The sequence below is a fragment of the Bradysia coprophila genome, unplaced genomic scaffold (genome assembly GCF_014529535.1).
Source record: "Bradysia coprophila strain Holo2 unplaced genomic scaffold, BU_Bcop_v1 contig_350, whole genome shotgun sequence".
Lineage (NCBI taxonomy): Eukaryota > Metazoa > Arthropoda > Insecta > Diptera > Sciaridae > Bradysia > Bradysia coprophila.
In genome coordinates, this window is record NW_023503608.1 from 12,527,846 (window position 1) to 12,672,024 (window position 144,179).

At 34.2% G+C, this 144,179-nt stretch overlaps 11 protein-coding genes and 1 long non-coding RNA gene across 30 annotated transcripts in view; 7 read left to right on the forward strand and 5 right to left on the reverse strand.

The window, feature by feature from the left end:
- Nucleotides 1-244: 244 nt before the first annotated feature.
- On the reverse strand, nt 245-1,113 carry LOC119079957. The gene is made up of 2 exons (XM_037188069.1): nt 763-1,113; nt 245-707 (listed from the first exon to the last, which is right to left on the reverse strand). The coding sequence occupies exons 1-2, from the start codon at nt 1,025-1,027 to the stop codon at nt 268-270; spliced, it is 705 nt and encodes a 234-aa protein (XP_037043964.1). The 5' UTR covers nt 1,028-1,113; the 3' UTR covers nt 245-267.
- A 4,585-nt stretch (nt 1,114-5,698) lies between these two features.
- LOC119079878 (caspase-2-like) lies at nt 5,699-8,022 on the forward strand. Of its 2 annotated transcripts, none has more exons than XM_037187959.1 (4): nt 5,699-6,395; nt 6,489-6,708; nt 6,760-7,505; nt 7,847-8,022. In XM_037187959.1, the coding sequence occupies exons 1-4, from the start codon at nt 6,264-6,266 to the stop codon at nt 7,955-7,957; spliced, it is 1,209 nt and encodes a 402-aa protein (XP_037043854.1). In that variant the 5' UTR covers nt 5,699-6,263; the 3' UTR covers nt 7,958-8,022. The 2 variants fall into 2 exon arrangements, with proteins under 2 accessions (XP_037043854.1, XP_037043855.1); XM_037187960.1 differs by having other exon boundaries at nt 6,489-6,705.
- A 2,075-nt stretch (nt 8,023-10,097) lies between these two features.
- Nucleotides 10,098-10,480, forward strand: LOC119079877. Its single transcript, XR_005088246.1, has 2 exons — nt 10,098-10,241; nt 10,308-10,480. It is a non-coding gene; the product is annotated as an uncharacterized LOC119079877 (long non-coding RNA).
- Nucleotides 10,481-13,518: 3,038 nt separating this feature from the next.
- Nucleotides 13,519-16,241, forward strand: LOC119081073 (DC-STAMP domain-containing protein 2-like). Its single transcript, XM_037189814.1, has 13 exons — nt 13,519-13,759; nt 13,818-13,968; nt 14,031-14,190; nt 14,243-14,363; nt 14,466-14,605; nt 14,665-14,881; nt 14,944-15,097; nt 15,154-15,322; nt 15,388-15,552; nt 15,607-15,661; nt 15,719-15,913; nt 15,976-16,044; nt 16,106-16,241. Exons 1-13 carry the CDS (start codon nt 13,539-13,541, stop codon nt 16,239-16,241), a joined length of 1,953 nt encoding a protein of 650 aa, XP_037045709.1. The 5' UTR covers nt 13,519-13,538.
- Nucleotides 16,242-16,403: 162 nt separating this feature from the next.
- LOC119081072 (probable serine/threonine-protein kinase DDB_G0278845) lies at nt 16,404-48,157 on the reverse strand. Of its 16 annotated transcripts, none has more exons than XM_037189809.1 (18): nt 47,892-48,155; nt 45,428-45,473; nt 40,900-41,056; nt 34,061-34,265; nt 33,796-33,993; nt 33,405-33,723; nt 32,562-33,343; nt 31,473-31,892; nt 31,153-31,411; nt 30,941-31,096; nt 22,635-22,899; nt 22,481-22,504; nt 22,217-22,381; nt 21,134-21,283; nt 21,033-21,067; nt 20,297-20,312; nt 19,594-19,597; nt 17,987-18,123 (listed from the first exon to the last, which is right to left on the reverse strand). In XM_037189809.1, the coding sequence occupies exons 3-17, from the start codon at nt 41,005-41,007 to the stop codon at nt 19,595-19,597; spliced, it is 3,105 nt and encodes a 1,034-aa protein (XP_037045704.1). In that variant the 5' UTR covers nt 41,008-41,056; nt 45,428-45,473; nt 47,892-48,155; the 3' UTR covers nt 17,987-18,123; nt 19,594. The 16 variants fall into 16 exon arrangements, with proteins under 16 accessions (XP_037045693.1, XP_037045695.1, XP_037045694.1 ...); XM_037189810.1 differs by having other exon boundaries at nt 17,995-18,120; XM_037189812.1 differs by lacking the exon at nt 20,297-20,312 and having other exon boundaries at nt 17,981-18,120.
- Nucleotides 48,158-64,343: 16,186 nt separating this feature from the next.
- LOC119081138 lies at nt 64,344-65,276 on the forward strand. The gene has a single exon (XM_037189882.1). It carries the CDS (start codon nt 64,344-64,346, stop codon nt 65,274-65,276), a length of 933 nt encoding a protein of 310 aa, XP_037045777.1.
- An 8,050-nt stretch (nt 65,277-73,326) lies between these two features.
- LOC119081114 (A-agglutinin anchorage subunit-like) lies at nt 73,327-76,513 on the reverse strand. Its single transcript, XM_037189857.1, has 3 exons — nt 76,160-76,513; nt 74,102-74,179; nt 73,327-73,817 (listed from the first exon to the last, which is right to left on the reverse strand). Exons 1-3 carry the CDS (start codon nt 76,194-76,196, stop codon nt 73,429-73,431), a joined length of 504 nt encoding a protein of 167 aa, XP_037045752.1. The 5' UTR covers nt 76,197-76,513; the 3' UTR covers nt 73,327-73,428.
- Nucleotides 76,514-78,806: 2,293 nt separating this feature from the next.
- LOC119081112 lies at nt 78,807-79,615 on the reverse strand. The gene is made up of 2 exons (XM_037189856.1): nt 79,303-79,615; nt 78,807-79,242 (listed from the first exon to the last, which is right to left on the reverse strand). The coding sequence occupies exons 1-2, from the start codon at nt 79,521-79,523 to the stop codon at nt 78,822-78,824; spliced, it is 642 nt and encodes a 213-aa protein (XP_037045751.1). The 5' UTR covers nt 79,524-79,615; the 3' UTR covers nt 78,807-78,821.
- A 4,341-nt stretch (nt 79,616-83,956) lies between these two features.
- LOC119081109 (glutathione S-transferase 1-like) lies at nt 83,957-85,040 on the reverse strand. Its single transcript, XM_037189850.1, has 2 exons — nt 84,756-85,040; nt 83,957-84,675 (listed from the first exon to the last, which is right to left on the reverse strand). The coding sequence occupies exons 1-2, from the start codon at nt 84,903-84,905 to the stop codon at nt 84,133-84,135; spliced, it is 693 nt and encodes a 230-aa protein (XP_037045745.1). The 5' UTR covers nt 84,906-85,040; the 3' UTR covers nt 83,957-84,132.
- A 130-nt stretch (nt 85,041-85,170) lies between these two features.
- On the forward strand, nt 85,171-86,136 carry LOC119081111 (glutathione S-transferase 1-like). Its single transcript, XM_037189855.1, has 2 exons — nt 85,171-85,508; nt 85,573-86,136. Exons 1-2 carry the CDS (start codon nt 85,365-85,367, stop codon nt 86,092-86,094), a joined length of 666 nt encoding a protein of 221 aa, XP_037045750.1. The 5' UTR covers nt 85,171-85,364; the 3' UTR covers nt 86,095-86,136.
- A 455-nt stretch (nt 86,137-86,591) lies between these two features.
- On the forward strand, nt 86,592-87,576 carry LOC119081110 (glutathione S-transferase 1-like). 3 transcript variants are annotated; one of them, XM_037189853.1, is made up of 3 exons: nt 86,592-86,690; nt 86,777-86,936; nt 86,997-87,576. In XM_037189853.1, exons 2-3 carry the CDS (start codon nt 86,790-86,792, stop codon nt 87,528-87,530), a joined length of 681 nt encoding a protein of 226 aa, XP_037045748.1. In that variant the 5' UTR covers nt 86,592-86,690; nt 86,777-86,789; the 3' UTR covers nt 87,531-87,576. The 3 variants fall into 3 exon arrangements, with proteins under 3 accessions (XP_037045748.1, XP_037045749.1, XP_037045746.1); XM_037189854.1 differs by having other exon boundaries at nt 86,605-86,713; XM_037189851.1 differs by lacking the exon at nt 86,592-86,690 and having other exon boundaries at nt 86,726-86,936.
- Nucleotides 87,577-101,233: 13,657 nt separating this feature from the next.
- The window catches only part of LOC119081108 (acid sphingomyelinase-like phosphodiesterase 3b), a gene marked incomplete at its 3' end in the record, with an annotated part of 52,557 nt that continues 9,611 nt past the window's right edge, over nt 101,234-144,179 (forward strand). The window contains exons 1-6 of the mRNA XM_037189849.1: nt 101,234-102,060; nt 118,530-119,355; nt 134,336-134,404; nt 137,082-137,241; nt 142,500-142,711; nt 143,789-144,144. Coding sequence (XP_037045744.1) covers nt 119,256-119,355; nt 134,336-134,404; nt 137,082-137,241; nt 142,500-142,711; nt 143,789-144,144 — 897 coding nt within the window. The remainder of the gene's footprint in view (nt 102,061-118,529; nt 119,356-134,335; nt 134,405-137,081; nt 137,242-142,499; nt 142,712-143,788; nt 144,145-144,179) is intronic.

The window sequence follows — 144,179 nt, forward strand, 5'->3', positions numbered from 1 at the left end:
CAATTGACTTGTTTGTAGTAGTGACAGCTAGCGAATTGGGAAATGCCTTTTATCCTGACTGCCCTCTACGGGATGCGAAGCCTGAATGGTTTTTGAAGAAATTGTTGTCATTTCAACAAGTCAGCTCGGTGAGCAATGTGCAGAGTAAAGTCGCAGAGTTTAAGCGGACATGGAGCGTAATAAAACTGGTCGTTGAATCGTAAAATACCTGTTCAATTGGATAATGAATATAAGTCGACATGTCATAGAATTTTTATTTATTCTCGTTTAATATCTTTTTATACAAACTGTATCTCCAGTGCAAGAACTGGAGCAATCTTCACACAAGCCCATGCCATCTTCTTTGCAAAACATGAACACAACTTGAAACATTTTTGTCTTGTCCATATCCTTGCCATCAAAACTCAAAATACTGGCACGTTTACCTTTTGGAGTTATTTCGCAAGAGACACGGCCAATCATGTTGCCGATAAAACGCAGCCCGAAAATCTTCTCGCACCCAAGTTGCTTCAGCTTTTCGTATAATTCAGCGACGAACTCTGGAGGAGGCTTTTGTGTGCCTAATTCCATTCTGGAGGCGAGGAATTCATAAGCCTTTAGTTCTGCATTGTCATCAAATCCCCATGTTTGTGGGATGACGTAAGGCACGTCAGCATCCTCGCGAACGACGTCGAGTGTCTCGTCCTCACTAGGTATAACTTTGCCCCCTAAAGGCAACATAATTATTTTTTCAACTATGTTTGAAAAAAGTAAACTAAATACCATTAAGTTTCCATGGCGTAGCAACACTAACGCGGTGGTCCTTTTTCAACACTTCCACGAGGATTTCATTATGTTCGATATCAAAGTGTCGATGGCATAGAATTAATCCATAGTCTCGGTTAACACCGTGCTTGTGGAAGATTGGGCCAAGTTGGTCTATCAGCAGGTAAATTTTCCTCTCGACAAAGTTATCGATAGCCGAACCCAATTCTGGGATTGTTTTGAAAAAATCGTGTGAATAATAGTTTTCAAGTAACAATGCCATTTCTAAAGTATTAGACAGAATCACTTCTATTTGAAAAAGTATGTGTTTTTGTGTAACCTTGTTCAAAACGAACAGTTTGCAAAATAACAGAGCATAGAAAAAATTGAAAAAAAGAAACGCAGATAACAGACAATTAATCCCTTCTACACAAGATTTGGCTGCTTTAGGTGTATGTGTAGCTTCGATACATGTACCATCAGTGTAACTACGCAGGAAAGCGGATCATCCCAGGTGAAAAAAATCTTTTGTTATTATGTTCTGTGTAGTCATCTGTTATCGACAGCGATGACAAAAATAAGCGATTGCGTTTTAACTAGTACTTTCTTACATAGCAAAATGTATGTTTAGTGAAAGATTATCAAACACCAGGTAATTGTATAAAAAAAGAAGTAACAGATTTAATTGTTACAGGGTGATACGCTTGCAGCGTTCGAAAAACTTATGCTAATTTTCAAAAGCAACATTAACAACAGCTAAAAGTGCTAAAAATGGAACGGTGTATGCTTGAAATATTCCGCTAAGGGATAAAATGACGAATCAGTGGATTCGAAAAAAGTGAAAGTAGTTGACATAACGAATGGGGTAGCATCTCTGAAGTGGAATTGGGCAGGACTCATCGTGAGAGTGACGAATAAACCATGGACTAAAAACATAATGAAGACTACAGACGACACGACCAATGGAGAGAATGGAAAGCGTAGATATCGAAAGGCTATACAAGATTAAAATTAAATCAGGCAAATTAGATTAAAATGTCGTTCAACGGTCATCAACAAATATTTTAAATTGACTAATACACTCATCTCGGTAAAGTGAAAACCGCTGTATTTTTGTTTTTACTTGAGTTTGTCAATGAAGCCAGTAAACAAATCTGTTGTGAAGAAACACTGAATTCGATGAGCAGCATTGATCGTTTACAATCTAGGATGTCGAGTGTTGAGTTGACGTTTTCACTGAAATTGAATTATCCTGTTAACCAGTAGGTCAATTTAATTTGTTAATCCTTTTGTTGCAATTACTATTCGTTTGCGAAGAACGCTTACGTGTAGAATCCTTCAATTCGGGGTAAATTTTATTGAATTGTGAAAGCTCCGATTTTGTTGCTAAATCGTATGAAAATTGTTAATCTAGGATGTTGAATGGTCGGCTCGGGTAGTAAATTGGCTTAAAAGGGTTTGGTATAGAGCGGGAATACTAAATGTAAGACCTTTCAGCTGATTTTCGTGTTAGTTTCTTGCTTAATTGAAACTTATTTGTAATGGAAAATTGAAGTCTATTCAATAGATCATTTTCATGACCTTGTAAACGTCAGACACGATCCCAACTGTCAGACATGTCGAAAAATATCGAATGAATATCGATTTTCATATAAAAATCAGTAAATTGAACGCAGTTAACGTCAATTAATTGAGGTTAAGGACTACTTGACGAAAAATTAAGTGGGGTTACGTTGACAAGTACCGTATAATGAAAATGATCTTGATCTATAAACATAATTTTATACGAATTTCTGTCAATTTGGTTTTCCTGCTCCACCCTTACTTACTTACTTAGGCGGGCACTAAAACCTACCATTGGTTTTGGCCTCTTCCAGCAATCTTCTCCAGTCGGACCTATTCCGCGCCAACGTTCTCCAGTCGCTCACTCTTAGTACTTTTAGATCAGACTCAATTGAATCTTTCCGTCTCGCTCTTGGTCTTCCTGGTCTGCGTCTTCCATCGGGATTTGTATTTAGCAGTTTCAGTGGTACACGTTCCTCGTTCATTCTTTGTACATGACCGAGCCATCTTAATCGATTGATTTTGATGAATTTGACTGCTCCACGCACATCCTTGTATTTTCAAAAAAATCACATAACATAAAATGTGTTGATATAAGCAAGACTGTATACTTTGGGGAGGTCACGCAGATCGCCATTTTATTAGATACGCGGGAACACACCTTTTCCATACAAACAGATTCACCAAAATTGAATTTGTATGACGTTCTGAATTTTTTGTATGAAACGTGGTGTGTAATCCGCGTATCTGCATCTGCGTGACCTCCCCAATGTACAGCCTTGGATATAAGCACATATACGTTCTTTGTAAGGAGTTATTGGTCGAAGAAAATGTACTGTTTCTGTTTAATACTATACATTACAATTTATTGATATTTGTTCCTATACTTTTTCATCTTTTTTTTTTCGTACTGGGCTTATTATGAACTGATAACAGTCTTGGTTTATTGGTGCACCGCATCGAATGATTCTATTTATAAGTTGTCTGTACGAGTTGTGAAGCGCTCAACACACTTAAAATAAGCATGGTTATGATTATATGCGTACCCAGGCCCGTGACTCGATAGGGGAGTCCAAGAATTTTTTAGACCTATAAAACTGAAAGTATGTTGACTATACGCTAATTTTTGTAGGTAGTCTTATATGTTTGTCATAAAAATTGTTCTTTTCAACAAAATTTCCTATGTGAAGTTGCGCAGTAATCTAGTACCGTTCTACAATCATCGTAGTTAAACTGTTTTGTGTTCTTCAGCCTAAAACTGCCAGTTTTATTCATTTCACATCGTGCCACATGTTTGAACAGAAGAAATGCAAAGTGCAGTGACTTCAAAGGGAGTCGTTGCTCTTATTTAATGAGACACATGTAGAGCGAATAAAATGAATGGAACAAACAATATCACAAAAATGATAAATTTTAAATTATGGTCGGTATATATCACATCGAATTAAAACTACAGATTTATGTAGACTTTACGGCCAGCCAAACATACGATACTATTACAAAATCCCGACTCGACTGACCCTTTAAAGAAAAGTTGATCTGCAAATGACACTTGGCCATAGTATGCGATCGGGTGTCGCCTAAAGGAAAGGGTCGAAAGCTTTTTTATATGGACGTAGGGTCCATAAAAAATTTCTGTGTCGAGCGCCTAATGTGCCAACAGGTAGCGTACGCCCCTGTGTGCATGGCAGCTGGCGCAAAAGTTTGACTGATTTTTTTGATAATTTCATTTTAAATAAAAAATTTCGTAAGTAGTGACGTTTGTTAACTGTGTGTTTGACGACTCATAACTAACATAAAATAACTCAGAATTTAAATATCAAAACTTTGCATCAATAGCGAAGTGTTTAAAAGTAGTAAATAAATCACACCACCTTGTGCAAGGTAGTACGGAGTACGGAGTTTCGCAATTAAATCCAAGGTTCTGAAAAAACTGGTTATTAAGACCAATGTCGATCAAATAAGGAAGTCTTGTCATACACAACAGAATAAAATGTGTGGTGTTTGAAGCAAATGTCGAAGCAGAGGCTTTTCTAACTCATATTTAAAACAAAAACTTGCATAGAAGCTCGGTTCATATGTTTTGAGAACATCACAATATTTTGTGAAATTCAAGTGAAACTCATTAGCTACTGTAGAAAAAGTTGTCATTAGTATGACAGTACCTCCCCACTATATAGACCTCGGTCAACAACCTTTTTTTAACCTTTGGTTAAGACACCTACGAAGGCGACACCAGATTCTGTAAATGCAGACTGTGTGAAAATACTTGACGTGAAATTCAGTTTGAAGAAAATATTTTTTTAGATATGCAACCAAACTGAACATGACTTCAAATTTTTCAAAATATCGGTGTCACTGCCTTAGTGATAAACTCATCGTGTTCTTTTTTGAGTGATGAATTTCACTCAATGAGCTGTCGATTTTTTTATGTTTTCTGTCACTTTTCTTGAAGAAAAGATGATGTAGCTGAGTATAAACTCATGTGTGTCCTTTCCTGCCTGTCCTTTCAGAACCTTGACTGAATCCACATATTTAGTGCGCCGAAAAAAATGAATTGCTGCTTAAAACATAAAATGCACCATGGATCTGATGGTTATATATGGCATTACCTCCTCCCATTACATTGACCCTAATTACATATCAATCGTTTGACAGACGATGTGTCAAGCAGATATTGGTCAAAGCAACGCACTTCATGAGTGGTACTCTAAGTAGGGTACTGAAACTAGACACCTAGACAGTGTGTCCCACAACTGTAAAACACTTTAAACATATTTTCATGTAAAATAGAGTACTTACGGAAGCTGACCAATATGATCAGTGATCACCTTTACTTGAAGTGCGTTGGTCAAAGTGAAAATGTATGAAATATTGATAATATAGTAGACGATTATACACAGCTGTGGCATCGGCATATCTTTAATACATTGTATGCATTTATTTTCACGAATCTTAGTGCATTTAATGTTAGATGAAAAGTTACCGTGGATTTCAACTTCGCTTGTATACCATCCATGTCATATCATTAACCGGCTTAACTATGATCACCAATTCACAACATTTCCGCTGTTTCATTTGTTTTTCTGGGATAATTCTCACAACCAAGGCTATATACTTTGAGGAGGTCACGCAGATCGCCATTTTATTAGATACGCGGGAACACACCACTTCTGATGATTTTACATGTAAAAAATTTTACCACATCATCAAGACGACGAGAATCATCAGAGTAGGTGAATTTTTGTATGAAATCGGCCATTTTATCATCAACTGTGGTGTGTAACCCGCGTATCTGTATCTGCGTGACCTCCCCAAAGTATACAGCCTTGCTCACAACCACATAGTCCATTTTCGAACTTAACCTCAGGAATGTAGCCATTTGAGAAATTACATTTTGCCCGTCACATTGGTAAGAACGGTAGAGCACTCGACTGACAATCGAGAGGTCACCGGATCGTATCCCAGTGGGGACAGGAGTCGAATCAAGGGCAATTTGTAATTTTTTATTTTGTACTAAATTTAAATTCATGTTTCACAGATTGTATTCACGCTTGAAAGCAATTTAGTATTCGGTGTAATTGTGGCAAACAATGTCAGACATTGATTGGTCAGAAATGTAATTTCACGCATGTAAAAAAGAAAATTCGTCCAAATTGACTCAAGATATGACAAAGAAAATCTGCTACCCACATTTATCGTTTTTCATAACAGGAATTTTTATATAAGCCACTCAGGAAGGCGACTGACACCCAAATTCGACCAATTCAGAGGATTTTTTCCATATTAAACTTTTAGTATACATAACGTTCCCTTCGTAGACGATGGAGGAGCTACTAGAAAATTTGGGTTCGAACGCCTTTCTGATCAACTGAGAGGTCTTTACCTGTTCTTTCATAACCTTAATTTTAATCAGGACTAACTGCAGGTAAGGCGTACAGTCAAGTGCTCGAAAGATGGATGACTGGCAGAAAAACATAATTAATAATATGTTTGCAAGGCTTATCTCTGATACAAATTGTGACGAAATCTTTCTGTCCAAGTTTCTAACGGAAAACACCATTACAGATCATGAGTATAATCGCCTTGTAAGTTAATCTCGTGAAAACCATAATTTCAAACTTTGAAGATGTTGATTTTAAGCGATATTTTGAGATAATGGAACTGATACATGTTTTCAGGTACGCCTACCACACCAAGCCCATCTAGGTGCGCCTTCACAAAATTCTGAGTTTTACAAGATCATCAGAACAAGGGTGGGAGCGTTCAGGCAGCTGTTTTTATATCTAAAAGAGACAAACCAATCCGGATTGGCTGATCTACTCTCAGAATTAACACGGAAGAACTACCCTGAAAAGTATAACTATTTGGTTAATAACGGCCAAGATGAGCAATTAGGTGGTGAGTTGACTCAGATGTTAGATTCATAAAATTTATAAATGCCTATTTCAGCAACTTCCTTGTCAATTAACTGTGACGGAAATAGACTAAGCTCATGTGTTCAACCATCACCAGTAGATGAGGAGAACAGAATTCGCAACCATTACAAATTTTCAGGGAACGGAAAAAGATTTATTCTGCCAATCAACATTGTTCACTTCAAGAATGCAATACACAACCGTGAAAATGCTAGAATTGACATGAGCAACATTAAGAGTGTCTTTCCGAAATTGGGTTATGAGGTGTTTCCGGAAGACGTTGACGAAAAGCTTTACTACTCGAGAGAGGACATATTGCTTCAAATTAACGATTTCAAAGACGCGTGTCGGCTCTTTAAAGCCGAGTCTTGTATTTTATTCATTGGAAGTCACGGCATGGAAGACAAAATATACTCATCTGAAGGGAATTTTGTACGAATCAACAAGCACATCGTGCAACAGTTTTACCATGAGAATTTTCCATGCATGAAAGGCAAACCAAAAATCATTATTATCCAAGCATGTCGAAATTTCGAGGATGGTGATGCGTACTTCACGTTAGCAGACAACGATGATGATTCTTCTACGAAATCGGAAGGCGTAGAGGAAAATGATCAAATCAAGGAGGGAGCCATTTCTGACACAGTTATAATACACTCTCAGGTTCCTGGGCTGCCATCCTCCAGAAATGATCAAGTTGGTTCGTGGCTGGTTCACTATATTACAAAAGTGTTTGAAGAGAAAGCTGAAAATACTTCTGTGATGAACATGCTCAGAGAGGTATATTTTAACACATTTAATTGAAGGTTCCGGGAAACATAACCACACATCTGCTTTATTGATTTATTATCGTAAGTAAGTTAAATACTCGAATAATCAAAACGGGACATCCTTCGCTTTAAGTAGTAAGACCACATATAGAACAAGAAAACTCAGGATCACATTTTGTGTCTTTGAATTTTGTGCTTAAACTTATTTATATTAACAAAAGTTAATGAATTTTGATTAAATGTGTGGTTATGTTAACCGCAACTCCACCTTAACATTAACTTTAGATACAGTAAAAAGATACGAGAAACTTAATACCAGAACCTGTAAATAATGTCAACTTTTATTCCCAGGTACGTGACAAATTGAACGAGCACAATAGAAACCCTGCTGGACAGATACCGGAAATAAGGGATTTAGGTTATAAAGATTTTCGATTGCCATGCCAAAATCTAACAAAATAAAATGAAAGCCACATGCTCTACTTAATTATATGGAAGTTGCCAATTTTCCTAAATAAAAAATTGTTCTGCAGTATGTCTTTTTAGCTTCATTGTCATTACCACAATTACCACAGCACTGCTTCTAGGGAGCATTTCTGTGCCATTACAGAAAGCAGACGCCACGAATAGTCAAAAAATTAGGCTAAGTTCGAAGATGGGCATATCTGAGTCGGTGCTTCTTGAGATACACCCGCAAGGTTTTTTCGAATATATCTACAAAGCAACCAATGTTTACAAACGATATGTATTAACACAGCACTGCTACTAGCATGAACACTGAATTGACAAGTGTCAAATTTGGAGGCTTTAAGGATACGAGCTGCCGCTTAGGATTGTTTGTATTGTATGTTTTAACTCATACAACGAAAACAATAGTCATCTATCTGTATAACAGAAACGCAGTGCCTACTGTGATTTCATCAGCCTCCGAAAATTTTCTATGTTCATGCTAGTATCAGTGCTGTGGTATTAACAATACAAATCAAAGAAGACGATTTTTTAGTAAAAGATCGGACAGTAGGGCCATTGATGGAAAAAGTGTGTAAACTAGTGAAACTCGTTCCCAGGATGTCTTTGCGTTTCTATAGAAATCCGATGTAAAATTTAGAAGCTGAGCAATTTTCTTTACAAATTGGAAACTCAAACTTCATCAGCGGTTAGAACATTAGAAGTTTAAAGCTACTGTGACCAAAATAAATGACGTTATGACGTCACAGGCGGGAATAGTTTGTTCCAAATAACTGAAAACGCGAACTTTGACAACCCGAACCACGACGATTTCATCCATAGACGACATAACATTTGCTTTTTGCTGAAATTTTGAGGCGTCGTATACTTATAGTGACAGCTTTCAAAAAATGTTACGTGTTGAAGCTGCTTCGCGCTAATTTCGACAGTTATTATAACTTGCCTTGGGATACTTGTCAAAATATCTCTTTCTCTTCCATCATAACATTCTATAGATCGAAAGTCAAATAAAGGGCCTATAGAGATGAGCAGTTGACTTTATCAAAATTAACACAAAGAATTTCAAGCACGAGTAGTTTCGACGCATTTTGAGTTTTCATATTTTCATATTCAACCAACTGAAATTGAAGTTTTATGTTTACCGATCTTACTTATGAAATAAAATTAAATTTATGTATGCAATTTCGCGGGTTGTAGGGCGACAATCAAAAGTGTCTAAAAAATACTGTCGACAACAGATGCGTATACAGCTTTTCATCCTGAGGGAATAAATTACGAGAAAAATTCTGAAATTTATGCCAAAGACATAAAAAATACTACGCATAATTCGAGGAAAATGTAAAAAATTCAAATCGTGTGATTGCCTTTGGGGCTGCCGCGTTGAGATCAGTTCCGAATACTCGACGATTTTTTCCAATCCTATTGAGTGTTCGAATTAAATCAAAAATAATTAAATCTAAAATATAAGTTACATATTTTCTGCAATAACTCATCACTATATAGCCCTATACATATATGTTTAGTAAATTGTTTACAGGCTGATTCTGGACATCTCTCGTTGCATCATCGAAAACATTCTCTAAAAGATCAATTCGTCCAACTGTGTTGGATTCCAAATAACTTCTCGAACGATTATTTTCGTCATGAAACAGCATATGCTCTTGAACAACGCACTTCAAGCAAAAGTGCTTCGAGTGACATGACAGCTGCCAAATAGAGTACTATTTTCTATGAAAAATGTTTACATATTTTTTTATAGTGCCAGAATTGGTTCGGTACACTTTCCCGTTTCAGTACTGTATTTAGAGTACCACTCATGCTTGAAATTCGTTGGCTGGAAGGTAATAATGAGCTCCATGATATGTAAATGCAAATTCGACGGATGTCGATTAGTTTTATCGGAATAGGTTGAATTGATAACTTTATTCGAAATCAATTTTTATTAACGTGTTCCGATATGAATTGGGGTCAGTGGACGACAACCTAGAATATTGCAGGTACTTCATCAGATCAACAATATGTAAGTTATGTGTACATAATAATTAATTGTCCGTAGTATTGCTAAGTTAACAATCGAAAATTTGAACAGTTGTTTCCTTAATGCGATATTCGAAGAAATTGAGAAATGGATTCGTCATTCAGCATTCAACATTCAGTATCTTCACAACAATCCGACTCGTTGACTAATTGCTAATTTTCGCTAATATTTAAAGAATGAATTTATTTCAATACCTTACTGGGCTGTTTACCCTTCTTTTAGCAGAGTTTGCAAGTGCAAGTAAGATCAACACAACATACTTAATAATTTAGCTGAAATGATTTTTCTTACCTTCGTGCCATTAAGGAAGGATTGCTCCATGTGCCATTCACTGTGATAGTGATTCATATACAGACTTGGAGAACTGTCGATGCGTTCCAGTGAACTTGGCGTAAGCAGCACTGATTCGATTAATTTTTTAACCTCATTTTCAGATTATGAATTTGTAATTTATAATAAAGTTTTGATCGACACAAAAACATCTCTGAATTGATTCTATTCCGCCAAATTAACTAAGGCTCGGAACAGGTCGACCAAACCTGACCTGTGACCTGAAATTGGCTTATCTAATCAGGTCAGGTCAGGTCAGGTTGCTTCGCAAAAAATGACCTGACCTGACCTGACCTGACCTGATTTTTGAAATAACTGAAATGACCTGGTCAACCTGAATGACCTGATCGTAAATTCGTAATTTTCACTATAAAACAGTAATTTATCGACATTCCCGACCTCTTTACTGACCCACAAAAAAGATTTCTCTAGATTTGTAATGTGAGTTCTAAATCTTATGTAAAATTTGAGCAATCAATCTTTGACCATAATTGTTGAATGAAATTGTGAAAGAACAACCGAAATCAAAACAGGAAAAGAAGGCTCAGCTATGTATTCAAGAAAATTAAAGCGTGAGTTTGCTAATGTGTAAAGATTAGTCAGATGTTAAAGAACTAAGCTTTTAAATCTTTGTAGCAGGACTTGACGCTCATCAACGCTGAGATTGTTTTTTCCTGCAGTGATGCACAAGTGGGCGTCACGATGTGCACTCCCTTAGTGAAATCTTGTTCCAGACCCAAATTGAATTGGGAGGAAATCTCTTGCAATCGCACTTAATCCAGAAAGTCTCTTTGATTTCACTTCCAAAATTCGATCTGATCGACTTCTTCGTGAAATAATGGCCGATTGATGTATTTGTTGAATTCAGTTGATGCTTTGGTGGTTTTCGATCGTTTGAGCATGAGTGCTTTCGGAGGTCATCGTCCTTGCCATCCATATTCTCTGCATTGGTGGAAGGGTGTTTTATCTTTCGTGGCAGGTCAGAAGCTGAAACTGCTTCAGGTGCTGGTGCTGACGTCTCGTAGTTTTTGATGAAATAGTTCATTAAGCTACAAACGTAAATGACACGTTTTATAATCCCTCGATGTTACATCGAGGGATAGAATTTATTGTTCAAGGTGTTATAACCTATCACAATGAGATTTATTGAAAAGAGACAACATCTACAATTGAAACTAGCTTATAGCAATATAGCATACGTTTAGTAGATCATTTTGCGGCAAAAATTGAAACCAGATGTCTTACATGCAGCTTTTATAATATAGTGAAAAAGCTGAACTGCACGTTCTGCATATTTATTCTTCAGGTCATTCAGGTTGACCAGGTCAATTCAGGTTTTTTCAAAATCAGGTTTTCAGGTTTTCAGGTCAATCAGGTCAGGTCAAAATTTAAAAGATCAGGTTTCAGGTCAAATCAGGTTCAGGTGACCTGACTCAGGTTTCAGGTCGACCTGACCTGATTCCGATCCTTATAACATTCAACTTTCATTCCAAAATTGTTATTGTATTGGGCGCGTATGTGGGGATCAAGACGTTGAGGTGAGTGCATTAATATCCATTAGCGACACACAATGGAGTTCTACGAAATCATCTCACGGCGTCCGAGAAATAACTATGGGTAATAGGGCAATTAAAATTATTGTATTCCATGCAACATCACGGAAACGTGTCAAACGGTTTGTAGGAGTGGTAGTCCCTCAATTCTTGAATCTCTTAAAGCTTGTGAAACAGACCTTCTGGTAAAGCATGGTATACGTCATAGATACTGTACTATTGCAGTAATATATAACGTTTCTCAACAATTTTCTTTTTAATCTGTTGATCGGTATCTTGGAATTTGCTCCCGTCACCTAGTAATTTTTACTTAAGAAATGTGTGTTACCGTTCAACTGTAAAACTGTGTCACTAAAACAAATACAGGCAACGCACTTCAACCAAAAGTGATCATAGTCGACAGCTGCTAAATAGAGTACTATTTTGTATAAAATGGTTTTTTACAGTTGTTGTGTAGACATCACCCCTTTAAGAAGGTATAAATGTGCGACTTTCAGCATCTGTTGCTCTGCAACCAAAATGGCCGAGAGCAATAATTCTTGTATGGTTGATCTTAGAATTTGACCCTCTACCGATTCCAGTTTCAAACACTGGTCCAGCAACTTCCGCGGTCCACTCGACGATATTCCTATTTCTCAGAAAAGGCTCAGCGGTTGCGCCTGCAACATGTGCCGTTGAATAGTACACGCCTCCCCTAACTCAGCTATGAAAAAAACCGAGATAGAAACCGACATGCTTATTTAAAATTCGTTCAGCCCCACCGTGCACGTGATGAATTACGTGGTTTGTGTTTGTACACTTAACGACTCGATGGAGCTAGCGAAAGAACTACCCACCTGGCCAAAAAATGAAGATTCTGTCCACTAAAATTCCAGAGCACAGAGTGTTCACATTCTGTTTACAAAAGAAATTCCGGTGTACAGAGTGTTCACATTCTGTACACGGAAAAAGTCAGGCGTACAGAGTGTTCACATTCTGTGTACACAACTCAAAATGTGCACAGAAACCAAGAACATGTGAACAAATGATACACAGTTCGAGTACGGATGTGAACTATTTTGAGCACGAACTGTGAATTTTTCACAGTTTGTTAATATTTTGTGAACAGAAGTCGATTCTAATTTATCGTTTTACCCGACGCTACGACTACACCAGCCTTGGTGGTAGTGTTGCAGAAAATTGAATGGTTTTCGAGCAATTAAGTGCGACACCTGCGCTGGTATATTTAGTTCGAATAATTGCAATAGCGAATCTACACGGCATAAATGTTCCCATGATTGTTGAAAATGTAGACATTTGATCGTCCACCGAGCTTCATATTTGTAATTGGTGGTGCATTTTTCCACGAAGACTACTCAATAGACTAATGAAAAGCGTCCTCCTCAGATGTTTTCAATTCTATCAAAGTACTTTTAGTCTGTTGATTTTAAATCTTGTACTTCAATTTTTGTTCCATGCATTTTTCTATATAAAGGACCATATTATACCGAGAGCTTGTCAGTTTTGCTATCGTTATCGATAGCAGATGAATAACCGTATGTGACAGGTTAATGTTGTTAAAATAAAAATGGACATTATTGCCGTTTGTGAAAGGCAATCAAAGTAGTTTACTTATTGGTTATATCAAACACAAGTCAATAAAAGGAAATTCAAAATGTTTTTCAATTGCAATTTCGCCAAGAAATTAATACAAATTTGTTTCCTCCGGATTGCGTATAAGAGGCTAATTGGTTTCGTATTCGGCGCATTCCTATCATATTTGACCTTTTTTATAATGATTACACAGATGGACGTTTCTCTGACACTAGCAACTTGGCTCAGTTCAGCAATTTCTTTGTTTTTATGCTTCGGATTGGCATACAGCAAAAATGTTCAGTACGTTCAGCGATGAGATTGGAGTTTTAATATAATTGGTAATTGGAAAAAATTTCAGATGCGTAACGCTGTTAATGTTACCTCAAGTGTGCAGTAAACGGGGACGATCAATGCTAGTTGCTTATGTATTTTTAATAACACTATCAGGTCCGGCTGCGAATGTAATTGAAAATATCGGGGTACTAACAGCTAGTCTGTCTTGTGGTGAAGTATTGCAACTGCAAAATTTCCAGGTCTGTTTTCACATTTTTTCCCAAACCATTTCTGGCAGGAGCAACTGAAAACAGCATTTCGAGAAATTTTTCAAATGATGAAAGAACCGATGCTAACGATTAAAAGGGCAATCACCGACGTTATCAGTAAAATCAAGAGATCATTGCTAAAAGTTCGAAAAGTTTTCGTTAGGATCAAAGAACTTATAACCAAAATCGGTAATCTGAAACAGTTGTCGCGTTTGCTTTATCTCAAAAACATTTTATCCAGTTAGGAACATCAAGAAGGCATTCAATTTCTTGGGAAAAATTGTATTTATGTGCAATAAGAAAATGGGAAGTCCTTTTCAACGATGCATAGATGCATTGGAAAGAGGTGCAGCCGATTGTAGGTTTGTATAAAGAACATTGGTTCCCATATTGTTTCGTACGATTAAATATTTTTTTTAACCCTCGATCCATTCACCTTCTCCATTTTACGTCTTAACAATTAGCAAGGCTCTCGGCCCCCTGGACGTTGTGTGCAAAGTGACAGAATTGGTCCAACCGATTTGTTTCAATTTGAAAATTTTAGATTTAATGTGCGGGCTTGTGGATTTTGCTAGCGATTCTATCATTGACGTTGTCTTGAAAGGTATATTGGACTACAAATATGCATACAAAGGCATCCAATTTATAATTGTCATCTCTTAGATCTTGAGGAATTCATTGATAGAATCCATAAAATGTTTTACGTTTCGGTCACTTTCACTAAGCATTCATTCAACTTCAAAACCAATTCATCGAAGTCGTTGGCCACCATAAAAGAAGAAATTATTGCTGACATCAGGAAACAAGCGTCGCTCATTTACGTTTTCAGCTTTTGGATGGATATTATTTCCTGTCTGATGTTCCTGTGGACTATTTCGAAGTAGATTTTAGAGTAACAATATCGAATTCGTCACGTCAGCAACAACTTTGTATGTTTTACAGGGTTGTTAGGTACAAACGGAAATTTTTATCGAGAAACCGATACGACAACACATATTTGAGCAAACAGTTGAAAGCATTCGATGCGAAACGCAAAGATTTACAACTAGAAACTGCTCTGCCATTGAGGAGGAAAGAAAAACGGAAATACGTTGAGGTTGATTGGTGATGTGTTGTATCAGTGCTCACGTCAAACGTATTCTATTCTTTCAGCTGACCAGTCTCCAGCTTCTCAGAAAAGAAAGATTTCGAATAGCGAGACAGGGATTCTTCTTATTCACGTCAACTACGTATATGCTTTTGATCATTTTAACGGATTACAGCCTTTTCTGGTTGCTCAGTACAATAAGATATGCTGCAAGAGCTGATGATGACGTTGAACGTAATGCAGTCCTAAAGGCTAGGAAAATGTTAATAATTTTTTAATATTTCTTTTGCAAACTTCAGTACCGCCTTTCATGTCGGTTACTGTCGGTGGTAATGGAATTTTTGTGGAAATCGTTAAGGGAATCGTAGATGCTATGACGCCAGCTACAAGTAGCTATAAAATAGATGTAACCCCATGTCTTCCGTCGCCTTCGGTACCCAACACAGACCGATATGTACAAATTGGTACAAAGCTCCTTAATGTGACAGTTGTTCAAGTCATTAATGTCTTCATTTCAGTGTTTTTGATTGCAATGTCCTGGATTTTGCTGGTATTCGAACCCTATGCACTGAGGTTAAAATGAATCTTTGTTAAAGTAATGCAAACCATATTTTGCTCCTTATGTGTTAGACTGCGACAAATCATAATGAACCGAATGTATCCGGAAAAGGCAAACGAAAGGGCCGCCTGGCTTTGTAACCAGATAATCCGTAAACGGATTTCGTTCGCGAAGTTCGCTAGAAGAAAAGCACGGCAACAATTTCGAAACGATTCCGGAGCAAAGAATCTGTCCATTCTAAACTTTTTGAGAGTGAAATTGAATCGGTAAAATTTAGAGTTGTCTCACATATACTGGCATTGTACCCTTACTCGTGACAATTTTCAAGGTTCTGGATAGTTCGTAAGATACTGGGCGAAGATATGACATGTACGTTATGTGCCATCAACAGTAAAAAGTAAGTTCACCGTCACATCACTTAATTAAATCGAAATTAGATTAATCGAGACTGATTGTAGATTGAAGAAATGTGAATCGCTGAACTGTACAGTCAAGTACTGCGAAGAATGTATTTCTCTATTGAAAGGAACTTGTCCGATTTGTATGAATCCGGTTGAATATGGTGATTTGAGCGACATTTCGGAAGAACTGTAAATATTTTGATCCAATGAGTTCATGTCCCATAATCCAATATTTTGCTTTTTCTTAGCGATTCATCCATTGAAGGTGGGAGTCGAAAATAGCAGAGTCGATTTGATTTTGATTTGAAGATCAATTGAATATCAGTTTTTGATGAAGAAAAAGTTTTTTTTTTAATTTTAATTTATTTATTTTGTAATGCATGTATATGACAACAATGATAAATAAATAAAGGTCAAATATATTAATTTTCTTCCACTTTTCTAAAGCCTTCATTGCGGTAATACTATTTTCTTAATTAATTTATTTAATTAAATTCATTCAGCTCTGTATCGTTTGTCCTAGAAACGATTTTATTATCCCAAATTTTATTTAGAAAAAGACGAAAATTCGAAAATTGTGAATTCAAATCTTCCATTGCACGTTCAGATTATTTATTCAATTTATATTTAGCCTTTCACAGATGGCCAAGCATACCTATCATTACAATAAGTTCAGGGCAATTCCTTTCATTTCACTGAGAACTGATGACAACTGAAAAATAAATTAAATTTTCACTCAACATATTTGTCCACTGCTTGACGTCGTAACTCCTATAACGTAGTTTTTCAATCGGATACAACAGAGCGATAGACTTTGCAAGAAGTTTTAACTTAACTGATCATGTCATTTGTTCAAGGTTTTATCGATCGCCAGATATTAGTCTGATTGAGAAACAAAGTTACTCCACCGTAGTCCTGACATCATTCGCTGCACAATCAAAATCCGTCGAGTGGAAATTTCCTCATCTCTCAGCCGACAGTGTCAACCTTAAAGGATTTGTACTCATCAAAATGTACTGTAATAGCCACTAATATTTGAAATGAATGAATGAACTGAAAGGAATTGCCCAATCGAATTCTATTACTCGATTCGATCTTAGTATTTTCAATTGATTGAATTCAAATCTTTCACTTCATTTGTTTTAACATGTATTTTGCTATGTAAGACGACGTTAGCTAGAGGTCCCATTATTTATATTTCCGTCGTCGATGTCGATAACCGATGAATCATCAGAGATGATGTGTTGAAAAGATGTCTTTTCGTTCCTTTTGTCCTTTATTTGAAAATTAAAGTTACAAACTGATGATTCAAAAACAGAGGAAAATTGTTTCTTGAATGGATATAATCAATAGTCAAGTGAGTTCACAAATAAAAAATAAATAAAAGGCCAGAGTTGACATTTCGTCGCCTGTATACCTCTCCCATTGAAATGCTTATTATTCGTCGTTCAATTAAACGTCCAATTATTCACAATAAACTTAAAACAAATAGGAACGTATGTCAAATTACACTAACATGTTGCAAGGACCTGCTTTCACATCAAATCGAAAAAAAAAGAAATTACGGAAAATCACCGTTCGTCACCCGCGTTCGAAAATTCGGCGATTTTAAAATGCTAGAGTTTCTGATCCGCAACAGTTTCGGTGATTTTTCGTTCACATCACCATTTGGCAGGCTATTGGGATGGCCGAGTAATTTCAAATGGCTTTCTTTCCCGTTCGTAGCGTTGTTGTTGTTATTGTTGTAACCATTCAGTCCATTTTTGTACGATGTGATGTCGTTCAGCAGGTTATTATTATTGTTATGATCGTCGACGTTCGGTGATCTGACCAATCGCGGTATGCGTCGGGAGATTACTTTTTCCGGCTGTTGTAAATGATTATTGCCGACGTTGCCATTTGATTTTGGTGCAATATTTGATTGGTGATGCGTAACCACTGTAGTTCCCATTGTTTTGACTGATGGGTAAAGCATTCGTTTGAGAGAAAATTGATTGGACGAACCGTTTGTAAGTGTTTGCTTGATGGGTAAATTGGTTGGTTCTTTTGCAGCATAATCTTCGTCTTCAAGCCTGCTGTAAATTGAATTAAATTTTAATTAGCAAAAAACGGCTCAATAAATTTTTCGCTTATTGTTATTTACGACACAATACGAACGAATTTACTAAATGCATTTTCAACGATAAAAAAAAAATTGGCTAGGGTAGCGAAGAAGCGGCAGAATTAATTATTATCGCTAAATATAATTTCCGTTTTTCAACAGTACAGGCTTTAACATTTCAAATGTCTCACTGTCATTTTTTTCAAAGAATGTCATTGTGAATTCGCAATGACACAATGAAATTCTCAGAAACATTTGACAGTGAGACATTTGAAATGTTAAAGACTGTACGAATCAACAACAAAAGTATCATTTGAAAACTGCTACACCAACGTTCAATTCATTCACAGATATTCCCATATATTACTCAGAAATTCTGTACAAATAACCCCTCAACGTATGAACGTTTTCTGTTTTCTCCCAAACTACAAATCTACATTTAACATTCAAGTTAAACTAGAAATGGCTAAATTAATTAATTGGGACAATGAAATGATTCTCCTTCTATTGCGCTATAAGCGGTTGAATTGATGGAAATACCTGAGTTCTGGTCTAATAAACTTTTTCCCCTCAATTCTTCTCTAGTTATTTAACTTCAAGGTCGAGGTAATTTGGAGTTGTATAAGCAATTAAGGAATTCGGAAATTTTTTTCCTTCAAAAAAAGGACCTGGTTAGGACACATATCCAATCTTAGATGGGAAAGCTATTATAATGAGTAATTTAGGGACAATTTTTTGAGAAGTACAAGAAGAAAAAAGGAAATTTCACTTACACAAGCATTTCGTTAAACAAATGAAAATCTAGAGTTGATTTTATGAATTTTGGTTAGCTCTGAACAAGAACACAAAATCTAGGTTTTCATTTGTTAAATAAATTTTGTGTGGAATCATTTACAAACAACGCCTCCCAAAACATAAAACATATTGAATTTCACTTCTCTCTCTCTCTCTCTCTCTCTCTCTCTCGAAAAATTCATTCAAGTTGACCTAAATCTGACTACTTTTTGTCCACGATTGGATATTCTCTGATGAAAATGTAGCGTCATGTTAAATTATATTTTTGACAAACATACAGACGACAAAACCGTTCGATTATTTCGTACATACCAATTTTGAACACACCACGTAAAGTGGCAAAAAGAAAAATGAAAAGCTGTTTCGACCTCGAGAACTAGCGGCTGTCACAGGTCAGAGTGGACTGATCATATTCAGTTGCTTCCGCTAGCCTCTTACACATGCCGACAAAACCAATCGATTATTTTCCTCTATATCTTCGACCCAGAAACACTATATCAAAGCTTTGACTAGATTTAGTGCGAGTTTTATGTACAAATTCTAAATCAAGTACTTCGAAGACAAAGAAAAACTTGTGGAATTTTTCGCTTAAAAGTAGAAACATTTCTAACGTTTAGTTTTTCTAAGTTGTTTTAGCAGAAAAAATTACCTTACTGAATACGCGAGAGCAGCATGAAAAATTAATTAATTTTAATTTTATTCAATTTGTTTCATAGCAGATAAATTTAAAGAAAAAAAAAATTAAACAAAAAACTCAAAAACTCTAGATTCAAGTTAGTCACTACAAAAAAAAAATTATCACAAGAAAGTCGAGAAATTTATTGTTGCATTACAGATACAATGCCAAATAAATTTTAAGGTCCCTCACAATCATAAAAATATGCTTATCGACTAAACTAATGCACTATAGATTTTATATAAATTGATAAATAAATTTCTTTTTCTTTTATAGTTATCACAATCCTTATCACAAAAATATAATTTTTTGTGTGTGTTAACCTGTCACAGACGGCAAGCATATTAACAGTTTTACGATCTGATCTATTACTTCATTTAATCCAAGATTTTCATATATTGATTTCAGAAATCTTTTACTTCATTGTTTTGAACATTCTTTTTGCTATATAAAACCTCATCAGTCAGAGCTTGTCGTTTATTCTTGCTGTCGTTGCCGATAACAGATGACAGCCGTCTGTAACAGGTGTAATTGAAGTTTGATTTAAAGCTGTTTTTTAGCGACTGGATGAACAACAATCGTTATTGTCCAAACAAGACATTAAAATATAAATTATACAAATGACATTGATGCCACACAACACTACAATCGAAAAGATGCAATCACAAAAATGTACCTGGCCCAATTGCAGTCTAATATTTTTCATTGTTGAAGATTTTTTTTGTTTGTTGTTGACATGATTATGTATATCATGAGCGGATGATTTATTTTATGATTTTTTTTTAAGTTAAAAAATGAATTTTTTAATTAAATTTTAATATTCCATTGTTTCATTAAATGAAACAAGCAGCGTGAAATATAAGCAAAACGAAAATTATTGTAAAAAAGAAGAAAATCAATTAAAAATTCAGTCGACGATACATCGTGTGAAACAATACAAATGTATTATTGTGAATGCTTGTATGCATTGCAGATAATTCAGAAACTGTTGCTGAATCAATGAACTTTGATACCACAAATGACTTTACAAGAATTAACTTTCGATAAATCGAAAAAACTTTTTCGATAATTGGCTCCGACAGCCTACACAAGTATTGATGGTTCGGTATGAACATTTGTAACCGATTGAAAGACCTCCGGGACAAAATGTCGACAATTGAATCCGACAACCTACACAAATATTGATGGTTCGGTATGGACATTGGTAACCGATTGAAAACTATCCGTGACAAAATGTCTCGAATATCGAATGGGAAATGAACCATCGAATAGACGCTAATTAATTTCGAACTAAATTGTGAGAGAATTGATTGTACAGAGATAATGATTCTGGAATGTGAGAAAGACACAAAAAAATTTGTTGTCAGACAATTTCCGGAACAAAAGAAAATATGTAAATTTAGTACACATACCTCGATCCATCTTGACCAATTGATAGCGGCCGTAACTGGAATTGAGAAGAAAATGTTTCTAAAAAAATGTTCCGTTTTCTTGTAGCTGTTTAAAAACTCACCCTATCCGTTTGTGTGGCGGTATTGGTTGTATCAACATTTTGTGTCGGCTGAGGTCCCGTTCCCGAAACTAATTTCACCACATCCTTTTCCAATTTATCGATCTGATTTTGTTGAATTTTAATCGTCCGATCTTTGTCATCAATTTGACTCTGAAAAATTTGAAAGACAACAAACCATGAGACTGCAAATACGTTGTATGACGCAAATTTAAACGAGAAATGAACATCGATTAAATATTAGTGAGGAAACTAGTTCGGAAAATACGGTAAATCTATTCTAAAATCCATCAAAAACAAAGTCTTGACTCTTCAGTAGCACATACTGTCGTTTCCTATTCGAGACGTGCAGTCTTCTCTCCGGCTGAATTCACTATCTGGTCCATAAGCGCACACACTTGGTATGGTAGTAATCCTACGATAAACTGCACGGATTGTTTTCACAATCTATGTGCGTATATGACACGTAGGTGTGTAGCAAAGACACAGTTTATCTTCCGTTTTGCTTGTTTACTATCATACTGAAAGAGTGAGTATATGTGAACGAGAGGTGAATGCTGCTGTAGTAAAGCACTGTAGATTTCAAATTATTTCCAACGGAATATCGTATGTGACTTTTGAAGGGCCTTTTTTGAATTAATATTTGAGTAAAAACCACTAAATTTGATTGGTTAAGGTACGGTAGAGAAGCATTAATTTTCCGTACTAATAAATCAGAAAAAGGCAAAGTAAGTTAGTTAACAAAAAATCCAAAATCGACTCAAATTAGCTAAATATTTAATATGGTGAAGACGAAACAAATACAGCAATTAAGAAGACAGCTCCGAAGGTTCTCGCGTTCTTCAACCTCTGTCAATAAAATTTTGATTTTACGATTTTCCGAATTGATTTAATCGAATTTTTAGTATTTCGTCTTCATATGTCTACCCACAAAAAGAACATAACATTTGGAGCGAGAAATGGATTCTCAATCATCCGGAAAATAACCCAAAAGAGTAAAGAATTGGAATCAAATTGAAAATAATTCATAGATTCGTATTATAGGTTAAATAATAAAATAATAAAAACGGGAAAACGTGCAAATACCTGAAGGTAAACAACCTGTCTTCGAAGGTCTAGTAGCTCCTGCTTTGCATCGTCTTGTGCTTTTGAGTAGTTGTAGAGATCTTTGTTTTCAATATAAATGTCGTTATTCAGCTCACCGGAACCATAGAATTGCCCATTAATTTCAAATGGGTTGAGAGTGTCCGTCTGAAAATTAGTAATTAGGGTGGTGAGATCGCCGAATGGTGGAAAATTCATTTTTCGTATTAAGAAAATCAAACAAAAATAAAAGAAATAAAAACGTACACTCGTCAAATCTTCTCCTTCCGGCTGTGTTTGTCGTAAAAATCAACCAAAAAAAAACGAACATAAAATAAAGACCAAAAAAAAAATTAGCAAAATCTTTCAAAAACGTAAAAGTCAGTTGCATGCAATCACGCCAAACTACCAAATTTCCCACCTCTTGCAAAACATTACGCAAACGAATCAACTGCTTCTTAAAGTCCAGTAAATCGTCTAACATAACATTCCGCATCGATTCATTCTGTACACTTATATTGTCATCTAGCGAACCGTTTGAGTCACGGGTCATTTGCGGTGAAGGACGATTCGATGATGTTCGCCGATGGAAACTGTCTAACGACCGGGGACTGTCGGAACCGGCATTGCTTTGTTGCACACGAGAACGATTCAGGAGACGTGTTGCTCGGGCTGGAAGATGAGATCTGAAAACAAAAGTTTTTTTTTCTGTTATTTAATGGAACAGTGGCCGGTGAAATTATCTCGTTTATTATTCAAATAATCTGCAAAACCTGTTGCTGACGGTATTCGATGGAGTACTGACACCGTGTCTGCCAAGTATAGGAGAACTGGAGTGAGAACGATTGGCAAAGTTCGTATGCACAACCACATTCTCTGTACATAAATCAGTTTTCATTCTTCTGGCACCGACTAAAGTATTAGCCGCATTCATAGTTAACTATCAGTTAAAGTGTTTCGAGGCAACAAGGTCTTTTTATATAAAAAAATATTTTTTCTAATTTTATCTGTTTCAATTTCAATTTTTAATGAGCTAACTAAATGTTCATCTTAACCGAACACACATACACATACACTCGGTAGTTTAATTAAAATATAAAGTTTGATGCAATTTTCATTGCATCTTAATTCTCACGCGATGGATTATCGATTTCTTGTGGAAGTTTTTCATCGTTTCGAAGGTGAGATTCAATGATTTCAATTTCATTGCAATTTATCTCCAATCTGTCAAGCTTTCTATTTTCAAAGCTTGCATGAACGAATTAGGCATCTGGTAATAATATAATGTTCGAATTAGAAATAATGGCACTCATCAACAGTTGAATTTGCGATAAAAAATAATTCGATAAGAATATTGACATTTTAGCTATTTTGCAATATGCCTCATTCGGCAAACAATCGTTGTAATACGCCCAGTAGTTTATATTAGATTATGAATGGAACTACATGACGGCATCACCACAGTTTTTTTAGCAATCACAATTACAATGGAATACAATAAATTCACTTTTTTTATGATTCATGATATTCATGATACAAAAGTCAAGTTATTTCAGATTCATCTTTCATTTCAAAACATGGAAAATTGATTTTTCCCAATTTACTGTCAACGAAAACGCTTCGCACTTATACACTCGGTGCTGTTAACTGAAGAAATGCCTTCACGAACTTAACGGTATACAGCATGAGAGAAATAATAGCTGCTCTCTTTCTCATACATTCAAAATGTACATTCTGTTACAATGGGAAAATAGGGGAAAATTTGCGTCTCACTATTACAACGTATAGGAATGTAGATGGTATAAATGACAAATTTGTGTGGAGCTTTTAGTGCTTGGTAGTCTATGAATATCAGTATATTTGAACCTTTAAGGTACCATAAATTTAGCATTGAAGAAATGAAGTAAAAGATTGTGTATTACACTAGAGACTAAACTTGAAACAAAGGAAGTAATAGATTTAATAATAATAGCGTGATATGCTTGTCGCTTATGAAATTGGCTGTTGCACCAATTGACAAACTTTGAACTTATTTGTGAGCCTTAATTTGTCAACCCATTCCGACGTAATGAACCCATCATTCTTACTTTAAAATATTGATCCAACCGACTTGCACTTAAGTGACTCTCAACCAAAACAACTCTTTTATATAAAAAATTGTCAGGGAGAGAAAGTGGTGGATTGACGGCCTTTCTACAATAAGAAACAGACTAATTTCTTAGTTCAGTCACGTTTTTTCACTGGACTATAATTAGCATACCTTCACAAGGAACAAATAAAGGGTGTTTTACACATAAATCATATTTTTGAATAACTAATAAGGCTGAAAAACGAAAAGACGTTGTTGGGGAATATTTTTAGACCAAACTCTGTTCATAAAAAGTAATTAAATAATTGAAAAGACATCCGGAAATTTAGCTATAACGTAGAACGAAAAACCAATAAAAAAAACAGAAAAACAAGAAGTACGATAGATCTGTCGTAGGAGGTAAAAAAGACCATCGACGCAACAATTCTTTGCTTGTATCGATCAAAACAATTTTTTTTTTAACAAAGTTGTTGATTGACATTCAAATCTTTTCAGAGCGTACATATACCATATTTAGGTGCAATAACGTACTACCATATCAATTTATATGAAAAACATTGTCATATCTACAAATTGCTATGCTCCCACTCACGCCAAATGCGTCACATTTTCGTATAATCACGCTGAGTGCAATCTTGTCAATGTTAATAATACGCTGAGGTAACAAAAATTTACAAGAACAACCATACGTAATTGTCAGGCGAAATGAATGCTGTATTACGCAAATGCATTGTAACTCAGAAGCTGACTTAATAAGTCTAATATTACTGTAGACTATACATGAAATATGCAATATGAAATGACTTTTACATGTCAGCTCGCAGTAAAGTGCACTTTACATAACTGTATGCGACAGTGAAATAGTACATTACTATGCAAGGGAAGTAAAGTGATATCTCGTATCCAGATGAGTAAAAGTAACCGAGGGCTTTAGCCCGAGGTACATTTCCTCATCGTGATACGAGATATCACTTTATTTTCCGTGTGTAGTACGACGTTTTACTATGCGAGTGATGTAAAGGCTATTGCCTATACATGTAATAGCCTTATTACATGCACCAGCATAGTAAAAGTGTTTTACTAACTAGTGAAAATATAATACCAACCTAACCTGCGGGGAATTTGCTTGTATTTTTCTTTTGTTGTACTGTCAAACTTGACAGAAGAGTGAAAGAAAATTTTGAATTAGGTCTCCTTCGCATTGATATACGTAGGCAAAGTCACTCTGGGGATTATATCCCTCGCCTTCGGCTACATACACAAACTTCCCTCTCGTGAGTAAGCAAATTTGCCCGCATATTGACTTTTTAGTTTTTGGGTCAATTTAAGAGCAACGGACCCCTAGTAAATTTGTAGCCTACATTTAGACAGTAAAATACTCGTCTTTTGATGATTTCTCTCAACCACAATCTTTTTTTGAAAAAGTAAAACCATTGAAGAACGCAAGAATGTGTTATTTTAAAACGAAAAATTGGTTTGTGAACCCTTTCTAAATTTGTGGCCTACATTTAGGCGGAAAAACATTCATTTTTTGATAATTTCTCTGAAGTAAAATCTTTTTTTGAAAAGTAAAATCATTAAAGCACGCAAAACTTCACTTTTAAAGGAAAAATTGGTTTCTGGGTGATAACCTATCCCACTTGGAGACACCTTTACTTTTCAGGTTGTGTAAATTTATGTAATTTGAACATGTTTCTCCAAGTGGGTTAAGTTATCACCCACAAACCAATTTTTCCTCATCAAAAAGTGAATGTTTTTCCGCCTAAATGTCGGCTACAAATTGGGAAAGGGTCCATCGCTCTTAACTGTTATAACGTCTTAGAGTATAGTCCCTCTGTTGGTCTGTTTTAGAATTCCAGGAAGACATTGTAACGTTGTAACGTTTTAAATTATTATTTTAACGTTGAGTCAGAACATTATCTTACTTTCGGAAACCAGTTACAGATGAGTCTACGACAACACAAGTTCGATAGCTTAAAATTCTCACAGTTTTCTGAATTTGACTTGAATTAGTTGCATTCAATGGGTAACCTTGCCTCATATTCCATCATAAATTCTTCACCATGAAACACAATACCACACATCAGTTGTGGTCATTTGTATTATGAAACGAAATCATGTATCGAAAAATAAGACGAAGCCATAGAAAGACAAAAAATATACCGACAGCACTATAAGGATAAAAGTCATAACTGAAAGCTATCGGATTACCAACGCGATTAAATAACGACGACAAATTAGAGAATTTCCGTGTATTCGTTTCCATATTTACCCATTATTGTTTGTGGTCTGATTGTTTGCTTCGATATCCGCCATCATTGCATACCAGATGGATGATGATCAGATGAACAGAAGAACAGAAGTTTAAGAATGCGTTTTCCTTTCTCTCTGCACTTAACCAATTTTAATCCGTATATAAACGGCTAACACTACAACTGGCTAGTTTAATTGCTTTCTTCGATTTCTTACACGCACATTAGTCCATAAAATGATGTAAACTTAATGTTTGTTTAATATATGAGGCAATAGTCTTGAATTTCAAGGTCTTGTTCGCATATAGAGGTTCTTATTTTAAATAAAAGAAAAAAACTGAGACGTGTATTATTTACCAACACGATCCACTTTTTTGACAATTTTTATTTACTATTTAATTTGAACCGAATTAATTCGAGATACGTTTATTATCATACGACAATATATTAATCATCACAGAGATAAGCGTCAAACAGCGAACAACGACACACGGTGCATACTACAGTAATGATTGCCATAATATTATACCGCAAGATTTCTTTGTTTTAACAAAAAAAAATGTAAAAAATCGCACTGAATATACGTCACAACTGTACGGAGTTCATAGCAAATACAATACAATGGCTTCGAATTGGCTATCTGAAGCAAACTAAACCGAGTCATGGAAACATCAACAAATCACCATAACAATGTTTTCTGTTGAGGGATTCGTGTTTTCTCATTTTTTTTTATTTTGTGTTTTCTCACATTCTCCCAGTTTAATATTTCTTTTTGCAAGAAAATAAATAATTTTATGGAAATAATGCCAGCATATGTCGGAGTTAATTAGAAATTGTTAGCGGGTAATATAATAATTAGGCAATTAAATGATATTGACGTTGAAAAAATTGGAAGGCTATTTTGCATAAAAAATAATCGGAAAAAATGTTTTCGGTAAAAATACGAAAACTAGAATTCCACTACCACTGTTAGGTCGATTACACTTTCCGTTTCGTTCCATTTCAACGGTTTTGATTGCCACCTGAATCATGTTGTAGTAATGCGTTTTGATAGAGTAAACATTTTGTAATTATTATGATTTTACATTGAAGAACAAAATGTTTTCAAATAGAAAAATAACTTCTTTGAAATCGGATTTTAATTGTCACAATTTTATAAATGCTTGCAATTTTCGATTGCAAACGGAAAAGGAATTAAAAAACTAATTGAAGGTTCATAGTTTTAATGGCGAATTAATGATCGATTTGATATGAGTAACTGCAAGTAAAAAATGTTTACCATTTGTGCCTGAGGTGTTTTTTTTTTGTTTCACTTTCATTTAGTCCGGAACAATATTCTTTACATGCTACATGCGTCGAAAACCGAACTTTTCCTGCTACAAGCACTATTTTCGACGCTGTCAGCATATAAAATCCATTGCGTAACTCGAAATAAAAATGAAAAGTCACGTTTTCGGGTGCTTATTGACATCGGCTCCGCCTCGGATCAAACATTCACACGAAATAGTAATTTACATGACTAGAGACAAAAAGATGAAAAGTGGAGTTTCTTCAACGGCGCTGCGAAAAGTGAACTTTCTTATGCCTCATAATACAATCAGATCGTTAGCCGCTATGTCAAATAGTTTACATAGTTCGGGATAAAGGGTTGAATGGTCACGTTGTCGAAAAACGTATTAGCATCGCTAGACGTCATTGAAGAAACAGCACGAAGAGAGTCTCACGGTCAAGAATCTATATAAATATGTTATCGACCCCAACAATATGAACTCTGCCTGATGACGTTCTATATAGCAAAACGCATAGTTATATGGCTCAACTAGTGCAGTAACAGAATTTGTCCAAATTTTTAGATCGAAAGAAGTAGTAGCGTCGGTAATTAGGGAAATGTGTAAGATTCAACTTGAAATTGACATAAGAGAGATATCGTATATTGGCTGCTTACTCAAGTCTGCATACTGTAGGAGATAATACGTCGATTTAATTGCGCAACAAAAAACAAACAAAAAATCCACCTATGCTTATCGTTACCGTGGTGATGTGGTGAATTTTTTGATGTGGTATGTCAGCGGCATTCATCTAATAAAATGGGTTTTGACGCTACCTCCTCAACAGTATACAACCTTGTGCCTGAAATGACCTAAGAAAGTTTGGTTCGAATGTTTTTCACAATCTTAATTTTTTCACTGTTACGGAATTACTGTTCTGCACACATAAGAATCTACTTATTTTCGTTGTCTCAGCTGTTCTCCGTTTCTCCGTGCCTCTTTTACCATGCTGTTTTATATGGAAAAAGAGAGATCAACCAGAGAGAGAAGTAACCAAAATGGGTAATTTTATGTGTGCAAATCAGTATATAATTTCCATTGTTAAATGCGATTTTAATCTAATTTATCGCATAACGCGGTGTGATTCCCCGAAAAAATTATTCACCTAGGATATATAAACAAACATTATACTTCTGTAAATTGTCAAAGTGTCATTCGCATATCTTGTTGTCTCGTTTTCGCTTATGCGATAAAAAAGAATATGCACGTATGACAAGCCATCTCGGCAAGCCTCGACCGCTTTGTCATACGTGCATAATATTTATTATCGCACTTAACATGATAATTTATTTATTTATTTGTTGGTTTTGAGACCGTTCTAACAGCCTTTTACAGCCAATTACAAGTTCAGTCTGGACCACCGGCTTTACGTGACTTCCGAACCACGCCTCGAAGTATGTAATTACTCTCTGAGGAAAGTTAGGTGTGAAATTGATATCTCGCCTTAATGTAGGCTAGACATATGTACACAAATTCATCGTATTTGGGTTACGTCATACGATTCATTCAGTGTGTACATCGTTGCAGCCACCAAACACACCGCAACTACCCAAATTATGAAGCTTGAGTGAACTTAGGACGTTACCAATGCGATATAATCGCTAGAAAAATTCCATGCGGAATTTGTCTGTCACGGGAATCGAACCCGGATCATTTTGGTGGAAGGCTAGTACGTAACCACTGAGCCATCCCATCCCGATAATATTAATAAGTCGAAATTGCATGTGGCATTGAAATTGCCTTGCAAACGATGGAAATTACAATTCGATAACTTTATCTTTCGTTGGTATTCTTGCAGCCGGGGAATGAATTCACAGATAAGTTCATAAATGACGCGTTCAAGAAAATATGACGATTCTAACAAATTTTGTGTAGTGTGACGTTATTTGTGAACGACCCCTTACTTTTTAGTCTAAATTTATCGAAAGTGGAAAAAATCACGTATTCACGAGAGAACTCACTAAGATAATGATGACAATTATGCTTCATTTTATTAGTTTTGTAACGTTTCTCAGATTTTAAACGAGTATACGGTAAATGTAACTCAAAGATGTTACTGCTGTAATGCGAACGAATTTCGAACGAATTATTTGAGTTAAAAAAAATGTTACGAGAATAAATAGAACGGTTTTCCGTTTGGGAATATCGATTTATCAATTCAAAAAACGAAAATAAATTTCTTCGGTCACGATTTTGTACGTATAGGTGTAGTGGAAATAATTGTTCGTGGATGGAAATTTAATCTAGCTACTGCTATAATTGAATAGAAAATACCAGACCTATCAGTAATAATGCTGACAAGAGAGATAACATCGCATCTTCAGCCTCATCTAACGATGTTAGATTTTCGTTCCCAGTTATATGGAACTCCTTAGTTGGTAACACGGTGACTAACAGCTTGATATCCGCATTTATTATTCTATGCAAAGTTTAGTTGTTATTTAGAGTCTGTTAACATGCGATGCAAATGATTGTCTGCTACGAAAACTAACTCCATAAAGACTTGCGAAACGTTTTTTTTTCTGTACTTAGCATCGTAAATATTATCATGCAAAGCGAGCGAACCGTTTCATGTAAATCGACTGTTTACATAATAAGAAAAACGAAACGATGGACGTTCTTTTAGGCCTCTTTAAAATTTAGTTCCATATGCAAAATAACTCTGATATCGCAAACATCATCGTGTGTGTGTATGGTACTCGATGAGCTATTTATATTTACGTCATTCTCATTTGGCTATACGAACAAGTGTGATGCGTTCGAATGGCATTTGCAATTAATTTTTTTAAACACAAAAAATAATTGTTGACATTAGGCTTGGATAAATATATAAGGAAACATTGCAAATGCGGCTTCAAGAAACACTGAGAGCTACATACGAATATCGAGAGCGAAGTGCTCTTTCTCTTCTGCTTTATCTATAAACACGAGATAAAAACGATGTGCATATCTGATCAAGATGTAAACACATCCGTATATGCCACATCGTCTTTCGACGCAAAATTTGTTGCTCGATTGAGCACTCAATGGCATGCAATTGATACAAAAAGAAACTTACGTCATCGAATCACGGTTCAACATACGAGCAGTCTTAAATAACGAATTCCATTCTTTCATCGTATCATTTTGTCCTTTGGCATCCAATTCGCACAGCAATTGAGAATGGTCTAAAGAATGTAATGCAGACACACTGCCATGGATCGATTGGGACATCCTGGTGAATAATGCGTGTTACAAAATTGTACGTTAATTAGAAACGAAAATGGCAACCTGTCCAGAGAGTCAACGCTGCTGTTGTAATCATAATCCATCATAAGATCATCGGAAGCGATAGATTCACACGGAGACAGAGTGTCTAATGATTCAGTTCGCGAGAGAAGTGATTGGCGTGGTTTGATCTGTGGTGCATATGAATTATTGTTGTGGACCTTGGATGCTTGAGAATGTATTTTTGATGCGCACGATCCTTTCTCCGTTAGTGTTGGCGTGTCGGTGAGTGAAAACAGTTGCGGATTGGATGCCTCAACTTCTAAAAAAAATCGAATTTTTGTGTCAAAAGATCTTTTTGTTTAAATAATCGAAAATATTACCGCGTTTGTCCGAGAAACACAGCGCTGGCTGATCGGCAATCTCATCGTCAATCAGAAAATCACGTCCAACATCTCCGTCCGACAGTGACAGTGAATTCGACGCATGTGTTGGGCTCACCGGTGATAATGGGCAACTGATATCCAAAATGGGCAACTCGTCGAGGATATCCTTTTCCTTGATCGAATCGTTGATCTTCTTCTTATTCTTTTTCGTCATTATTTCATCGGAATCACAGCTGCTCATCAAGCTATCAATTGGTGACGTTTCATCATCGATCAGATCGTCACCGGCCGCTTCTGTTATTTGCGCAAACTTCATGTCCTCGATAGCGACCGCCAACTCTTCGTTTATGTTATTTTTGAATGTGTGTTGCAGTATGCCCGTGTCGATTTTCAGCGAGGTAGGTGGTGAAATCGAGGCTGTGCAGAACAACAAAGCACAATTTAGTTTCAGTTCTTCAATACAGTTACTAGCAATCTACTCAGAGCACCGATTGCAACAGCTGTTTTTATACATTCATATTTCATCGGTTTGTACTCGTCACATTAGTTCGCTTATCTAGAGTTCAACCATAAAATGTAAACAAATAATAGCTTCGTAGCATAGTCAGCTGTTGTAAACGATGACTGTCGCATTTCCTTTCCGTTTTTATGAGTGATGACAACGCACTTCAAGCAAAAGTGATCATAGGCACGGCTATTTTGTACGAAGTGGTTTTTTACAGTGTTAACAGTTTCGTGACACAATGTCAAGTTTCAGTACCCTATTTAGAGTACCACTCATGTTTGAAGTGCGTTGGTGAGACTAAAAAATTAAAATTTTTAGAAACGGCTTGTATGACAGCAACGAAAATAAACGATACGGTTAGACTATAGTGTTCTGTCTTGTTGCACAAAACGTATAAAACGTTGAAGTACAAGATTTTGTATCAATCCCTAACTAGACAACACTTAAAAGAATGTCAATACATTTGCCGTTTATAAATCGTTTAATTTACTTCTCAGTTAAACAAGAACGAAAAGGAAGACCGATGCTAACACACACAAAACAAGTTCATTGCAGTGTCGACAATGTCACAAAATACTTACAGCTCAATGTCTTGTCCAATGCCATTCCCATGCTCGTATCCTCTTCTCGTAAATCGACACTTAACGTCTTGCAATCACTGTCCTTGTTATTCACAGATTCACTACTACTAACACTTATGCTACTACAGTCCTTAATTGCCATACTTTCACCAGCATTGCACCATGACGCTCGCGAACTAGCCGGCGACGAGGTCTTGCTCGACGGCGAATATTCTTTAAACGTACTGTTTCTGGCACCTTTCTCAGTCATCGAATTATCGCGATAAAGCTTTTCCTCCTCAATACTTTCCACATTAAGTGATGTCAGCGATGACTTTCTGAATGACAAATTTATTCCGTCGGTGCATGATTCGGATGGCGATTCATCGTTGCGATGTAGTCCACTTATCGGTGCCGGCTGACTGTTGCTACTGAAACAGCTCGGCAATTTTGGTAGAGACAATGGCACAACATTCTCATCCATTAAATCGTCATCGAGATCGCGCACCTCAAATTTATGCCGTCCGTTGATGACCATTTCCAGGTTTCGTGGCCGGCTACGATTTCGTTTCGGTGAAACATGACCCAAACTGTCCATGCCAGATAGGCCGGAATCACTGGATATATCACGTCCGGCAAAAAATCCACGACGAGTTGTATTAGCTGCATGTTTAGCCACTTTTGTGTCCATTACATTTCGTGATGCCAAACTGATTGGTACTGGATATTGAGGTTGTGGTAGACTCGATGTGTGTAAGGTAAATTTAGAAACGAATTCAGCGGGCTTTGGAGTCGGTCGAACACTGCAATAAAACGGTCGATGAAAAAGACTCAAAGAGTGAAAATTCAAAACTTTCCACTTACATCTCATTGGTGTGCATTCCCGTATTGACAATAGTTAACTGTTGCCTGCCATTCGGTGGTTTATTTGTGTAGTCGAGAACGTTTGCACTCTTCGTTTGATGCTGATGCATTGCTGGCATATTTTTATTCTTAGATTGATGTTGCTGTTGTTGTTGTTGTTGTAGATGTTGATAAGTGATATTGACTGTCGTTGATGTTGAACACGCATTTATTTTCGGATTGTCACGATTGACAGCGCCTCGCGATGCTTGTTTGTTGTTCGCTTGATTTGCACTCGTTGAACGAAATGGACTGCACTCACTTTTTGAACGAGGTTTCACTGTTCGCACAATTTTTTTTAGAAATTATAAATGCGTCCCATTGCGGTGCATATATTTTACTCGCAACTTACTTGTGAAATTGTTGTTGGGAGCAGTGTCACAATTTGTAATTTTTGGATTGAGTCCCGTAGAAGCGGGTCGAACGACATTTGCTTGTCTAAAACCAAAACGTATGCTTCGGTACGGTGCACCAGTCGACTCTTTTCTCGGTGGTGTCAATCTAGGAGTCGTTCGTCCAGATTCTCTATCACTAAGTACATCCACGCCTCCTGGAAACATTTTTCTTGGGTCAGTAAAACAAAAGTTACAATTCGCAAGAATGATAGCAATCCATACCTCGATTTCCATTATCATCACCACAGTCATTGTCCGTATTTATCGGTCCAAATTGTTCTTCCTGAGACAATTTTTCCGACGCTTTGATCGAATTGCCATTCTTTTTGCTGGTTGTGTAGATTTTCTTTTTGAATCCGAATGACATCGCTGTTCCTTTTGTCTCCGGACCCAGCTTTTTAGCAGATTTTTTGCTTTCTGATTGACCCTATTTACGAAATGTTACAAATTAAAACTAGTTGTATAAACGACGGCAGAACACGACACTCTGTTTCGACAACAAAAAACAATATTTTAAAGGAGTCTCTCTATCTACAACACTACTAAATTGCTTATCACTCGAGTATGGCTCACATGTTTCTGAATTTGTGATCGATTTATGCGCATTGTGTATTGTTTGTCATTTAATAGATATTATATCCACTGGACCATTACAAACAGGGTCATTACTTGGATATATTGTTTATGGATGTGTGTGTGTTTAACCGATTTCCTATTTATGATATTGACGACACAATAGTTATTTATGAAACAAGCATCGTATGAATGCATTTTATCACCAGAGGCGAAACCGAGGTTGCCAAGACATCGTGTGCGATGTGCAACGTTTTATGCAACGAAGAAAATCAAACAAATATCATAGAAAATCGAAGGGTGACGTAACTATCACGTGCCTTTTATCGATAAAAACCCTTGCAAATTCTTAATCGCACTAGTGCGGTAAAATACGTTCATAAGGCATTCTACACAAGCGGCGTATCTTGTAAATATCATCACTGAGTTACATAAAAGAATGAAATTCAAAGTCACCACAAATAAAATTTCATCTTCTTGTGGCTTCTTAAACCAATTCGTACCACATACAAGGTCATAAACGTCATTAACGTACAATATACTTTACTTATACGTAAGTAAGGTAACATGTAACATATACTAACACTATCAACGCATGTGCAAAGAAACCAGCATGAAAAGATGAAAACATTATTTGCGAACACTTCGATAGTCTGCGAGAATGAGCAATTAAAATTGAATTAGGTGACTTAAGCCGGCTTTATCTATTTTGCAACTTCCTTAATTTGCTATTAGTCCTATAACAACTAAATGTGCTCTTCTATCTTGTTCATTTAGATTGTAAAAGTATGGAAGTATGACAAGGACTGTATGTATGATATGAATCGACTGGTCATTTATTATCGATATAGAAAAATGTTTTTATTTGAAATTTTATTTTCACTGTTGCTTTAAGAGGGTACTGGAAATTGCGTTTTCTGTGTGAGCTTGTCATGCCGAAGGCGAGGTCTAAGACTAGACAACACTTGAACCGATTTCACCATTTTTTTAAATTTTCATTCAACATTTTTTCTTATTGATTTGTTCTACACTCGCGGAATTTTGAAAAACGACACATTTTCTGTTTCTCTGTTTTACTTGAGTTTCTGATTTGTTCATATAAAAATGCATGCAAAATTTACAAAAATTTACAAAAAAAGAAAATGTATCGGTTTTCAAAATTCCACGAGTGTAAGATTTTACATCCATTGATACACAGACCTATGTTCATATTTTAATAAACGTTTATAGCGTTCACCTTAGAAATTTAATGTAGCAGTAAAAGAACTAATAGATTTAACCTGTCACATACGGCTATTCATGTGTTATCGATAACGACAACAAAAATAATGAGAAGCTCTGGATAATATGGTCTTTTAAGTAGTAAAATGTATGTTAAAAAAATTGAAGTGCAAGATTTGAAATCAACCGATTGAAAATACTTTTATTGATGGAAGTAATAGACAGGTTAATGATTGTCGTACGTGAAAGCTTAAGGAGAAGTTTGATGGGTCTAATCGACACTTTATGACATTAGAGTTGCTATTTTTAATGTTATCTAAAAAAGTAGTCGAGGTATTGTTTTTAACCTCACCATGTCTCAAGAAGACCCCATACCCTGAAGAGCATTATGTAGACAAATCCAGAAGCACAACTCTTTCCATTTCATTTTCATTAGCATATCCATCATAGGCTGTGTGACAGTCTGGCATACACATTCTATCGTCATAAATATTAAAAGTTGACTCTATGGCATGTCACATGTCATAGAGTCAAGTTTTAATATTTATGACGATAGAATGTGTTTGCCAGACTGTCACATGCCGCATCGGGCCTATGGCCGGCTAAAATAAAACTAAAATTAAAGAGAAACGCTAATCTGTCTCATAAAAACCTACAGCAATTTCTATTTATAATTAAAACCGAATTCGTAATTAATTGTTCATTTCATAGTCATGGATTTAACAAATGCCTTGTAATGCCATGCCACCCAAAGATAATATATGTTTTGATTGTACCGGTCTCATCACAGATACTTTTTTGTTAATACCAAATAACACAATAAAAAGCACAACCAAAATGTGCATAGTTTTTCAAATTAATTTACCGTGGATTTATAATGCCTGTAATAGTCTTCTTTTTTCATTTCACTAAAGTTCAAAGCAATTTATGTAGCAAAGGTATACTTTCATTTGAATGAACATAATGTTATTGTTTTCTACACAAAATCTGAATAAAAATTTTCTAAATGTTCGAATTACGGCATTGCGAAGTCGTGGGGCTTAGCTATATTGTATTGAATGTGATCTCTGTGTAGATACAGCCATTCCTATACAAATATCGTTGTTGAAGCACATCTTAATTTCTATGGGATATTTGATTCGAAATATTCATTACGTAAAAGACAGTCCAATGGAGTCCATTCATATGGAATCAACTAACACAAAATTAATAAAGTCATGTCCTAATATCAAATTCATTATGACTGCGCCAAAAAATCACACTCTGATTCCAATCGGCTTTTATGCTACAAAAGCTACATAAGTACTTGCTCTGCATGATACAGTTGTTTACCGAATTAATAAAGTTGAATGTACTCAAATTAAAATTTGGATTATTTATAGGTCCATGAAATTATGGGTTTAGCGATCATTTGTGTGAGTGATCTTTTCGGGCCATGATTGGTATTTATACCTATACATATACACAGAGTATGCATTATATAGATCTATATTGTTAAGCTAACAACATTTTTTGGGGCACACGATACGATATTGCGATTTAATTTTAATTAAGATGAAGTAGAGTGAACTTGTAAATGGAATTGTTAACGAGGCGAATAATATGTTGGAAAGGAAATTTCTTCGTTTCAAATTTTGATGAATATGACTCGCTTTTCAAAAATAATTTAAATTGACTCTTTTATGTACAGTTTTCAGAGCAATTAAAAACTCTTTCGGAAGAGGCGATTGTAAAAGTGTTCACATGACCGTCTCATTATTTACGAATTAAAGAATTCGGAACCTCATCTGAAACGAGATACAAATGAGCCTGAAACTGTGGAACGGATTTTAGAAATACAAGCAAGTATAGTAAGAATTATCAAATCTATTACTTCTATTACTTTAAAATTAAATTTTTTTGGAAAATCTATTACTTCTTTAGTTTTATCATACATTTTGCTATATAGAACCACATAAGTCAAGGCAAATCGTTTGTTTTTGTCATCAGCATCGATAACATATAACAGATTCACAGTGACCGCAAGTGAACGGTCTAGTCTGCGATTTATCGGATGATTCGTGTAGCAGAATTTTTCAAAAGAAATGTGATAATGAACAGTAGGAAATAAAAGCTTTCTGATCGTATCGCCACAACATGCCAACAGAACAAAAAGCAGTCGAATTAAATATTCAAAACGTTAATGAATTGAAAAATGGTAATGTTTCACAAACAGAGATAGAAATTCACATCATTTCACAGTTTTTCAAGTCAAATTAAACAGAATAGAAATGAACTGATTTTATGATGGAATGTTGGCTACATTCTGCAAATTGCTTCCGTTCATTCATTATGAGAAAAATAGAAACAAAAAAAAACTTGTTTCGTAAAAAGTGGTCTGTGCGGTGCTCTCTAGTTTTTCTGAGCGAAAGATTTTAATCGGATGTAACCGATTATAATGAAAGAAAAAAGATTTTACCATTTCATGGGTATAATACCATTATTGCAGCAATGATCAAATGACACAACTTCTATTCTACCATCATTAACGAATGCGAATTAAAAAAAAAATGCAAAAAAAGACAAAATGGAAGCAATCAAGAAAAACATTTTTTTGTTGCAAATTGTAAAATAGAAATCATGTAAGTTAAAAGTTACCATGTTTGTTGTTGTGTTTTCTGTTGTTGCGTCATCAATTGCATCAAAATCATCAAATGCAATTACATTTTGGCATTCATCCATATTGTATGAATGCCACTGATTTAACTGTAAATAATGTGCTGGTAAATTCGCTGATTTTCTTCAAGATTTATATGAAATGATCGAAGTTTAACGCGTTAATTGTAGACAACAACGACATTCAAAAGAGAAAAAAAAATTACGCGACGGATTTTCTATCGCATCGGCGAGACTTGAAACAGTTCATTATTGTTCTTCGATTTTCAACCAATACAAATGCGAAAATTGATTACAAATTACGTGCAAATGGTAATGTTACTGGCTGCACTTCGAAGGATTCTTATTTTTGGGCAAAACTATTATTATTTCAGCAGAATTTTCAATTATTCACACTTTTTCACTGGATAAGATAATTCTTAGTGATCCCTTTGGAGCTACTGCGTAAAAGCAATATACCAAAAAGCTAGGCCTTGAGTGAGTTGAATTGGGGAAGTGAAGACAGAGTGGTATTTAGGGGTTCGATCAATCCAATGACTACTTTTCTACTAAAAATTTCCACAAACGGACAGTTTTGTTCTAGAATCTTTTCACGATGAAATATAAAAGAAATAGTTTCGAGTCTTTAATTAACAATATCCGAACAAATTCGACAAAAAAAAGTTAGTAATTCATTACCAAATGCCGACAAGTCAAACTGCGTCGAATCAAGAAATCAACCCACACGAAAAACCACCCCTTACACATTAACGATCGATAACCATGCACACTGCACGTAGTGACATCTAGTATCTCATTCTCGGAAAAGCTTCGAAAGCAATTTTTCAACTATCTGCCGGTAAGAATATCCACTCGAGTATTTCAGTTTCTTTTACTGTTTGCGAGTTCAATGTCAATGTCACCTACAAAATATTCCCAGTCAACTGGTACATAAATCATAACTGAACACCTACAGCTATATTTGTTATTCCATTTATGCTAATCCCCATTCGTCATTATGTTATAGCTGGTTGTACGAAATATACAAAATATAGAAAAAAAAATTATCGCGTAGAACCTCAACAATTTGATTTATTTTCGAAATATTTATTTGAACATAACTGCTTAAAGTTAGTGAAACATTTGAGTATTATGGAAATTCGTTGAGTATTTGTTTTTCTACTGACATTTTAGCTGCTTTTGATTTCAAGAACTTTTCCCAACTAAGTAGGGGTATGTTTGACATGCAACTGAGCTGTAATGATTAGTTGATGTGATAAGGTAGTTTGCTTAAAGTTTTCGGAACATTTTAGGTGAACAAACGGAATTTATATTTGCATATTAGAGTTTGGAGGATATGTAGTCAATCAAAATTTATCTCAATCGGATAAATAATTGTTTGTAAGTTAAGTTAAGTTTAATTGAAGATAAAGAAGAGAAGAACGAAAAAAAAATTGTGAACATCGGAGAATTTGTAATTTTGAAAAGATGATGGAGGACATCTACAAAGGCAATTATTTAATGAAGAAGAAAAAAGAATGGGGCACGACATTGATTTAGGTATATTATACGGATGGTAATCAAAATTAATTTTCGCAGAATTTGTACGATAATTTATGGAAATACGTTTTTTTTACTTCGTGAAAGCGAAGAAAAATGACCTAATCATCCAATTTATGCCATTAAAACCATTCAATGGAAAATGCTGTTCGTAATGTCTCGTATTGTTCGCAAATATAATATTAGTGTATAAGCCAGGATATTATTGTTTCCCAAACAGTATATTTCAGGAACACTGTTGAATCAACACCTCTTATGTGTTACGTAACATTTTCGTGTCAGATTTTGCCAGCGGGGCTAAGTAGAACTCTTTTTTTATGGAAAACTCCTTTATTGTGTCGAAGTTAATACGTTGTAACAACGGAATATTAAGTGTACATATGTGTGTATGGTGTGTACATATAACTTAAGGATTGTATACGAACGGTATTTACATTCAAAATGGTATTTAGAAGACGATGGAAAATATTGGAAAAGTTTTTCATTTCAAGGTTATACATTTTCCGTTCAGTTTTTTTCTATATATTTTTTAGGTGATTCCTTTTCCTTATTGGTGCCTATACATAACTTACTCTGACTTTATATATATGTATGTATTAATATACGAGAGAGTATCTTATAAATTGGGCATATGTCTTTCGCTTTTGCCTATATTATTACGTAAAGAATAGCATGTCAGCATAAATATTTTTATATATGAAAGCACTGGGTAGAATGGGGATAACTTTTGCATGATTTTCACTTTGTCAAAGTTTCCTTTTTTTAACGGAGAGGTTTTCTTTAATGTTTTTTAATACTCATGTGAATACATATACAAGAAAATTGAACTTTTTTTTTGTCGTTAAGTAAAATTTTGTTTTTCAATTATGGTTGTGATTTGTTTTTGTTGTAATAATGGAACTTTTTTTTGGGTATATTTATTTTTGATTATGTATTGCTACAGCATGACAGGGAATTTTCTGCATTAAGTTACACAAAATGTGAAAGAAATAATTTCCGTTCATGGTATTCTTATCATGTCGAGATAGGCGGTGACGATAAGTTAAAATTTATTTCCAAAAACACAAATTTACCTCATTTTCGATCAATAGTACAAAACTACGTTCAGACACAGCAATACAATCCGAATTTCCCGACTCCCATCTTGAATTGGCTGTCTGCTTCGAAACACACTTTCCCATAGAATCGTTCTACGTCAAGTTAACTCGAAAAGTATGTGCGGAAAAAAATCTGAAAGGAAAAAGAAACATAATTTTTTAATCTTATGTTATACGCTTATATTATACATTTTATAGTAGAAAATCCAAGCATAGCAAAGAAGCAATGATAAGAAAAATGGTTTCGGAATGACTGTTATAAAACTACAAATCGTGAGAAGTCAGATATACACGTTATTAACCGAATCAAAGCGTATTATAGCAATAATGTTGTAAAATTGTAACGTGTTAATAATCACAACATACACATAATGGCCATAAAAAATGTAAAAAAAAAAAATTGTAGATGGTCTGGTCAGATATAAAAATGTTGAATTTAATCAATCGCAATTAAGTTATCATCACAATGGAATTAAGTTATTAAAGTTTGTCACGAAAGTCTACTTTCTTCGTCGATCGTTGTTATGTAAGTCCAAAGTTAATATTGAAAATAGGTCGATGAGTTGGTGCTCTGATCCATAGGCAGGTGAACGACCTCTCAAAAACCATGTGATATACATTTCAAGGTCCTTGAGGGCAGTGACATCAAACATTTCTAGTGTGAGTCTTGAGTCCTCCTGTACTATTTTTTTAAAATATGAATCATTCAAATGAACCGCCATCATGAGTGTCTTAATCGGTTATTTTAGAACTTTAACACATTTCACCTTTCTAAATGCTGTACATTCGTATATATATATATATCACAAGCGATGTGACGAGCCGTATTTTATATACGAACGAATTAAATGTGCAGACATCCTTTTATTATTCAAATTTCACTTCTGCCACTGATTTGGTTGCATTGATTAAGTTACGTACCACCATAATTTTCAGATTCTTAACCCAGTTACGCTGATTCCAGAACGTTACCACTTGAATATTATTACCTAAGTTGATAATGGAACAATAATATCTTATAATAAATGGAAATTCAGTGCTTACGTAACATATTAACATGTAACAAAGTGCTGGGCCAACAGCAATTTAATTATGTAAATTAATGCAAAAAGTATAGCTCTAAGAAACCTAAATGGTCTCTCGAACGTGAAGGGAGCGCGTATTATACAATATTTTCTCATGATTCTTTTGCACATTACGAACTTTTTTTTTACATAGGTTCATTGGTTTTTAATTGTTCATTGCAAACATTATGCCACATTAATGGAGCTGAAATGCAATTTAAAAACTTGTCATAAAATTTTATACGTCACTAAATTCGCATTTAATAATCGCAATTTGCAGGGAAAAAAAATAGTGTTCCCGTTCCCGTTGAAATGGATCATTGCATTTTACGAGTGTTTAATTGGCATCGAGCGACAAACACTTAAAAATGCTAACTAAGTTAGTTGCAAAAACTGAATAACAATTAGTGCATGGAAGCCCTTTTAATTTAATTTAATAAAAAGAAGCACCAGCAAATCAAGATAAAAGGGACATTGATATAAAATTGTTCTGCATATATAAACAGATTTAATCAAAACAGTAACTCAAATGGTAGGCCACAAGTTTGTGCCTGTTTACATATATTTCGCATAAAATTATTCACAAATTATCATATAGCTATGGTCATCAAACTTCGAAATTCGTACAATGTTGTGTTGCTTGTTTCATTTTTGGTCTTATCAGTAATACAACATCGCTGTAAATCTATTCCGTGGTCAAGCAATATACAATCAAACTCTTAATCTAAAAAAAATCGTAACGGTATGATACATTGATACAGTCTATATCTCTGTCTTAATGACATCGACTGGACAGGCTGACCTAAATTCAAAAAACTCCATAAATCGAAGTTTGTCCTCTAAGCTATTTCTCTGCTTTGAATCATCCCAAGCATTTGGTACACATCGTAACAATTTTCATTATCGCCTTATACAGCTTCACCACATCACCACAATCCTTATGCATGATCGGACCATAAAACGTATCCTTTCAATTGGTGATACCATACGATAAAACACAAAACAAATGGAAACACACACATTAAATGCGTTTTACTATGGTAAATACCTTTCAGCAATCTAGTCATTAATTTGGTACCGAATCCTATACCCAAGGCTAACACACATATATCTGTAGATAAAATTCAAACAATATTGGAAATTTACCCTAAATCTAATATAAGACAAGAGTGCGGCAATGCTCTTTACGTACGTGATGACTATGCTCATAAACATGCATCACAACGCAAATCTAATTTGATGCAATTGCGATAAGGTCAAAGGTTCACATAACATTTATATTTAGATTTGAAGTATGTGCATTGGATCTAATTTATATTATACTCGTTGGCTCTTTGCACCCATGGATTTCATGTACATAATTTTGTTTTGTATGGGTATTTTAAATGCACGTAATGTGGGAACGATGTAACATTTTCCATCCGATATTCTACAGCCAAAATCACAATACATGAATGAACAAAATTTTTACCTTCCGGGCATCAAATATACCAACCACATCTATTTACATTAACACCAAGGATCATGGCTGAACGGACAACATAACAAAAACCGACATTTTAGTCGTACAATATTTGGCAAAGAGTACACTATTTACCTAGAATTGTTACGTTCTCCACTTTATTTGTGGCAATTTATTTACACAGCTTTGAAGCTCACTGAATTGCCGTTTGGTTATTCAATGAAATAGGCTGAATTGCTATTGCTGGAGTACAATGTAATATTTATTCGTACGTCTACAATCCTGTGGTATTCTTGTTCCATTATACTTTGCTGTATCGTATACTACACTACAACAGTAATATTTAACATCTTATAAACAGCAAATGTAGCGCTACATTAAGTATTCAATCTGTTACTTCTTTCGTTTTAAGTATTACGTAATGTCAATACCAAATCTTGTACTTCAATAGCTGTCCTATACATACAAGCAAACTCTAGCTACAAATCATCATTGTTAGTAATAGATGATTAGCCGTTTATGAAGCTGTTACAGGCAATGACATAATAGTGGGATAGACAGGCCTTCTATGTAAATATTTTGTTCAAGCGCTGAAGCAAAAGAAAATACGAAATATTCAGTAGTGTGTGTGAGTACCTTAAATTTATGGTACTTACGTATTTTCGTACATATTTTGAAATGTGGGCGCGACAGTTTCACCAAATTGTCAAAATTAAGTGGAATGTGTAAGTGTGTGTGTCTCAAATGTATATTACACAAAGTTTACTTTTGCTTCACGATTTCGTCTACGTAATTCCTGTCTATCCCACTATTATGTCATTGGTTACAGGTCTGCCCTTCTGGCCAGACCTAATAGCAGTACTATTAATGGCAGTACCACATGGAAATGATTACTTGTTTGAAACGTTTAATTTTTCCAGTTGTGAGGGTTCCCACAGGAGTAATAGTATTATTTTATAATTTGGTTGAATATTAGAACTACACTGGGCACCCACTTTCTACTCGTTAAAATGTAAATGTACAATCAAGGACATAGTCTACTCATACATCAAAGATAACACAGTTCCAACAAAAAGTGCAACCGATTCAATGAAATCAACTCATTGTTTACCCTTAAGACGTTAAATCACCAGAGCTCTCTATAAACCACCTCAAAATGTCCGTAATCAATTTCATAATCGTTTCATAAGCGATTAGTCAATAATTAAAGTTTCGAAAATTCAGAATAATATGCCCCACATAATAGAACATGTTTCCGATTCTAGCATTAAAATTACGATAGCAAATTAAATCAAAAGTTAGCATTAGTTTATGAAAGAGTTTTAAATAATTCCATCAAAATATATCTCCAACTTTCATAATTATCAAAGTTTCAGGTTGTTTAGAAGCTGCTGTTCTGCAAACAAGAAAATGGTGAAGACACCAGATGGATTTTGCTGCTTTACTATTTTAAAAAGCATTAAGAAGCACTAAAAACCAAAAAAAGAACTTGAGCAGAATATGGGAAGCATTAATTCGCAATGCTCAATTAATTTCTCAACGTTACTCTTATGAAATGATTCAGAATTGAAAACTCTGATCCATACGTACACAATAGTATAATATATATCTCACAGAAACCGTCCACTATAACGCGAAGAAAGCGAACAGAGAAAATAAAAGGTTTTATTAAAGAAAAGAAAGAAAAAACCAAAACTTAATTTAAATGTAAAATTGTTCCTGTCACCATTTTGCACATACACCCACTTCCGCAAACTAATGACCGGGAATGACTGCATTTATATACAAAGAAGAAAAGAAAAATTTATGCTTAGAGTATAGTTAGTTGTATATCGGGTGAAAAACACTGAGACGTTTCGGCTTATAAATTAATAGTGTTACGCGAACAAGGTATGAATAAAAATAAACGAAATACGAAAAAAAATGGAAGGAAGGAAAAAGCTGTTGTATACGTTTTTAAAAGTAAAGCAATACTTACGGAACATAGAACTGCAGGCAATCATTTATGTTGAAGAAATTTGCATCTATAAACATAAGACGTACCGTTTTAATTAAATTTACTCTAACAATATAATGAAATTCGTTTAATGTTTTGTGTTATGCTATTTCTTCTAACAATTAGGCGTTGATTTTGCATACGACTGGCGATAGAAACGAAACGAAAAATGTTGAAAAATTGCTGATCTCACTTTTATTTAAATTAGAATAAGAACTCGGAACAAATTTAAACAAAAAAAAATTTATGAAAACAGGACGATTCTGCCAATAACATCTACTCGCTATATTGATTTATGAATACATACTCCCACATCCCCCTCTCTACAGTCATCTTTAAAAAAATAGCTTTTTTGCATGTGCAGAACAATACTCAATAATTTATTGTTGAAAGTTTTGTATGTATGTCTAACTATATCGAGTATAAAAATCAAAGCTAAAGTGAACCATTTCCTAATTCATTTTTTTTTTTCAATTCAACGAAGAGTCGGTCAATGTAAAATATTGCATTATGAACATAACATTACGTAGTCAAGATGGTCATAATATTTTGTGGGAGTTATTCAATGGTTGGCGAGAACAATTTATGTAATTTTTGCAAGATGTTTGCTATAGGCAAATTCAGGTTCCCGAATTTTCCAAAATTTACCAAAATTTTCGTTGAAATTTACCGAATATATCGGTAATTCGGTGATCCACTCATACAGAAAAAAAATTGCTTGCACTTGTTTATACGGGTTAAATAGGTACACGCGCGTGTAGTGGAAATTGGAAAACAAAATGTATTTGAGAGAAAACACTGTAAATTACTAACCCCTTGGTCTGAGCGTAGAACATAGCGTTCCGATTTATACAATTAATTTATAAAGCTAATGTTCTAGTGTTGACTGATTATTCAGAAAAACCAATTGAGTCAAGACTCTCTCTAGCAACCAAACTTCGTTTTGACACTGTCAAATAACCACTTTATTTCTTTGCTTGTAGAATGCATGCAGTGTTGACTAATTTTACATGTAAAATGCAAAGGTAGTTAGGTTTTTAGATCTCGTATTGATTGAGTTGATCTCCTTGAAAAGTCTGTCTTTCACGTCTTTACATTTATTGAAAGGAATCATCTGAGGATATTTCTAAACTATCAACCCAACTTTACTGAACGTCTTTACTGAATTTCATCACTTCATCAGTTACAAACATAAAATTAAACCTGTTAGCCCGCAGTATTTCGTACTGTGCAAAATTGTTGGTCAATTAGCATAAAACTAATTCAAATATAAATTTATCAATTCAACCTTCATAGGAACATCACAACTTAAAATTTGCAGCCAGCACAAACACTGTCACGTTCATAAAATGATACAAATGCGTGTCAAGAATTTAGCAGAGAATTGCAACTGCGAACTTTCTTCTTTCATTTCTTTCATTTAATTGGAAAGCATGATAATCAAAACACCCAATTTTCAGTAACTGGTTACGTTAATCACAAATAAACATAATGATTCTAACCAGCCTTTCTACGAGAAAATAAAAAAATTGGTCACGATAAATCAAGTGAATTGATTTTGCACTGAAGCTAAAGCTAAATTCTCCTGAACCTCTATTATTAATAACGCTAGAGAGTTTATGGTGTTGTAAGAATTTCTTCTTATAACGACAAAACAACTTGCTTTTTTAATGCATAAATTCACTTATGACCGACCGGTTTCGAAGATTAAAAAAAAAATTGTTTTATGTGAAACGGTTAAAAGCGATAAAGATCAATTGAAATATGTGCAGTAAATTTTCAATAAACGAAATGTTTGATTTATTCTACACTGCTGCCAGAGTGATCATATACAATGTTTCTTTGTTATAATTTTTTTTTAAGATAAAAGAGGTGAATTAAGTGTCCTATGCGGTGTTCCATTTAACAAGCCAGAAAAAAAATGATATAAAAAGATAAAGATTATTTTGATATTTGCAATGTAACCTTTTGTTGTACTTATATTTCACACCTCTAACCTCTGCATCTGCACACTAACTCTGTACGAAACGGTTGGTGTACAAGAAGTAACTTTTTTATCTTTGTCAACCCCAACAAATAAGAAAGCACACACACAATTCTTTTCTCATTGTTATGAGATTTCTAGACAAGATTTCATATGTTGTTTATGGTCGTTGAAACTGAAACTCTTATCGCCTAGAATCCATAAGATTGAGTCAGCTTGTTGATATTAGAAATAAACCACATCACATTCAACAGAAAAGAGCTTGAAAAATATTATAAATAAAAACTTTTCTCGTTAGACTTTTTTGTTGTTGTTGTTGTTGATAGTATACTACACACAATGGTGGATGTGTAGAGAAAAATACGAGCAATAAATATTAACACCACCAGGTTGTTCATTTGATAACCTTTTTTATCTCTATTTCAAACGATAAAATTTCCAAGCAATAATGAAAATGATCACCTTATACACGACATTCTTTATTGTCGATTTGTGTATTCGTCATAAAAAGGTGTAGTACTATATCATTCACCGATTCATTGATTCACCAATTATGTCACGTAATTTAAAATTCGCAAAAAAAAAATAACAAAGAAAGAAAGAATTAAACGAACACTATCGCTAATATATGTGCAAACAATTTTACATTATTAATTTTATCAACAAACTATGGCATTGGAATAATATACCGAATTCCGTTTTGACGGTTCGTCTACACATACACAACTAACCGCCACAACTAACCGCTGAAGATCATTTTCATTAGATTTTTGTTCAAACATAGCGTGTTATTTACCTTTCGCTACGTTCGCAGTCCATACTCCGATTTTTTATTTAATACCACAACAACTCTTCATTTGTTATTAACAAGACCTATTGCATACCTGTGTGTTGCAGAAGAGTTCAACTACATTACAAAAATTTATTTCTTTTTTTTATTTATAAAAACGATATGTGAGTATATACGTGTTTGATAGTAGTATTTCGAATACCTGTCGGTAAAAAACATATGTTTCGAATTCTTTTAGTCCAGGGAATTTGTGGTATGTACGCGATCGTGATGAACGAATTTTTATTGAGACGATCATCATCGAAGTGTAGGTGTAGGGATTGTGGACCATTATGTTCCCTCTCAGATTGTTAACTCTAAGAATTTCTTCATATTTTCTGCATTAGGTCCACCCTTTTGGGTGGGTCAGGTCCATTGACAAGGTCAGGTCAAGGTACTCCAACGCAATTCGACACGTCTATAAAAACGCTACGTCGTGTATAAAACGCCATAAAAGCACGGAAAAATTCAGAATCGGCAGAGGTGTACGACTGTGTGACACCATATCACCTAAGTTATTCACAACGATTCTGGAGAGTATTTTTAAGAAATTAGACTTGAGTGAAATGGGTATCAACATAAATGGGGAATACCTGAGTAATCTCTGTTTCGCAGATGACATCTCCCCGATGGCAGCTGATCTAGATCAGGCGCAAATTATGTTACAACAGTTGAATGAGGAGTCAAACAAAGTCGGTTTCAAGATGAATTTGTCGAAAACGAAAATCATGACAAACATTGACGATGACAGAGACATTAAAATTGGTGATACTGTCATTGAACGAGTCGACAGTTACGTGTACCTAGGTCACAAATTGAAGTTGGGTCTGGACAACCAAACTGCAGAAATAAAACGTAGAATTGGTCTTGTTCGTGTTCGGAAAACTCAGGCTAATTTTCAAAAGTAAAATGAACAATAGTCTGAAACGTAAAGTGTTCGATACGTGTGTCCTTCCTGTGCTCACATATGAAGCGGAAACGTTAACGTTAACAAAAGCTTCCGAAAAAAAACTAAGAGTGGAACAAAGAGCCATGGAACGGAGTATGCTTGGAATTACGCTCAGACAAATCAATGGATTCAACAACAAACAAAAGTCGTTGTGGAAAGAATAGCATCTTTAAAGTGGAGCTGGGCGGGACATATTGCAAGAAGGACGGACAAACGTTGGACCAAAAAGATCATGAACTGGAGACCACCTAAAAGAGAGATGGTATAATAGTATAAATCGAATTGCAGGCGCAAATTGGCAACAAGTGGCAAGGGATCTTCGGAATGGAAGAGAATTGGGGAGGCCCGCGTCCGGTAGTGGATAGAAACAGGCTGAAATAGATTTCTGTGATTATAGCAAAAATATCATAAAATGATCTTGCTCACAGGAGTCCTTTGTCGTGCATTGTCAAAAATTGTTCCTTACTTTTATTCCTACATTTTCGAACAAGCGGAGCTTACATTTTATTGTCTGCAAAAGGAAGCTGTAAAGAGTGAGTATTTTTTGCTGACCGCTTGAATAAAAATGAAACTCGGGTAAACATGGCCCTCGCTTCTCTCTCGTTCACACTCCTTCAAACTTTTTTTTTCTTAGAGACAAAAATTATTTAGGAATATCTTCGAACTTAACCTCAAGAACTAAATTCCTCGTCGACTAATAAAAGTTTTTGGCAATATATCAAGGGAATTTTTAAAGTGATGACTAAACCGGACCGCCAACAGTTTTTTGTTTTTGTTTTTAAATTTATCCCAGGATGAACTACAAGTTTAAAAAAGAAAGAAAGAAATTGCATTTCATCCGAACATTTTCTTGATTTCATTTGATTCGAGACAATGAATACAACGGAAGTCAAACTCATTAAAACGATGCTTTGTTAAATTCTGTGCATAATATTCCAAAAATTCATTTTTCAAAAATATTAACATCCAACAGAATCGCAATTTTAATGAATGAAAATAATTATTGAAGAATCTTCATATGAAATGCCACGATGAATGAAGAGATGCACTACAGATAATAGGATAAGCGAGCATGGTATGTATTTCATAAATGAATTTTGCGCTGAAATAACAAATGATTATTGTAATGTAACAAGGAAAAGGAATTCTAATTTCAAAATTAATTTAATAACAAAAAAAAAACACAGCAAGAAACTAAATGAAACATTGCAAAAGGAAATTTAATTAAAGTATGTTGAGCTCAACAGCTTTTACATTTTAATTTGCTTTCTGGTATAACCTTTAAATGCATATTTATGCAACTATTTCTAGTGATTATTAAGCATAATTCACACCGTAAGCGACATTATGAATTTTGAACTTTTGTTGGACATAATATATGTGGCAGAATAGAACAGGGAAAACATTATATCACCTCGTAAATTGTCTGATTATGTTAGGCACGACTCACGTCGAAGGTGGGAATGATAACAAAAAATACTTGACAGATACAAAATAGATCTACAGGGAACTATTTGTAACTAGGAAAAAGAAGTTGTCATTTATTTTCAAAATCAATTCAATAATTTACCAATTATTAACTATTTGTAAGAAAAACAAACTTAATCTTTAACCTGGCAAGCATATGATGATAATATATCGGGTCTATTACTACCGTCGATCAAAGTAAGTTTAATCTGTTGATTTCAAATCTTGTACTTCAATTTTTAGACCCGTACGAAGTACTGGGGTCTTATAGGTTTACGCATACGTTTGTAACACGTCGAATTGGACTCCCTGAGTAAGGGGAAACCTATTGTGGTTGTCCAGAGATGCCAAATCAGCAAGAAAAAAAATGTCCGTCTGTCCGTCCGTCCGTCTGTCTGCACGATAACTTGAGTAAAACGCATCCGATTTTGAAAATTCTTTTTTTCCCCGTTTGGTAATGTCAAAAGACAGGCTAAGTTCGAAGATGAGTGATTTTGGATCGACCCCTCCTGAGCTGGGGCCCAATAAGTGCTTTACGGTTTTTCGAAGATATCTCCGGACATTTAAACGCTATACTCGTAAATGATACATCGAATGAAAGATATTTACAATACCGATCGACAAAAAAAAAGTTTATGGAAATCGGATGACCGACTTGTGAGTTAGACCCCTTGGTGTGAAACACAGGGCGGCAAGCAGTTTTTGCTTGTAGGTCGGCCAAATTTGAACATATTTCGTTCGTTTTAGCTTTATTAGATAGGTATTGAACGTACCAATCAGGAAAAAAAAAGTTTATGAAATTATGTTCTCCCAGCGTGAGCTAGGTCTCTTGGAGTGAGCTCTTATCTGGCTACTCGGCCGTACAGTGAACGTGGAGTATTTTGTCAATATCTCGAGTAAATTTTGACCGAATTTCATGATTTTTTTTTGTTTGAAAGGTATTAACGAAAGTAAAGCGTCGGTACTATTTCCGGTCTCCTAACAAAATGGCTGCCGGCGGCCATATTGGATTTTAGTAAAATAGAAATATCTTGGGAAAAATGATACTTAGAGAGTTTCTGTTAACATGGAAATAATGTGTTAAGTGTGTGGGGTTTCAGGGATTCCATATATGGACATCTATATATACCTATATACAGCTATATTGAGCTATATATAGGCATATAGAGCTATATAATAGCATATTCCTCTGTGAAATGTTTATTTACAGTGAAATATAGGTAAATATAGCGGTATATAGCTGTTTAAATAGGAATTTATGAAATTTGACTTCGTACGGGGCTGTCTATATTGCCTCCGGCAATTTAATTGTATATGATAACAAGGCAAAGAGTGGATAATGTAAGTGATTTAAAAGGAAGAATAGTTTTTCAGCAGAGAAGAAAATGAAGTAAGAGAAATGAAGAGTTTCACATTAAAGGCTTTTGATACGAATAGGTGTTTCGTACGGGTCGGCGTTAGCTATGTTTTTAACATGCATTTTACAATATAAACGAGCATATTACCCAGATCTTGTCATTATTTTTGTCGTCGTTGTTGATAAGAGATGTCTACACCCGATATTGAATACACGGAAAATCCCAATATACGTGTGAGATCTATAAGTGGACTTAGCACCCCCATTTTTTGGCATATAGCTGTGGAATGCATATTGCGAAGACTGTAGTTAAAATAGCTGTGTAACTTATATTATAGCTGTGAGCCACATTTCAAATCCATCACGAGAAATACGAATTTTTTCCTAAACTTTCATGAATTTTGCGGTCACCCATCCAAGTACTAACCGCGCCGATTGATGCTATAACCCGAGAATCCGACCGTCACCTATGCTGCTGTTGTGCTTTAACACGTTCTTATTTGGAAGCGTTGCTACAACAATATAAATTCTGCAGCTATATTATGCGGCACACAGCCTCATTCAAGTGTGTAGTTTTTATATTTAGAATTTTTAGTTTGGTGAGTTGTCACTTGGAGAATGGTTTTAGGTTCTGAAAGAAAGTGAATTGAAACTGCGTGAAGAATCACCAATTCAATTATTTTCTGTGAAATGACGATTTTGATTTTTAGGAGCAATACTTGGCTAATTACTTAATTCGTTTCAAATGTAGTGAAATTTCTGATATTTTCATTCGTCTAAGGATTGTGACTATTAAAGAGGCGTTACCACTAACCTGATGATGAAACCTCATTATAATCAGTTAAGCTATTTTTGAACAGTTTTTGGTACGATTTTTCTTTATCCATTAACATTAATGTCAATTGAGCATCAGCACGGATGACTCGAATGTATGTAAAATGAGTGGTGAATCCCAGCTGTCTCAACTAAGTGCCTAAAAGTAGAACGGATTTCGACACACAAACTACGATAGTTCAATTTTTATGTACTTCTCAAAGAGAGGTATTTGCGTCCGAAAAAGTAACTCTCTCCAGCCGAAGTAGTATTTTTCGTTTCTCGGCTTCGCCTCGTTAAAGTAAACATTCGCCCCTTATTATTGACATTTTTTAACTTTCGGTTCCCACTACAAGCATGAAAAACTTGATACGTCACGCTATAGTGAACGGTCCTTGTGACGTAAATAACTAATTTTTTTAATAAAGTTTTACTTTTGTCGCCGAGTTAAGAAAACTACTATTTAGTTGATTAACTGTTTTTAGTTTACCCCGGATTGCATTTAATTTTATCTGAATAAAATAACTCGTTGTCACATTCTAAATGGAAACACTTTTAGTAACTTTTGACTTTTTCTTTATTCCAACCAACTGTAGTGGTATAAAATCCAGATTGTGTGAACTTGCGCGATGATACAATTAATTGTCAGATTCATGTATAGTCTTTAAAGGAAAATCCATATTACATTTGAAATAATGGAAAAGATGAATTTTATATTTACAATTGGATTAACTTTAAATACAAGTAAATTTCAATAAATCTCTAACAGAAAGATAGTATGAAAGTTTAATTGTTTAAAATCCATTAATATCTCAACAGTCCAATAACTGTACCAAGTTTTTCAGAAATTTTAGAGCTGCAATATTATTGCTTTTAAATTTATATCGTTAAGCGCTAAGCTCTTGCCAGACAATCATTTATTTATTAAAATTTATTTTGAGTAATTTTCACACTTATACAAGAGCACAAGTCAGATTAATATTTCGTATGTTTCCCATTGTCTGTGTAGTGGAGAGGAAATATATAAAGCTTGTACTTGAAAGGTAATAGAAGATCAGATTTTGTGTGATACTTGGAATGGTATAATGTTTAGTGACGACAAAAGTAAGCGTTAAATTCTGACTATTGCGGTCTTTTGTAGTATGGTATGAAGTAAAAGATTTTGTTTCGATCTGTCGAAGAAATACATATAAAGAAGCATCATATTGTTGTCGATAATAATATTGGGTCCGTGAAAGGTTATGTGGCTATGTACATTGAAGGGACAATTATGGTCGCAATTATGGCCCTAACCAGTTTTGCGAGGTTGGTATGCAATTAATATATGCAGGTAATTGAAACCTTAACTGAATTGCTAATCTACATCGTCAGTTATCAGCAAAAATAAATTGTGAGACTGATTAGAGGGTCCATATGTAGCAAAATATAGCTTAACAAAAATGAAGTAGAAGCTTTCAATTGCCGAAATTAGTCAGATCGAATGAAGTAGTAAATTCAACGAAAAGTAATTTACTGATAGAATGGGAATAAAATACTACACCAAAAACTCGAAAGATTTTACATTAGACGAGGTTAGTATCACAAACACGCAATTTCATTTTACAATGCCCTTCTCAGCTCACACATACACCTCGAATTTTATACATCGTTTTTTGAAGCTAGTCATTTGAAAGACTATTATAAATTTCGCTATAATGTTCCAGATAGCTAAAAAGCCAAAAAGTATGCAGAAAAGATGCATTCAAACTTTGCACGGTTGCTCACAAATTAAGTCAACCGTCAACGTTTTGATACACTTTTCGTATTACAATCGATTCAATGATAAAGATTTCAAATATTTTTGGCTTTAATCACAGCATTGTTGCTAATGGAATGTTTAAAAACTTCTATGTGTTGGGTCATTGTAGGCATTTTAACAGTTGAACTAAGAAATTAACTTTCGGCATTTTTGGTTTCAAAGAAATGATCACGGTAAATTTAAAATTTAAATTAAAAAGTGACACACTTTTGAGTTTTCTGAAATAAGTGAGGAAAGTGAGTTAGATGCATCCCTGAGTGAAGTGAATGTTTAATAAACTATACTAAATCGAAAATCTGTATTAATCAGAGTTTACTTTTTTTAGTTGACATCAATATAATATGCTTGTTGTTCTGATAAATCTAAAAAAAAACTGATAAAATATGCTTGTTGTTTGTGACGGTCCTAGCAGACTCTAGGAGCATTTCGAACGAGATGGTCGGAACCGGTAATAATTGCCTCTTTATTGATTTTTCATTTTCCAGTCACTTTTTGACATTTCAGTTCAATATCCTGAAACACCATGGTGTGGACCAGGAACGAGCGCCAATTCATATAACGACTTAGAATATTTAAAGCGGATGAATGCTGCAGGACCCATGACGTAGATTATGTTATTTTAAATGCGTTCAGATTGGAAAGAAGTAGTTAAGTTCTAGTTCTACAGTCCTGATAAGTGGTTCAAACAAATTGTAGCGCAGCAAGAGCAAATATGTTGCATCGACGAGCCACAAATCTTAGTGCCGATCTATTATTCGCGGCCGGAAAACTTTCTGTCTGACTATGTTGCCACCGATCAACTACCCGCCACCGAGCAACGGTATGTGGTTCTAACACGATAAGCCTCAATCTCCACCGGCGACCCTACGTCTAACTAATGTTTATAAACAGTTAGTCATATATCTTATCGGCAGCAACGACAAAATGAAGAAGTGAATTTATAATTATTTTATGATTGAGGGTCCTTCGCATAATGTGGTCTTGTATAACAAAATTCTCAAAACATTATTAAAAATGTACATGTTGTTGTATTATTCATACAGCTATAATGAGCTATATACCAATGTACTTAAAGCTTTTGAAATCCTTTATTCTTTAAATACTTAAATACAACAACTAACAAAAATGTTAAACTCTAAACCCAGCGTATAGTACGAACGAATCCCACAGCACATTGATTCGAATAATATCCCTTTCAATTGAAAAAAGTATCGTTTGATTTTTCATTCGATATGGATATGTAAAATGCTTTTTGACGATTTTATTTCATTTGTACAATATTTGAAAAGTTCATGAACCAAAAAGCTGAAGGGAAACGCAAACTTTGTCAATAGAAAACGTTATAGCTTATACAGGCTATATAGAAATTTAGCGTTGACTATATACTGAAGCATACGTACATACACACATTATACACCATTTTCATCGCTTTCTACATATTGAAGAGCACAAAATGTATATAAATGGGTTTATTTCCGCTGATCTGTGAAAAACTTGCGAATACATTTCCTGTCCAACTTCCCACTTTAAGTGAAATAAGTGAAATATTTATTTGATTCTATTCAGAGGAGTATATCATCATGTCACCATGTTGTATTGAAATGTTTTGTTTGAGGGATAAATAATATTTGGTTGGTAGTACCTATATACCTACTAAATACATGGTCATGCTGAATCAAATTAATTTGTTCTACTACAAAATAACTTGCATTGATGTGTAAAGCGTTGTTGGCTATGATTAGGTATGCTGTGTGTGCTAGTTTAGCAATAACACACGGTAAGCTGAGTCCATTGAATAGAATGTTGGATGTAATTTCTCCAATTAATTATAAATTTCAGAAAGTCAAGTTGATTATCGTGAAATTTGTGCGAAGAGGCTTAACTGTTCTAATATGTTATACACTTGTATAGCATATGACAAAAAATGCAACGAATAATCGGTTATCGGTTCGGGTATCAATTTATTAGCGAATACTAACAGCTCGGATGGAATTAAAAACCAACGTTATCGTCACATGAACCACATAAATTATTCTGAAAATTGCACTTTACATTCATTATTTATCGTTGCAGAATTATATAAACTGAATCTATATTCGAAAACGTGGGGACATTCTGTTCATCCTCTTCTTTTCACCGTATGGCTATTGTGCGCAATTAATTTTCTCCTCAAGTGGAGAAATGAAAGGGGAAATGGCAAACGAGAAATCCGTCTCTATTCTCCCACAAAAGAAGAAAACACTTTCAATATTTAGTACTCAGCCCGACATTGTTGGATAAGCATGTATGTTGGTAGAGGCACTTATCGTCATTTTAATACCTTCAAATATTAAATCAACCGATCGATTCAATGCTTCGAAATTCCTGTTCATACTTTCAAAGTTTATTACGTTATCGACATTTAACCATTCGCTTTGCATTTTGTAAACTATCTTTATAATGATTTCTAATATGAAAAGTTACAACTTTGATATTTAATACACCCTCATGCAAACCACACACACCGCACATTAAGTGAATTTTCCGTAATCGTAACGCATTGCAACACTGAGACCGGGATTCCAATATATAAGTTGGGTTCTAAGTTCAATTTTGCCTGAAATTGTATTAAAAGTTTTTCGAACATTTCCTTAATCATGTTACATTTCATGGCATTTTAGCATGGAAACTACTACTGTCGGGAATTTGGTGAACTTATTTTGTGTTTTAATGTTATCACGTTAGGGTATTTTACTTGATTAAAAGATGTTTATGCGGGTCTATCCATCCCAACGTCCACATAATCTGGATAATTATTTAAGAAAATTATTATTTGTTTCACTTAAAAAAGTTTTTTATGAAAGAGCTTAACTCTAGTATAGTAAATATTAATTGCACACTTTGCCAATGTCAATGAATAATTTTGAATCAACGTTTTGATCATGACGGTGGCAGATACATAGGTACTAAATTTCTGAGCAATTCGGTTACTTGTTGACAGGTTTATTGTTTCTAAGTTATAATACCCTGTTTCAAACGACCAACGGTAAATATTAAGTATGTTTTAATTGGAAGGAACTCTTTTCATATAACGATTTCTGTAATTGAACTACGAGCTTTCCTCGACAATATATGAATGTATTAGAAATAATTTACTCAAACGAAATCTTTAAAAAAATCTGTCAATATCTAAAAAGGTAGATTCTCTAAACTGATTTTTTCAGACTTGTATTTTCCTTAGGATCACCTGATGCTTAACGTTTCGAAAACACTAGTCTTCGGCAACCAAAACAGCTTTGTTCAAACCAATGAAGTAAAAGATTCTACAAGAATCTCCAAATTTGTATGAAATTTTTTAATGGCTTGTTCGACGTTCGAGTCCCAGCAATTATGAAAGGTAAGTAGCGGGTAAATGAACACTTTGAATGTAAAAGTTTCATACGATCACAAACGCGGCATATGAGATATCAATGGAAAGCTTGGATAACGTACGTAAGTAACCGATCGATTTAGACCAATTCCAAAACAAAACAGACAGTCACGGCTAGTTCAAAGTTCCCGAAATTTCCCGAGAACGTTAATAACGTTGAAAAAACTCGAAATTTTGTTTTTAAATCTAAAATTGAACTCTTGTAACAAGAGTCTTGTTTACAGCAGAGGAGCCGACTTTTTATCAGCTCGTATGGGGCAAAATTTTGGTAAACAAAAGAAATACGTAAAACCGTATAGGGCAATGTATAGGGCGACCGGAAGTCGTATGGGGCATCTGCCCCATACGCCGTATAGAACTCAGCGCCCCCGGTTTACAGAGGCTATACTTTACAATGTCTACTATCCACTACAGTCGAAACAACAGCTGTGGCTAGAATTCTCTTATACTACAGAATATATAATAAAATTGATGAAGGAAAACATTTTGTATTTACCACCAAGTAAACAATTGAAGTAGCAGATTCGATTCATTGTACTACTGTTATGCTTCATATCTTTGAAAGGTGAAAATCACCGACCAGGAAAAATTCATCCACCTGCGGTTTATCTGTCTCTGTTTTCGTATTTATTTGAAAAGACAAACTGCACTTTATACATCTAGAACAAAATGTTTGAATTGATTGTTGCTAAATTCACTTGAAACACTGCCCATTCGCGTACTTTATGACAAAACATAAAATTTCCATTTTTTATTCTTTGTATAGCATATCGTCGAAGTACATTCAGCCCGTTTTATTATTATTGTTGGTACAATGTGCACAGCATACACGGAAATTCACACAAAATGAAGTATCTGTTTAATGTTTCATTTTGTTGTTCGATAGAACGCTCATCGCTCTAGCAATACAATAAAGTATTCGCTTTTTTTGTTGTATCTTCTCGGAGCCCGTAAATAAATCCACCACATATCAACCAGTTTTATTGTTTCGGTGTTTGATTTCAATAAATATTGTATTTGTTGGGTTTGGATACTGATGGAGAAAACAATCACTTATTCTAGAAGATTTACGATGGTTTTTTATTTCGCATGCAACAAGAAGAACGGGATTTTTTTCCTATGCGTATGCCTCTTGTGTACATATGGTAGGTTACTTTATTGCATGTTAAGTATATTTACTCTTACTTCCGAGACTGAGGTCGTAAAAAAAAGCAGAAACAATTTTCCTTATCGTTATTTTTTAATAAACACATCGCGGGACATATTTTATTCTCTCACACAACACATACATTACATCGACGGGTATATATGTAGGATATGTAGGATATGTATATAACATAGCAGCATTGATGTCGACTATGTAGGAAGGAGTTACATTAACGAAATGATAAATATTATGACACGCGGATAAACAGGAAAAGATTTTCTTTATTTTTTTCATTCTTGTTTTTATTTTTCTCCAATATATTTAGAGATCATTCTCTTTCGGCTGATTCATGCAATAAATTACTTGTGTGTAAACATGATGGGAGTACAAAAAAAAATTGGAAATAAAATATGAAAAATATATTAGACTAACATAATGTCGCGCCGTATACAATGGTTGGCTATGGCTATACATTATTTAGAAAGAATAATTTTTTAAAGGTAAGGTCTACTCCCATTGAAAGGTTATAATGTGAAAAGCTTTTAGCTGAAGCTTTGTGTTCGAGGATACCCCGTAGAGATTTTTCGTGGGGTTGACGAAAAAGAAATTTATTAATTTAATGCTTATATTGGCGTGACCATAAATGTAAGAAAACTTTTTTTTTCAACAAACATTGTATTACTGGCTGTTTTTTATATAATGTATTTTTTTTGGGAAAATTTCATTTGGAAATGAATAATGGAGTGCAATTACCTGTAACTCTCCCATATTCTTTAGAAAGTCTAAAAATTGATATAAATTTTTAATGTTCTTATTTTGTAAAACAATTTAATGGAAATTGTTATTTCTTTCTCATTTTCTTTAGCGAAATTTATATGATTGACGTCAGAGCAAAAAAAATTATAGCTCGTATCCATAAAAAAGCGAGAAAGAAATTGAGTTTCGTTGAAAAAAAAAATCTTCTCGATTTGATAACTGATCCATAAGCACAATAATAGTTATTTATCTACCAAGTTTCGTTTTTTGCACTAGATGTTACATTGTGTCTTCGTATAAGATATATATTAGATACAAAGTTTTTCTAAAATCTATTACAGAGGGAGCTGCGGGCTGCGGGAGTTTTTTATCCTGGAGTACCAAAAACGTCACATTTCACATTCACTCACCAAATTTAGTACCAAGAGAGCAACATTCTCCCCTACTCTTTTCTCTCAATTTTCATTCCCACTTATGTCATTTTCGATCCTATGTTTATTATTTCCCAGATGAGTCAAAGACTTGCACGCGAATGTATTTTTTTTTAGTGTTTTGTTACAATGCATTCATAAGGATTGCTTTCGGCATATATACTAGCTACAATGTGTTGTTCAGTTTTGTTGTTATCCCAACAAAAATCTCTTCGAGAAAAGTGTGACGCAGTCTTTGAAATACAATTTCTAAAATGAATGATATCGCTAGAGTTGACGCTTTCAGCTTCGTTACGCAAAAATTAAATTTTACACCCAATTAGTTCAAACAAGCTGGCTTAGGTTTTCTCATCATCTGCCAAATAATTTTTACAAAAAAAAATTTTGACTGGAAACAACCAAAATTTTACCAAAAAAATCTGCGTCGCATGTGGCAGATAAATTTTCTTGCTGGTCTGTTCCTGAACATATGCCACTTTGCGACGCAGATTTTTTTGGTAAAATTTTGGTTGTTTCCAGTCAAAATTTTTTTTTGTAAAAATTATTTGGCAGATGATGAGAAAACCTAAGCCAGCTTGTTTGAACTAATTGGGTGTAAAATTTAATTTTTGCGTAACGAAGCTGAAAGCGTCAACTCTAGCGATATCATTCATTTTAGAAATTGTATTTCAAAGACTGCGTCACACTTTTCTCGAAGAGATTTTTGTTGGGATATCAGTCGTTTTAGAAGTTTTAGAACACTGCTTTTTAAATTTGAAAATTTGACGAAATTCGAAAATTTGACGAAAATCGAAAATTTGACGAAATTCGAAAATTTGACGAAAATCGAAAATTTGACGAAAATCGAAAATTTGACGAAATTCGAAAATTTGACGAAATTGGAAAATTTGACAAAATTCGAAAATTTGACGAAATTCGAAAATTTGACGAAAATCGAAAATTTGACGAAATTCGAAAATTCGACGAAATTCGAAAATTTGACGAAAATCGACAATTTGACGAAAATCGAAAATTTGACGAAAATCGAAAATTTGACGAAATTTGAAAATTTGACGAAATTTGAGAATTTGACGAAATTTGGAAATTTGACGAAATTTGAAAATTTGACGAAATTTGAAAATTTGACGAAATTCGAAAATTTGACGAAATTTAACGAAAATCGAAAATTTGACGAAATTCGAAAATTTGACGAAGAAAGTAATTCTCTATCTGCCACCATTCAAGAAATATATCCAAAACCCCAATTGACCCACCCATTTCCAACTTTCGACATTTTTCGCAAATGCCCTTCTTTTCTACTCGTAAAACTCTGAGACTTTGCCGAAGAAAGTAACTCTCTATCTGCCACCATTCAAGAAATACCTCTAAAAACATAATTGACCCACCATTTCCAACTTTCGACATTTTTCACATATGCCCCTCTGTTCTACTCGTAAAACTCTGAGACTTTGCCGAAGAAAGTAACTCTCTATCTCTCATAATCGCAAAAATATTAGTCCTTTCATCCTACGCTCGAGTAGCTCAAAATTTGGTCACTCTAATCACTCTAGCTCAAACGAATCTGACCCGATTTTTTTAATTATTTTTTTGTTTGAATCGTGTTACGAATACCTTTCATTTGATGGGTCACACGCCTCTGAAGGGTTTCAATACAGCTAAGCTACAGCCGAAAACGCGTTCCCGACCCTCGAAAACCACACTCAGAAACCACTTCGAAGCCAATAAAACAAAATTCTGGTTTTTCCTGGGGTAATGGCGTATCACATTTTCATTTTTATGCCCACCCTGAGGTTCCTGCAAAATTTCATGGAGATTGGCTGACTAGTTTCCGAGATCGACCGTCGATAGATAGACAGATAGACAGATAGACAGATAGACAGATAGACAGATAGACAGATAGACAGATAGACAGATAGACAGATAGACAGATAGAAACATACAGAGTAAGTTGAAAGAATTTGATTGTTTGAAAAACGTTAATTTGGTGCATTTTCTATCAAAATGACCAACTTCAAAACGATGTATCTCAGGCAATTTTAAAGTTACATAGTCGAGTGATAGCTCGTTTTGCTCGTATTTGAAGCGCGAATAAGATAGAATAGGATTTGTGGTGATACAGGCCAAAGGAAAGAAACTTAAATTCTCGCCTATATATAGTTGCCGCGTCTCAAAAAATTTTCTTCGTTCTTTTTTTGGAAGTTAGACTGCGTCAAGTCCTCCGCTATCGCTCCGGACATGATGTTTTGTTCGGAATGTGACTTCGGTACTACAGGATGAAAAATAGTATACATACCTCGGATCAAAACGGTGTTGTTTTCGACCACAGTGGTGAAAACGTCCGAGGATGGAACGGAGCTCCGCGAAGCACACCGTTTTGATCCTTGGTATGTAACATACTATTTTTGTATGTGGTGTTCCTCTTCCATCAAAAAGAATGTGTGGAATTCAAAGAATATTTCTTGTACGGGAGGGAGCTATATTTGAATGTCTTATGTTGACTTCACTGCCTTTATTAGAATCAGCTAAGCACGCCGCTGTTAGATATTTTCGTAACGCTACCCTTAGCGCTGTAACTTTGTAAAATAATAAAAATTTAGTCATACTTTCCACATTTCCTGACTAGGTCTTTCTAACGAGCCCTCTTTAACAAAAATCGGAACACTAAAACCAGAACTAAAAACAGGAAATATGGTAGACAAATCGAAAGTATGACGAAATTGTTATTATTTTACAAAGTTACAGCGCTAAGAGTAGCGTTACGAAAATGTTTAAAACAGTGGCGTGCTTAGATGGATCTTATTAAATCAGTGAAGTCCACATAAGACATTCAAATATAGCTCCGGTACATTGGGTACAAGAATACCACACATTCTTTTTGATGGAAGAGGAGCACTTCAACTCCGACTTCATTGTACGCGAGCGATGTATTTCAACCAGGTATGTGGAAAATGGACAAACAAACAAAGAGCTGACCCTCAGCTGGTGTACAGTTCGAATAACTACGACATTTATGTTTAGATTGTTGTTGCTATTCCGATCTCCGTGGGAGATTCACCATTCATCACGTTTAATATCGAGCTTCCAATCTCTCTGAGATACTCACCTTTCGCATATGATGGTTATCTTATGTGCGCTTTAAGAACGGTTCATATTAATTATCTTTGGTCAAGACCTCCTTGCGAGATTTACCTTTCTTGAATAGTCAGTTTTAGCTATTAAGAATTTAATTTATTTGTTCATACTATAGTCAATAACCTCAGTGACCTTTTCCCCGAAGTACTAACAAGAACCGTAGATGTGGAACCAATCATATACAGACAATGCGGCAGTAGCAGCAAATTTTTCTTCATTCATTTCAATAAATAATTTCGAGAAGTGATTTTGCATAACTTAGTTTTACCTTGTGTTGCGATGCCCCTCCATTATGTATAAAGGCTCCCTTTTGTCCGGATATTCTCATTTATTGCATTTACACCGTCTTTATTTGCTGGAAAAGGTGCAGGACAAAAAAAAATTACATGAATACATGGAGGAGGATATTCTTGATGGATATTAAGTTCATATCGAGGTTTACGTTTAATACGATTTTGAAGTGAATTTTCTGCCATATATTCGCAGCAACTTTTCGAAGTCTTTAAACCGTAACGCTATTGTGTGTACGGTCTAAAATACTATTTTTCGAATTATCTCAGCCTCTCTCAATTTTATTGAGGAGAACACATGATTGGTCCATTTTATTTAGCTCTCTCAATTACGTCGGCTGTCAAAAAACGTCAAAAACATTGAAATTTAGCCTCAATGTTAGTGATTTCCGTTTATTAACAGAAGTGGAAAAATAAACACAATAATGTCCCAAATCTTGCTCAATGTGAATAAAAAACATGCATCAGAAGACGTGAAATGGTATGCGCTGTATGCGTATTACTTTTTGGGGCACAACAGAGCTCAAGTCTCAAGAATGTACAGCAAAAGCAATTCGACGATCACCAATTGGATTGTAAAATACGAAAACTCTGGTTCAGTGACTCGATCGGTGGGAACACGCATGCCGTCAAAGTTTGATGCAGACAAGAAACAGTGGATTCTACGACTGTATCACGAAAATCCAATCCTGTACCTCGATGAAGCAAGGCAGCAGTTCCAAATCCGTTTCAACTTGTCAATATCAACGTCTCATATATGCCATATTCTTCATGAAAACAACATGTCGTGGAAAACTCTGGAAAAAAGAGCGATACAGATCAAGGACTCGGAGATTTTGAAATTCATGGCCGAGCTCTGTGCTATTGATTGGGATTACAGTAATCTGGTCTTTTTAGACGAAGTCTCAATCGATAACCAGGGATTGTTGCGCACAAAGGGATATGGAATTATCGGTGAGCGGCTTCTCTACCGCGGAGAATTCGTCAGAAAACCACGCATGTCGATGCTGGCATTCGTTGGACAAAATGGGATTTTGGAGACTTATACAACCGAGGGCACTTTCAATCGGTTAAAGTTTTTTGCTTACTGTAAAGACTTTGCGCTGTCAGGAGGCTGCGCGAAATACCCTGGACGAAACTCGGTATGGATATTGGATGGTGCCAAAATCCATTGCCATCCGAGCATTATACGTTACATTCGATCACTTGGAATCATACCTATATTCCTACCCGCGTATTGCCCATTCTTCAATCCCATTGAATACGTTTTTGGAATAGTAAAGAAACATCTGAAGCGAAGGTCTGCTGGCAAGAAAATCGACATGGAAATTTTGGTCAACGACGAATTCACACGAATGCGAGACTTTTCATGCACGAAATTGTTCAAAAAATGTGGATACGTTATGAGCGGAAAATTTGATCCTGCCGTTGCCTATCAGCAGTCTGTAAAGGATCTTGGTTTCAAATAATGATGTCGATACTTCACGTGCTGCTTTGAGTTTAGTATATAAGTGGAAACGTATCAAGCAGCACGTCATTTCACTCACGTTGTTTGAGCAAAGACGTTGGTCTGAGTTTTTTAAATTAAATTTTATTCGAATGATTCTTCACCCAAAATGAAATCTTTGGCTTCAGCCTTTTGTTAATTTCAGCCTTTTGTTTATATGAATTCATTGTAGGCTGAAATGGCCCGTTTTATAATTGAAAATGTAAAAATAAAATTCAGTGGTCACAGTCCTCTAGATCTGGTATTTGTTGCTCCTCATGTACGCTAACAGCGTTGACCTCCACATTCAATGCCCCGTCCATCGAGCTAACCAATCGACTGTGAGCGGACAACATTTCTTCCGTGGCATTGAGTCGAGCCTCAAACATATCGAATGCCCGTAATGTTGCATCTTTCAATTTTGTGAACTCTTGGCGGAATATTTTGATATTCTCGGCGTACAGATCGTTCAGATTGTTCGCAACTTGCAGTCCACTCTTCGCAGACCGCATTACCTCAGTTTCAGAAGTCGGCACTGACCGGAACAAATGTATTAAGTGTGCTGGCGGTAAATCTTTCATGAGAGCTTCTTGTTGGTGAATCGGCGACGAGTGAATAGAATTGGCCCACATACACCAGGACGACATGTGCCCTGAAAGATAGGCACCATGGTTGTCTTTGAGCTTTTGTGCTAGTTCTACTAGGGTGGTTGTGCTATGAGCACCGGCTCTGTCGCGAACTGTGGGTTGCAAAATTGATGCTGACACCTTTTGATGAATTGTTTTCGATGCGATGGCTTTGCCGTAAATGTGAATCATCACATTCACGTGCTTATCGCGCAATTTTCGTAGTACACCAGTGTTCAGTTGGCTTATGGTGAAGTTTTTTCTTGCGCTCTTATCTTGCAGTATAACGAAATTTCCGATATCGGCTCGGACGGGATTCTCACTTTCAGCGAATGAAAAGCTGTCACCATTGACAAGGACTTCTCTCTTAACGAATGATTGTGCCTTAGCCCAGATTTCATCCAATATTTGACAGCATGAATCCCCAGCAACCTCTTCTTCGATGTCTGGGCTTATAGGCTTTTGGCCAACAAACTCCTTTTGTTGGTAGTGAGCAACGAAACGGAATAGGGCTCCCACATTATCATCCACCATGTCGATGTCGACGTCCATTATGCGATAACCTCAAAGCGAATTCGGTTCAAACTAAAAAAGACACTATTTTGGAGTTTCAAACTAAATGGGATTGCTGCACTGACCTTTTCAATATTTGTTTCTAGCAAGTTAAAGATCGAATATTCGTGTAAAGAATCTTTCAATTCGTTCAATTTTCGAGACACAACACAGAAATTTCAATTTGTTACTTGAAAAAAATCGTTTTGTTTTGTGAGCTGTCAATCACAACAAAATTGTAACGTAGGGGGGCGCAATGGTATGTAGGTATGTGAGAGAAGAGAGCTTTCGCAATTTTTTTGCAATTATACTGAGAGAAAATAAAATCGACGAAACTCCAATTTTCATAGTCGAGACCAATACCTTCCCAGCATTATATTACTCGGATATGATGATGGTGGCAGCATAAAAAAAGATAGCAGATTATACCAGAATTCAGATGATGAACGGATAATGGTGTGTGTAGGTTTTTATTTGCGTAATATTCTTTTACAGCCATGCTATAACACCGACACTTTTAAAGTGTATAATTTATTGTTATGTGAGGATACGTATGCGTACATGGTATATGTATGCTTTGATGGACTTGAGTTAATTGCGAGTGATAAACTAAAAATAATGGATTGTCATTTCCTCGATGGAAATGGCGAAACGAAAAAAGGAACATAAAATATAAATAGCTTAATTGCGTTTATCCCGAGAATACTAGAATACTCTGAAGGAGCTGAGTTCGCCTAAATTGGTGAGCTACAGCTAATTGAAGGGAATTCTTAAAGAAATATGTTCTGTATTTAGGAACGGGCTTTGAGAGAATTTATGTTATACGTTTAATCTTTCATAGACGGCAAGAATATTAATTTGGTCTTATCTTTCCTTGATATGATAGTTTAATGACACATTTTAACTCATTTCTCTAACAGGTATTTTGTGAATATCCGTTTGTAAAAGATTGAAGAATTCAAAAAGAACACAATCAAATTATGAAGCTATATTCACATGTAAAGCTGTCCAAGTCTGATCTTTTAAAGACTAACCAGTCAGCCTGACTTTACACCCAAAAAAAAGTTCTACGTTTTAATCGCCCAAAAACACGATAAGACCAATGGTTTACTCATCCGTACACCATGTACATTTAAAACGTACAGTAAGTGTCATACAGACTTTGACGTTTATTTGTCAATTTAAAAATAGATCAAAGCTAATTAACGATTGGTAATGATACAATCATATCATATCATCTGTTTTTTAGTTTGGAAAAAGTATCACAAGCATAAATAATAAAAGAAAAAAAAAACAAGTTTAGCTGGATTTGAACCGGGTACCTCTCACACGTCAGGCTAAGACTTTCCTGCTGAGCTAACAGGCCGTTGAGATAATCAACGTGAATTTCGACCGGCTTCTAATTAACGGTTAAAAAGTAAAGTAAATAATTGATTGGCACAGTGGTGCTTTTTTAGTTTCAGATTCGACGATTTTGTAAAAGTTTTATTTCGTTTTAAAATATTTCCCGACTTATATATCCAAAAAGTATAATTTCAAATCGAAGTTGGCAAAATCTTTTAAAAAATGACGTTCATGTTAAAAACTGACACGACAAAATTCATAACATCTTGTCAGTCATTAACATCACCTGCCAAATGACAGTCTTCCGCCATCAGCAAGTAGTTTTTTCTACTTCCTACGTCTGTTGTGCTTCAAGCCTGTAGTCACATTTTAACCTAAGTGGGAATGGTAGACAAACTAGCTGCAAATTTTACGAGCAACCTTACATTTATCAATCACCTTGATCGGCCTCATCAGATCAAAGTTAGGAATTCTTGATGTGGCTGCCCTCTCCGTAATTTCGAATCAAACCCGCATCAGATTTTTTTTTTAACATTTTCATTTAATTTTTTTTAATTCAACCAATAAAAATTATTGTTGTCTAAGAAAATAATTGAAAAAAAGATATCTGAGGAGCGGAATGAGGTCAAATTGGTTGAAATATAGAATTCACAATTGCAACTGTGACAGTTGAACTGTCACATGATAAGTACGGATTAAATGTACAACAATGTACGAATAAAGTGTACATCAACATTCAACATACGGATAAAACCCCCAAAAACACGATAAGACCAATGGTTTACTCATCCGTAAATTGTACATCCAAAACGTACTTTCTACGGGTTACTCGTAGAAATTGGGCGATTTTAATATACATCCAAAATTTCATTTTTTTTGGGTGTAGAATAATAAACGACAACAACACAAAGCCATTGAATCTTTTACTTCTTTTGTTTCCCTTAGTGATTGCTTGTAGTTGTTTTTCTTCCCTTTTTTATTCTACCACAGTTTGTTCACCTTCAGAAAACACAATTTTAGATTTACATAATGATATTTTGACGCAAAATTTGGATTCGCCAAAATATCATAACCTGAAATATTATTGACTGGGACCCTACATCGATGACTTTTGAAACTCTAGAAAATCTCAAATATGTTCAGAGCTAAAAAAGAACTCACTGTAATCACCAATCTTCGTTCATTTTTGTCATCGTTGTCGATAACACCTAACAAAACCATAGCTGTTTCTAAACGGATTGTCGTACGTTTTAAAAAAGATGCCACAAACAACATAAAATACTTTCACAAAAACGTTTAATTAAAACAAAACTACTTTGAAATACTTCCTGTTGCCGGATTCGTGTTCTTGTTACGCAGCCACGAATCAAAACAATAATCTGAAAACATGCTACATATTATGTAGTAGTAGTTAAAGTATTGTGGCTGTCATGCACTCTTGTTGAAAAGTGTTTTTGAATTAATTCAACCAAAAATGCATCAATAATCATGCGGAATCATCTCAGTCATTATTCAGTTATCTAGCCACAATAAAATGTAAGCTGACAATTTTTTAGGCAATTAATATAATTCGAAACATTCAACAATTGATTACCGAAATTCAACAATTGATTGCCGAATAATTTAACATTTAATATTTAATCATTTAATTGATTTGATTGGTGTTTTAATTTCGCTGTCACTAATTAAAGTAACAGTTGAATTCACAAAATTAATTTCCATTTTCCCGAACATACAGTTCACACACACACATACATCCGAACATACATTTTCCTTTTTTCGAATCTAGCGGAATAATTGATTATATCAACATAAATCCATACAAATGTATTATTATACATTAATTTAGTAGAATAATGATTATTTTACTCCCAAACTCAAAATCATAATGATAACACACACACACATACACATATATACACACATAATCTCTCAAAATTTTAATAACGCAATTATACATGATAATACTGTACGAAATTTAATTAATAAATATTAAATTTGTAAATTTGTGTTTATTCCAGGGTTTATTCTTTAATGGGTTATAACAATCTACGTAATATCTTACGAACCTTTCGTTAATAAGTTGTATTCTTTTCTTGTGGCGAAATGTTGGTGGCAAACCATGCCATCCCATTCCCTATATATAGAATATATATCCAGGCATGAAATGGATTTTCATTTTCTGTAATAATATCTATCATAAAATGTTTCAGTGATGTGGAAACCTGAAACACTTCGGGGGCTCGAGACCTCAGTTATTTTCACAAGTGTTATTAAACGCAACCTCGTAAAGGCGAGGAAACTCATAGCCCTAGTTAAGTTTAGAATAGGAGGGTGGAATCAATCCTGCAGCTGAACCTCAGATTGGACTGTTGTGCATCCCTACGAAATGAGACCAAGCATATTTTTGACTTGTATAATCTAGTATATGTGCGTCCATCTGCAGATGATAGATGAAGCTGCTAGTCAGCAGAGGATTTCCGACCTTTTTTTAAGGTAATGCGTCGAATGTCCAGTGTTAAGTTTAGTTGTAAACTAAAAAAATGGTTGAGATGTCAGGTCAACAACTTTTATTACTAAAAAAGATTGACAGTTATAAATAAGCTTAAGAACTATTGTTTAAGATCACCGCAATCCTCTCAAGCTCCCCAGAGCAAAACTTTTAACTCATGAGTTATTTTTTTATTATTAGCGACCAGACGACAAGAGACTGTCTATTGAGATATTACACACTGACAAAAAAGTTGACAATGTCACCTGCAGCGAGTAACCCTGTCTCCAGGTAATCTACATTATCTGAAGCATCTGGAGACTAAGTTACCCTCTACAGATGAGATCTTAAACTCTTTTATCAAAAAGGATTGAAGTAAAAGTCCCATGACATTTCTAGATCCGAAGTGAAATTTACTCGAGGGATTATTTTTTCCTGGTCTACCAATGCGATTTTCTTTTAGCAATATTTTAAACCACTTTACCATTATAAAGTCAAAATTGGAACAATGGAAATTATTGGTAAAAAGAAATAAAAATAACGAGCGTCCCGACAAAATAATTGATGGTAATGAACGAAGAACGGCAAGTCTGTGAGAGATAAAATTGAAGGTAAGGTAAAGCTGTAAAGTCTCTGCAAAGTAAACATCCCTTTGAAAGTCGATAGTACGAACGCCACTGTTAGTCACAATCAAGACAATAATAAAAGGGGTGAATGTGTACGATAAAATATTAAATTAATAATGATAGCGCAGGATGTTCTCTCTTACGCTTTGTTTCGTGTTATAAAAGCAATATCGAATTCGAAAACTGTCTTCAGCTCATTCGAATCATTAAAGAAATTATTTTATCATATTTCACTGGTGATCGGATTTCGTAGAAGTTACTATTTTTCTTTTAATTTTTTTTTTTAGTGGATGGTTATGGTGGATGCTAACTTTTATCGAGACATAAAAAAAAAGATTATAAGAACTCCAAAATGCTGAATTTTTTAAAATTGTTTGGTGCTCATAAATTATAAATACGAGAACGTGGGTAGCTTATGGAATGTGGTAGCAAGATATTTTATAAATGGAGAGAGAAGCTTTAACATAATTCCTTTCTTTGATAAATATTAGACCGCTGCAACAAATTGTAGTTGTTTGCGTTGTCAACGAACTTTTAAAAGCATCCCTTTGAGACTTTAAATTCCATTTTTTTTTTCGTTGTGTTTACTTGAAACACCATGAATCCGGATTTGTCCACCTACACAAAACTTTTAAGCATAATAGTAGGTGTGAATTCTACATTTCCAGATGGAAACGCCGCAAAAAAAAGATACACAAATAATGCTCACCAACCACTATAAGTAAATAAAAATATACTTCATTGAACATGGAACCAAAAATGGAATATAAATATGGCAAAAGAATGCTCCAGTTAACCCACAAATATTGACATAAAACACATGCCCGCCCTAAAATATAAAATATGTCGCGTTCGGCAACCATATATCAAATACAGTCAAATCCATTATCGATAAATATATTTTTTTTTTTTCAAAAAAAAGGAATGGAAAAAATACAGTCTTTGAATGCTCTTGGCAATATTCGATATCTGAATGGATATGCATGCATGCACAAACCATAAGTAAAATCCATACACTCAAACACATATCAAATATCGCGCAATAAAAATAAGACTTCTCTTGTGGTGAAAATAGGAAAATTGTAACTGAAATTGCTGGATTGCAAAACATATGTGTGTGCTCTGTTCATTTTTCCGTGTATATTCTCGTCCTGCAAAAATGCGGAAACTGAACTGAATTCATATCAGAAATACAAGTTTTTTTTTTGGGTGTGAATATATACCTCTGTCGACCATTGTGAGATTGGAGCTGGAATCAAGAAAATAAGCTAAATAATTGAGGCAATAACAACGCCTTTAGTATTTGATTGTGCGAAATTGTTTTTTTTTACAATTTTGTGTTTCGTTTGTTCATTCATAATGTATTTATTAGCATCAAAAACGCTCAAGGCTACACAATTTAATCTGAAACGAAAAAGAACAGCCACACGTGTGTAGGGTGGTGTACACTGTACACAAACTCTGTTCTCAATTCAATAAAGTATTTACACTGTTGTTTCAGAGAATTTACTATAGTAAAAGGATATTTTTCTAAATTATTATAAGCAATATATGGAAGATGTGCAATCTCAACGAAAAACGATTCCTGTTCAAAACGGTTGAGTGTTCATTATGCCTTGATCATTTGTAGATAAGAATGATTACAATTTCCAAAATCACAATCTGTCTTCAAAAATTCACTTGTTCAAGAAATTTATGTTTTTTACAAGATCCCATTTTGCAACTTGAAATATAATTTTACTTTTCCTAATGCATGAACATGAACAATTGTAAATCAGCATTATTTTACCGACGTTTTTCATTTTCACTAAAATACAATATGGCGACGACGGCCATTTTGTTAGGCAGCTGAAACTAGTACGACTTAGTCCGACGGTCATCAGGCCTATTTTGCTCATCTTCCAATTTAGTCTTTCCTTTGAGGTAGTGAGAATAATATTTATTTCACTATTCACACTTTAGTACTAGAGTGAAAAGCTTAAGGCCAGTTCATGGTCGCATATATCGCAAAAATGTATGCGACTATGAACTGGCCTTAATAAAAGTGACTTAAATCATTGAAATGTATCAGTCAGGCAGTGCATAGAATTTCGTATTATATTATGTCTTGACATAATCGCAAAGAATAAACTCATAAATCCCACAGTTAAAGACTATGGGACTATATTAATGAAAGTGTTCACGAAGTTCTTGATTTTCAAATCGTGAAATTTTATGAAAATTTTGTGACAATTCACGGAAACGTTTTCAATAAGAAAGGCGCTGTAATAACGTATTTTTTTGTGTATTTGGAAGTGTTACAATTTTTGGTGCACACCTGAGTGAAAATTTATTACCTACAATCTATATATTCCCTTTCCGAATTCGGCAGCTTTCAAATAAACGAATTACTGGTAAATTTTGAATTTTTTTAATGCGAAGCGAATTTCAAATTCTTGTGAAAAATTATTTTTGTCTACTCTTCGAAAGAGGAACTTCCTGAATTTCTTCGCCATTTTATGGTGTTTCTGTTGTGGCTGCTGATGGGGTCGTATCAGTTGATGATGGGGTCGCATCAGTTGATGATGGGGTCGCATCAGTTGATGATGGGGTCGCATCAGTTGATGATGGAGTCGCATCAGTTGATGGTGGGGTCGCATCAGTTGATGATGGGGTCGTATCACTAGCTTGTGATGGGGGCGTATCCTCACTTGTTAATGTGGTAGTATCGTCACTTGGTGAAGTGGAAGTATCTTCACTTTGTAATGTGGTTGTATCGTCACTTGGTGATGTGGATGTATCGTCACTTGGTGATGTGGAAGTATCGTCAATTGGTGATGTGTTGGTATCATCTGAGGCTGCTCTAGCATCTCTAAGCTCTCTACGTAGCCTATTATTTGTAGCAGCTAAAATATTTATTGTTAAGAGTTATAAGTAAGTCGGAACATCACATTAAGAAGTGTGACATCTAAAATCTAAAACGCTCTAATCTTTTACAGTCAAGTAACTTTCAAATTAACCCAATATACACAGTGTCACACACGGTATGTTACATAATGTAAATCAATCGGGCTCATGGCTCGATAAACTTACATACAAATCTTAGGTTATTAGGTCATGTTCAAATATATTAATCTACATCCGTCATGCAATCCAGTGTGGATAAATTAAAAAAAGAACTTTTTCATACCCAAGGAAATTGTAGAGATGAAAAGTGCGAACGAAAGTATTGCAAAGAATGTCAGCCGTTTATGTAAGCCAATCCAAGCTGAAAATAGAAAAACGTAAAAAATATGTTACAAACGACTATTGTTGTTTTGTGTTTTTCAGCTGATCCGCCAGTACACAACTTTTTTCTATGTTTTGTGATATTATTGCTTGACAGTTAAATAAATATTGTAATTTGCCAAAAAACGAGCATACACCTGTATAAACAAGTACATATACTGTTGTTTGTATGGCTGGATCAGCTAAACAGCTACAACAAAATGCGTCACCTAATTTCAAAGTTGCCGACTGTAAATAATATCGCTTTTAACTTTTATAACATCCAAAACAATAATACGAAATAGGGATGCACAGCACACACACATTCTTAGCATTAGCCAATTTATCTTATCAAAAAAGAAAAATGAAAACTAACCGATTTTTCGGTTTAAAGTCTAAAAATTCAAGATAAATTCAAAATCACCGGATGTTATATTGTGATTAATTGAAAATAGAAATAATAAGCTCTTAAGTTTGAAAACAAAAAGCTAACACTGTCGAACTGATAAGAAATTGTTCTACCAATTTTTTCATGACCTCATGAACATATTTCTAATGTTAATTAATTAATTGTTTCACGTGTTACGGCAATGTAAGTGGCGCTTCATATGAAATATGTATTTACTCAAAAATGTGAGGTAAAGTTAACTTTACTTAACGGTGGTCAGACTTTACCTCAGGTTTTTGATTAATAGTATATTACTTCCGAGGTTCCAAGTTGTATATTTGATAAGTGGGGTGTTACAGCTGTATTCCCCACTTGTCAAATAACAACTTGGAACCTCATAAGTACAATGCTTTACGTGATTAGGCAATGTAAATGAAAATGAAACATGCCGTAACACGTAAAATACTTTGCTTGGCAATGGAAGAAATGCGGAAAATTGCGCTTCTTGTGTGAAATTTACCAATCGAGACGTAGTCGAAGTCAATTTCAATTATTACCAAAAACCATTTCTTAAACTAATCGCCCCGCGTAGCTCCAGTATGCGTTACAATTCTAAGGAGCTACAACAGTCGGTAAACACTCCAGTGGGTGGCAAGGAATGTACTATTACATTGCCTAATCTCCTTCGGCTCTATCTATAATGTCCCTACTCGTCAAAATAAAAATTTAGAACCTACGTTCGTGTACTATAATTAAATGCTTAGTTAAACATTTGTTAATATTTACATTAACAATCAATGGAATGACAAATGATGCAAATGGTACTACTTGTGCATTTTTTCACAAAAAAAACATTTCCATTATTTGTCACAATGAAATGTGACATGTTTTACTCAAAAGATGCTAGTAAAGCATAAGCACTTTTGTTTGTATGAGTGGATCAGCTGAAAAGCAGTTCAAACAAAATGAGTCACTTATTTTAAAGTCGCCGACTGTATCGCCAACTTTTAACTTATATTACTGTGTGCGGGAATCCCACAGTTGGATACGAAATGGTGATACATTTAGGTATGACACAAGCGCACTTCATTACATCATGGTCTCTTCAAATAGCCGTTTATATTGGGAAAACGATAGCAGCCATTTTGTATTCCATTTAAACAAATCCATGCAGATTAAATGGATCGAAACTTGATAATTTGACGACTATTGTGCGCAACATTTAAAAAATTAAGAGAACTAATGAGTTATGAATAGGTTCATGGACAGGTGTTTATCACATCTTTTATATGCCATTATGTCAACAAACATTTCACTAGAAAATAAATCATCACAATGACACTGTCGTTAATTCATTCAACGAAAAAAAAACTAAAAATTTATCTTTTTATTAAAAAAGTCAAATTGAAATTGAGTTATCCTATTAATGTCGACAGGTTTTTCGTCTCACAGGTCGCACGACAACTCACTATTGTATTCCGAATTGTGGAATTGAATACAAATATCACGGTAGAATAAATATTTTGTTGATGATATCACTCACTACGTTACTCCTTGCAACGGATTTACAGGTTTTCCGAAAGCTACACTTACTTAATGTTTTGTCGACACAAGTTCCACATCTTGTCATATTGTCAGCTTTTTCACGAGTATCTATTTGATGTGTTACAGAAGAAAGTCACAGTTGTATCGTCTTTCACGAAAAACTGATTTTGCTTTGACTTCACTCTCGTTGAAAATGTTCATTATTTCGATTAGTTTTATCAGTATAGACGTTTTATCAAGTTTTATCGGAAATATCAACGCGAATCATCATACGGAACATAAGACTTAAAATAGCAAAATAATCAGTCTAATTTTGTAACTTCAGCGGCAGTTCGGTGATGATTTACTCCACAAAATCACAATGAATATCCGAATTACTCCAACTATTCTAAACACAATTTGAAGCTATGACTGAAAGTTAGGACAATTAGGACTGAAAGTTAGGCTAATGAATCAAGGACTCTCTTCAAATTTTACTCGATTTCACTTGCTTTACAGGGTGCTTGCTTATACGTTGAAAAACACAGCAAAACTTTTGTTTGTGTGAATGAAAACTGGCTGAGTTACAATACGAAACAAAATAGTTAGTGTCGAACTTTGATTAGAATTTCGATCTAAAAAGCCTATACATAAACCGGTGCCACACGACACTTTTGGAGCGTCTCGTAAGGGCACAATTTGAAGTCGTCGCACTACTCGAAAAGTAAGACGTTTTGTTTTTCCAATTTTATTTAGTGCCCGAGTGTATGCCTAGGCTCTCTCATATATCGAAGAAAATCCCAATTGGTGTCGAAATGAAGGTGTTGGTGCCAAATAATGTAAGAGTCTAATTGAAAATTAATTTTTTTGTTGATGCCCGTCGTGCTTCACAAGTCAAACTTTCGGATTGAAAGCTTTTCTTGAATCTAAGGCTACTTTCGTTAGGGAACTTCTAGCGCTTCTAGGGTCGATGAACAAATGGTTTTGGCAACGGACCACTAGAGTAGTAAGCGTTATGATATGTAGGGTGCTTGTCGAAATTTGAAATGAAAATTGTTGCACTTAGGCCTTATGAGCGACTGAAAAAGTGTCGTGTAGTACTGGTCTTGAATTCGTAAACAAACTTTTTGTAAAACACCGTACTGGATAGATAAAACTTGTAATGTAATTTAATCGTAAAAACGTCAGTGAGATAACGCTTATCTACACATTCTACACATATTGCCATTTGGCGAAATTGAGTTACTCACAATCATTTAGAAGTCGTAATTTAGATATCAGAGATGCAAGTACCTACCACCTACATTTTATAATGTTAATTAATTTAAAACTGAACCATTGTCAGAACTTTATGGTGACCGATTTTTCTTTGCCATTCCTTTCTTTTCGTATTTATTAACAAACATACAGTAGGTATACCATAAAGTGCTTCATTGTTGATTTTAGAGCAACACCAACTATACAATGATTCCCGCCCTGACGGACTATAAAAGCATGTCCATTCACATTCGAAGCCCTCACTAAAGTTTTATTGTAGATTTTATATGACCTAGGATTATACTATTATCCGCTCTGGATTGTAGTTAGGTAGTACATATTAAACAAAAGTAAAACAGAAAATAGCACTTATGAGTTTATCGAAATTTTATTATATGATGCGAAGTCTTTCGGTGGTAATGTGAATGGGACGGGGGAGTCATAAAGTTAGTTTTCCTTTTTCTTTATTCATTTTCCATTGTCTATTTTATTTTAGAAATTGGCAGACCACTAGGAACCATCAGTTGGAATGCAGATGAACGAGCGTTTTGCGAACATACAACTGGTCGATTCATTAGATAAATAATTGATTACACACAAGTATCCTTTCCGGAATTGTTTCATCACAAACATTATACAGTCTCTTATGGAGCTACGTAATTTAGTTAATCTCATCGACTTATGCTATTCTAATTGCCGATATAAATTATTGAGAAACTGGTAGCTGAGAGTTGATGGTTGGAAAGTGGTTAGTGGTAAAATATTAGGAATGTATGGTGCGTCATAGAAAACCCTCATTAATCTCTTCATTAAAACAAAACTTTTCTACAAACTTCTTGATACATTGATTTTTGTATTAAACTGTCATAATATCCCACACGATTTTGCTACAGCGTGCAGGTTGTAATACTTACCCCCCTAACGCTGAATTGTGAAACACGCGTCAACTCTCGATTAAAAAGTCAGTCAACAATCAAATAAGCCGAGATCATGCAAATGTAGCAATTTACTATCTTCACTATACCGTAAGTGTAATTATTTCGAAATTCCCTGTATACATATACCACACACACTCGCACACACATTTTCATTTTCACCATTTCATTTATGGATCCCCATATAAAGCGAATTTTTCCTCGACATAAAATTTGAATCGTTTGACGAGATTAAAGGATTGTCTCTTCAATTTTAGATGAAATGTTTTTTGGGGGAAATGGATCATTAGTGTCATTTCAGTTGAACGTAATTTCATGTAGATATTTGTGAGCGTGAACAAAATCTAATGTGAATTTGATGTACCTTTTTCGACAAGAAAATCTTTCGGTAAATGTTCCGAAAATGCTCTTTTTTTGTGTATCAAATTAGGGTCAATTGAAGTTTTGTCAATTTGGTGTGATTGTTATAAAATAGCGCACGATTCTTATAAATCTTATCAACAGTTCTTCATGTACGCTTTTTGCGGTATCGATTCAATTTAATCATTCTTTTTGAATACATCCATGTAACGCGATTTTACCTTTCTAAGATTAATTGTGGACCGAGATTTTGGAATTTTGAACTTTGATTTTGTCCTTTTCTTGCTCCTAGTCGTATTCAATTCAGTTTCTGATGCTAATCTTGACAAAGTTTCTGAACTACATCTTGACGAAGATTTTGAATCGTTTAACGAAGTCTCGGTGTCACCACGCTTCCAGAATTGTTCCAGCGATTGTTCAAATTCTTGTTGCACCGAGCTCTCCACTTTCAATTCAGTGATTGCAATTTGTATCTCATCAACGATAGTATCTTCGTTCTCAATTTTATTTTCTGGTTCAGTTTCAGTGTCATTAACAGTCTCAACTATTTCGCTTTCGGTTGGAATCAAGGTGATTTCGCTCGTGAGACAGCTGGTTGGACTATTCATTTCACTTTAATAAAGAAACTCGACGAAACTTTAAAACTTACAGATTTTATACCTTTCAGCCGGTGACGTTTCGTCCTCATTCGAAGCTAACTCATTCATGATGTTCGTCTCTTTTTTCTCCAATGCCTTTACTCGTCTATATTCCTCAATGGTTTTATCAGCAAAGTCGGGATCGGATTTAAAGTTTCTATATTCCTCCACAGATTCGTAAATAAAATTTGGATCACTCTTGTAGAACTCGTAAAATAGTGTTCTCGACAGGTTCTTGGACATTTTGCTGTTTGTTTCCAAGCAAAATAAAAAAGATTAGGTCAGTGGGCTTGTTTGAAAGTTCTGGTGATGCCTACTAAATCATTGCTGTTACATCGACTACTACTATCTGTTTACTGCAATGAAACTATACTCACTTTCATTGGTTTACTGATACAGTGAAGTTTTTATACTTTTTATGATTTATGATGTATTTCTCGCTTGAAGTCAAGAAAAAATCCGGCATAATTTAAGAAATACATGGGGTAAAACTACCAAATACGAGCCCCCTGTTACAGGTGTTACAGGTTCACTCATCCTTTGATAGTTTGAACGAACAAACGAAAAGACCATTTATAGAGCTCATAATACTGTAGGGGCTCGTATTTAGCAGGCTTATAAGAATTGGATTTTGGTTTGTTTGGAATGTTGGAGTAGAATTTAAGAGTCAATTCGCAAAAACTTCGAACAGTCGGGATTCAAGCCGACGACGATCCCAACAAGCTATGGTTCAAACGAATCGTCGTTCCTGTCTGAGAATTTCGTGGAACAACATTTTTCTCGAAAATTTTTTGTTGGGCTGACATGACCCTCAGAAAAATTTTCTCCGGAGTTGTCACGAAAATCGTTTTTTATCAATCTAACAATTTTGGTTCGTTTCTTCAGTTTGTTTTCTAAAAAAAAATCTAGTACATGTCTTCTGGCTCTATCATGTTGTTTCACCAAATTCTCACAATGAAACGACGATTCGTCTGAGCTATAGCTCCTTCGCATTGCCGTCGGCTTGAATCCCGATTCCATATAAGCTGTTCGAAGTTTTGGCGAATTGACTCTTAATCTTATCATCATTATAGTTACATCCTTGTCGTACGTGAAAAGTTGGTGAGGAAAATGGAAAAATCGTATAAATATTCTTATAATTATAAATTGTAGAATTCTTTGAAAGTTTTTATGTAAATTGAGCGTTTTACATTTTCCAATAAATAATAGTTAAACTTATTGATGTTCGATTCTAGCATCAAAAAACTTCCACTCAACAACGAGTAACAAAAGACTCAAAAGAAACACTTAAAATGTCTTTCTTCTTTGTATCGCTGGCATTAAGTGAAACATTTTCGAAAAGTCTGCAAATTAAAAAGTTTTACAAAAGAACGCGTGCTTTTTGTTGCAACAATTTAACTTATTTTCGCTCAAAAACGTGTTCTCATTGTATATTACGCTAAGATGCTGCAACACTTTAAAAGACATAATCTGACGATAATTAAAGATTCACAGTTTGTAATGAAGAAAAAAAGATAATTTAAGTAGTTGAATTTAATAAAAAAAAATCTCAAAAAAACAAAAACAAAAATCGAAATGCATTACGTAACAAAATAAAAGAAGTTACAATGTGATTTGAGATTTTAAGCTTTCTGCTATTTGCTTTGTGCCATTGTTTTTCTTCTTCTTATTCGTCTTGCAAAAGTACCAACGTATCTACGTGTATAAAAGGCAAGAATATAGAAAAAGTTTACACAAATAAATGGAATATAAAAGTTTGCAAAATATATCCATATAATAATCCATGCAAACATGTACCACCACTCGACGTCGATACACAATACACATATAAGCACAATCTTTCGTTATAAGTTTAGTTATTTAGAAAGACAAAGAAAAAGCAAAACTGGCAAGGCAATGATTGAAAAACAAATAAAATAAGTTTTCTTCGGTAATTTGTTTTTCTTCGGATTGTTGTTGAGTATTTTCAATATTAATTTCATCTCTCATTATATAGATCACAAAAATTCTTTTTTCACAAATGAAAGATTTTTGTAGGTCAGAAATAGAATAACTATCGAAAAACTTGTATTTAATGGTTAAAGAGTTCTTCGAAGTTACTTTTTAAAAAACTTGGAAATGTTTTAATGAGATAACAAACACATTTCCATCGAGAAAGTTACTCTTCTTTACGTATGTTTCTCCCTCTGCTTTTTTTTGAAAACCGAATCGATAAATGGAAAATTAAAAAAGTACTTTGAACCAATTGACAATATCTAAATTTATGTTACACCATTTTTTTTGTTTCCGAAGCAAACAAAGATAAACTTTTTCTTAGTTTTCAAATTCAAAAGTCATCTTGATTTATTTATAGGACACATTTCGGTTAGGTCTATGAAGGTTGATAAAAAGTCGCACCACAAATATTTTTTTAGTAGTAGTGTGTATATTAGACGGAGCGCCTGTGGCTCATTTTTGACTTACTTGTTTTTCGGCCAGTCAGTTGGTCGGTGCAGCTGGTAAAAATAGACAAACTAAAATATTGTTAGTCTATTATGAAGGCAATGGTTCGAAAGTGAAAGTGAAAGCTATGGCATGTCAACTCAAAGAGCCACAAGAAAAGCGACGTTTTGTCTTATGACAATTCGGGGATACAAAGGTCTATTTTCTCAAAGTAATAAAGAAGTACGTAATCTACACCTTGTACATTCTCTCTTGTTGGAATTTCCTATTTTATTCTTTCAGCAAGCAAATATCTGTTACAACTCCTCACTAATTGTAGAAAGTCCAAATTTTGTGAAAATTAGGAATAGTCGTTAGTGCTAAGTGAAGAATGAAAACCATACCACAAAAAAAGTCGTTGAATAAATGTGATCCCATGTCCTTACAAGGAACTCATCTGCACAAATCCTCTCGGTCTAAATGTCCGTGTATGCATACACATTACATATTTAACCTCACCAGTACTTTTTCAATAAGATCTTCACCAGACACCAATAGGATATGCGAATAATATCAGGATCTATTACACTCAAGACTCACAAGAGCTTATGTGAAAGCGACAACAAACAAAACATTCAAAACAAAAAGTTTTAACAGCCAGAAAATATATGTATAACGCGAACAGAGAGAAGATTTTACTTTACGGAAAATTTAATACTCCAGCAGGAATTTAGGAAGGAAAAGAATATTAATCTGTTCGAGAAGGTATCGCCGTTGTGGAATATGTTGAAAATTCTATCGGTAAAGTAACATTAAAATAATAACAAAACATGCAGGGGATTCGTCTCGGGTTGTCCATAAAGTTTGTCGTTAGGATACTCTTTTTGTCGGTTTACACAACGCTGAAGATTAGTTGTACTTTACTAGTACAGATATTTCAGTTGCTTACAATTTCTATGTATTCGAAGGAATGTTTTTCTGTGTCCTTTCACCATACCTTATCCGAGTCTTTCTCACATTAGGTATGGTAGATTGGTAGATGTATTTTCCAGAGATTCAGACAAAAAATAAACAGCCTGTTAAGAGGTTCCGAGCGTACTCTGTAATTGTAGCCTACATTTCTGCGTTTCGAAATTTTTGATCGCTGATATCTTTTTACGAGAGCCCTTTTTGAAAAATGTACGACCACATTTTCGAGTAAAAATATGTCAGCTTTGAGAAAACCGTACCGATGCCCCAAATTTGCATCAAAGGTACACTTTTCTCAAAGCACATGGAACTTTCACAGACAATTTTATTTTTTATTCAAAGCTGACATATTTTTTATATGGTAGCTTATAAAATGCTGTTTTTCTCCTACGGGTTTGCAAAGGATTTTTTTCACCTCACAATTTTATAAAATCATGAAAAAATCTTTTGTATAACAACAAATATTGAATTCCGACGGTTCGTCTTTCGCAGGACTTATTTTAGAACATTTTTATTGAGAAAAATTCTGAAAAAATTCAGAAGAATTCCTAAAAAATTCGGAAATGTTTTTTTTTTCATTTTTCCGGAGTTGTTCGAAATTTTCAGAATTAAAATTCTCTAAAATAAGCCCTGGGTGCAGATCATATCAGTCGGATACATTAATTTAACTTAAATCAAGGTCAGGTCAAGCTGAAGTTCAGGTGTGCCAATGAACTTAAACAAGTCGGTTTGGAAACTAAACCGACCGTTGTTCTAGAATCGTGGGTTGCGAGGTTTTTTTTGCATTAATTTGGATCATCTGTTGGTGCATAAATTCTGATTGATTATGTTGAATATGTCGGTACAGTTGACGTTATTCTGTTTCGTAAAACTGCCTGGTACTCGTCAAAACAGTTTTTAACAGAAAATAGACCATCACATATTTGATATGTTAATTCAAAGCAGATAACCGCACGATTTGTTTCAAATCCGCTTTAAAAAGGTTAGTTAAACTGGAAATTATTGAATTATCTGCGTGTGCCGCGTATTTTCTGATAAACCGCTTAAAATTTTGCTTTGAAATTCTAGTATTCATACTCGAAAACATAATGTTAATTATTATAAATCAAAAGGTAAACAGAACGCGGGATTAGCATGAGTAAATATACGGTATTAAATTTGTACCGTCGCGTCGGTCGACTATACCGGAAATATAATATTTCGAAATTGCAATCGATGTGTTTATATGTACAATTAGCGATTATAATCAGACCAAATAAATTATGAAATCGTGTGTTCAATTAATGTGAATATTCTATTTTCGGTTTTCATAGAAAAGGATAATGGACATTTTTATTCTTTAAACATTTGATTATAAACTTGTTAACGTTCAGTGTATGTAAGTTTCCTTTAAATCTACTGATTCTCGAGATTTTATTTAGAAATGATTTGACATACAAGCCATAAATCAAATGTGATATGTCTACACTTTAACTTCTGATAAAATTTTATTTTCCTGTATTTTATTGGTCAAAAACGTTTTAAACGCAACAGCTCCTTCAGCCATCCGTGCAGCCTTGTAAAATTCATTCGATTCCATGCGATTTATCCATTCCGTTAGTTTCGGATATTTTTCCCCATCAATTGGTGCAAGGCCATCGCAGGATGTTACCGTTGCAATGCAACAAAAATCGGCTATAGTTAAAACATCACCGCAAAGGTAATCACAACTTTCCAAAAATGATTCCATCAATGGCCAACATTTTGCGATGTAATTGAGTTTCTCGTCTGGTACATCGAACGATCCCCAATAGAAAATCGGTTCGAAAAATATTCGCAATCGTGCAAATAAAAATCCCGTATCAAAATGCAATCTGGCATTTACGTGTGCTCGCTTAACTATATCTTTTGGATATAATGAATCGTCGGAACCGTATTTATCACACATATATGCACATATCGCATGGCTGTCGTACACAATTACGCCATTATCGATAAGCAGTGGTATGGTGTGTTGTGGATTTAGCTAAAAGAAAAACAAAACAAAAAATATTGTGAAATCAATAGCACTATCAATACGAATACCACAAATTCCAACACACATACCTTTAGAAATTCACTGGTTAATTGTTCACCTTTCATTAAGTTAATGTTTCGTAGTTCCAAATCAATATTAAGAGCTTTAGCAGTAAGAAGTACCGCTCTAGATGGTGGACTCAAATCAAAAGTATAGTAAAGTATCGGATTATTGGGCATTTTGTTTAGAAAGAATCAAAAAATACACAAAAAATGGTAACAAATCCACACTCAACAAACTCTTGTTGGTAACTATATTTTCTTACAAAGCCAGATGCAATGGTCGACAGCACACCAAAATAAAATCAATGAGTTGATACCTATACCCATGATAAAATACACAAACATATTACATGATTTTAGTAATCGTCTTAGCTGGAAAACTCTTACTGCTCTTGAATGGAATGGGCAGAGCTAATGCCGAATAATATAAACAGAGAGAATGAGTGTATATATAATGACACAGAGTGGTATATGTGACGATTGATAAAAACAAGTACGGGTAAAATGTGTTCGACAAACGTTATTCAAAGTAGAAAGTAGCTTGAGTCTGTTTTGAGTTAGTTACGAAAATTATCTGTGATTGAAGTGTATCGATTTGAAGCTCCTTTAAAGTAGATAAAGGTCCAACAAAAGAAAATGGGGAAAATTGTGTTTTATTATACGTTGTTAAGTCCACCATCTCGTGCCGTTTTACTAACAGGAAAGGCATTAGGCATTGAATTCGATTTGAGAAATGTTGATCTAATCAAAGGAGAACACTTATCTGAAGAGTTCAAGAAGGTGACAATTTTGCGAATAAATTAACACAAAGTGTACCATTGAAATGTCCAAATCGAATTTACAGTTGAATCCTCAACATACCATTCCTCTAATTATCGATAATGGAGTTATTATCTACGATAGTCATGCAATATGTGCATACTTGTGTGATAAATATGCCAATACCGATCAACTGTACCCGAAAGACTTAGTGAAACGAGCTGAGGTTGATGCTCGGCTTCATTTTGATACCGGATTCTTGTTTGCAAGACTACGATTTTTGTATGAACCAATACTGTATTGCGGTTCGGCAGAAGTGCCAGAGGACAAGGTTCAGTACATTGAAAAGTGTTGGCCAATAATGGAAGCATTCCTTGAACGCGGTCCGTATCTTTGCGGCAACGAACTTACCATTGCCGACTACTGTTGCGTTGCAACCGTTTCATCGTTGAGACATTATGGTGGTGATATGGACAAATATCCGAAATTGTCCGGGTGGTTGAAAAGAATGAGAGAGTTGCCTGACTATGAGAGTCTTTGCGGCGAAGGAGGTGATTTACTAGTCAAAACTGTTGATCAAATGGTCGAGAAAAATCGGTTGAGCTAAAGATTTCTTTATATCTCGAAATAAATCTCTAGCTTGAATTGAGTTGATGGCTTTTTCTAGTTTTTTTAAAAGAAATAATAAAATTTCGACATACAACGAGGGTAAGTCCACCGCACCAGTTACGACCAGCATAAATCAAAATTAAGAGCCCCCTCTGAACGACATTTCATACCAATTTGAGGTATGTTTTCCACTGCAAATAAAAGAACTTTTAACGGCTTGTACATGGTGGAATTACCCCACAGCTTTACTGAAGTTACTAACTTTTTGACAAATAAAACGATCTCATAATTGTTGCGCAACTAAAATTGATAATAGTTTTTGCAATGTCATCACAGCCTGATACCAGACCATATTATCCACACATGCTCATATTCTTGTTCCGCATAATAATGTGCGGCGATGTGTTTAATAAGTATTAAACATACACATCTTGAGTCTTATCAAATATAAGTGGGTACCTACTAAGTATACTTCTTTAGATTATTTTTGTTTGCCTTGAAATTACTTTTGAGTGCAGAGAAGTTTTGGCAATCGAAGACGAATATTTGCTTGTGTGTTCATAGTAAAAATCTACTCAACAAAGCAATATTAAGTTAAATACCTTAAATACAGCAGGGTGAATTAAGGGGCCTACATTAAAAATTATTTAGTGATTTATAGTCATCTTGTCAGTCGATAGATCTCGAAAGTGAATGGCTGCTAAACCAATACTTTACTACGTCAAGCGTAGTCCGCCATGTAGAGCTGTGCTAATGGCTGCGCAGGCTATTGGTGTTGAACTAGACTTGAAAGTTACTGAAACCTCGAAGGGAGAAAATAGAACACCAGACTTTTTAAAAGTAAGTGATGACACTTTAAGTTCGAAATCATCTTTAAGTGTATCGAAACTTGTACCGTAGATGAATCCACAGCATACTATTCCGGTGTTGGACGATAATGGATCAATTGTTGTGGACAGTCATGCCATATGTTCATATCTTTCCGAAAAATATGCTAAAGACGATAAATTGTATCCGAAAGATCTAGTGAAACGAGCGCTAGTTGATGCTAGAATGCATTTCGATACTGGCTATCTTTTCGGAAGAGTCCGAGCGTACATAGAACCAATTTTCTACTTTGGCTGTGCGGAAATTTCACAAGAGCGTCAAGACTACTTCAGAATGAGCTTGCCCATTGTAGAAGCTTTCCTAGAAAATGGGCAATACGTGTGTGGTAATGAAATGACATTGGCTGATTTCTGTTTTATGGCAACATTGTCCTCGGTTGACCGGAACATTGAAATTGATTGGGACAAGTACCCGAAATTGAAGGACTGGATGAGACGAATGTCTCAGTTGCCGAATTACGAGAGTACTAATGGCGAAGGAGCTGTTATGCTTCAAGAGCTGATTTCGCAAAGACTGAAGACAAACCAGGAAAAATTAAACTCCTAATTAAACAATTCCATCGTCACGGCTCGAAGACACGCTGAAGACAAAATGATACTAAGACAGCCAATATTTAGACGGCTTAACTTAAACGTATTGTTTCATTTATCGTCATTCCTTTCCATTAAAGGATCTCCACTTTTGTAAAGCTTTTAGATGAACTTAAAACTAGGTCCCACCATTGTATTGGGTGGGTCAGAAAGATTGAGCGACCGAATTTTTCAACAGAATATTAGAATTTTAAAAACATACACAAAAATATGATCAATCAATAGAGGTCGTGACTGTCACCTGTTACAGACGGCTGTCATCTGTTATAGACAACGACAGCAAAGATAAACGACAAGCTCTGACTGATGTGGTCGTATATAGCAAAAAGCATGTTCAAAACAAATGAAGTAAAAGATTTCTGAAAATCAATCTTTGTAAATCTTTGATCAAATGAAGTAATAGTTTGAACAGTAAAATTGTTAATATGCATGCCGTCTGTGACAGGTTAAAGCTATAAACAATAAGACGAAAATAGTCATTTGTTCACCGAGTGTATTTTTACACACAAAAATGTAATTTCCAGTTTTTCCCCCGAGGTCACAAAAAGAGGAGAAAATTTGCTCATTTTGACATTGCCTTGAACTCAGAAAGAAAGCAATATATATTTGAAACTTCTCTGTTAACACTGTGTAATTGCAGTGAACAACGAAGAGAAAAGAACAAGCCATCAAACACTGTTATTTGACTTAAGTGAGACTTTTGCCTTCAAACACTTATCGAAAGAAGTAACAGATTCAATTTATGTGGCGATTCGCTTGCTATTTATGAAAGCTTAACTACTAGGCTATTTTTCTCTCACAAGTGGAACATAACTGTCCGATGAAAACATTCAAGCCCGAATATCTAACCTAAAACAGTAGAAAAAGTCAAAATAAAAAATTTGCACAACTCAGAGAGTGCTATGGCATAACTCGAGACATTTTGACGCCCGACGCCCACCTGATGTGTGGCGAATACTAAATGTAATAGTAGCCGATAACATTAGGTTTCATTATGGATATAAGTGTCATATTGGAGGTAGTCTCTGCATATATGGATATAATTATATCGATGTCTGTTGTATTTACTGTTCCGAATGTTCTGCCTCTGTTTTCGTACAAAATTTAATTAGTCCAACCAATTAGGTCGATAATTTAGCTTTGACATAAATAATGGTGAGCTACCATCATTATTATCTCGAAATAAGTAATGATTGAAATAATTCTGTGAAACAATTTTCGATTTAATATCAATTCCACACTCACATATTGATCTGAAATCATTTATATCAATTAAACATCACACGCCATCGACAATATATATTTTTTTTTTATTTCTGCTGTAACCGAGAATGTACACAGTAATGTGTACGTGCTAAAAAAACGTGTAAATAAAAATAAATTGTTACAAATATTTAATTATGGAACAGTCGAAGAGCACTTCCGTACGTAGTATACACTGTATGTGAAAGTATAATAAAATTTAAAAAAAAAATCATTTGGGCTATCGGATCAAAAACCAATTTAACTTTATTGGCTTTTATTGTTTTTAATCTCCATAAAATCTGTGGAAAAAAACACTGAAACTGACTTTCTTAATTAGATTTGCCGACATCAACTAAACCCGAAAAAAAGCGTAGTGTTTCTGGCGCGTAGAGTGAATGTAATGCATGTAAACCATAATTTAAAATACTTTCATGATGCATATCTAATCACTGAGATACATTGAAACAAATTCGTATCCATACATATATTCCACGGATGGAAACAAACTGCAACACTGTGTAATAACGAAAATGCACATAAAAACCATTTTTCTGTTTTGTTTTCATTTTGATTGTGATGGAAAAATCGTTTAAAATTCATTGGAAAATGTACGGGGTGTGGATTTCGAGAGGATGCGTTCAATGATTGCATAATATTTTTATATGTATGTATGAATGAATATTCAATAAAAGTTTCTTTATTCAAAAATAGTGTAGTGTAATGCAAAATTATTAGTGGAATGCTTGCATATTATATATATATATATATATATATATATGTACTGACTGGATATAAAATTGAAACAATATTTTTTTGTTCATTTTTTTATGCATCTATGCAAATGTGGCATACATTCATCCGTATGTATTCGGTTGACTGCTTCGGTAAACATGAGATAATCCTTAGGGAATACTAAATATACAATAATCATTTGTGTTAAATTATATATTTTTTTACCTGGACAGAAGATGACAATAATTTTTTCATAGCGATGCAAAAATCCTTATTTTGGCCACTATGAAGCGTTGTGAAAATGAGTTTTGTTGTCATTCTGAGGCGCCACTTGAGTTGAGCAAATAATCATTTTCTCCCTTAATATGTCCGGTTAGCCATATTGGGTGAGAAAATGATCATTTTCTCACCTAAAATGGCTGAATACCAAAGCACGCTATTTATTTATGATCTTCAAAGTGGACAAAAATTCGGATTTTTGCAAAACGCAAGCATGAAAAACGTGGTGTTCAAATAGCAAACTAATCACAACGCACGCGAGAAAATAGGGATTTTCTCACTTCAGCTGAAACTTTAGGAGAACCTAACTTTTCCAACAACAAAAAGGTGGATCAAGGATTGATGCTTCTCGAACTGCGTTTTGAGGAAAGTAAGAATTCATAAACTTTTACACTTCATATTAACTTGATTGCTAACTTTATAAGCTTTCAGAAGTCAGGTCAAGTCAACAAAGGAGATGTTTTATCCATGAAGGTAGACTACCTAGACGAATTATGACCCGAAATTCATTGAAAAAACATAGCTAACACCGACCCGTACGAAACACCTATTCGTATCAAAAGCCTTTAATGTAAAACTCTTCATTTCTCTTACTTCATTTTCTTCTCTGCTGAAAAACTATTCTTCCTTTTAAATCACTTACATTATCCACTCTTTGCCTTGTTATCATATACAATTAAATTGCCGGAGGCAATATAGACAGCCCGGTACGAAGTCAAATTTCATAAATTCCTATTTAAACAGCTATATACCGCTATATTTACCTATATTTCACTGTAAATAAACATTTCACAGAGGAATATGCTATTATATAGCTCTATATGCCTGTATATAGCTCAATATAGCTGTATATAGGTATACATAGATGTCCATATATGGAATCCCTGAAACCCCTCACACTTAACACATTATTTCCATGTTAACAGAAACTCTCTAAGCATCATTTTTCCCACTTTATATCACTTTTAATAAAATCCAATATGGCTGCCGGCAGCCATTTTGTTAGGAAACCGAAAATAGTACCGACGCTTTACATTCATTAATACCTTTCAAACAAAAAAAAATCATGAAATTCGGTCAAAATTTACTCGAGATATTGACAAAATACTCCACGTTCACTGTACTTCCGAGTAGCCAGATAAGAGCTCACTCCAAGAGACCTAGCTCACGCTCCGGAGAACATAATTTCATAAAGTTTTTTTCCCTGATTGGTACGATCAATACCTATCTAATAAAGCTAAAACGAACGAAATATGTTCAAATTTGGCCGACCTACAAGCAAAAACTGCTTGCCGCCCTGTGCCTGTTTCACACCAAGGGGTCTAACTCACAAGTCGGTCATCCGATTTCCATAAACTTTTTTTTTGTCGATCGGTATTGTAAATATCTTTCATTCGATGTATCATTTACGAGTATAGCGTTTAAATGTCCGGAGATATATTCGAAAAACCGTAAAGCACTTATTGGGCCTCAGCTCAGGAGGGGTTGATCCAAAATCACTCATCTTCGAACTTAGCCTGTCTTTTGACATTACCAAACGGGGAAAAAAAGAATTTTCAAAATCGGATGCGTTTTACTCAAGTTATCGTGCAGACAGACAGACGGACGGACGGACGGACGGACGGACGGACGGACATTTTTTTTCTTGCTGATTTGGCATCTCTGGACAACCACAATAGGTTTCCCCTTACTCAGGGAGTCCAATTCGACGTGTTACAAACGTATGCGTAAACCTATAAGACCCCAGTACTTCGTACGGGTCTAATTATATCACACACACCACTAACTCGAAAACGTGAACTTTGCTTTGCTTTTGACGTTATGAGACCCTTTAATTTTGACATTAAGAGTCATTTTTAACTGTCTGTACATGGAGCTGTCACACACACATTTAAATATATGATTTTTCATTTTAATTTGTTAGTTTGTTCTATTGTTGTTCTGTTGAGAGGATTTTATTTCCAATTTTGTGGTTAACGTTATTAATGACCTCCTGAGGATGTCTAATGAGGTAGAATATAATGCTGAAGGTCTCGCCGATGTCATTGTTATCCTATTAATGGAGAAATTTGAGGAAACACTATGTGCACTCATGAAATCAGCAATTAGAATTGTGGAGACATGGAGACATCCGCAAATGACAAAATTAGTACTCTTCACCAATAAGAGAAAGACAAAAAATATGAAACTTTCGAAACTAAACGGAATAAAACTGAATCTATAAGATCGAGTGAAATAACTGGGTCCAATTCTATGTTACTACTAATGCCCACTGACACTAACTAGTGCTCACCGCAGTATTTTACTAACACAAAATTCATTTTGAACAATTTCAAATAATAGATTCGATTCTTTAAGTAAGTGTCTGAATCCAGTAAATATGGATTGTCCTGGAAGGTACATTGGTCACACAAAGCAGAGATTATGCAATAGGACGTACAGGCATGCACTGGACATTAGAAATGAAAAAATGGAAGGATCATCTATGTTAACACAACATGCTTTGACGAATAATCACAAGTTTGACATGGAAAATATCGAAGTTCTGGAACATTTTGATAAGTATTGGTCGAGGATAACAGCGGAGGCAATCCACATTTTGAAAGAACCAGATGCTGTTAACCATCGGAGAGATTGTAATAACATCCACGCATCGTATGTCAACATTTTTAAAAAGCATCCGAACACGAAATGAGATTTTGTCTTTTGACAACGCTGGCGATATGTGCTAATGAAATTCTGGTCATAAATCTAAGGCTGGAAGAATTTGACCCAATTAGTTTGTTTACGTTTTTTGCAATGACTCTGTGATATTTTCACGTAATTTTTTTTTAATTTAGTTTTTAAGTTATTTTACGGTAATTTGTGATAGATTTTGCTAATGTTATTAGAGTATTTAGAATTCTACCTTTATATATTGTTACATCCTGAAGAAGCTCTCAATAAATGAGCGAAATATTGCGACAATAAACTTCGTTTTTAGCCCCGTACGAAGTACAAAGGGGCTTATAGGATTACGATGCCGTGTGTAATTGATGGAATTCGAAGCAGACGGTAAGGGCAAAGTGTTTGCATATGTTCATAGATGACGAATCCGCAATAAAAATTTTGTCTGTCCGTCTGTCCGTCTGTCCTTCTGTCAGTCTGTCCGTCTGTCCGTCTGTCCGTCACGTCGATATCTTGAGTAAATCAAATCTGATTTCAATTTTTTTTTTCCTGAAAGATAGTCGAAATAGTGAGGCTAAGTTCGAAGATGGGCATATTCGGGTCGGCCCTTCGTGAGTCAATACCAATCCAGGAAAAAAAAGTTTTTTTTAAATCGGGTGCGTGGACCATGAGTTAGGGCCTTAGAAGTGAAATGCTACTAGGGCCCTATGTGTATTTTACATAGAACTCGAGTAAATTTCATTCGTTTTTCGTAATTTTTGTTTGATTTGGAAGGTAATCGAAGGCCGAATAGAATGTAGTTGAAAAAAAAAAAATTGGGTCCTTGGACTAAGGCCGGTACTAGGGCCCTATGTGTATTTTACATATAACTCGAGTAAATTTCATCCGTCTTTAGTAATTTTTGTTTCATTTGGAAGGTAATCGAAGGCCGAATAGAATGTTGTTGAAAAAAAATTAAATTTGGGTCCTCTGACTAAGGCCGATACTAGGGCCCTATGTGTATTTATACTCAATAAATTAAAATTTTAGGGCGATTTGAAATTTTTGTTTCATTTGAAAGGAACGTCGTACGGGGCTTCGTAATTGCGCTATGCGCAATTTCTAAGATGTACACATTCCATAATAATTTTACTTTAACTACATTAACCGGCGTAATAGGCTTACGGTCAAAGTAGGGTGACAGACGCACTAGGGTCACGTACGCAATAGATATACGGGTTTGTACGGGGCTCAGTAGCAGCAAACGCTCCGACTGTTCTGATGGCTCGTTTCGTTGGTTTTTCTGCCGATACACCCAAGTAAAAATACCAACAATTTGATTGGACGGCAAAGTAAATTCCAAATATATAGTAAATATTTGGCAGCTTTGTGTCTATAATGCTATACTTATACACTGTTAGCACAAACAGTAATTCGCACACGTAACTTGAATTGAGTGCATCACTAATGTTCAGTACAATGACCTTTTAAAACATAATTTACTTTGGACTTTTCTTTAAACCCATCAATATCATAAAATTCCACATCAATTCGTAAATCATTAATGACGGGTTTTTACGCTAGTGTTATCTATAATTTCCTTCAACGAAAAGTTAAGATCACGACTTCCAATCTCAATCACAAATATACTTTCAGACTAACAAAAACTCAAAAGAAAGTTTTCCAACATTTTTTTTTCTACCACAATTTTTAAGATAGAAGTAAGACGAAAAAAAACGGAAAACTTTTTTCATAAAGAATTTACCGCAGAATCTTCGCACCCAATTAGCTTTTAATGTCCTTAAGAACAGAACAATAAAAACATTTCCATTTTTTTCTCCTTCGCTTAAATAATTAATTTATTTATTTCACAATTGAAAATATGGAAAATTTACAAGAGCCAAATAAAGAAGAAAAGAAATGTTGCAGATTTTTCTTCATTGTTATCTGTTTTTTACGAACTCAACATTCTTTGGTTTTACTTGGTCGGGAAATTATGTTAAAACGAACATGATTCCACCGAGTAATTGCAGCAAATGTATTCACTACAATGCTTAGTCGTTTGATCAAGAACTGAATAATAAAATGGAAAAAAGTCAGCAGATTGATTCTGTTTTCTTTTTCCAGCTTTGAGTAAAAGTTAAGAAAATTTTCTTTGCTTCGATAATTTTTTTTCGACTCATTATGCAAATGAAATACGTTTCTTTTATACATTAACAACTTTTTCCGTAAAGTTTAAACATTGTTATTATAAAATAATTGCTGCTAAGACTTTTTGATTTTACATGAACCGAATTATTATTAATTTGAAAACTTCGTTAACATAAAATGTCATAGATTGCGCAGCGAGTACACTGCATCAAGCTGATTGTAACGAAACGGTTACCAATTAACATTTTGCCATTGCCACTATTCCAGAGCATGTATGCCTTGTTTATAGCGTTATTGGATGACAACAATGATATACGTGTCTCATTAATGTCGCGTTATAAATTTTTGAATATGAACTTTGCAACAGTCTGACACCAAAGTTGTTAGCAAAGGTTATGCCATTATAAGGAATCTGAGATAAAATTGCGATGTTAAGTGCTTTCGCAAATAACAAAATGTAGCTCGTGCATAACTTTTCCTTGTATAATGTCACAATCACAGTACACAAAATGTTTAAAATATTCAGCTTAATTCTCAAGAAAACATAGAAAAGATTTTTAAACTTAACTTAAGATAAGTTTCGTCTCTCCTTGGGTTTTGCTTGTTTCCATAGTTTTATGCATTCCATCACAAAACAGTAGCGCCTCTCAGTGCCGGCCTGGCCATACTGGGAATTCGGGCGAATCCCGAAGAGGTTTTTGCATTTTTATATGAATAAAGAGCCTTTTTTGAAGTTGATGAGTGCCTTCCCGATTTGCCCAAAGGGTCTTTTGGTAGCCAGTTCGGTCCTCTTTTCATTTCGTTAATTTCACTCATACAGGTGAATGAAACGACTCTCCTTCTCCTGTTGAAATATTTGGCGAAATAGTTGCATGTTAGAATCAGGCGTTAAACACGAATAAATTTTGAATGGAACGCCTCCAAATTAATACCAATGGTATAACCTCTCACACATAAAAAACCCTTCAAGGAGTATTTAAAAATTTTAACAACAAAAAACTAATCGAAATGTTAAGAAAGCTAATTTTTCCAAAAAAGAAAATTGCTGACCACGTTAACACGCTGACATGATATTCCAGGTCCAAGTCTATTACTTGTACGGATCTAACAGTTTTTGACATTTGATTCGAATTATTCATTTCTTTGAACATTCACTTTGCTTCATAAGTTGAACTTATTAAGAGAGTACAATGGTTTAGATTCGGGCAAAAACCAAATACTATAGCGTCATCTCTTTTAATTGAAATGAAACTAGTATTGTGTCTTCAATAACAATAGAAAATCGAACATCGAACATCATAGAAATATAGTGAAAACAAAATGGCCGCAGTGATAGAAGCAAACTTGTTTTTGATTAATTTCTTAAAAATAAAAACTTATTTAAAAAAATCGAAAACAAAATTTCGTGGTTCGTGACATAAAAAACGGTTTTGATATAGGAACTTATGTGATTATTCTCGATGTACTGCCGAAAAAATGTACCTAAAGTGGAAAAAATGTTTGCCTTGCAGTCGTGTTTTAATTGTGAAAAATATTCGTGAAAATGAAACAATATTATAAATGTGAAAACACATTTTTGTTAAGTAAGGTTCAAATTAGCCGTTCGTCTGTCTTTTCATCTCCATCTCCTCTCCGTCTCCACACGTAAGAGTGAGTGCGACGTTTCTCTATATGTTTCTTTTGTTTTGTTAGTACACATAAAAACTTTAATTGCAATGATTGTACATGGTCTTATTTCAACCGGATGTTATTCGTAGAGTTCAGAGATCAAGAGTGTCTTATCAAAATTTTACTTATTTTTATTTATCTGTTTTATGTTCCATAATGAAAGTTTTCATTTTATAGAATAAATTTGAAATTATATGAATTTTACTTCGACTTCAATAGTCTACTACAATAATCCAAACAATATTTTGTACATAATCCGAAATCCGATTAAAGTGGATTATTCATTAATGTACAGAAATAATATTAGTTTCATGATATCGATGAAAAAAGAGTGTTCGGGTTCAATGCCTTCCAGACATTCAGACGTTCAATATAAATACATATCAAAACAATAGATTGATTCGTGTTTATTCATTAAATTTCACATGGCTTCTTTTGACATTTATGTCGACTATAGGTACATGCACAACAATACGATATCGACGAATCTTACAACTTGAGGGTCCGTACCTAAAGTACGTACGCGTGTACTATCGTTTTATTAACTCCCCTTGCGTATACGATTTTGTATTTAAAAAAAAATCTTTTTTTTTTGTACGACTAATCATAATCGTTTCAATTTCCATACAGACACATACACACCAATTATGAAAAATCACGGCATTATTTTAGTATTCTCCGAAAAATTGTTCCATACATAACAAAAGAATTTTGTCGGAAAAGCAAATTGAACAAAAAGAAATAAAACGATACGATCGTATCAGATAATTATCTCTTTACTTAAAATTTTATTTGTGCAAAATTATTCAGCATACCTCCTTTCTACGGCCATTGTCATAGAGAATTTAAATATAAAGCAAGATCAACTAGGCCCCACCACTTGGGTGGGTCATTTCCCTTGACTGACTGACTTTCAATAATTCCAGTCCCAGTTGACTTACCATTTTTAAAAAAGCTGGTGTTTTTAAGAACATAAAATTATAGTCAGATGAAAAAGCGAAACAAGAATGGTCTATTTGCTACATCATTAATTGAGTATCTCTTTTATTTTCACTGAGCGTTTAGAAACTCAAAATTAATTTAATTTTCTCAGGAGCTGCGTGAATCGAAGGTTCAGCGAGCGATGTTTTACATCCAATAAATATGAGTACTTAAAAACGCTTTTAAAGTGGTATATTTCTTGCCTACCTCTTGAATAAATTAAACTTGTGTGAATTACGGCCCTCGCTTCTGGCCGCAAAGTTCACACTCGTTCAAATATTCATAAGCCTAAGCATGGAAAATAGGAAATTATAACACGATGTGATCAGGAGAGGTATTTTTGAGTATGTTATACATATACTGAGAAGAATACAAATAAACAATATTTACAACGATTGAATATTGTCTCCTTAAAAGTGCAATGAGGCAATGAGTGGAAGGTCCAGCGAGGTACATTTAACACCCAATATTAGTCTCCGATATAGTCTACAAAAAGCGCTGAAAAGGTGGCGTATTTCCTGCCTACCTCTTGAAAAAATATAACTCGTGTGAATTACGCAAAGTTCACACTCGTTCAAACATTTTAGGAACGAAAAAAATTCTTTTAAGAATACGGATTTCACGCAAAAATTGTCGTATACTAGTCCAATTAAATTCCAATGTTCGAGTTTAACCACATGAATTACGCTACTGGTCGAAATTGATTTTTGAAGCCTCTGAGAATTACTAGAGCTATCGGTTTCTCAAGCAAGCAAGCAAAAACTCTTTTGGGAAGTATATCTTAATTGTTAGACCAGAAATCCAGAATTTCACAACTCGTCAAATAAGAAATTTTTCTGGAAATCCGTTGCAAAAATGTCGTGGTATAACAAGTTGTATTTACAATTACTCCAAACTCACTACTCCAATATCATTCTCTGTCAATTAAAACAAAAAATTTGAAAATCGGGTAAAAATTACTCAAATTATCGCGCGGTAACAAGAGAAAGCGTCTGTGTAGAATATCTCCCATCTCGTTGTTCGAACATTATCCATCTGCAAACTCAGCCTCAAGAGTTTCAATCTTCGTCGATTTAGACAAAATCTTTGAAAATCGGATAAGAATTATGGAAGCTATCGCGGTAACAAGTAAAAAATTTTCTTGAGGATTACTCCCATCTCATTACCCCAATATTGCCCATCTACGAACTTAACCTCATGATTTTCATTCTCCGTCGATTAAAACCAAAATTTTGAAAATCGGTAAAGAATTACTCGAGTTATCGAGTCCACAAGGAAAAGCGTCTGTGTAGAATTTCTCCCATCTCGTTGTTCTAACATTATCCATCTGCAAACTTAACCTCAAGAATTTCAATCTTCGTCGAATAACACACAAAATTTGAAAATCTGATAAGAATTAGGGAAGTTATCGCGGTAACAAGGAATAAAATTCTCTTGAGAATTACTCCCATCTCATTACCCCAATATTGCCCATCTACGAACTTAACCTCATGATTTTCATTCTCCTTCGATTAAAACCAAAATTTTGCAAATCGGTAAAGAATTACTCGAGTTATCGAGTCCACAAGTGTACGGACGTTTTCTGTATTTAACGTTTTTTGCCAATGTAGAACATTTTCAAAATATCAAAGTGAACTTAGCGTTACGGACATTTAAGGGTATTTTCTTTCATAAGACCCTGACTTTCAGTCAAGGGAATAAAGACCCTGACTTTCAGTCAAGGGAATAACCAAATTCGAGTTTTCTTATGAGTCACTAGTCGTTGTATTAAAAAACCTGTTACCCAACATTGCACTACTCATTACGATCGAAGTACTGGGGGATACAAGAGGCTGCATACACCGTTTGTAACACATGTAATTCGACACATAATGCAAGGGCAAAGCCTTTGTTGATGAAACAATCTGGGTAAAATCGTAAAATATAGTATATAACGTACGAAATGCCTCAGAGTTTATGTACTGGCCATCCACCAAAATAATCCGAGTTCGATTCCTGTGTCAGACATTTACACATAAAAATTTTCTAGCGATTATCTCATTGGTAACGATCTAAAGTTCACCCAAGCTTCATAACTTGGGTAGTTGCAGTGTGTTTGGTGGCTTCAATGATGTACACAGTGAATGACTCGTATCACGTAACTTTAAAACGATAAATTTTCGTGAATACATCAGCCTGCTTTCAGCAAAATACCAATTAAGCACTAAACTTTACTCAGAGAGTGTTTGAGTGGATCGAGGTGTAGTTTAGAAGCTACGTTAAGAGCAATGGACGGACCCTTTGTAAATTTGTAGCCTACACATTAGGCGGAAAAATTCGTTTTTTCGATGATTTCTCTGAAGCAAAATCTTATTTTTTAGTAAAACCATTAAAAGACTCAAAAATGTGTTAACGTTAAAAGAAATGTTGGTTCGTAAGTCATAGCTTTACCCACATAAATATATGCAATCTGCAAAAGTGTGGATAAGTTATCATCCATAAACCAATTTTCCTTTAAAAATAACAATTTTTGGGTGGTTTTACTTTTTCAAAAAAACTTTTTGGTTCAGATAAATCATTTTTTCCGCCTAAATTTAGGCTAAAAATTTGCAAAGGGTCCATTGCTCTTAAGCCAGTGTTTGGAATAACATTGAACTTGTTATTGGCCGTAAATTACTGTTAGTGTGTCTCATAGAAGGCTTACTATTGGTAATTTATTTACCAAATTTACTGAAATTTACCAAAATGCATTCAGGAAATTTCAGTAAATATCGGTAAATTTTTGTAAATTTCTCGTAAATTTCAGTAAATGCGGTAAATACATTTACCAATGACAGGCCCTGCCTAAACAAACAAACAATTGCCGGAAAATATCTTGCTGTTGTGAAGGGTTGTTGCCTTGCCCTACTCACTTTTGTCTGTGTTATCCTTTTTAAAGAAATTACTTTGTAAGAAAACAACTACTTCATTAACAACTTAATACGATCATTAATATTCCGATTAACTACACGCATCACTAAATCAATGATTCTATCAATAACCTCAGTGATTTCTATTCAGAAAAATGTGTTGAATTATTTCGTTCGTACAGCTTTATTTTCCGGGAAAAAAATACTGAAAAATAAAAATGATAAATAACACATGACGTTGGCAAAATATATGGCAGCATAATATACTTACATATTTAATATATAATATAAAAAAATAATCAATTTGTTCACATCAACATTATCTATCGCAACGCAATAATTATTTGTCTGAACAATAAATAATGATGGTTCAAATAGGTTACAAGAATTTGAACAAAAACTGTACGTGATGATATAACACGAGCATTGGATTGATGGGGAAAGGAGGGAAAAAATAAACAGACATCAGCAAACATAGCCGTTGTACATGAGAACTTTATTTTGCTATTGTGCGAACCGAATTTTCACATACTCATCCAACGTTCAGAAGGTGTTTGTGGGCCAACGAACGAGACTCCAAAAACAATTTTCGAATTTCGAAATTTATGTTTGATTTTATTCTCAGATGTGTTTGCTGAGGGGAACGAACAATTCTTGCCAAGTTTCACAATTCATTTCCTACACGACCAGTGTACTCGCAGCGACGCGAGAGTAGTATGCCCACACATTACATCTCAGTTCGACGGAACATGCGCTCTGATGGTGTTATTCCAAATAAAATTTCTATTTTTCAAATAACACTGGAGAATGGAAAATGTCCCAATAACACAATTCACTTTACCATATCTAATGAAAATACGTATACAAAAAGTCGAATGTTGTATCATGCACTTTCAACGACTAGGACTTTTTGTTTCCAAACACAACGCATAATCCTGAAATCCTTAATATGAATGTAGGGAAAAAGAGACATTGTAAAAAAAAAATTACGAGCCTGCGCGCACGTTCAACTTTCAAAGATGTTCAACTGCTTGCCGAGACCAGATAGATGAAGTAAAATTTCAACTTTAGTACTAAGCTAACGTTGCCGGTGGTTAGACGTATTTCAACACACTTTCTAGATATTCGATAAAGTGTCAATTTACTATTAAATTATTGTTGAAATTGTATACCACAACAAAACAGACAGGAGCTCAGAAGTGATGTGAAGCAATAAAAGTGAAATAGAAGAAAATAAATTTTCCGCAGGAAAAATGTTTGCACAGCATTGTCATTGTACAAAATGAAATAATTTCGATGACTCTGCAGGAAGTTGTTCCCAACGATTGCTCTTGAGTTTTCTTTTCGTAATTTCGTTTTTCCCGTTTCGGACTCTCGATCCCACAACGAACTGTTTTCATTTCGATAATGTATTGTTAATGTAAATGTGAACGAAGTGATTTAATACATATCGCAGAAAGGACGAACACACAATGTTAAATGTGGAACAATTTATTTGCACTATAAAAAATTAACTTCAAACACAACAAACATGGATTGGATTGAATATTAAATTGTGCGGAATATTTGAAAATTTGTTTGAACCATAAAACATAGTGATAAAAGGGATTTTAAATTAAATGGAGCTTAAATAAATATAAGTATTTTACATCAAGACTAAAATGCCAACTTTACGGCAAGCTTAACATGATTATGCTTGAAGGGGATGTTCTTATATGAGTGTTGTGAATTCGTTTTCGAAATATATATACACATAATGAGTCGAATGGGTTATGAGCGTTAAAGCTACGCGTTGTTGAAGTGATTAAAAGTTTTTGTTGTTTTTTTAATGATTTATGTTGTCTTCTGTTTTCGATACGATATACGGATTACATGGAACGAACACTTTCACACAAAGTATGTATACATTCTGGAACATTTTCCCATTTGTAACTTTTATAAATTGGCTAATTGTTGTTTAGTTAAGGTTCTTTTTCGAATGACAAATTATTTATTTTTGCTTGAATCGTGAGCTAACTCACAAACATCGAAAGAACATTAGACTCCAACTTTTGTCAACTAATTTTATCATAAATTTTAAATTCGATATGTTCGAAATCGCAACTGTATTGGTAGCAAGGCTATATGAACGTTGCGAAAACCACAGACCATTCTAATCCTTTTACGGTGTTCGAATTTTATCCTTCGTCAATGTTGGATAGGTCAATAATTAAGAATTAATCTGGTTCAATATTTTACCGTCCTCGCTTGATAGATAACAATTTGGAACTGATTATATGAGTGAGATGATTTAAAAATTCAATAATTAATTTAGATGGAACAAGTGTTAAGGATGAACGAATTAGCAAATAATTGGTCATTCATTATAAATAATGGAGCACGAATTATCTGTCCAAAACACACACACACACACAAAAAGTTTGACTGTACATTTAAACCGTTTCTATAGTGTTTGGAAAAGAATAAATTTCCTGTATCTATAAGTGGACGAAAAATATTTCAGATAAAATAGTCTCATTTCGAAAACAACATTATCAACTTTTGTTAATTGATTCAGGAACTTTTGTGCGGTTAAAGTTTCAGAAATTGTTTATGCTGCATACACACATACAGCCGTGTATCTCCAAATTTTATTTTTTATTTAACATGAAAGCGGAATGTAAATTTTATGCAGCATGGAAATGCTTCTACGTTTTGCTAGCATGTAAAATGTATTCGAAACTGCACGTAAATTATTGTTGTATTTTGTTTGGTTACTCCACCCTTATACAGCCAATCTAGAAATTTAAAAAAGCGCTCAAAGTGAGAAACCATTAAATTTGACAATGAAAGGAATTATTGTTCATTAAAGGTATTTTCATGGGAAAGAGAAAAGAATGAATGAAGTTAGCAGTATTTTGTAGGTCGGCTTTCATTTCTATCAATCACAGTTAATGCAATAGTAGATTACTGTACCAGGGAAGTAATTTGATATCTCGTATCTACATACGGGCTGAAGCCCTCTGACCTTTTTACTCATCGTGATACGAAATATCAAATTATCTCCCATGTGCAGTATGCTATTATATATGTCTTTGCGTGCTAAAACAAGCATTATGCATCAGTTCGGAGAGGGAGTTTGTGTTTATCTTTGCATCGACAAATAAAATATAATATACAGCTCTGTCCCAATGTCCCAATGTTCATTTTGACGAGTGGGAGATTGTGATCCTAAGCCGAAGGTAGGGGTGCATAATATATATTACTTTACGAGTAAGGTAAATGGTTTTCCCTAGTGAGGGAAAGGCCACATTACCTCCCTAGTATAGTAAAGTACAATATACATTCTCTTTGGTCGTTACATTGACAGATGTTTCAGTATTGCAATTTGCGTTTTAAATTCAAATATACCTTCTCTTATACGATTTACAATCGAAATTGTCCCAAAACGGAAAATCTTTATCGTAAATATCGGCAATTTTAGAAAGTAAAATTCTCGATAATATGCAAGTTTCTGGTTTGGTAGATACTTGAGGTTTTCGATTTCTGATTTTTTGTTAGATACGCACAAGGGAACGAAATGACGAAACATTAGAATCTAATATTAGATTAAACGAAATATGTGGATTGAAAATATAAACCTCAACAATTAATAAATCAGAAGACATGTCGCGAGGGATAACCGACTCGGGTAATTGACTACACACCCTTAAAGGAATTGCCGAAGTATCCGGTAAATAATTGTAATTGATGGAAATACGAGAAATTATAAGGAATTGACTGGAATTGGCTAGAAATACTTTAAATTGTAAGGAACTGAAATAAGGATAAGTATGATGATCGGAAATTCCTGGTACTTTTTTCCGATCATCATACTTTAGCGCTAGAACTCTCAACTCATAATCAAGGTCCAGTGTTCAATTCCGCGGCTGGGAAAGATGATTTTTCTTTCATTCGCTTTCTATGTAAAACTTACTCGTAGATATGCTAATAGTCCGTTGCCAATTCGCAACGTTAAAGATATCGAATGTCTAATCTACTTTCAATTCCCTTACAATGTATTAATGTATTTCCAGTCAATTACTTATAATTCCAGCAATTTCACGTATTTCCAGTCGATTCCGGTCAATTCCTCATAATTCCATCAATTTCTCGTATTTCCAGTCAATTCCAGCCAATTCCTTTTAATTCCATCAATTTTACGTATTCCCAGTCAATTCCTTATAACTCCATCAATTTCTTGTATTTCCATCAGTTACAATTATTTACCGGAGTATCCGGGAAGCTGCTACATAGCTGTTTTAAATGTTAGTTTCGCCGAAAGCGTTTCAAAATATTCTGTTCATTACAAAACGCTCCTTTAACTTTGACTTTAGTCTCTATTTGACAACTATATTTATAGTGAGTCACCAACTACTTCCTACAAAAAAAAAATATCGCAATGGAATTGAAAAATAACTTAAAATATCGTGGAATTATTTCAAAAATTCGTGGAATTGAATAAATTAATTGGAATTATAGGAATTGAATAGCGAATCCGGCAAGTATAGGTGTTAATCCGGTAATTGAAGTAATAAAAGGAATTGAAAGCAATTAAAAGGAATTAGTAATTGATTTGCCACCATTTCGGCCAGTCGGTTACCCCTCGACACGTCGGTATTCGGGAAGCTACAGCTGTGGCAACTATTGTAGGTTACCTCGAGACAAAGTTACCTGCAACAGGCAAAATTTTCAACTCTTTTTTGTCAGTGTATATGCATAGAAACGTGGAAATCGAGTGTGGATAAGCTGGATCATAATATATGTGACTTCTCATTTTTTTCGGACTGTACAGTACGCTTCCACTCATTAAAAAAGACATTTGGAAGAACGTCCGTTCACTTCATTACTTTTAAGACGCACTTTACTATAAAGGCCTGACGTCATGTCATTAGGTAATCGCCTATTCACTGTCAATAACAGTTGACCTAGTCCTCTGCAGAAGGTCAATTTATTTTGTACTATTGTAACTAACATCACATACTGGAATAAAATTGAAAAATATGCTCATCGATCTGCAACAGGAAAGATATAAATGATAACATAACCGTCGATTTCAATCCCAGTAAGGATGGAACAGTTAACCAGACCCTTCTTGTTTCGCATGGCAGTAAATTAAATTATCGGAATTCAATCACTCAAATTTTGTTTCGTGTATTGATTTCGTTCAGTTGAAGGTACAGTCAATCATGCGTCAGACTTTATCGTCTGCCATTCACAGATTACAGAAAATTTACTGGTTTGTAAAAGCTTTAGAGAGTATATGTGTACAAAATTGGTTTACAAGTTGGTATCGATTTGTATCATGTTAAGTCTCTAAAATCAGTCCACCCACAGATTTTCAGCTAAAGAGGATTATGAGTTGAAAATAATTTCTGTAACGCCATTATGTGGTTTACGCAAATGACCAATTAGTTTTATGTTAACTTGAAATGTGGTAATTCATTTTATAGACGTTATTTTCGCTCTTGGCTCTCTGCAGTGTCAAGATTTCAATTTTGTAAAGAGACAAAAACATTTAAAAGTTCTAAATTCTATTCAGTGAGTGAAGTCTTGTCACACTGAATACATAATTATGTGATTTATATAGAGGATACATGTCTTCGGACATGCACGACACATGTTGAACGACCATAATTTTCTGAAAGTTTCCTGAAATTTTATTAACGTACAAATAATCCTTGTCCACTGGCTGATGCGCTTAGTTTTATGTTCACCTAAAAATCCCTTCTAGTTCTTGCATTATGTGAAGCGAATGTATTCTCATCTTTATAAAAATAAATTAATTCTAACTTGGTACATGTTGTTCATAAACCCATGATAAGTAATACCATTGGAAATATTTTATGAGAGCTAGGCATGTGTGTTTCGATGGTAACATTCACATTTTCGTTAGTGATAAATTATTTGTATTTTACTGAATTCGCTTCGCATCGTATATTTAACTTTCTGCTAAAGAGCGGTAAAACATTGTTTCTGCCAGATTCTATTCATTCGACATACTCTTGAAACCTTGGAAACTTTGCGTTTAAACTTTTTTTACAAAGAGAATCAAAGTAATATTTGATTGCAGTGAAAAGTCGGAAACAAAAGTAAGCATAATTTGCATGAGTTAACTTTGTAAAGTAATATTGTTTTGATTTTGATGATAATATTTTGCGATATTATTCAAAATACTTGGTATAATGATGGAAGGTGCAAATCAGCAACTTTTTCGCTGAGATATGCGAAAAAGAACTTTACCTCCTTCAGCTGCAGTGCGAGGTGACCTTTGTTTCCTACCCCTTACCTTAGCTACACATAACAACGTGAAAGATAGTTCATTAAAAGTTTTCTTTTATCTGTCCAGTACGATAATGTAGCATTTACATCTCTAGGGCGTATTTATTTATCTCCATCTATGCTTCGTATGTCTCTTCACTTAACGCTTAACGCTCGTATGTCACCATTGAATTTTCGGGACAGACACTCATACGAAATGGGATCCATAGACTAAATAAAATCAATATTACAGTCATAGTTCGGCGAATCGCGATAATTCCATCTTCCGAGTTGTTCGGCACAGCATCTTTCATTTACGACTTGGAGACTCTTCCCAATATTCCTTCCCATTAATGTCGAAATTGGAACCTTGGATGTCACTCCAGATTGGTAACTGTTTGATGATTTTTCGTCGTGGGGAATGCTCAAGATCTTGTTTAATCGGGAGATCGTACGCTCAATCTTTCTGCACTCAGTAGATAAAAGAGCGTATGCACCTATGTCTAAAATGTTAAGTTTGACGATTTGGTCTATATACCAGGACTTCGGTTGGGTACTTCCAAATAGTCAAAATAGTCAATGCACTTCAAGCATGAGTGCTCTAAATAGAGTACTGAAACTGTACTGTGTATGAAACAAATTTTGGCACTGTAACAAATGTGTAAAGTGTTTTCAAACAAAATAGTACTTGCAACTTTTGCTTGAAGTGAGTTGCAGATTTGCATAATCTACTATTGTATTGAACTCGAAAGATTAACAAAAGAAAATTTTGAATTAGATCTCTTTCGCTTCGCTATGTGTAGCTAGAGCTACTTCTTACAATACTAGAGATCGCCGTGTTCACAATACCAAAAGGTACGAAACCTAAGACCGGGGTAAAATACGTTGAAAAAACAAACTATAAATTATAATTACAACAACGACTGCAGGATCTAGAACGTCAAGGGACACAACCAACTTTGGATCCTTGTCTTTTTCTCAAGTTGTTTTCTATGATTATTATTTAGCGCTCGTTATGAAATTCAATAAATAGAAAAATTCGTCGGTGTAGATAGAAATACTACAGAAAAATGGTTGGTATGGGTTGAAAACATAAATGTAAAACTGTTCTACGGTAAAAGAACATAGTATAGTAAGTAACTGTGGCGCCTATCAAAACCAACTCAAAGGCCATCCACTCGAAAAAAAATTCATTGCGCAAGTAAATAACGTTGCATCAAAATTGTCTTTGCCAAGATCCTATCACAGAGCGCAGAAAAATTTCATTATGCCGGTCCAATTTAGAACAACTTTTAATGAATTAAAAAATAATTGATTCACAAAGCATTCGCGTCTGTAAAGTAGCTGTTCAATCAAGTTGTAACGACATAACCAATTATGCTGGTTCATTTTCAATAAAATATTGACTAGACAGATTTCCATTCTTTGAATTTGTGATTAATTTAAAGTAAGAAAACTAGGTTCCACCTGTTGGGTGGGTCAGATCCCTTGACTGTTTGTCTGAGCTTCTCAATAGTATTTTTATTGGCAATGATTTATTGATTTATTTCAATGAAATGTAATTTCAATTTATTTGTAAACATAGAACAAAATTTTTGTATGTTGATGGCCACAAAAACGCATCTAGAAGAAGAACTACTAGAACGGTCTAATAAATCTCTCATTAATGATTTAATTCTGTTTAGTTTCACTGAAAATCTTCGAAACTTTGTATATAAAATGCCCCGGTAAAAAATGACGTATGTTTTGAATAAAATTTAAACTGTCGGGTGAATTGCGGCCCTCGCTTCGCTTTGGCAGCAGACTTCACACTCTTTAATTTTTGTTCTATTTATTCTGTTTTGTTTACAAGGCAAAATCAAATAACAAGACTCCAGATCGTTTTAACAAAGAGTAGAAAAGGCTTCTTTTGAGAACTACTACCAAATGGTTGAACTGATACCACCCATTTTCGCGATGTTCTGAAAGAACAGGTTGAGACACTTCTGAGTTGATGACTAAGGCGGGGGCACGCAGATGCTTTTTATTGAACAGACTCATTACAGATTGTTGGAAATGTCCCAAGTATATAAACACTGAAGGTAGCGCAGTATCTCAGGGAATAGCAAGAAATACGGATCCCGACTTTAAGGTGAATTTCGTATGACGCCAATACATATATTTACAGCATGTTGTACGCATGTGTATTGATATACAATAAATTCACCTCAAAGTAGGGATTCGCATGTTTTTGCGGATCTGCGCTACCTTCAGTGTTTATATACTTTGGGAAATGTCAACCTGATAAAAACATTTTTTTTTTCTTCAAGTTGACATTTCATACAAACTGTAATGAATGTGTTCAAAAAAATGTATCTATTTGTCAAAATGACACATGTTTTCAATGAAACTTAAACTCGTGTGATTTCAAGGTTCTGAAAGAACAGGTTAAGACACATCTGAGTTGATCACGAAGGCGGTGACACACAAATTTTGACAAATAGATACTATTTATTGAACATACTCATAACAGATTGTTTGAAGTGTCAACTTGAAGAAAAAATAAATGGTTTTTATCAAGTTGACATTTCAAACAATCTGTAATGAGTATGTTCAATAAATAGAATCTATTTGTCAAAATTTGTGTGTCAGCCGCCCTCGTGGGTGTCTTAACCTGTTCTTTCAAAACCTTGGCAAACTTCACACTCATTAATTTTTGTTCTATTTATTCGGTTTTGTTTACAAGGCAAAGTCACATAACAAGAAAAATACTATTGAAATAGATACAAAAATTCTGTTAGCAACATCAGCTTGTTCGTTAGACCAACAAAATCTATCTTAGAACCTAACCTCAGGAATTAATTCCATTCTCCACCAAACATTTTTTTTAAATCGGTTAAGAATTACCACAGTTGTCGGGTTAACAAAAATTAGAAAAGGCTTCTTACGAGAACTACTCCCAGATGGTTGAACCGATGCCACCCATTTACAAACTTGACATGGGGATTTCAATACTTCGTCGATTAAATTTTTTTTTTTGAAAATCGGTTGAGATTTACTCAAGTTATCGTGTTGGGCAAAGGGCACAAAATTTAACATTTAACGTTTTTTCATCACATTTCCATACATTTTTAATCATAGTGAACGTGTTACGTGCGGTGTATTTTATTTTGTAAAACCCATGACTTACAGTCAAGAGAATTATTCTTTTTAAACCATCTAGCCATCTGTTATTGACAAAGAAATAAGCGATGGACCCTTAGTTAAGTTTCCTTTTATAGCAAATCACATTCTAAAGTAATTGAAGTAGAAGATTTTGCACCAAACACTGGGCGATATTTTGAACAAAAGAAGTGATAGATTTAATTATTTATCTGTCTAGAACGATAATCTCGAGCTTATCCCTCTAGGGAGTTTTTGTTTATCTCGATATATCTGTTCTCGACAGATAAAATATGATATGCACCTATTGCCAGACTGTTATTTTGACGTGTAGGAATTATGACCCACGCCTTCGGCTAGGGCAATAATGTCCTACACGTCAAAATACCAATCTTGGCAACAGGGGCATAATATATAATTGTCGCGATGAATTAACCTATGCATAAACATCAAGTATTTACAATTTGCGGGAGCACACCACATGTTAACGTACCTAATACCACCCGTTGAGCTTCTCCTAAAATAAACATTTTCAAATTTAACATCCTATCATCGCCTTAAATTAGCTACTAACTCATATGCTAATTTTATTTACTGCCTTTTAAACAATGATGTGCAAACTTTTTTTTACCTAAAAAATGTTTATACTCAAAATATGAGCTTACTATTAGCCATAAAATAAGCAATTTCCCGACCACATTATTTGAAGTCACGAAAATTCAATAAATTTTCCAACTTTTTCCCAATTATGTCTCATATAAGATAAATATTTTCAATTTTCTTCTCCCAAAAACATACATGTCAGTACACCGGATTTCGTTGCCAAGGCACTCAGAAATATATCATGCATAATTGGGAATGATTTGAATTTTTTATATATAGAAATAAAAATGGCAAAGATAAAATATGAATGGAACCGACATAAAACCTTTAATACATATATGATTCTGGAGTGCAAAAGGTATGGTATATTGTTACAGATGATGGTGATGCCATAAAGGAGGAGAAAAAAATAAAGTATCCAAACACAAACATGGTATACGGCATTCAGCTGTGTATACATTTTCATATTTTGTCTACATAGTTTCGTCTGTATTGTATTTGTGCTGTCTTGAATGTTTCTTCTGCTCCTCGTTTTTAGACATATAGCTGACAGTATAAAACTGCACAATAGACGATATTACACGCATTTACGCGATACCAAAGTATATATACACACGCGTTTTCTTTTCCGTTCAGCTAGCTGATTATGTAATTTGTCACAGCGTATCAATAAAGATGTTGTTGACAAGAATATTGTTATGATTATTTATATCCCTTATTTAAATAAAAAAGTACATTTTCATGATTGATCGATCACCAACTTTTCCTTCATTTGTTCGTGTCACATTCGCATATCTTTTCTCAAAAATATCGTCGTATATAATATAGCATACGCATGAACATCTTATCGACACACACCGGTGAATGAAATAAAAAAATGTAATTCAGAAATTGGTTTCGCATGCCTTTGAGGTTAATAAAAATATAATAGCATCGAATTCCAAAATATCTATGTTTTGCGGGAAATTTTGCGAAATGCACCAATGGATTGGATTTTCTTCATTGATTAATGACTGCTTGTTAGATTAAACGTTATAATTGGATCATTTTGTAGAAATAACATCACACAATGTGATAGCGGAAGATATGAGTGGGAAAATAGTTAATTGACCGAGTGTCACATTCAGCTGTATATTTCATCCGATTTTAGATGTTTCATCATTTTCAATATATAAAAGCTCCAACTTCTGGATAAAATATAAGCTTTCGATGAGGAAGATATTTGTAATCTATTTTTTTCAAGGAATAATCAAAAATATGCTAATATGCCGTTTCGACGGATAGAAGGAATATTTCGAATGACAGCTGATTTTTTGAGGGAGAATTCAATACATTTTCTCTCGGCCAAACTAACCTGTTACAGACGGCTGTCATCTGTTATCGACAACGACGCAAAAATTACGATCAAATCAAATGAAGTAAAAGATTTCTGAAATCAATTTCTGAAAATCTTCGATCAAATGAAGTAATAGATTGAATAGTGAAACTGTTAATAGGTATGCTTCGACGTATTCCTTCTAATCCGTCGAAACGACCCAGTCGTCATATTAGCATCTCTCTGCTTTGTGAAGCTGAGTGAATTGTTCTACGGCATGTCTCTAATTTTTTTTTTACAAAGTTGCTTTAGGTGTGTTTTTTAGTGCAATTTGGTACATCGAATTAGCTTTAAAAAAATTACAATTTTTAGAGACTCGATTGTGAGTCAAAAGCTAAGTCATGGACCTAATAGTAACTAAATGTAATTTCGATTCGGTTACTTCAAGGACATAAGGTCATTAAAGTTTCATCATAAAGAAAACGTGAGAGATAATTGAGACGAGTGCTCCGCGAAAGATACTTATTTTCTTCAAAAGTTTCTTTTGTTATAACTTGACAGAAGAACAAAACGAAAATTTGAATTAAGTGTCCTTCGCGTTGCTATGTGTGGCCACAGTTAATCTGAACGTACTGAATTCTCTTGAATAAGACTTAAAAATTAACAGCTTTCGGATGATCCGGAACCAGCCTGCATGATCAGACATTTTAGAGGGTAAGAAAGACCAAAACATATTTTTATGTTATATTGGAAAATTGTAAAAATGATTAAAATGATAATTTCAGGGGTGCTTGGTCCTTCATATTCAGAGCACAACTCGAGTTTTAGAAAATTTGGTTCACAAAATTTTTGTTGAAAAGATTTCAACTTGTTAAATATGTCAAATCTTTCACATTCGGTAATCTACAAAGGGAATCTAAAATTCATCCCTCTGAAAGTAGTGTAGTGCTTGTAGACAACAGAGATTTTAATACGTTTATTTTGTTTAGAAGCGACATTCTATGAAATAAAAAATAAATTTTCATAAAATATAGAACGTCTGATTTAATAGACTTGAAGTGTTCATTATGTTGAAATTTATTCCTCAATTTATATCGAACCAAAACATTCAGACTGAATTATTCTCCAATTTAACCATTTTTATCGTATAAGATGATAAACAGACGGATTAATCGTTCATATTAAACGGTATTCGTACAATATAAAAGGAAAATTAATTGCTTACCTTTTCGTACATATAGCGGTCGGTACCCCCCATATAAATATGTTTCTATTTAAAAATCGCTATTCAACCCCTAAAATTGTAATTTCATGAACAACAACAATACATTTATTAACGATAATGTATGTTGTAGGTTCAGCAGAGTGTGTGTTAGGTTAGCCGGATATTACTTATTCGACTGTGTCTATATTAACCTCAATCTATTTGCGGTTTAATGGTCAACAAGTTGCCTTTGATCCAATAACATAACCTATAACTTAATACAATGCATATTATATATAGACCCAGATTGGTTTTATATGTCAGAACAACTAATATGTATAGTAGTAGGTCTACATTTATATAGATAAATGTATATACATGTGGAATAGATTTATGATTCAACATTTAAGATATACCCTTGATTACAGTACGGTATGATATATATACACTACACATGTTGTCTATGTGTAAAAGGGCCCCAAATCAATCAATTAATAATCACTACGGAGAGAGTTGGTTATAAAATATGCATAATCAGCAAATACGAAATCAATGTTTATTATCAGGTGGTCTACCCTACAAGCAAATTACCAATCTTATGAAACGTATACCAGATTTAGATATTAGCTTTATTGAGACATATTTGTGGCTTTTACTTCCACGTAAAGATAAATGAAGCAATTTTCGTGTTTTTTTTGTTCATTTATTAAGTAAGGATTTATTTAATCCGATTGTTAATTACACGATTTCATTATATATAAGGTACATAAGACAATTGATAATCAGTTTTATGTTTAAATTAATTATAATTTTAAGAAACGGGAGATGCATTTGATATATGTCCACTGTGAAAGGGATTTTTTTGAAAATGGACTAATTCCCGTCGGAGATATTTTTAGATATCGATTGGTTACATGCCCAAACAGCCCGGGCTTAATTGATTAGTACAAAACCGCTGTCGCTTTTCTCATATTATCTTATTGGCTAGTGGTGAAGATTTGAAGGTCGAAAAAAGAAATGAATAAGCCAGGTATGGTCTCAACCTTAGAGACCCCACACAAAAATTTCTATTAAAATGACTACTGTTGAACTTGATAGATTTTTTTGAAAATTAAATGAAAAATGAGCTCTTTTAAGTGTGAAATAAGCGAAATTACTGTTTCCAGCGCTCATTATGTATGGAAAAGTGGTGTTTTTTGTCAATGATTCACGGTCGCTACAGACGTTGTATACACAAATGTGTGGGAGCTTATTAGATATGTACTGTCCAGCAGATATGAGGCAAGGACAGGATATCGTAGTATATACAGTATTGTATCGTATATCGTATACCGTTGTTAGAATGTTCGAGCCAAAAGTCAAAAATTGTTATGAACTTTTGGAGGTGATAGTTTGCACCTGTTGAATGTTTGTGATTTAAATCAGTAAATGCCCGGATAGAGCCATAATTTAGCTTTACAGTTGACAATGATATACTACATACCGTAAAATCGACAGATCAAGTGTACTTTTTTTGGTACGAAGTAAATATTGTCGTTCTACTCGAAAAGACAGTCTTTATGTAATGCTTTACTGGATGTTGATGAAAATTTAAATTTAGTGCAGTAACCGGCTGAAATCGCTGAAAGTCTTCGAATTAAAGTCTTCTTTGCTTGACCGAAAGTTCAAAGTCACCTGACATTGTCTGGTGGACAACTTTTAAATGAGTATCGGCAACAAACTATCGTATATATAACGTACAATTCAAGTACTAAATTTTAATTAGAGTTACTGTACACGTCTATTCGTGTTTCATCCCTCGGCTCCGTCTCGATAAGAAAATAGACCTGGGGCCTTCATCACCCAGAGAAAGAAGTAAAAAAAGAATTTTTTGAGTCTTCCAAAAATTCCATAAACGATAAATATATCACCATAGAACGATCAAATCTTAACCTATTTTTTGTTTAAACTAAGACTTAGTGTTACACACGCGGAATTTTGAAAACCGACACATTTTCTGTTTCTATGTGTTATTTGAGTTTCTGACTTCTACATATAAAATACATTCAAAATTCACAAAAAACCAGTCGACACGAAATAGAAAATGTGTCGGTTTTCAAATTTCCGCGATTGAAGTAAATGAATCTTTTATTTTATTAGTTTTTTCATTCATTTTAATATAAGTGTAAGAGAAAACTTGCCGGGGTTCGTAGTTTATTTTTGTCGTCGTCGTTGATAACAGATGAATGATGATTATAGGTAATTTCTCTACTTTATTCAGTATGTTTTTTATTTATGACTTTCGTTAAAAAAAAACATATCAATCGACCTAATCAAAGTATTGTGGCAATATATGAATGATTATCTTGTCCAATGAATTCAATTATATCAGAATACCTAAAATGACCGAGAATAATTGATACAATCAATCAAATTGGAAAACAAATCATGACAGGATTTAGGAAATTATAAAAGTCAAAATTCAAAAGCAAAGCTCACATGCAATCGATTGAAATTGATTGATAGTAATTTGGAGTATAAGAAAAAAAGGAAAATATTTCAGTCGACTTATACAATATTTATTTTCAGTATCAGTTCAGTATACAACATTTCTGTTTTGTAGAAAATGGTCACGAACTTTTTTTTATGTAAAAAAGGGATTGTTTTTTTGAATTATAATAGGAAAAAAACCGAAAATGTTATCGAAAAGAAGTATTATTATTTAGTCATAGGTTATCAAGTATTTACCAATTTATTAAGTTCTATAACATTGTGAATAACATGTTTTTCATGAAAAGTATAAATAATTACAAAATTGTTACGTAGAGCCGATTCAGGCGGGCATAGTTTATTTCAATTTGTTACACGCATAGCACGATTTTATTCATGTTTTTGTTGTCGATTTTGCTGCATCACTCCTTCATTATGCTCCATGGACATTTTTTTTATAACCCTGTGTATAGGAATTAATTGTCTATTGAATTTTTACATCGGCATGCCCGGACGTGCAAAATAATAACAAGCCGAGATTGATAAGACTTAATCGATGTAGATTATTGTGTTGATTATCACCAAAAGCTTTTCATGGAATCGAACTTTGAGGATTTAGTGTAAATCGATTTACCACTTTCGACAATATAACATGTAAACTGTTTTCAACTCTCGAAGAGTTGGTACAATTCATGCTGCTAAATTTGGTATATGGCTTTGAATTGAAAAGGAGCAAATAGTTAAGGAGATTACGATGACATAAAGATGGTCTAGTGGTTCATTTTAGCTTCTCAAAATGTCAAATATAACTAGAAATTCGTCCACAAAATCCGACTGTGATGGTTTTAAATTTCATTTATCAACTGTGAGAATTATCGTGAAAAATAACGAGAATGTCAAAAAATGTGAAAAATTGTTTGAAGAGATTATGACAGATTTACGTCGAAGAAACTTATCTCGGTGAGGTAAATTGAGCACTGCAGTGAAATCAGTTTCTGTACACACATTTAAGACGACCATTCTATACATTTGAAAAATGTTTCGTTCTGCCTTCACGTTGGTCAGATTCCGAAGAACTATAGAGAGCGGTACTGACCAAATTATTACTCTTAGACTTAGTCCTCACATCTGAATACACCATCAAATCAAAAATAACTTGTTTTTATTTTTTCTCTTATTTCTCCAAATATTCTTCGTGAATACGATGCGAGGGGCATTTTCAATGTTTTTCAAAAAGAAAATCCTTTCCAAGGACTAACATTGATTATTAAGGATTTTCTTCTAAGATTTAATGATTTTCTCGGATTTCCAAGGATTTTTTGAAGATTTTCTGACATTCTGATGAAATGAAATGGTTATCTAGTTTTCTGCGAATATATGCCTCCGGTAGATGTGACTTTTAGATGTGATTGACTGTATATGTTTCAAGCACTTCTTTCGATAATAGTTCAAGAAGAAGTAGAAGTAGAAGAATCAAACTACTCTTGCATGAGCATTTGACTTGTTTACAGGTCTGTTGTGTATGAGTTTACACATCGTTCTAATGTGCTTTTTCTTTCGCAGTATATAATAGTTCATAAGTAGGGACGTAAAGTTAAAAACTTACATTTTCCTGTGTCTATTAACCTCCTCTCCGCCTCTATTGTCACGGATCAACTTCACACAGAAGCTAGAAATTTGAACTTATTATCGATAGCTGTGTAATAGTACATTACATCCGACGTTCATAACGTCCCCACTCGTCAAAATAAAAATTTGCAACATCGTACGTACAGTGCTTTACGTGCTTCTGGTCGGTAAATGCGAGAAATGTACTCAAAAAATTGCATTTACCGACCAGAAGCACGTAAACAACTCTTACACGTTTCCTTTACCTCCGAGCATATTGAGCGGTCTGTTTATTATTCGGGTCTTTAAGGAGCTGAGATACTGATTTTGTATATTTAGAATGCGTAACCACTAAATGGTAATAGTAGATTACGTCCTAGGGCCAAATTTTCATTTTGACGAGTTGGGACGTTTTATAGCCCGACCCGATAGGTTTTTTACTCGTAAAAAATAAAAATTTGGACTCACGTACGTACTGTGCTTTCGTGAATAGGCAATGTGAATGCATATCTCATATGAGCGAAGCGCCATTTACATTGCCGTATTTTGTAATAGTTACTTATCTAGTAACTACGAAATTACGTGTTCAGACATACCTCACACGACATATTACTCTGCCCGAGTGAGGGTGAAGGTCAACAACGTTGTTATGGTATTTCATAGCTGGACTCCTCAGCTATTAACTACAGTTATCAGTAATGCCTTCTAATACCAAATGCCTGAGATATCAGTCAACAATGTGTGCAATTTCATGCTACTACCCCGAAAATCAAAATCAGCCTAAAGGGCAAGGGAAAATTAATTTTATATTTTTTTTTTTTGCTGTTTCGGATTCCTTGGTCAATTCTAAGTACAGCCTGGGGCCAGGCCTTTTAAAATAAAAACAAAATGAAAATACCACCCACCCTATTATCTACCAAGGTAGGTCTGAAGAAATTTTTTCGCACTAAATTTCGGCTTCGCCTCGGAAAATACCGGCATACCTATCAGTTTCGCAATTTCGGGCCATAATCACCAATGCAAAATATTACCAAAATTTCTACCAAACATTCACAGACAAAAATAAATACATGCGCCGAAAACCGTACTTTTCATGTTTTAAGCACTACTTTCGATGCCCCTAGCATGTAAAATCCATTACATAACTCGGTATAAAAATAAAAAGTCTCGTTTTCGTGTGTTTATTGACCTCGGCTTCGCCTCGGATCAACAAAATTCACACGGAAACTCTACTTTTCATCTTTTTATCCTAGTCACGAAAAAAACCCTTAGAACGATCACGCATTCTGCACTATATACACATGTGATGTATAGAGATGCGCTAAATAAAATCAAGTAGTCTTAAAGGTACTTAGGTCTATAGCGTGCGAAAAAATGTGAAAAAGAGTGCGAAACAAAATGAATAACGCACAGAATAAATACCTTCAAAACGACATTAAATGGATGCATGGAAAGGTGATGATTATGGCCGGGAATTGCCAAAAAAATCTAATTGTCACCGTATTCGTCGAGTATAATATTGGAAGTGGTAGCGGAGTTGTGCATCATAGTTGTATACGTTATTGTATTGTTCTTATTAAAATAACAAACTGAAAGCATTAACGAATTCAAAATTCACTCGGTTACACCGCTAACTCCGTTTCATAAATTTTAAACTAATTTTAAAATAAAATTTATTTCACTTAAACTTCAATATATTAAAATTAAAAATAAATTAACTTTTTTCTCTCTTTTTTTTTCTTTCAGAAATGTGTTTAACACGATAATGCTGTTTTGAGGCCACATAATTTCGTACCATAAAAAACTAGAACACATAATACCATCGAAAGCTTTCGGCATAAGCAACCGCAAACTAAACTTTAATAACAATACATAAAATAACATTTTCATCATAAATTTAAATTAAAGTGAGAAAATAATATCCTTTTGTATGTAAGCCTATATAACACATACATATATATATATATATACATATGAACAATATCATCATCCCTGCATATTCGCTTGTATGAAAAAAGGATATGCTATGTAAGTATGTTGTTATTCCTATAAATACAAAAAAGAGTGCCCGTTGTCGTGTATAACCATCAGGTGTGTTGTTTGTAGAACGTCTACCGAGACTATTTCATATATATACACACACTATATACGGTTGATATATTTGTACTTACAAAATAATACAGAGGAAGCTCTTTCGACACTATAAATATACCTTACATCGGTAAGCTACAATGTGATATGTGTTTTTCATGATAAAAATACAGGAAGTATAAGAAATTTTTTCCTTTTCCACAGTTATAATGAAAAATATCTCTTTTGTGAGAAATGTTGTGAGTGTTTGTATTGTAATCACTACATAACACAACCGAAAAAGTGAATCAAAATTCAATATTAGATAGAGCAAAGAAGAGGAAGAAAAAGAAGAAGGTGAAACAACAACGAAGTTATATTGGATATCGTAAAAACCATAAAATGAGCCTCAACGGAATGTTGAAGGTCTTCAACATTACCTGGATTATTTGGATTTATTTGTATTCGGTTTATTGTGTGCAGAATGTGGACGCCAAAATAGGTAAATATTATAGCCTTGTTCTGTGTATATATCTATATGTACAATGGAAATGCACGGTAATGCTATTTCGATGTAATAAGTTCACGTAAATCACATTTTTATAAGCCAATTTTAATGGTATTTCAGGAACGCTTTCATTAATTAATTAGTTAATTATGACTTTAACCACAAAAGACCTGCACGAACCCATAGGTATTTATAACGAGTAAATAACGTAGTATCGCATTACCAATTTTTAAAACGAATCCTTTTCATTTCAACCACTTTAGGGTAAACTTTATAGTAGGTTGCAAAACTTCGTTAGAAATGTCTCTTCTTTTAGAAAAATCGTACAAGTTCCATATTTAGAGATTTGGCATTAACTTAGAACACACGCTCCCTTTGTGCACGAGATTCATCTAAATCTAGTTCTTCGAGGTCAAAACATAAGTGGATAATAAAATGGGTCAAAGAAAATAGTTTAGTTGCTCTACGTTAAGAAAGTTTAAAGTTAATTGACACTCATTCGTGATACATTCCTCCCCTCAGAATATTTTGCAGATGATCTACAAAATGTTAGCTTCGAATTGAGTGTTGTTTTATAATTATAATGCGATCCATCTAAACAACAGAACTGTATCCCATAAGGAGACGAAGTAGATATCAACTTTAAAGTGGAACTTATTCCTACAGTTGATGTTGCTTTACCATTATCTTTGTATACAGATGGAAATTGCAAACCTTTTTAGATTATAAAATACGAAAGTTAGGAAAATTCCGACATTTTTTTAATAGACAGTCTCGGATGTATCTTTCATTCTTGTCTTCTGATCCCCTATTCTTTTTTATTTTGTTACACACGATCTTATGAAGAAGATTGGCGACCGCATGACATTAGAATTTACAATAAATTGTTTTTCCTCTTTAAAAAAAAATTAAATGAAATCCATCAGTATCACTTTTTGGCTTTTTCGTAAATATATTTTTTTGTCAACGTTTCATTTCATGACAATGCAAGAAAAAAAAAAGAATTACATCAGAATCTGCCAGTGGTTCCATGGACGTTAAACCATTTCCCATATTATTTATATCACGTTCTTGTAGGTAATACGTCATATCTATGTGTACCGTACCTCCAACGATGAGAACAAAAAAAATCATCATTTTAACAGAGAAAAAAAAACGGAAAAAAATTATCCCTGAACAAGCAAAATGTCATTCACATCGTCATTTTATATTATACCTCGTTAACTAACCCTGCGTGTCCTCTGGGTTAACTCATGCATATTTAATAAGAAGTTTAGAGGTTTTTCCTATACATTACATGTTAAAATGTAATCATACATATAACCGATAAAGGTACACACTCACACCGTATACGCTGAGAAGATATAAAACGGGATTCAGATTAATATAACCCATATATATGAATACCCACGTTAATGTAAAATATGTTTGGTGAAGCACATTTTTACATTTTTTAAGTGCAAAATAAATTTCACATAACACCACGACTTCCATCCGCATTTAACGGATATTATCGACTTCATTGTTCCCTTCTATCCTCATTGAATGGGAAGCATTAAAAGTAAATTTTCTTGTAGAAAATGATTTGATTTTCATCACCACATTATTGCTTGTTTCTCACAGCGGGTAATGTAATACTGTGAAAGTTTGTTCATTTTTTTTTCGTTTGGTTGTAAGGGTATAGTAGCTTTCTTCTTTTATACGGAAATTACAATAAAGCTTTGCCAACATTAGGGTTTATGGTCATTTTATGACAAAATAGTGATTTACAACTTTAAAAAATAAACTTTTATTGTAAGAACCAGTGTTTGTAAAATCACCGCAAGTTGAACATTTTGTAAAATTGTAAGGTGAAACGATGAGGTTGTTTTTATTCGAGACGTTCGTGTAATAAAATTTGTAATTTAAGAGGAATTAAAAAACTTTGTGTTGGGAAACTTCTTAGGAAGTGGAATTATTGTCACTTAGAATTTTATAACAAGACCCGTATTTGTGTACACATTTGAATAATTAATACAGCTCGTGTCGCGCTTCCAACCCTTCGAAACAGTACTATCTGATATACTTTCTGGTTAATAAAACAACTCACAACACCTCCAGCTATTTCGTTACGTTGACAATTTAGACTGTCTGCTCCGTATTATTTCACCGTTTGACAACATTGTTCGTCGTATCGATGTCAATGCTTTCAAAATAAATAATTCCTAGATCAGGGGGTTGGTTTTTAAACAACGACACTTTGCCAGAAACAATTTTTAAAAAAACACATTGCCGAGTGTTTTTTTGAATGTTTGATATTCTGCCATTTCAATTAAATTGAAGAAACAACGAAAAAGGAAGCAACTGAAAAGCTGTTTCACTGATCGATATTACAACGATTACATCCTGCTGTTCGAGTGTTTAGGGTTAGTTGTACTTCACGATGGTTACACAATCGATTGTTTTCCTATTTAAAAGAAATCTCATCACCGTCAAGAATAACCACTTTCTCAATTTTCCGAAAGAAAAGCTATTTTTACCTTCGAATAAGATACGTGAGATTTTAATATTCCATTTGGTTTCACCTTACGTAGCCCCGAATTCAAAATGGTATGTTCATTCGCCACATAAAACCCAAAAATGACAAAACAATCTGTGAATACAAAACCACTTTAACTTTAACCGCATTCACAACATGTGTGCAGCTTCCAATAAACCTTATAACAGAACGATAGACAATAAAGTCGTCTCGTATGGAGTCCGAACACAAATAAATGTGACAAATTCAGTTCAAACCATGATATAAATCACAGTTAAAACTCTTGAAGCCATCCATGGATTAAAACTGTCACCTTGTACTTGTACCCAAAATGAAAAAAAGCAAAATGAATCAAAATTCAAATAATGTCCAGTCGTTCCATGGGCTACAAACAATCACTATCCATTTAGAAAACTAATTGTTGTTGCTGTGTGGCCTTTTTTGAATTTATATGTTGAAGAAAGGTACAAGTCTTAATAATGTATTCCGTTGTATTGTTTTGCAGTTTTTCCTTGATGAGGGTTGACATTTTTTGATAAGCTCAGAAATGGAAAATTTCTCAATATATCTGAACATGGAAATCAAAATAATTGTTGGGTAAATGGTCAAAATTCAAACGTTTCACGTAAAATAGTCTTTCTAAGAATTCTTCAAACTTAAACAAGTTGATTCTTCCAACCATTTGGAAACTTCATATTGAAACGCCCATCGGCCATCTGCTATCGACAACGACTACAAGTATGAGCGAAAAGCTCTGGCTAATGTTCCCTTACATAGTTCGGAGAGTATGATAACAAATGTTGAAGTCATAGATTTTGTATCAAACCAAAAGAAGAAAATTTGCGCGATGTAGAGGGACGCGAAGAAATTCGGACGAAAACATTCTAGTGAAGAATCTAAAGACCCCCTAAAGTAGGGCCTATCTAATGGACAGCTTCTAAATAATAATATTTTAAAAGTTTGACACAAAACTGTCCTAGCCATATTTAACAAGTGTATCAAAAGTGTTCGTCTTACTTCATCAATTGAAAGTATTTTCTAAAATAAATTACCCCAATTAGTGAAACCTTAAATCTTTTAAAAAGAAAGCAAAATTAGCTGAAACTCTGTATAGATATTTAAAGCCATTCAAAGATCTAATTTGGACAAAATTCGAGAACTAAAAAGGTTTTCCGTCTCTAATCAAATTGATTTTTTTTTAAATAGATAAAATACTCACCACTAAATCATTTATTCCGATCAAACAAAATAAAATATAAAAAAAAGTTCAATCCCTTACATACAGGCAATATCAGTCAGAGAATCGCTTAAGAATCATTAATCATTTTCCTATTTTCTCAAGAGCGGGGCATAAAAAGAATAACTTGAATAACATTTCATTCATATTTTATTGCATTAGTTGCAACTTACAACTCAAAATGCATGAACATTCATAAAGTGTGTTGTGAATTTACAAGGAAGAATTTTCCTTTTTTTATTTTTGGTAAAACGAATGAAATGAAAGCAAAAAAAAAAAAATTGAGAGAAACGGAAACTTTATTCGTCTGCAAAAAAGTGCAATTCGCAGTCTTATTATTCAGAAAAGTTTGGCTAAGCTTTAAAGAATTTTTCATTCTGGCATAAAAGCTATTTATGTATACACTGTTGAAGTTGTGAAGTATTAGATACATTACATAGGGTTGGTGTAGTTATTCGAATGCTGTGTACGATTCTTGTTAGCAGCATATTGACTAGATGAGTATTCGGTGTATGTATATCTTTGTAGGAATGTGTATCGAAATAGGAAAAATAAATATTAAACCGAACCAGAGTTTAAGTAAATAAATATTTTGAAACTTTTCTAGTTTTATGTGCATTCACATGTGTTGTATGTACAATCAGAAATAGCTGCACCGTAACACGGAATGTTATTAAATAATATAACTGAAAGGCAACTATGTGCTTCAAGTATTTTGACGTTATAGAGGGGGAGCGAGAAAACAGTTAAAGTTTTCATGTTTGATAAACTTCCAAGTTCGTTGTTGTTGTTGTTTTCGTGTTTGAAATTTTTACGGATTTTTTTGGTATAATGATGTTGTGAAACAACAAAGATTAGAATTTTTCGGAATGTCATGGGAATGACATTTTGTTGCACGGTTGTAATAACGTTCTGTAGAATTTGGGTTCCACCGAGGTTGCAAAAAAATGTGTATCAAGGATACCAGGAAAATTTTGAAATAAAAATTCTGTTACCGGGAATCGAATAATAGGTGAACAAACAAGAGGGATATGACTGGAAGTCACTGTTGCGTTTTTGGTTACAGAGAAATCGGATTTGGATACTGGGAATAAAATATTTTTTACATGCTACATGCGTCGAAAACCGTACTTTTCATGTTTCAAGAACTACTTTCGACGGTATAAGCATGTAAAATCCATTCATAACTTAGAATAAAAAAAGTCTCTATGTCGTGTGTTTATTGACCTCGGCTACGCCTCGAATCAAGTTCACATAAAAACTCTACTTTTCATCTTTTTAATCCCTAGTTATGCAACATACTATTGAAACACCGCACAGTAGCACGTGCTTTGACATTTGAATGGTAGTATTTCAAAATAGACCAATGCACACGCGACGTGTACTTTCCTCACTGACAAAAAAGATTTTGAAATCTTACCTGTGGTTGGTAATATGTCTCCAGGTAATGTTTTTTCTCACGAGTTACCTACTGCAGATAAGTTTATTTTTCATATGAATTAAAGTTACCTGGAGACAAATTACCTGCTACAGGTGAGATTTTAAGTTCTTTTTTGTCAGTTCTCGTAAACGAACCTTGTGTGGATTGGTCCATGTTGAAATATACTATTCTTGTGTCTCAGCCTCTCACCCACCAATACTTTTAGCAAATACTTCTTCAACATTTTACGATTGAGTCGGGGACCGGGGAGTTAAATTTTATAATTGACTAGATAGGTTGAACACTATAGAAATCTCAGATATGTGACACACCTTAGGCAACGCCAGCCGCTCTTACTCAAAGTCAAAAAAAAATTACAAAACATCCGCATTTTTTATGTGACTGATAAATCTTATCATGTTCAGTATCAATCGAAAGCTGTTGTTGCTGCCAAACAAGCCCAAAATTGCTATATTTTGATTGATATGTGGAAGTCTATGAGCGCTAAAAGTCGCCTAAAATCCGAAAATCATGCTGTGGGTAGTTAAAACAAATTATCATTAGAAATTTCTTAACAATATCGTTCAAATGAGTTTCATCAACGCACTTCAAGCATGAGGGATCATAGTGGTCAGCTGCAGAAAGTATTTTTTTTTACTTTAAAATGTTTTTACAGTGTTTTATGTTTGTATGATACACTGTCCAGTTTCAGTACTCTATTTAGAGTACCACTCATGCTTGAAGTGCGTTGGTTTCATTGTTCAATATGACAATCATTGAGTGTCAACTTCAGATGATATGACCATTTTCGTTCATAAGGCCAAAAATTCTATTATTAAAAAAAATGATCGAAAACTGTCTACTCTGCAAGTGACTGGTATGTTGGTGGGCTGTCGGTCTACCATGTCGCTCAATATTTATTCCCGAAACACATTCTAAACGTTATATTAGCGACATCAAAAACTGTGTCACAAACTCGTTTCATTTACATATATTGCTGGCAGGTAGATTCAACATATATTCGTAATATATAGTGTAAGTAGACCACTTGCCTTTTTTTATAAAACCACACCACAGCGTATTCTGTTAGAGAAACACTCTGTTTTGCAATGGAAACATTTTTTTTACTTTATTTTATCACACCAGGAAGCGTAATGATGTTTTTTTGATGTATACATTTTGTGAATGTTTTAAGTTTTCCAACTTTATCAAACTTTTCCATTAAAGTCGTTACATCGCGGAAACTATGGAAACCATGCAAGTGAAAATCTCAATTGTTACTTCCGTGAAGCAGTTCGTTTGACTAATATTGCATATTATTACTAAGCATACATATAACAAAACCTTACTTAATCGAAATCAAACGAATCTATAGAATTCATATTCATAGAACACTCACTATCTATACCGTGAGATGAAATCTTCTCATTTAAATTCAATATATTTCCATCTGACGAAAAATATTCTCCATTTATTTATAAATGCTTGACTCACATAATATAAATTTCATGCTAGAAAGATACTCCCCTGGCATTATTATGCAAATGCTAATTTTGAATATTCGATCCAACATTATTTGGCATAATTTTGATATAAAATCAACCATAAAATAGTGAATGTTTGTGGTGAAATATGATTGTGATGTATGACTGTAACAGTGAAATTTGGGATATTTAACTTGATTTAGGCAATACCAAACAATTTTTTCTGTGGGTCTGGGTATACATTTCTCTGTGAATAGAAACTTCGCAAAATGCGCATGTATCTCGTTTATGAAATTCCATAAAATTTCTTATTTTATTCCCCATTGCCGTAATGCATCGTTTCGTTCCATATTTGCAGTAAATGCAATTTGTATGCTCGTATTACCGTTTGTAGTTTAGGTGAAAAGGGCATATTGAAATGTCGATTCTCTCGTGGAAAACTTAAAAGGCATAATACATAATATGCATGAAAACCGCAGGTACTTTAGTTTCTATTTGCGTAAGCTGAACATTATTTTTTCTATTGACTTCCAAACAAGTAATTTGTCCACACGTTAAACATAAATTTTATTCAAGATCGTTATCGTCGCATTTATCGTGGTTGAATTTTATTTTCCGACTTATTGTATGGCTTCACGCATTAACTAGCTTTGTGGGGAATATGCTTCAATACAGTTAATAGGGAAAATGAATTACTCGGAAACCGTTTGCTCTTGTTCAATATATCAAACCGATCATTAAACTATGTCAATAATGTGGAATTTTGTTCAAATATTGGCGCTAATCAAATTCTAGAAAGACCAGCTGATGAATGTAAAAAAAAAACAAATTCCAGAAAGGCAAGCTGATAAATGTACAAAAATTATCTTTTATTTTCCTTCTTCAATTCAACCAAGCCAATCGACCGAAAGGCGGAGAAATGCTTAATACTGAAATTTCGTACAGTACACCTTGGTGCAGGTGTAGAATATAGTTGACTTGCGAAATATTGTTAGTCGATTTGATTGATGTATGGGTTTTCCTGACTGTTTCCATAATTAAAACAGAAGAAAGGCGTTTTGGAGTGAAATTTGAATAATTTTGTGACATGAAAAGTGGGAGTTTACCTGCTTATATTTAGAAGAATTTTTTTTTGTGTTTATTCATTTGAAAATCGTTCATGAGGGTTTGTTAATTAAATGCCACGAACTATATAATATATACAGTCAACAATTAAATTTATAAAAAATTGAATTTTCAACGAAATTTGTTTGGCTGGTGCTGCCTTTCGAATAACATTTATGAATAAATTACGTTGCCTCAATAAAATAAATTGAAATAATGGTTAACGTTGAAGAGAACGGTCGTGTCAATGAATTGATCTATTTTTGTGTACGTATACAACAAAGGCAGTTGAGGAACTGAAAATTTTGGAATTTCCCATTTACGGAAACATCTAGTCAAATTTCCAATTCAATCAGATCGATGGAAGCTTAAATCAAATTTTATGCCAGTCTGGTGAAAGTCATTGAGCTTTCTCCGTCTACTCTAAATGAACATTAATACTCCATTATCCTCTTTTACTCTTTTATACGAAGATAAAAAAAAAATTGAATGAAAAAAAAAGTATTTGAAAATATAAATTTTAAGCAATTAGGTAAAGTAGTCGCCAGTCGGTGGTTAGATCCATTAGCAAACGGACGATAAAATTTTGTGCTGATTAAATAATCACGATTCAAACGAGAAAATGACTGAACGAAAATTTTGAAATCGACCCATTTCAAAGTATATTGAACATTTTCTCCGCAAAATGATGAAGACTCGAATGTAACTCAAATCAATAACCGATAAAGCAACTTTATTACACCGTTTTATTTAAAAAATGAAAATAAATTCGACATGTACTCAAGCTCCGAAACGGGATACATGGCAAAACGGAGGTATTCAGTCGACATATATAAAGAAATATATGTTTTCATATTTGTTTTGAGTTATGTTTTATTCACCGAAACTGTAATAAAACGAGAAACCCAATAACCCGAACCCGTATTCATTCAATACCATCTTCGTATATGTATTATGGGATATGTGTAGAATATCACCTATAAATGTTACAATATTTTATATTTTACATAACCACACTATTGGAATACGGTTTTTTTTTATCAAAGAATATTAGATGGTTATGTGTACGTATAACGGTTGCCAAGACCCTAGGGACAACTCTAAAAAAATTTTTATGGAACACGCGTTCAACGACATTATTTATATTACATTCAGTATCAGACGGGATGACCTACAATTTCCTCTATACTGTTTCCGTACATATTCCATATTTTCCACACCAGACTATTCTGTAGAAAAGCATTCAAGAATGTTATAAATTGCCCTTATCGGTTTGGCGAAGAATAAAGAATGAAAATTTAATTTAATTTAACCTCTTTCGTTTTACGATTCTTCTTTTTTTATATATATATTTCGGTTGTCCTTTGAAACAAAATATGGATTTCAGATACACAGTTTGGGCAAGGATGTGTTGGAATATTTGTAAAAGTTGTGTTCACCCTTATGGAATGCGAACACATATTTGAATAAAGTCGTATAAGAACGAAATTGTTTTTCCTTGACCTTGACCTTTCTGTATATATATTTCTGACTTATGATTATAGTTTTTATTGAGTTTGTGATGATTTCGATTGTCATAGTATATGGGTTTATTAAAGTTTTGATGAGGTGGTATAAGAAAAAATTGATGGCATTCAAGACAGGATATAGAATGTTGTTAGTAACCGGTGCCTCCGCCAATTCTGCTACCCATTCACTTTATTCGTTGATGTACCCGATCCAAGTATTTGGGAATTCTTTTAGGATTGATTCTCTAAATTGTTCTATAATTTGTTTGATTTGTTTTGACACCTCTCCAACAGCATTTTAAGGCCAATAACAAGTGTAGTCTGGACCACAAGCTTAGGGGCCATTCACAAATTACGCACGCTCTTCAGGGGGGAGGGGGGGTCTGACGAAAGCGTGCGCTTCATATATTTTTGAAATTTTCTCCATACATTTTAGCGTGCAAGGGGGGAGGGGGGGTCTAAAATTCGTAATTTTGAGCGTGCGCAATTTGTGAATGGCCCCTTAACGTGACTTTCAAACCATGTCTTAAAGTATGCAAATACTCTATGAGGAAATTAGGTTCTAACTGATATCTCGTTTTACTGCAGTCTAGCACAGCACTGCTTCTAGCATGAACACTGAATTGACAAGTGTCAAATTTGGAGATTTTAGTGATAAGACCTATCGCTTATTGTACGTTTTAACTCATACAACGAAACAAGTCATCGATCTGTACAACCGAAACGCAGTGTCTACTGTCATTTCATCAGCCTCAGAATATTTTCTATGTTGATGCTAGAAGCAGTGAGACATATGAACACAAATTCATCGTATGAGTTACCAGAGTTACCACAAATGCGATATAATCGCTAGAAAGATTATATGGCGCAACTGAACTAGGAACAAAACATATCGATCTTGCCTTAATATTTGCCAATGGCCAATGACGAGAAATGTTATTCTGATTCTCTTTCACAGGAGTTGTGGCAAGAAGAATCGGTCATTTTATGAGAAAATGTACCGTAGGACCCGCATTTTGAGTGCTTTTCAAACGACTTTATAAATGCTTTATGTTAGGAAATGTTGTATGGAAAGTTCGTTTCACTTACAAATCCTATATTTCAACATTTCTAGCTTCCGTAACATATGATAAATCTCGGTTCCTGCATCACATGTTACTTCAAGATGGGTGAGACTTAGAAAGCAGATTAATATAGAGTTCTTGGAATAAACTGAGCTCTTTGTCCGCCCCTAGAATGGTCTAGCATTGATGCCGAACCGGGTACACTGGACTCTAGCACAATGAAACTAGCCTCCGAAGCTAGTGTAACTTCCTTTACCATTTTCAGCTCTAGAAATACTTAAATCGAATTGGATTTGAAATAAAAATTTTTATGTGCACGGGTGAGACACGAACTCACAACCTTCAACTTGCCGGGCTTATGCTCTAGTGTAACTTATTTAACATAATTGACGACCTCTAGTTATGAATTCCTTTAAGATTTCCCACGCAGAAAATTTTATTGTTTTTATAGCTCTATGTTAAGTGGAACGCTCAACTTCAATTACTATGATTTTAATTAAGCTTTCTACTTTATTGAATGATATGATTGAGAAATACACGTGCAACATATCTATAAATAAAAAGGTAATAATTTTTCACTGCCGGCCTGGGACACATTTTCCCAGACAAAGTACTTACTAATTAATGTTTGGGGTTATTTCTACAGCAACAACGAAAAAAAAAACGTATATTGAAAAAAACCTTTTTCCTAAATAAGTACAAATTGCTCCGCCAGGATTCAAACATTGAGTTAATACGTATTCGTGCAGCAAAGTACACAATATCTATACACCACCATACACACGATATGATGATGGGAGTACTATCACACTTTAACACAAAATTCATGCACCTTTTCCAGTTCATTTACGTATATTTTATTATAAAGCCCCTTTAACTATTCATTTTAATAGGTGAGTTTAGTACTATAATTTTGGGTCCTCAGTGAAAGCTTTGTTGAAATAATTTCATTCATTCAGTCCACACTACGTATAACTATTTTGTTATATACATTCTTATGTATACCCATCTATATACATAACTTGTAGGTAAGCGCTTTAAGTAAGGTGTAAAAGATATACAACGTGTGTAGTAGAATTACAGGAACAGGAGTATGGTGTTGCCGCTTTGTTTTAGTTTAATAATCGGTAATCGCATAACTCAGTATAATATTTCACATTAACTACTATGGAAAATTACCGTTACATTATTTCGATTTATCAGAGGTATAATATGGCAACAAAGCACTGTTAAACAAACATTTTGATTCTAATTGATCATAATTGGATGTTGAGGTACGGTTGTGCACGTATTACGTGAGAAGGCATATAGATATATACATTTTCGAGCATACGCTTGTAGCAACGTGACTGAGCCTAAGGTCTCTTCGCATCAGGCTTGTAAAACTTTACCTAATTAGATGCTGCTACTTATTCATCTATTTGAATCGAGTCACAAACGAAATCCTTGAACATTCGAAAAAAAAGGGTTTGAATTTTGTCACAACAACGTGAAAAAATGTTAGAAAATATGGATATAAAAGTATGAAACTGTCAGACCGACGTTAAATTGTGACTGAAATCATTATCCCTTGACTTCGGGAATGCTCGTTAATATTGCGTAGTGAACCGTATCGCAAAGAATTTATTTTTTTTAACTATCAAATTTGTCACAGCTTTATATAACTCAATGATTGTGTGGTTTCGTTGATATTTTCTTAACGAACATTATCTACACGGAAAGTTTTCTCTATATCACTGCCATATAAGTGTGCCATACGTACATAAAACGTGTACATAACATCAACTTTAATTGGTTGAATTTCTGATAAAGTTTACAATTTCCCACGATAAAATTTCGCATAATATATTATGTACACGTTCGTACTGCATACATAATATACGTGTATCCTACCCTCATTTCCACCCTCTAGACAACACATAAAACATCCATTGTGAAAATATTTTCGTATTGTATCGTGTAAGGCCTATATGATGGAGACTCTCTGCGGTTATGTATAATAACATTTCTGTACACCTCGATATTTTCACGTGGTTGTCGGCTAATATATGTACGCATCGGGTTGATACACACACACACATTCATTCACTATATATCATGTAGATATTAGTATAGTAACGTGTGTTATATATTAAGTGGGGCCCCAAACCATGTATTATTCTACAAAATTTGGGTAAATAGATAAATTATTATTATATAGATGCAAGTAGTAGAATGTGTAACAATTTTGGTAAATAAAATTTTCCTTTTGAAATTATTACATGGAAAACCAAAACTTCATCAAATATGCATGAATTGGTACAGGGTTCGTTACATTTACGTAGAACAGTTAATGTGAGAAGTGGAACCGTATTTGCTACATCCTGAGCCAACATTCTCAAATTTATTCTAGTTTTAGACGTAATTTTTAGTAAATTTTACAATCAAATATGGTGTATTAAGTCATGCGAATAATTCCTTGTGTTTTAGTGCCAATTTTACTTTAATAATTTTATACAAAAACGTATGGTGGTTTTTCAACCTTTATACCATCAAAGCACTATTTTATTATTAAATCATATGCCCTTTTCCCGCTTGCATGCAGTTTAAAATGCTATATGTATAAAGATCGAATACTTATTTACTCATCCTAGCACATTTGTTTCTGTTTTTGTGGGCTAAAATAAATCTTCTTTAAAAGGGGATCATGGTGGGTTTAGTGTGGCTAAAATATACGCCAAAATACATTTTTTGGTTGAAATACTTTCTTGGCAAAAGTTTTACTACATAGAGCAGTAAAGCAGTTAATTATGTAAAGCCATGGATGATAGTTAAGTGCTTGTTTATATAACGTGGTTTTGTATTAGAATTTATTTTCAGAAATTATTATAGTTATGAGTTCAATTCACATGTGCTGTATTATGCTTGTTTATTGACTACAACTGGCACAGTTGGTTGTCACAATCCAGTAACTTAACATTTTGCATACGGAGGAGTCATTATGTCTGTTACTTCTGTTGTTTGAACAATTTTCTGACGGTTGATACAAAATCTTTTACTTCGAAAGTGTAAACATAAATATTTTTATAAAAAAATGTTATTAACCGGAAGCTCATTGTTTATTTTTGTGGTCGTTGTCTTTAACAGATGATTTGCCGAACGATCGTAGTACAGTACAATTATGCAAGTTTTGTGAGCCAGGAATCAATTGAAATAATAGGTGTAAGCTGTAATTGCGCTTTTTTTCGATTTTCGGGTTCAATCATAAAATCAATTACATAAAAAAGTATTCTCGAGTTTTCTTTGTATTTTAATTTTACATATTTTAAACTCTTGATAATTTTTTTAAAAATTTGTTTGATTACTTGTTTGAACGAGTTCCAAATAATTAAAAAGTCGATGTGTTTTGCCTATCAGTGACATTTTAACCCCGAATAAAAAACGATTTTGATATGTTATATGAAATGGTCATTTGCGCCTCGATTTTTGAACACGATTCGGCAGCTAAAAAGGGGAAAAAATCAAATATATGTTATTGACTTTCAAGTAGAGGTATAATGGCTGGACAGAAGCTATTTGTTTTTATAAACGGAAGCTATTTGCAAGGCCTTCATTATGTGAGGTTTCGTGTTTCGTGTTTGCAGAGGGATGCAAACTGATGGATTGCAAACATTGTGACTCTTGTGCCACATTTCTTTTTTGACACAAAATTTTATTATTTTAAATGTATTCAAGCAAATTAGTATGAACCGCATTAAGAAGACAGTTGTTGACAAAACCAATATGTATAAGAATTTAAAGTAAATGTAAGTACTTTGGAAAAATATCAATAGTCTAAAACTACTTGACCTTTTATAAACGGCAAGCGTATCAGATCATAATTATCATAATCTGCTACTTACTTTGTTCAAATTATCTCCGAGTGTGTTAAACAAAATTTTTTTACCTGTCATCGCCTATTTTCGTTGTCGCTAGTCGCTATCGATACCATACAACTAGCCCTTTCATGAAGCATCATATGGAAATATCGAAAAGTTTTATTTCAATCTAGAATGTCCCTGTTAAACATACGGCCGAATGAACAATACCTATCTTAAATAAGTCCAATGTATAAACAATAATGTTTAAGAAAACTGTCCGCCCACAAAACAAATATTTAATAAAATTAAGTTTAGTTGTAGTAACTTTTTCATTCATTTTAGTTTATAGGCAGGTATACACATGCTAAATACACCTATCAAGTTCAGCAATGACAGTTACAAAAGCACGTAATTATAGTCATAATTTTGTTCCTTGATTTCGTTTATTCAAAGCAACCGAAGAAAATACAATTTTATTTGTACACTGTATACCGTATACACTACACAGGTGTATAAATGGTACGGATATTATATACAGACATAAGTGTACATATTTGATTATCCTTTCGACCTAATTTTGTTTCAAATTTCGTTTTTTTCCTTTCTTTTTTTCGTGTACACATTGTCGGAGTCGGATACATATTTATCCTTTTAGATAGAATAAACATGAAGTAACTCCATTCATTACCTAATAACATCCACATAATAAAAGACTTTTTCATAACATTTCCTCTGATATTTTCCATCGTTGTGCTTGGCAGGATATCTCATTAATAAATTATTTTCGTCTATATTTTCAGGGTATTTTTGGCATATTACAGACCTACACTTGGATCGGTCTTACTCAACTAGCGGAGATGTGTCGAAGAGTGAGTATAAATTTCGTATTTTAGTATTTCATTTGCAATGGTTCTCAATTTTTTTGTGCCGTCAATTAGTGAAATGAGAAGTGAGACGCCGATAACATTTTGTGTCGTGTCTTTAACGTCTGGAGTCGAGTCCTTTTTTGACTTGCGAATTTTCAATGAATTGAAATAAGAATTTCTTTAGCTGTTACACATTTTGCCTTTGATAACTTGCACATCGCTTTTCTCCGTCGTTATTATCGATAACAGATGAAAAAGCTATTCGGGAAACGTTGCCATATTAAGTAATTGACCTTTTAAGGACGTCCTTTAATATGAGCATTGCGTGCTTTTAAAATGCAATAGATGAATAAACGAAACACAAAAAAGGAGAGGTTTCCAAGTGTGTCGAAGTCAAGGTAGAATAGGGTTCAAAATTCCGAACATCATAGCAGAGTGTGTGTAATTTTATTTCGTACTTTCCACGTCTTGCGGCTACTTATCATTCTGGTAAGTGCAAAATTGAGTAACAAAAATTCTCTGCATTCCGTAACATTCATGAAAACGATTGCAACTTTGGTGGAATTGCTCACTAAATATTGCATACTGTCTGGGTGCAGTGAAACTATTTCAAATGTTTTTTTTTTCTAGAAATCTTTGAAACAGTCTCGTTTTTCCATTTCCTTTCCATTTACAGACGAAGAAAAAACATTTCTCGCTACTCTTAGTATTATGCATGTATACGTAGAGACAAACCATTCCCACAATATCTCTTAAAAATTCACTTAACATGAATATTTTAGGGGCATTTCAGAGATAAGCTTTACTCTTTTTCAACCACTCAACACATGTAGTTTTTCTCCTCGTTCTGTTAGAAATTGTGTTACCGGCGTAAAACCGTTACGTTTGTAAAGCGTAATTAATGTATGAGAATTTTTTAGATTTTCTTTATTTACCTTCACTGTTACTCTTACCTACACTGTTGTATGAATAGAAATAAGTGGACAAGAGTGGGATCCTCCACCAGATTTTCTCAAAATTTAATTCAATATTCACCTCACCCACTATCGTTGCACATATAAATGAACCCAGTACTTTTGGGCTGCAAGCCTACAGAAGTCTTGAAAAAAAAGTTGGTGCCAAAATGTAGATTTTTTCCTGCGTATACTCCACCTGTAGGTCTTTTCAAGGCCGACAATCGTACAACATTACAACAATTTAAAATAATTTTTTCTTGAGCTATTGCCGAAAAACTGTTTTTGGTACCCTCTGACATGTCTTCACTTTTGAGCGCTTTTCAAAGAAACCAATTTTTTTTAAGAAAAAGTGAAAGACACGTGTTTCCTAGAATTGAAAGACGAATCCAACGAGCTATTACTCATTAAAATCGGAGACCGCTTGTTTCCAAAGTTAAAAAAATCACCTGAAGATTTGGCGATATCACTCTTAAGTCTAAAATCATTTCTGGGACGTGTTGGCATGTTTACCACTACTAAGTGCGTGCGTGTCCACACTAATCCACACTTATAAAGATGTACAAGTTAGTTTGTTGTATGAATAGAACAGCAGGAAAACAGCTGAAACTTTCTATACAAATATCACCAATGTCCGCTGTATCTTATTTACGATAGAAACATCATTAGCCTCCAAAATTTTCTTTGTTAATGCTAGGCTAGGCTAGGACTAGTGATTTTACTTTTAGACGTATGGTATGGAGACGAATTTTACTTTATTTTTCCAGTCAAAACAATGTGAATACCAATGATATGTAGTGATTCTAGCTCCAGTATGTAAACAATTCAATCCATCTTCATTTAAGCCAATTTTCTATGCTTATAATGATACATTTCGTCTGACGCATAATTAAACTTTTTAATGTGTCTCTGTAATAATTGATGAACGCATGTTTAATTAATCAATTGTCAACTGCTAAACGTTGGTACAAAATTAATTTTAGAAATTCAGAAATTCATTTTTTAAATGGGACCAGTCGCGTTAAGAAGTATCCTTCTCTTGAAATACATGTGTCTATTGTGAGGCGAAATTTATTTCCTTTATTCGAATGTTTATTCGGTGTTGCGTTACTGTATAATTTGTAGCCCAATTACAAAAGCATGGTCAAAAGGAAATTATAACGTGCGTTCTAGAAATTCAAACGTATAACCAATACGAAGCGGTTTTGAATCGTAAAAACGTAATTAGGGTAAATAACTACGGTATTTTGTAACCATGACGCTCTAGCCAATCTGGTTTAAATGCTGCCTACCCTCCCCGAGAAAAAAAGGATAACGATTGTACAATATTCGTATGAATTTCGTTTAACCTTTGAAGAAATTACGTTTATTCTAATTTACCTACTTAACAATTGTATATTATACCAACATTTATAATGTAATAAACCGTACTCATAGGGAAGCTAAGCAAATTCAAACCATTTCAACTTCAAAACATTAACGTAATTTTTATCCTTTTTCCATCCTTTTAACATAGAAACATATAATAAAAATCTCTCTTCAATCCTACTCAGGGAACAGAACAACCTAACCTCCTTTGTACACTTTAAGGATATTGTTAAATCTAATACAGAAAATCTGAGATTTCATTTGATTTTTTTCTTTCTTTTATTTTTCATTTATTTTTCTTTGGGGTTTTTTTTCCTCTCCATAAAATGTAATTTAATATATCCTTTATTTTTTTCCAGGTTGCTGGCGTATTGAAGGTCGTCAGACTAATTCACCTACTCATCCGCCAGGTCATTTCGGGGATTATCTGTGTGACAGTCCATGGAGTTTGCTTGAGTCAGCTACACAGGCGATGAAGTCGAGACAAGGAGATAATGTGGAATTCGTTTTGTGGACGGGGTAAAAATATTATTGATTTATGTTTCTTTATTCTTTACAAATATATTTGAGACTGTCTGAGCTGGTCACAAAACCATTATCCTAAAAGGAAAGATTTGCTATAGAACGTTATTTAAAAATGGTATTGATATATAAATAGTTTATGGATGCTTTGCTGAAAAGTATACATTTTGGCGTTTTTTAAATACTCCATTTTAGATTATTTTTGATGATGCCTTATCAACCGAATCCTTTCTCAAAAATGTACGAACGCGAATGAGGCTTTCAATAAAAAATGGAATACCGGTTTGACCAGCTCTGATGTCACTCTGCAATTTATAAATTTGTTGTTAAACTGAAGACTTTTCTCGGAGCTGATCAAAAGGCCACAACCAAAACTAATTTTTATTTAAAGCTAACACATTCGTGGTCGGTATTGCGGTCGTACGTTTTTCAAAAAGAATTCTGATGAAAAGATATCATCAAAAATGAAGTACGAGACACACAAATGTAGGCTACAATTTTAGCAAAGCATCGATGCCTTTGAGGCACTCATTTGGGCGTTTTTTTAAATAATCTGTTTTACGTTATTTTTGACGATGTCCTCACACCAGAATCCTTTCTCAAAAATGTATAACCGGAACGATGACCGCGAATGTGTTAGCTTTCAATAAAAAATAGATTGAGTTGTAACAAATTGACCAGCTCTGAACGCACAAAGCACTTTATGAAAGTTTTGTTAAACTGCTGGCTTTTCTCAGAAATGGTGAAACTGCTGCAACCTCAATCTATTTTTTATTGAAAGTTAACACATTCGTGGTCGTTCTTGCGGTCGTACATTCTTTCAAAAGGAGTCATCGAAAATACAATACGCATACGAAACACACAAATATAGGCAACAATTTTAGCTAAACATCGATGCCAGTGCGTCTAACAAATTAGAGAAATCTTATGAACAATCGAGTGATGTCTTTGCTTTGGTTTGATTCACAGACTATAAGTTATCCACTAAATTAGTCATCAATTCTATTACTTCTTTTGTTTGAAGTATTTACTGGTGACAGATAAAAAATCGTTTACTTCAATAAATAGTACACTCTGACATAAAAGATTACATTACATTGTCGTCGCTATCGATACCATATGCAATGTGTGTTACCAAAATCGTCGGCATGTTTTGTCTCATAATATGGACCTGCAGTATAAACAAATGAATGGATGTCTCAACAAACAATAAGTTGTGATCTGATATCTAGTGTCGACTAATGTCGTTGTTCTGTAAGCCTTTCATCATGTAGTTGGTTTAAAATTCCAACATTTTTTGGTAAAGAAGTTCGTCTATTCAAAACTGTTCATAAGTCCGTCCATTCAAAATGGTTCATAACTGAATGCCAAAATAATTTCTCTTCCTCTCTTATTCTTGTGATGAAACATTTTAATTAGAATCGACGAATCTGTGAAATAATCTTGGAAACAGCTATGCTGCTGGTATGCTTACTACACACAAAACAATGTCATATAATTTATTCAATTTGAAAATTCTCCCAAGCTTATTGTTTCCGTTTCAATCTATTGTAACGCACAAATTAATGCTTATAAATAATACTTCGAATAGGAGAGCTTTAGGTGCTCGCAGCCATATACACACATTTTTCATATTTAAATTGGATTTTGGATTTCAAATTGTTTTCATACTTTATGAACACGGCGAGGAACATGGTGTAACAACCATGCAAATTTTATGGATATATACTCTCGTTAATAAAATATCAACCAACTCACTTAACGACAAACCCCCCCGAAAGCCTTACATAACAATACACATTTTATCCAGGCTATTAAAATTCATTATATTAACGCATATTAAGGCAATAAAGCATAATTCCGTTTGATTGATGAGTTGAATTTGCGTCAGTCGCTTCTAGTGTACGACACCAAGCTCGAACGTTATACATAGCATTCACACACATACATCACAATAATTTACAACTGAAAACCTTTTTTTTTCTTTTGCTAATTATTAATTCATTTTCACGTCACATAAAAATTAAAATTGAGTTCGTCGATTATTTCTACCACCCCCAACAATGGAAAAAAGTTAAAGAAAAAATAAAAATTTATTTCACTCAATTATGTGCGCTTATACCAGCAAGCGCCATCTACGAATTTTACGAACATGTATATAATATAATATATACGTACATCCATTCACAGTTAAAAAAGCCACATAATTCATTCTTAATTCACCTTTAGGTATACGAAGTATTTTATACTTTACAGAATCCTCTATTGATTTTCTCATAGCCGGAAAACGGTGTTATTCTGTGTAGAAATGGTGAACAACGCAGTATTTGCTACTAGTGTATAAGAACCGCACCGACATTGTGCCGTCCCTTCACTATACCATTATACCCAGTCAAAAAGGACTTTTACGCTGTGTAGAGAATGGAAAACCCAAATAAAATGTAACTCTGATGTATATCCGTCGTGTATGGGTATATATATGTGTGTTTGAGGTGACGGTGGTGGCTATATAACGAACTCAAACTCATTTGCATATTGTTTTAATCTTGAAGTTCAAAACGACATTCACAAGAATTAGTTCAATAACGAGGCACAAGCGGTTTTTGGCTGCATTCGAGCTTTTAAAATTGTATTATGCTGTTTTGGCGACGACGATGTGTACCCATAATACAGAACTTAATATAGTAATACGTTACATTACACTAAGCTTGTGTGTGGTGTAGGTAGGTAGTGTATAATTGTAATTTAAACAGTAGATAGGTCTGCAGCAGCACAATCGCATAAATTACAGTTAGTTTAGTAAATTGGTTCATATAAATGAAATTTTATTTCAAAAGTAGTTTCTCTTGATCCGGTTCTGGTATAGAAAAGACTTGATTTTGTTCGCTTTTAGAAATGTTAGCTTATGTATCACACAAAAGACTTTCAGAATTGCGTGTTTACTAACTTTAGCTCTGCCCCATAATGCATGCATGGCCTGGTCTATGAGATAATTACTTTGGTGTAGCTTTCATCATTTAATTGTCTTCGCCTTAAGGTAGGACAAGCATTATACAATCATCTGTGTCCGTCACCCCATTTTAAAAACTTCCAATTAAAAGCTTGTGTGCTTATCTGGCGAATAAAAATTAATCGAATAAGTTCGGTACAACATGCAGAGCTTGACATAATAAAAGTAAAGTCCTACACACACGTATACATCGAGGTGCCAAGTAAGAGTAAAAGAAATTGCGACGTTCCGACAAAACTGTATCCACTTATCTACTTCTTTTAGTATATTGCTGGTCGTATATTACGTCAGTATCATGCAATATCCCTAATATATTGCAATTGAGAATTTTTTTGCCATTTTGTTTTATTAAATTTTCTTCTATCGCATCACATTCATGCTAGTTACATTCAGCGTAGAAACAAATTGTGTGCCAGAAAAGAGTGGTCGACCATCCATTGCCCTGAACTGCTGGTAAATGTAACTGTACAATATATATATATATATATATATATATATATATATATGTGCGCAAACAGTCAATAGCTGTGCGATATATATATGTGCTTGATGTAACAACAGAATATTGTCTTTTTCCATCAAAATGTTTATCTTATAAAAATACATTTATAGCATGTAGGATCGGTGATTGAAAAAGCTAAAAGCAAATTTACATTGAACTTTTTGGAACGCAAATAACAATAATGTAGCGAAATGAAATAAAGTGCCCTTAAGTTTCATTCGATAAAATTTTATTTTAGTTTTTCATATTTTTTTGACGTTGTTACGTTGATATTTTTTCTGTTTTGTTCGTTTGAATGAGAGGTTTCTAACATTACATTCAATTTCATTTTTATTTATTTTTATTTTTTTTAATTTAAAATTGCAATTTTTTCTGTTTTACAAAATTTATTCACATATTTCAGCTCTGGAAAACAATGGAGTGCTAATTCTATACGACAGTAATAATGCTTGTTTGTCTCTTTGTTGAACGAATTATGATTTTTTTGTTATTTTCGTTTTTTATCTGCACTTCTGCAGGGTCACTGCCTGCGTCGTCGCAATAGGGTTGATTTTTGAAAGCTAAAGCAAAAATTCATTGTTGTTGTGCTTTTGTTTTTGGTAAAACAATATCATTTCGGAGTCAAAGTCTTACTCAGCGAGGAAGTTTTTGATGAAAATAATGAACAAAGTGACTGTTCACAGGTTTGTGCGAGGTTAGTTATTCATCTAAATTAAAATAACTCGGTTGGTTGCTCTTTGTTCAATCGAGTTCAACCTAACTGAAAAATTATTGTATTTTCGTCATAGTGTTGTCTTTCAAAAGGATTACAGTCATTGTTTTTAGCTGGTTGTTTCACAGTCTTTTACCTGACTATTGTACACTTTCATTCTATTGATCAACCAGCGCAGAAGGTGCTAAAGTACAATAAAATGTTATTCATGTGTCTTTCCACTGAATTCGTCTTTATGTTGCCTCACTTGATTGTATTCAACTTTTCAATCAAATGTAACGACTTTTCGCAAATTCTGTTGAAATAATGCTTGAATGACCTAATCAATCTACAGTACCTGAATCAGAAACCATTCAATGCTTTCTAAAAGAAAAATTCGATGAAACTGTTCATCGATAGAAATCCAATTTTCTCTCATTTTGTTTGGCATTCGTCGTATATAACAAGACGTAGACAATAAATTAATGTTCTCGAGACAAGTAACATTTGGATTCAAGATGTAACACTTCCAACTAATACAACAACTGAACGCTAAGATTCAAAATGCCATCTCGTTAATTCAATTAATTCTCAAAGTTCATGTTCGTGTTCATGAAGATATATCCAGGAAAACACTATATCAATACCACGAAACTTATTCAACATGTCTGCTTGTTTGCGAACATTTCTACCAAATCCAAATTGAATAAATTGCACCGAAATACGATGCAAAGAATTCAATGCATTGCTTCCCCCATTCACCACAATTTGTTGTTCTCCATTTTCGTATATAAATAAGAACCATTTAAATAATACGTCTATTCTTTGGAAGAGCAGATCTACAGTTAGAACAGGTTTCACATATATATATGGAGAGGTGTAAGCAATGGTACATCTTGTATCAGAGTAATATATTCATTCAAATAGGAACTATTTGCAATTTCTTCTGCTTCTGCACTTGTAAAACCAATACCACACCGAATGGAGAATAAACAAACAAACAATAAAACGATAAAAGATTCAAATCTATCCATTTTCTATTCAAATTGCAGTGATGGCTTGGCGCACTCAACGAGGCGTCATAGTGAACCACACCGACTCGAGTTGTTACGTAACATAACCGATTTGCTGGGGCGAACATTTTCTTCACAATTTGTCTTTCCGGTACTTGGCCACGAAGACGCACAGGGAAATAGCTTTCGAAAGTTGGGCGAACTTTGGAGGCATTGGTTGCCGTCGGAGGCATTGCAAACGTTTGAGAAAGGTTAGTGTTTTTTTCATGATATTATGGTCGGTAAACTCACCAGACGCTAATTAGCTTGTAACCAGAATCTGTTACTTCATTTGAATGTAACGTACGTTCTGTAGCCACAGGTTAATTGATTATTTTGTAGCCACTGTCGATAACAGGTAAACTGTAAATATGTGCTTAGAGTAACTTTTGGAAGATGATAGATGGCATATGAAGTGGCCTAGAGGGATTTTTATGAAAGTGGACCAGGCTCCGTCGGAGCTATTTTTGGCGACACTTTGTTTACATGCCCAGTTAGCCCTTGGCCCCAATAGTATAAAACCGCAGTCGTTTAATTTTAATATTCTTTTATTGGCTTAGGAACTTCCACCAAAAGTCGAAAATTGGTGTTTTTTTTACGTGATTTACTGCCGCTACGGGCTATAGGCATCTCCTGGACAATATCTATCCAATGAACCCCCACACATGTATGTCCATAGGCTGTAGCAACGGTAAATCACGTACAAAAAACACCAATTTTCGACTATTGGGACCAAGGGCTATCTGGGCATGTAAACAAAGTGTCGCCAAAAAATAGCTCCGACGGAGCCTGATTCACTTTCAAAAAAATCCCTCTTAATAACCCCTTTCTAAGTCGCATCGATTTATATTCAATCAGTCACAATAAGCATCTCTTGATTACGACCGATCTTTAATCAATCTTTCATTCGTGTCGGTGAACACGTCCTGCATGATTAAATGAAATGTTGAATTTTGAGAAACACCATTGTGCAGCAGATATTCTTTCCTACAAGTCAAATAAATTGTGTGAAGCTGGCGCGTTCAAGAATTTTTTCATGAATATTTCGATAAAACGTTTTTTTTTTCAATAAAAAAAAATTGGCATGGCGATTAAATGGAATATTCGCATAAATTTCTAACAATGAAATTCCACTCGCTCAATATGATTGTTATGCATAATTCATATCCTGGTGAATTGGCACAATTTCGCCTTCGAATCACATAATTAAAATCATATTGTTTATGTGCACTTACCGGCCTGTGGTACGGTTAGCGTTCCGGATTATATTCGATTTATTTATTTTATAGGTGGATATTACACAATAGACCAAACGAAAAGCCGATTACGGATAATTGTCCTAAATACAAATTTCATGCGACATGATGGTAAATATTTGCAAACACATTCTGCGGCAGTTAGACAAAGGCCAGGAGGTATTGGCGACTCATCGGAATACAATAATTTCCATTATCATCATCAAAATCAAAATCACTATCGTGGAAATGGCAACAATGGTTATAGCGGTTCGTCGGCCGCTGCAACAGCGACACATGCATCGGGTGGTACTGTGAGCGCATTGTCGGGTAGCGACAGCCATGAATCACAGAAACAATGGGATTGGTTGGAAGAGGTGCTGGCCAAGTCGAACCGCAATAAAGAAACGGTAAGCAATTTTTATTTTGGCATTTTTGATAAATT

What these genes read in the sequence shown, in the direction of transcription:
- LOC119081114 (XM_037189857.1), bottom strand. Translation starts at nt 76,196, where the DNA reads ATGACAAGATGTGGAACTTGTGTCGACAAAACATTAA. An exon ending in TTGTGTCGACAAAACATTAA is followed by an intron (nt 74,180 to 76,159) that starts GTAAGTGTAGCT and finishes TTCTATTTTCAG; the next exon opens with CTTGGATTGGCTTACATAAA. An exon ending in CATCTCTACAATTTCCTTGG is followed by an intron (nt 73,818 to 74,101) that starts GTATGAAAAAGT and finishes TAAATATTTTAG; the next exon opens with CTGCTACAAATAATAGGCTA.
- LOC119081111 (XM_037189855.1), top strand. Translation starts at nt 85,365, where the DNA reads ATGGGGAAAATTGTGTTTTATTATACGTTGTTAAGTCCACCATCTCGT. An exon ending in TATCTGAAGAGTTCAAGAAG is followed by an intron (nt 85,509 to 85,572) that starts GTGACAATTTTG and finishes TCGAATTTACAG; the next exon opens with TTGAATCCTCAACATACCAT.
- LOC119081138 (XM_037189882.1), top strand. Translation starts at nt 64,344, where the DNA reads ATGTACAGCAAAAGCAATTCGACGATCACCAATTGGATTGTAAAATAC.
- LOC119081110 (XM_037189853.1), top strand. Translation starts at nt 86,790, where the DNA reads ATGGCTGCTAAACCAATACTTTACTACGTCAAGCGTAGTCCGCCATGT. An exon ending in GAACACCAGACTTTTTAAAA is followed by an intron (nt 86,937 to 86,996) that starts GTAAGTGATGAC and finishes CTTGTACCGTAG; the next exon opens with ATGAATCCACAGCATACTAT.
- LOC119081112 (XM_037189856.1), bottom strand. Translation starts at nt 79,523, where the DNA reads ATGTCCAAGAACCTGTCGAGAACACTATTTTACGAGTTCTACAAGAGT. An exon ending in GAAACGTCACCGGCTGAAAG is followed by an intron (nt 79,243 to 79,302) that starts GTATAAAATCTG and finishes TGAAATGAATAG; the next exon opens with TCCAACCAGCTGTCTCACGA.
- LOC119079957 (XM_037188069.1), bottom strand. Translation starts at nt 1,027, where the DNA reads ATGGCATTGTTACTTGAAAACTATTATTCACACGATTTTTTCAAAACA. An exon ending in TACGCCATGGAAACTTAATG is followed by an intron (nt 708 to 762) that starts GTATTTAGTTTA and finishes TGTTGCCTTTAG; the next exon opens with GGGGCAAAGTTATACCTAGT.
- LOC119081073 (XM_037189814.1), top strand. Translation starts at nt 13,539, where the DNA reads ATGTTTTTCAATTGCAATTTCGCCAAGAAATTAATACAAATTTGTTTC. An exon ending in CTAGTCTGTCTTGTGGTGAA is followed by an intron (nt 13,969 to 14,030) that starts GTATTGCAACTG and finishes CATTTCTGGCAG; the next exon opens with GAGCAACTGAAAACAGCATT. An exon ending in CATTGACGTTGTCTTGAAAG is followed by an intron (nt 14,606 to 14,664) that starts GTATATTGGACT and finishes GTCATCTCTTAG; the next exon opens with ATCTTGAGGAATTCATTGAT.
- LOC119081109 (XM_037189850.1), bottom strand. Translation starts at nt 84,905, where the DNA reads ATGCCCAATAATCCGATACTTTACTATACTTTTGATTTGAGTCCACCA. An exon ending in TAACCAGTGAATTTCTAAAG is followed by an intron (nt 84,676 to 84,755) that starts GTATGTGTGTTG and finishes TTTTTCTTTTAG; the next exon opens with CTAAATCCACAACACACCAT.
- LOC119081072 (XM_037189797.1), bottom strand. Translation starts at nt 41,007, where the DNA reads ATGGGAAAGTGTGTTTCGAAGCAGACAGCCAATTCAAGATGGGAGTCG. An exon ending in TTGAACCGTGATTCGATGAC is followed by an intron (nt 22,900 to 30,940) that starts GTAAGTTTCTTT and finishes TTTTGTTTTCAG; the next exon opens with ATCTCATCTTCCAGCCCGAG. An exon ending in GACAGGTTGTTTACCTTCAG is followed by an intron (nt 21,284 to 22,216) that starts GTATTTGCACGT and finishes CAAATTTTTCAG; the next exon opens with AGTCAAATTGATGACAAAGA.
- LOC119079878 (XM_037187959.1), top strand. Translation starts at nt 6,264, where the DNA reads ATGGATGACTGGCAGAAAAACATAATTAATAATATGTTTGCAAGGCTT. An exon ending in CCAAGATGAGCAATTAGGTG is followed by an intron (nt 6,709 to 6,759) that starts GTGAGTTGACTC and finishes TGCCTATTTCAG; the next exon opens with CAACTTCCTTGTCAATTAAC. An exon ending in TGATGAACATGCTCAGAGAG is followed by an intron (nt 7,506 to 7,846) that starts GTATATTTTAAC and finishes TTTTATTCCCAG; the next exon opens with GTACGTGACAAATTGAACGA.